This window comes from Macaca mulatta, chromosome 12 (genome assembly GCF_049350105.2).
Source record: "Macaca mulatta isolate MMU2019108-1 chromosome 12, T2T-MMU8v2.0, whole genome shotgun sequence".
Taxonomy (NCBI): domain Eukaryota; kingdom Metazoa; phylum Chordata; class Mammalia; order Primates; family Cercopithecidae; genus Macaca; species Macaca mulatta.
The window spans coordinates 62,096,644-62,240,822 of record NC_133417.1 but is presented as its reverse complement, the minus strand read 5'-3'; the positions used below and the strand labels follow the sequence as shown (position 1 = coordinate 62,240,822).

At 38.4% G+C, this 144,179-nt stretch overlaps 2 protein-coding genes across 4 annotated transcripts; one reads left to right on the top strand and one right to left on the bottom strand.

Moving 5' to 3' along the window:
- The first annotated feature begins 31,073 nt into the window (after positions 1–31,073).
- Positions 31,074–38,279, top strand: ERMN (ermin). Its single transcript, XM_001088029.5, has 3 exons — positions 31,074–31,489; positions 32,143–32,235; positions 35,144–38,279. The coding sequence occupies exons 1-3, from the start codon at positions 31,249–31,251 to the stop codon at positions 35,662–35,664; spliced, it is 855 nt and encodes a 284-aa protein (XP_001088029.3). The 5' UTR covers positions 31,074–31,248; the 3' UTR covers positions 35,665–38,279.
- GALNT5 (polypeptide N-acetylgalactosaminyltransferase 5) lies at positions 32,617–100,855 on the bottom strand. Of its 3 annotated transcripts, XM_077956556.1 has the most exons (11): positions 98,019–100,855; positions 72,899–73,065; positions 71,200–71,319; positions 61,505–61,640; positions 60,787–60,906; positions 57,372–57,489; positions 56,027–56,350; positions 51,176–51,256; positions 48,275–48,436; positions 47,369–47,448; positions 44,926–45,810 (listed from the first exon to the last, which is right to left on the bottom strand). In XM_077956556.1, the coding sequence occupies exons 1-11, from the start codon at positions 99,470–99,472 to the stop codon at positions 45,807–45,809; spliced, it is 2,766 nt and encodes a 921-aa protein (XP_077812682.1). In that variant the 5' UTR covers positions 99,473–100,855; the 3' UTR covers positions 44,926–45,806. The 3 variants fall into 3 exon arrangements, with proteins under 3 accessions (XP_014965672.3, XP_077812682.1, XP_001087663.3); XM_015110186.3 differs by lacking the exons at positions 44,926–45,810; positions 47,369–47,448 and adding an exon at positions 32,617–33,895; XM_001087663.5 differs by lacking the exon at positions 47,369–47,448.
- Between the last annotated feature and the right edge of the window lie 43,324 nt (positions 100,856–144,179).

Here is a 144,179-nt window from a genome sequence, read left to right as displayed (position 1 = left end):
AAGGCAAGAATAGATTGGGCTACACATGCTTAGTTTCATCTCCTCGGTGTCAACAATAAAGGCATTCCTCCAGAGTGAGTCATGGGGGAGAAGATAAGGCCATCCTCCCAAACTGCTTTCTCTTAGGAGAGGTATGGAAGTTTGTTCTCGATGGGAACTGAAGAGTGGTGGTAATAAGCTGTCCCACTAAACGATAATGATAGTGGGCTTTCTTTCTCCTTACTATTTTGTTAGTATTTCTGAAAACTGCATCCTAAGGACTTTTAGAACTTCATAAAAGCATTCTTGGGGTAGGAGAGCCTGTTGTGTTTTCTCCTAACGCTTTGTTTGTTGGAAGTGTGGCACAAATGTAGAAAGGAAAGTGTGGCACAAATGTAGAAAGAGGGTATGTTTCAGAGAGTAAACAGAAAAAGAATTTGACTTACAGATACTGTGAAGGAAGAAAACTTTGTTCAGAGACATGAAGACAAAAATAATCTGGATATAAAATGAACATACTCTAGAGTGCCTCTATCTGCAATAAGGAAATGACAACATGCATTGCTGGTCAGAAAATTTCAGAATCACTGATTTCCGTAAGGAAGCTTTTTTCAGGCAGCCAATTATTCCAAACTTTGTTTTCCTCTAGATGGAATCTTGTCATCTTTGAGCAAGCTAAAAGGATCATAGGATATTTCTCCACGACCTGGTTATACACACATGGGGGAAGTGATATTTGCAGAGTGCTCAGGCTTATTACATTTCCAATTGCTGTTGGTCGGTGGGAAGTGTTGTTAAAGAGCTCCAGGAGGTGCGACTTTCTTGAACTGGATAAAAAAGCAATAGTCAAAAGTTAGTGGTAAAAAGAAACCACAGAAGGTGAATAGAAAAGCAGAATTTAAACAGCAGTTTAGGAGTCTGAATGACAGACCATTATAATTGGAAGCCCTTTTTTTTTTAATGGTTTCTGGAGAAGGAAAAAGGCATAGTATCCATCTTTCATTCCCATCATATATATACAAGCATACCTTGGAGATATTGTGGGTTTTGTTCCGGACCACCACGATAAAGCAAATATCACAATAAAGTGAGTTGCACTTTTTTTTTTGTTTCCCAGAGCATATACGAGTTATATTTACACTATACTGTAGTCTATTAAGTGCAAGAACATTATGTCTAAAAAATGTACTACCTTAATTCAAAAATACTTTATTGCTAAAATGCTAATGATCACATGCAACTTCAACCTGAGTTGTAATGTTCTTGCTGGTGCAGTGTCTTGCCTCAATGTTGATGGCCACTGACTAATCAGGGTGGTGGTTGCTGAAGGTTGGTGTGGCAGTGGCAGTTTCTTAAAATAAGACAACAATGAAGTTTGCCGCATCAATTGACTCTTCCACTCATAAAAAATTTATCTTTAGCATGTGATGCTGTCTGACAGCATTTCACCCACAGTAGAATTTCTTTCAAGATTGGAGTCAGGCCTCTCAAATCCTGCCACTGCTTTATCAACTAAATTTATGGAATATTTTAAATCTTCTGCTGTCATTTCAACGATGTTCACAGCATCCTCACCAGGAGTAAATTCCATCTCAAGAAACCACTTTCTTCACTTATCTAAAAGAAGTAAGTCCTCATCTGTCAAAGTGTTATCATAAGATTGTAGCAATTCACTCTCAACTTCAAGATCCACGTCTAATTCTATTTCTTTTTCTGTTTCCATCACATCTGCTGTGACTTCCTTCACTGAAATCTTGAATCCATCTGATATGGTTTGGCTGTGTCCCCACTCAAATCTTATCTTGAACTATAGCTCCTATAATTTCCACATGATGTGGGAGGGACCCAGTGGAGATCATTGAATCATGGGGGCAGTTTCCCCCATACTGTTCTCACAGTAGTGAATAAGTCTCACAAGATCTGATAGTTTTATAAGGGGTCTCCCCTTTCACTTGGTTCTCATTCTCTCTTCCCTACCACCATGTAAGAAGGGCTTTTTGCTTTCTGTCTTTCTGATTATGACTCCTCCCCAGTCACATGGAACTGTGAGTCAGTTAAACCTCTTTTTCTTTATAAATTACTCAGTCTTGGGTATGGCTTTATCAGCAGTGTGAAAACGGACTGTTACACCATCTAAGTCATCCAGGAGGGTTGAAATCAATTTATTTCTAACTCCTGTTCATGTAGACATTTTGACTTTCTCCCATGAATCACGAATATTCTTAATGGCACCTGGAATAGTGACTCCTTTACAGAAGGTTTCCAATTTTCTTTGCCTAGATGCATCAGAGGAATCACCATCTATGGTAGCTATAGCCTTATAAAATACATTTCTTAAATAATAAGACTGGATACTTTGGGAGGTCAAGGCTGGAGGATTGCTTGAGCCCAGGAGTTAAAGACCAGCCTGGGCAACATAGTGATGCCCTGTCTCTAGGAAAACAATTTTTAAATTAGCTGGGTGTGGTGGCAAATGCCTGTAGTTCCAGCAACTCAGAAGGCTGAGGAGGGAGGATAGCATGAGCCTAGGAGGTCAAGGCTGCAGGAGGTTGATAATGATACTTTCGAGTCAAAATTACTTCTTGATCCATAGGCTGCAGAGTGAATGTTGTAGTTGCAGACATGGAAAGAACATAAAATTCCTTGTACATTTCCATTAGAGCTCTTGGGTGAACAGGTACATTGTCAAGCAGCAGTAATGTTTTCAAAGGAATCTTTTCTTCTGAGCAGCAGATCTTAATAATGAGCTTAAAATATTCAGTAAATCGCTGGGTGTGGTGACTCACATCTGTAATGCCAGCACTTTGGGAGGCCGAGGCAGGCAGATCACCTGAGGTTGGGAGTTTGAGATCAGCCTTACCAACATAGCGAAACCCTGTCTCTACTAAAAATACAAAATTAGCCAGGCGTGGTGGTGCACATCTGTAATTGCAGCTACTTGGGAGGCTGAGGCACGAGAATCACTTGAACCCAGGAAGCAGAGGTTGTGGTGAGCCAAGCTCATGCCGTTGCACTCCAGCCTGGGCAACAAGAGCAAAACTCCATCTCAAAAAAAAAAAAAAAAAAAGAATCAGTAAATTATGCTATAAACAAATGTGCTGTCATCCAGGCATTGTTGTTTTATTTATAAAGCACAAACAGAATAGATTTAGCAAAATTCTCAAGGGCCCTAGAATTTTTAGAATGGTAAGTGAATACTGGCTTCAAATTAAAGTTACCAGCTGTATTAGCTCCAAATAAGAGAGTTGGCCAGTCCTTTGAAGCTTTGAAGCCAGACGTTAACTTCTCCTCTTTAGCTATAAAGTCCTAGATGGCATCTTCTTCCAGTGAAAGTCTGTTTTACTTCCTTATCATTCATGTTTTGAGTGGAGTAGTACTTTTAATTTTCTTCAAGGTATTTTCTTTTATATTTACTACTTGGCTAATTGTTTGGCACAAGATGCCTAGCATTTATCGGTCTTGGCCTTCAACATGCCTTCCTCACTAAGCTTAAGTATTTCCTGCTTTTGATTTAAAGTGAGAGACTATTCCTTTCACTTGGACACTTAGAGACCAACGTAGGGTTAATTGGCTGAATTTTGATGCTGTTTTGTCTTGGAAAATTGTGGATGCCCAAGGAGCTGTTGGGGGAGGGGAGAAATGGCTGGTCAGTGGAGTAGTTAGAATACACACAACATTTATCAATTAAGTTCACCATCTTATACAGGTACAGTTTGTTTGTGGCACCCCAAAACAATTACAATAGTAACATCAAAGATCAGTGATTGTCCAAGCGTGGTGGTGCATACCCTGTGGTCCCAGTTACTCTGGAAGCTGAGGCAGGAGGATCATGTGAGCCCAGGTGGTTGAGGCTGCAGTGAGCCATGCTTGTGGCACTGCACTTCAGCCTGAGTGAGAGAGTGAGACCCTGTCTCAAATTCTCAAAAAAAAAAAAAAAAAAAAGCAAACAGACGGTAAAAAAAGATCACTGATCACCATAACAGATATAATAATAAAGATAAACTTTGAAATATTGCAAGAAGTACCAAAATATGACACAGAGGCAAGATATGAAGTGAGCACAGTTGTTGTTAAAGAGGTGCTGATAAACTCGCTCCATGCAGTTTCCCCAAACCTTCAATTTCTAAGAAATATCTGCAAAGAGCAATAAAGTGAGGAACAATAAAACAAGGTACGCCTGCATGAAGCAACAGTAGCAGCATTTGAATGTTGGAGTTGTTTTATCATCAAAAGTTGCTGGAGATGATATTTAACAGCTCTTAAGAGTTGAGTATCTGATTGGACAGATGAGGAAGAATAGTGGCTTCCTAAAGCAAGTGATAAGCTGATATTAAAGACAAGTTAATATTTCTTTTACTATTCTCAAGCTTTCTTAAGATTCGCTTTTTGAATAACACCATTATGGAGCTGGCTGGTATAGTAGAAAGAAATGGATTTTCCCATCCTACAGACTTGAATTTTAACCACACCCTGCCCTTCACTAGTTCCATGACCTGGAGAAACTTATTTAATTTTCTAAGCTCAGGTTTCCTACTCCATATGATACAGTTAATAAGACCTATCTTATTGGGCTGCTGGGAGGATGATGGGAGAATTCATATATAAAGGGAAAATCAGGGCTTGGCTTTTCCCAGATTTCTTCCTGAGGGCAGATTAGATGGAAGACTGGTTGAATGTTTGAACCATCAGCTGGCAGTCAGCCAGCCTGATATTCAAAAGTTTCAAAATCTAGGCTCCAATGGACGACCTAGCAAGCCAGACAAATGTTAGAATTTTGGATTCTAGCCAATTGTGTATGTATAAGTATGTGCTTGTCAGTCATCTGTGCTACTTTTTAATTAAGGGCTTTAACACCAAGAGTCAGAGATAAAGGAAAAGTATAGAACTAGTTGAGAGGATTACATAGATTTAGAGAAGATGCTAATCAAATGGAATTGGTGTGAGCTCTACAAACACAGCTTCAAGGGCAGAACATTTTAAATCTACTGTTAACTTGCTTACTTCTGCAGCCTTTGGGTTCCTCTTTAGATATTTTAATGGTAAATAATGTTTCTCATGAATATTGAAATATCTCACTCAAGAATTCTGGAAACATTTTGCATACTGTATTGGGCTTAGGACTTTGAACAACTTTCTTTGTGATCAGAAGGTAAAGATATTATTTTCCCCTTTCTATTCGTTATATAGAATGTAAGTTCTTCAGACATTAAAATATCAAGAACTCACAGGCAGAGAAAGTGGATGTGGATAAGATCCTTGAAGAGAAAAGTCAAAAGGTCTCATCTCATGACTGTTGGTAAAGCCTCTCTTTATAGGATGTGTGTTGTCATGGCATTGGAGACCAGCGACTGAATTGGGAAGAAATTAAAGACATTACACTGTGGTAAAGGGACTTAGCATATATAAGCTATGGAGAAAATTATATTTCCTTTATCTGGTCTTGACATCACACAGCCAGCTTACAGGATGCTGGCAGACATTACGGAAATGACAAATAGCTAAAGATTCTGTGATTCAGACTGGTCTCCACATTATCTCAGCTATAACTTCAGAGTTGAGAGGGAAATTGGGTGGAAAATGCCCTGGTAGTGTTAACAGCTGGAGGTTCTTTGAGAAGAGCAGGGGAGGCACACATACATCAACCACAAACATTTTTGACACACCTAAATGTCAATTCAGCACATTTGAATATTTACTTAGAAACACTTGTGCACTCAGCCTTCTAATAGATGCTGTAGAGCATATAAAGAAGGTAGATATTACCCCTAACCTAGAGGAAATAAAAGTCAGATATCAAATGCAAACTTTCTTTTTATAGTGAATCTTTTAAAACTTCTGTATGAGAAGCTTCGAGAATCATGCTTAGGAACCTGTAAAGCACAAATTTTTCAAAGACTTATTTTTTAATAATAATTAGTAAAAATATAACTTCATTGATAACAGGCAAATAGATTAAAAAATATGTATATTATATTTAGACTGTTTCCTCAATCTTCCATATACTAACTTTATAATTTTTGCCAAACCTCAAATCACCTGTAATACATTTACTTATTATCTAAAACAAGTTATTTCTTTTTATTTAAATTAATTCATTTGAAAAAGAAATGGGAGGCAAGAGCATCGCTTGAACTTGGGAGGCGGAGGTTGCAGTGAGCTAAGATCATGCAACTGCACTCCAGCCCAGGCAACAGTGCCAGACTCCGTCTCAAAAAAAAAAAAAAAAAAAAAAAGGGAACTTGAAAAGAAATATTGTCTGCCATAATAAAATATAATTGTAAAAGTAAGTACAATTAAAACAAAATAATGTAATTCAATTCAAGAAAAATACTTCTGCCTGCTGAAGGAAAGCCTTTTACCTACTCTTCCTTTGCTTAAAAGGGAGAATAGTAAGTGCTAGAAAGTGTGAAACCATACTGGCACCAAATAGGGATTTTCCTTTTTACGTAATTACAAGGATTAAAATAAAATTGAAGTAATTTTCATACCATGTGATTTAATATTATTGAATACATGTCCAATAGTCATCTAAAATCATCATGTTCCACACTTTGGTATTCACTGCCTTAAGGCTTCCAAGGTCAAGTGTATGTAGTTAATTTTGTTTAGCCTTACAAGAATAACAACATATTCATTTATTAATCCAATTTTACAGATGAAGAGACAAAGGCACAAAGAGGTTAAAAGGCACCCATCTGTGTTTAATCAGTGGTAGATATGGACACAAACCCAGATTTTGGAGGGACAAAAGTTGTTTCCCATTATACAATCATTATATCATTATGTTACATACTATTATGTCTTATATATTGTACAGCTATTATTTCATGCAATTTTATTATTAATGAACTCAAATAAGTGAGTAATAACAATTACTGAATTTTTTTTTATCAAGCTATAGGGAGCTGATTTTTCCATATTTTAATACCCTGATGATAAGCATTTTATTAATTAGAGAAACAGCCTCTGCTAATGGTGTGCTTTAAGAGGGATGTAGTTTGGTAAGTAAATTTTATTCATCTGTTTTTGTATATTGTAATGGATATATGGAGAGGAAAGAGCTGTGACCCTGGGTGGCAGTATAGAGAATGAACTCCAGTGACCTCAGATTTAGAGCAATGGAAATGGGGTCTCCTAATGTTGAAAAATACAAGGCAACTATAGAGGGAGAAGCAAAGAACTGAAGATAAGATTTAGGAAGACCAAAGTATAAAATGGGTTGCAACTTTCGATAAAGCCAATGATAATCAGAAGACCCTAGTTACATTAGGATAAGAATAAGATCATCAAATGAATAAACTCTGTGCTGTGGTTTAGAGTGTAAAGTTTGATGGCTGAAGTAGGAGAGAACACTTTAATCTCTATTTTGCTTTGTCTTTTCTCTTAAAGAGACTGATTTCAGCACTAAGCTGTGTAGAACAAACATTGATTGGGAGGAACAGAAGATGAAAATGGGATAAAATATTATAAGAGACAATCCTACTGCTAAAAATGAGTTCATGTTTCATCCTGTGAGCAAATTTAACCCCAGAATATAATATTCTAGGGTGCAAATGAGGACAGTGATAGGTGAAGGAGAAAGGGAAAATGGAAAAGAGGAAAATGTAAATGTAGATTCACATTTTAGAGGATAAAAAGATATATGTTGCTATTCAGGACTAGAGAGCTTTAAGTTAACCCTGGGCAAGGTCCTAGAATGAACTATTAAAGACATGATTCATAAAAATCTAGAGGAGATCCAGCAAGAGATCACTAAGATTACTTCACAATGGAATAACATCATTTTGTTCTTTAGCAGGAAATAGTGACTGTTGAATGAGTGTATCTGATATTCCACAGGCATTTTGGGAACACTTTCACGATATTTCTGGAGAAATCATGAAGAATGGGTTTAATGCAATAATAAATACCCAATTGGAAGATGGTTCCTATGTATATGAACAAGGTCTGCTTAACAAAATGACAGCATTCAAAGAGGAGGTTCTTAATGTTGCTTCCCAGGATTTTTCCATGTTTAAAATTTCTTGCAGGCTAGATCTGCTGGTAATGATGCTTAGTTTTTGTTTGTCTGAGAAAATCTTTATTTCCCCTTCTTTTATTTTTATTTTTATCTTTTTGAGATGGAGTTTCACTCTTGTTGCCCAGGCTGGAGCCTGCCTCGGCCTCCTGAGTAGCTGGGATTGCAGGCACCCGCCACCACGCCCGGCTAGTTTTTGTATTTTTGGTAGAGATGGGGTTTCTCCATATTGGTCAGGCTCGTCTCGAACTCCCAACCTTAGGAGATCCACCTGCCTCGGCCTCCCAAAGTGCTGGGATTGCAGGCATAAGCCACCGTGCCCGGCCTTTTTTTTTTTTTTTTTTTTTTTTTTTTTAGATGTGGTCTTGCTCTGTCACCCAGGCTGGAGTTCAATGGCATGATCTTGGCTCACTGCAACCTTCGCCTCCTGGGTTCAAGCGATTCTCCTGCCTCAGCCTCCTGAGTAGCTGGGACTATAGGCATGTGCCACCATGCCTGGCTAATTTTTGTATTTTTAGTAGAAATGGGGTTTTGTCATGTTGGCCAGGCTGACCTGAACTCCTGACCTCAGGTGATCCCCCCGCCTCGGCCTCCTAAAGTGCTGAGATTACAGGTGTGAGCCACCATACCCGGCTCTCCTTCACTTTGGAAGGACTATTTGGCTGGATATAGAATTCAAGCTTGTTGGGTTTTTTTGCTTTCAAGACTAAATATTTTATGTGACTCTCCTTTTGTTTATATAGTTTCTGATAAGAAGTCTATTATAATTGTTATGTTCATTCATCTAAGGCAAAGTTTTCTCCCCCTCTAGCTTCTTTCATAATATTCTCTTTATGTTTGGTTTTCTGCAGTTTGTTTTGTTTTTGGTATTTATCTGGCTTGATATTCTCTGATATTCCTGAATTTGTGATGTGGTGTCTGTCACTAATTTTGGAAAGTTTTAACCATTACTACTTCAGCTATTTCTTTTTCTCTGTTCTCTTTAAATTTTTTTCTTCTGATATTCCAATTACATGTATATTATACCTTTTAAAAGTGTCTATAGTTCTTAGAGAATACGTTATTTTTAAAAAATTCTTTTTTCTCTTTGCATTTCAGTTTGCTATTAATGATCTTCAATCTCACTGATTGTTTTTTCTCAGTTGTTTTTGTTTTTTATTTTGATCATCTGTTTTGCTTCTTAGAGTTTCCATCTCACTGTTTACATTACTCATCTCTTCTTGCATGTTGCCTACTTTTTCTACTAAAACCCTTGACATATTAATTATAGTTATGATATTGCAAATTCCATGTCTGATCATTTCATCATCTGTGTCATAGCTAAGCCTGATTCTCATGATTGCTTTGTTTCCTTAGACGGTTTGTGTTTGTTTTTTCTTGGCATGCTTTGTAATTTTTTATTCAAACCAGACAGAAAAATAGACAAATAGGCAAGTAGGCCTTTATTGTGAGGATTTATGTTAATCTAGCTAAGTGCTGGGCTATGTTTACTGTTTGCTATTGGTGTGGGTGTCAGAAGCTTCAAATTCTTCCTTAATTTTGTCTCTCACCTTGACTTTAGGCTTCCCTGAGTACTTCTCAGAATCTCTGTTTTGCAGATTTTTCAACTGTAATCAACTGTCATACAGGAGCCCTATTGCTGAGGTGAGAAGGTTCTGGGAGGGAGAAGCATTCCATAATCTTGTTAAAACTCCATCTTTTGGGGGGCCCATGTTTCTTAACTGTCAGCTGCACAAGTGTTTCTCCAGTGTCATAGCTTTTTAATTTTTCCCTTAGAGGGGACTAGAAGGCTAGAGAAGACAGGAGAGAGAGGAATACTTTTCCTTCCTTCCTTCCTTCCTTCCTTCCTTCCTTCCTTCCTTCCTTCCTTCCTTCCTTCCTTCCTTCCTTCCTTCCTTCCTTCCTTCTGGAATAAGGCCCTGGAAAAGTCTTTCCCCTGCAAAGTAGGCCTTTGTTATGGAGAATTCTCCAAGGGGATTTCATCCTCTTTTCCTGTCAAATCTGGGGGAAGATCTTTCTCACATCCTTACTATGAGAATTTGGACATGTTCTTGGAGGTGAAGCTCACAAATGTGTGAGGGTACCCTTAGAACTGTGGCCCCCCTGAACTTTTTTTCTCACATGAGTCCACACACACAGCCTCCACACAATTGCCTCCAGCAATTTGTCAATATTACCATGTAATATTGACAATATTACCAATATTACCATGCTCCTAACAATTTAAGGCTCCAGCACCCTCTTTTCCAGGTAAGGAGATCCCAACAGCTTCTTTTCCACATAAGCAGATCCCAGCTGTGTCTCTAGATACACCTGTCTCTCCAAATTTGGGGGTAGTGTTTTGCCCTGAAAACTCAGTTATTTGATGGGTCCAAGAAAAGTCATTGTTTTTGTTTATCTAGCTTGTTTTTCTTGTTGTTGTAGGAATGGAAGGGGTGACTTTTCATCTCATTACAGTTATGTGCATCCATGTGAAGAGACTACCACACAGGCTTTGTGTGAGCAATAAAGCTTTTTAATCACCTGGGTGCAGGTTGGCAGAATCCAAAAAAGGAGTCCACAAAGGGAGATAGGAGTCGGTCAGTTTTATGGGATTTGGGGAGGGAGTGGAAAATTAGAATTAAAGGGGGTTGTTCTCTTGCAGGCAGGGGTGGGGGTCACAAGGTGCTCTGTGGGGAGCCCCTGAGACTCATTGTCCAGGAGAAGGAATGTCACAAGGTCAATTGATCAGTTAGGGTGAGGCAGGAATAAATCACAATGGTGGAATGTCATCAGTTAAGGTAGGAACTGCCTATTTTCACTTCTTTTGTGGTCTTCATTTGCTTCAGGCCATCTGGATGTATACACACAGGTCACAGGGGATATGATGGCTTAGCTTGGGCTCAGAGGCCTGACATTCCTGTTTTCTTATATTAATAAGAAAAACAAAACAAGATAGTGGAGAAGTGTTAGGGTGGCAAAAATTTTGGGGGATGGTATGGAGAGATAATGGGCAATGTTTCTCAGGGCTGCTTCAAGCAGGATTAGGGGCAGCATGGGAATGTAGAGGGGAGCTATCAAACTGGAGAAAGATTTTGGGGTAAAGGATAATATTGTGGGGTTGTTAGAAGGAGCATTTGTTGTATAGAATGATTGGTGATGGCCTGGATTCAGTTTTATATGAACTGAGAAACTAAACAGAAGACACAAGATTTGAATAAGAGAAGGAGAAAAACAGGTATTAAAGGACTGAGAATTGGAAGGACCCAGGACATCCAATTAGAGAGTGCCCAAAGGAGTTTAGCATAAGTGTTTGCTTGGATGGCGAGTTTTGGGGCTCTATCCTTGAGGTTTTTATGTTGTCATATACCAGGCCAGACTGATTTAGGTAAAAACAATATTCTTCATTTAAAAATATACAGAGTCTTCCTTTTTCAGCAATGAGTAAATCAAGGCCTCGGTGGTTCTGGAGGACAACTGCAGCTAAAGAGTCAACCAGGGCTTGGAGGACAGATAAAGTTTGTGATATATCTATAATGCTAGCAGAGAAGTCATTATAGAGGCTGTGGAATCTTGTGACAGAGATTGATATGCCTGGTATTCCAGTTCCAAGTGCAACAGTGGAGGAAGAAAGTCCTAGACCCACAAGTAAAGCGATTACTGGGATGACTTTTTTGTTATGTTGGTGTCATGAGGGGGACAGGAAGTTGTTCATTCCCATCTGCAAACTGGATTTTGGGGGTAAGGAAGACTAGAGTACATGTGCCCATCCAGTTGGCAGGTAGGCACATGTAGGTGGAAGAGTCACATAAAAGAAGAGACTTTGTGTCAGGTAGAACTGGAAATGTAAAGTGAAAAGGTGAGAGGGTGTACTGAAAGAGGAGTCCTGCACCCAAAGTCCTAGAGCTCCAGCAAGGGCAGCAGCCATTACAGGTTTTAACGGGGATTGATGGTGCAGCTCATAGAGGGAGAGGTTTGGTTTTCATGGTGTATGAGAAAGCACATTGTGTCTATGAGTAACCTTTCACTGCTATTCATGGGGCTGGGTATAAGAAAGCAAGAGGAGGGGCTAGGAGGAGATTCAGACGAGCAGGGGGAGGGTAGCCAAGGATGGAGTGAGATGCAGGATAACTGTCTACCTAAGCAATAGTGACTGCCAATGTTTTTTAGTTTGTCAATAATGATAGAGGGCTTATCAGTAATGCAAAGTTGGAATACTCCCATCTGTTTGGTAATGTATGTGGCTGGGTTCTGGAGATAGAGTAAAGGAACATTTGGATGGTGGAAGGTTGCCTAAAGGGATTCCAGTAGGTTGCTGTTGGGAAATGCATAAAGGAGCAGCAACAGGGATAGTTGTTTGTGTCATGAGGGGTCCAAATATTGGGGGGGTGGAATTGATGTAAGGAGAAAGTTGCCTTTCTTTCCTTTTGGAATAAGACTCTGTGACCTGCACATATACATCCAGATGACCCGAAGCAACTGAAGACCCACAAAAGAAGTGAAAATAGCCAATTCTTGCCTCAACTGATGACATTCCACCATTGTGATTTGTTCCTGCCCCACCCTAACTGATCAATTGACCTTGTGACATTCCTTCTCCTGGACAAAGAATCTCAGGAGCTCCTCACCGAGCACCTTGTGACCCCCACCTCTGCCTGCAACAGAACAACTCCCTTTAACTCTAATTTTCCACTATCTACCCAAATCCTATAAAACTGCCCCACCCCTATCTCCCTTTGCTGACTCCTTGTTTTGGATTCAGCCCACCTGCACCCAGGTGATTAAAAAGCTTTATTGCTCACACAAAGCCTGTTTGGTGGTCTCTTCACATGGACATGCATAACATTTGGTGCTGAAGACCTGGGACAGGGGACTTCTTCAGGAGACTGGTCCCCTGTCCTTGCCCTCACTCCGTGAGGAGATCCACCTATGACCTCAGGTCCTCAGACCAGCCCAAGGAACATCTCACCAATTTTAAATCAGGTAAGTGGCCTCTTTTTATTCTCTTCTCTAACCTCTCTTGCTAGCCCTCCACCCTTCAAACTGTCCCTTTCTTAATTTTGGTTCCTTTCCCTTTATGGTAGAGACAGAGGAGACACGTTTTATCCATGAACTCAAAAATCTGGCGCTGGTCACGGATTTGGGAAGGTAGTCTTCCCTTGGCGTTTAATTACTGTGGGGATGCCTTCCTTGATCCCTCACGTTGGTGACAAGTACCACCTTCCCTGGGTGGCAATTACCACCTCCCCATCCCCACCCCCCGCACCACGCCCCCACCCTGCACCATGTCTCTACCCTCTCTTTTCTCTAAACTTACCTTTCAACTATGGGCAAACTTCCGCCCTCCATTCCTCTTTTTTCTCCCTTAGCCTGTGTTCTCAAGAACTTAAAACCTCTTCAACTCACACATGACCTAAAACCTAAATGCTTTATTTTCTTCTGCAATACTGCTTGGCCCCAATACAAACTTGACAGTGGTTCTAAATGACCAGAAAATGGCATTTTTGATTTCTCCATCCTACAAGATCTAAATAAATAATTTTTGTCAAAAAATGGGCAAATAGTCTGAGGTGCTTGAAGTCCAGGCATTCTTTTACACATTGGTCCCTCCCTAGTCTCTGCTCCCAGTGTGACTTGTCCCAAATCTTTCTTCCTTCTCTCCTATCTGTTCCTTCAGTCTCCACCCCAAGCTCTGAGTCCTTTGAATCCTCCTGTTCTACGAACCCATCTGACCTCTCCCCTCCTCCCCAGGCTGCTCCTCACCAGGTCAAGCCAGGTCCCAATTCTTTCTCAGCCTCTGCTCCCCGACACTATAATCCTTCTATTGCCTCCCTTCCTCACACTCGTTCTGGCTTACAGTTTTGTTCCGTGACTAGCTCTCTCCCACCTGCCCAACAATTTCCTCTTAGAGAGGTGACTGGAGCTGAAGGCATAGTCAAGGTTAATGCTCCTTTTTCTTTATCCAACCTCTCCCAAATCAGTTAGCATTTAGGCTGTTTTACATCAAATATAAATACCTAGCCCAGTTCATGGCATGTTTGGCAAGAACCCTTAGGCGCTTTACCACCCTAGACCCAGAGGGGCTAGAAGGCCGTCTTATTCTCAATATGCATTTTATTACCCAATCCGCTCCCGATTTTAGAAAAAGCTCCAAAAATTAGATTCTGGCCCTCAAGCCCTACAACAGGACTTAATTAACCTCGTCTTCAAGGTGTACAATAGTAGAGAAAAGGCAGCCAAGTGGCAATGTATTTCTGAGTTGGAATTACTTGCCTCCACTGTGAGGGAGAGAAACCCTAGCTACATCTCCAGCACACAAGAACTTCAAAATGCCTAAACCGCAGTGGCCAGGCATTCCTCCAGGACCTCTTTCCCCAGGATCTTGCTTCAAGTGCTGGAAATCTGGCCACTGGGTCAAGGAATGCCCAGCCTGGGATTCCTCCTAAGCTGTGTCCCATCTGTGTGGGAACCCACTGGAAATTGGACTGTCTAACTCACCTGGCAGCCACTCCCAGAGCCCCTGGAACTCTGGCCCAAGGCTGTCTGACTGACTCCTTCCCAGATCTTCTCAGGTCAGTAGCTGAAGACTGATGCTGCCTGATCACCTCAGAAGCCTCCTGGACAATCACAGATGCTTTGGGTAACTCTTACAGTGGATGGTAAGTCCACCTCCTTCTTAATCAATATGGAGGCTACCCACTCCACATTACCTTCTTTTTCAAGGGCCTGTTTCCCTTGCCTCCATAACTGTTGTGGATACTGATGCCTAGGCTTCTAACCCTCTTAAAACTTGCTGACTCTGGTGCCAACTTGGACAACATTCTTTTATGCACTCCTCTTCAGTTGTCCCCACCCACCCAGCTCCCTTATTAGGTCGAGGCATTTTAACTAAATTATCTGCTTCCCTGACTATTCCTGGGTTTTGGCACCAAATGTCATGTCTGTCTGTGTGAAGAGAGTCTACCAACAGGTTTTTTGTTACTCTCTTCACATGGATGTGCATGACATTTATATATTAGACCTGAAACTGGAAGTCCTCAATTCTTCTATGTTTAACATTTATGAATTGTCTAGGTAAAGATGTAAAGAATTTGGTCAGCCAGTTGAAGATGAATTAAACCAATAAGAATAGTGACAATATAAGGTGGCAGGTTTGTGATACTATTAAACTGGACAATGACATGAATTTAACCAAATGTATCATATGAAGGATAACTTTAAGTTCCTGCTTTGGTTTCAAAACATATCTTTCATGGATAGGAAAGAGGAGTGGATCCTTAACGATGACATTCATGGAAACAATGTGGGGCTCTGAGTCATCATTTTTATTATCGTGAGTCAACAGTAGGGATTAGCTTCCAATATAATTAAAGCATCAGTTTGCCAAAGTGCTTGTGTCAGAGGTGTGTGAACCAGAGCAACTGTATCTTAAATAGGAGCTGGGTAAAATGAGGCTGAAATTTACTGGGCTGCATTCCCAGACGTTTAGATGGTTAAGGCTTTCTAAGTCACAGGATGAGATAGGAGGTCAGCACAAAATACAGGTCATAAAGACCTTGCTGATAAACAGGTTGCAGGAAAGGGGCCGGCCAAAACCCACCAAAAGCAAAATCACTATGAGAATGACCTCTGGTTGTCCTCACTACTACACTCCCACCAGAGCCATGACAGTTTACAAATGCCACAGCAACGTCAGAAAGTTACCCTATATGGTCTAAAAAGAGGAGGCATGAATAATCCACCCCTTGTTTAGCATATCATCAGGAAATAACCATAAAAATAGACAACCTGCAGCCCTCAGGGCTGCTTTGTCTATGGAGCGACATTATTTCATTCCTTTACTTTCTTTTTTTTTTTTTCTTTTTTGAGACAGAGTCTCGCTCTGTTGCCCAGGCTAGAGTGCAGTGGCCTGATCTCAGCTCACTGCAAGCTCCGCCTCCTGGGTTCATGCCATTCTCCAGCCTCAGCCTCCTGGGCAGCTGGGATTACAGGCGCCCACCACACACCTGGCTAATTTTTTGTACTTTTAGTAGAGACGGGGTTTCACCGTGTTAGCCAGGATGGTCTCAATCTCCTGACCTTGTGATTTGCCCGCCTCAGCCTCCCAAAGTGCTGGGATTACAGGCGTGAGCCACCGCGCCCGGCCTATTCCTTAACTTCCTTAATAAATGTGCTTTCACTTTGCCCTGAGGACTTGCCCTGAATTCTTTCTTGCGAGAAATTTAATAATCCTCTCTTAGGGTCTGGCTCGGGACCCCTGTCCTGTAACACTTATAGGTATTAAACAAGAAAAAGACCCAATCTCAAATACACTGGGTTAAACCTCTTTCTTTAATGAAGAACTTCTTAGAAACTTTCATTGCTCAATTTCATCCATGCTTTTTCAAGTGAATAAAGAACCTGTATTATTTTTCAAATTTATTTGACCATAAATCTGTTTTGGAATTCTTGTTCTGCAATTTAACAATTGTGAAAACACTAGGCAAGACACTCTGAGGATCTTAGTTAGCTTATTTATAGAGTAGAAATAATGATTCCTATTTCACAGTCTTGCTGTGAAAATTAAATAAGGATAAGGTTAAAAACATGCCATAATGCTGGGCAAATAAGCAGTTCTGAGTAGATGTTGGTTGGTTTTTTTAAAGTTTTTTTTAAATTGATTTCTGGACAAAATATTTAAAAGGATATTTAGGAATGAGTCTGACTTATTTAGTAACTGGTATGATTTGGGCATTTACCAATGAAAAAGGACATTGGTTCAGGAACAACCCCTTGGTTATTGGTCATAATGATGTCAGGAGGGTCCTAAGTGATGGGCATTTGGTGAGAGAATTAGAACTATGGCTTTTTATCAACTTTAGTAAAACCATTTCCATATTTTAATTCACATTATATCTATCCCAGTATGTATCTGTCCACTATCAGCTTTGCATATAGGCAAATAAGAGTATGTTCAGAGAAGAATATTTAACAGGGTGAAGACACTCACTATAAAGGTATATGAGGATCTGTTAAAGGAAGCAGAGATGTTTATTCCAGAAAGGAGAAGACTTGGGGGAAGGGGGTGGGCATGAAAGCTGTCTTCAAATATCTGTCTTCAAATATCTGATTGTCAGGTGGAAGACAGGCTAGACTCATTCTGTGTGTCTCCAAAGGGTTCAATCAAGAACAATCAACGTGTGAAAGCTTTAGAGCATGAAAGTTCAACTCTACACAAGTAAAAGTTTTCAGAACTCACAGTAGTTCAAAGAATAGCTGCCCCCATCAAGTGCTGAATTCCCCATTACTTTAAGATGTTCAAAAAGGCAATAGTCAAAATGCCTGGAATGGATGTTGTAGAGAAGATACAATTATCAGATAGTCAGTTTTATAGACTCAACTCAAAGATCCCTTAGTCCCTGAGCATCTTTGTTTCTATGACCAAAAGGTGGAGGTTCTTAGTGGTAATTCTCTCATTTCTGTAAACTATATGCATTATGTTGAGTTTATTTGCATCTTTAGCCATAAAAAAGAGAGCTAAGAACTACATAAATTAACTAGCAAGACAAGCTGCTGGTAAATTAGAACATGAGTTGAGAGCTTCTTCATTTGTCAGGGCTATTAATCCAAAGAGAGACAAATAAAAACAGTTCACTATCACAGAGGAGTACGCAACTCAAACCCGAGGTCAGTTTATTTTTTAAGGAGAGTTTTAAAATGCCGACATTTGCCTTAATTCTACACATAAACACATTTTACTTACATATTAATACTAGTTACTTTAGTAAAGAAGGAACCAAAGAAGCATAAGAAAGACTCAGAGACATACAGAGAAAGAAGGATGAGAGACACCTAGAAAAAGGAGGGAAGCAGGCAGAAGGAAGTTCTCTTTTATTTTCCTGACTCCCTTGACTAATCTTCATGCCTTCACTGCTGCCTCATTAAATTTTCCACCTCTGTGAAGTCTGGGTCTTTCATCTATAAAAGGAAGCAGATGGGTGTGATACTTTGTTTATTCATTCAACAAACATTTATGAAGTACAAACTTGGTAAGCAGGCACTGTCCTAGCTCTCTGTGTGTGATGCAAAGACACAGGTCTTTGCTCACCCTCAGCTTCTCTAAGCCCATGTCATGTCAATGACAAGACGTCTGTGATCCTGGGCTGCCAGGTGTTGCCTTTGAATAGCTCACGATTGCCTTCAGCCTGAAATGATTTGCTTCAATCATCTCAAATGAATGGCTGGTTGTGAAAGGGCTGTGAAACCTGGAACACGCCATCTGCATGCATATTATTATTATCCGAAAGTCTGTGCAGAAGGAGCATGGGGGCTTAGACATGGGAAAGAAAACAAATCACTTTTGAATTGCCACGAATTTCTTCTTAGGAATGACTGTGAGTTCTGATTCCTGCCATTCTCTTACTTCTTTTCCTCTTTTCCCTCAGGATTTTGGATGGAAAAAGTGGCAAGTCACTCCTTAAAATTTGTTACAAAAGTCTGCCCTAGGCATGGATTTTATTCTTAGGTATAAAATCTCATGAGAACATAGCCTGGGAGATGCTACCCATTAAATGATATTTCTTATTGTAGATGCTAAAAATGAGCTGTAACCTTTAGGCTTTCTGCTGTATGTTATTAATTTCCCTCAAAACTGGCCTTTTATAGAGGTTGTGATAATATAAAAAAAGAAGCAGAGACCATCCTAATTCAGATTAACTAAAACAACACCACACACACACACACACACACACACACACACACACACACACACACACACAATGGTAGAATGCATCAGAAAGAGAGTCAGTGACTGCCATATTAGTTACCTTTTCTCCCGGGGCTACCACTAAATAGGAAAGCACTGCAGAAAACTTGGCCTCTTATATGGAAGAGGTCTATGTGATTTGGTGAGGCAGTGAATTCTGCTATATTTTTAATGAAGTACAGATTCGTGTTTAGGAGCATAAGCTCTGAAGCTGGACTTCTTTGATTCAAATCCTGGCTTTGTCCATTTCTATATAGATGACTTAGGCAAGGTGCTTAAACTTTCTGTGCCTCAATTTTCTCATTTATAAAATGATGAGAATAAGAGTACCTGCCTCAAAAAGTTGTTGTAAAGATTAAAGGTTATTGTATGAAAAGCTCTTTGACCAATGCTTGAAATATAATAAGTGCTAGATGTGTGTTATTATTATTATTAGTTATTCCTAGAAGTTTATTGTCACAAGGCTTTAAGTTCTTAAGTAATATGAATGAAAAAAGTTTTGTCTTCCAAGAGAGTTGCTTTCATTTGTCTTTGTTTGGGTTGAAAATTGCAAACTGTAGCATTGCTTATTAGGATTTGTACTAGAATCACCTAAGTGCTTGTTTATAATGCACATTTTGGGCTAGGCGTGGTGGCTCAGGCCTGTAATCCCAGCACTTTGGGAGGCCGAGGTGGGCGGAGCATGAGGTCAGGAGATGCAAACCATCTTGGCTAACACGGTGAAACCCCATCTCTACTAAAAATACAAAAAAATAGCCGGGCGTGGTGGCAGGTGCCTGTAGTCCCAGCTACTCTGGAGGCTGAGGCAGGAGAATGGATGGCGTGAACCCGGGAGGCGGAGCTTGGAATGAGCCGAGATCGCACCACTGCACTCCAGCCTGGGCGACAGAACGAGACTCCATCTCAAAAAGAAAAAAAAAAGCACATTTTGGTCTGCAACAAAATCAGAATATCTGGGAGGGTGATCTAGAAACGTGTATTTTAAATGAGGTGCCCAGAAGATCCTGAGGCAAATTGGAGTTTGAAGACAACGGAGTAAAGCAAGCATGGCCGATATTAGCTTAATCACAGCAACAAGTCAATTTCTGGAGGGTAAATTATACACCAGCCACTGGGCTCTTGGGATATAATCTTATTAAATCTTCACAAGAGGCCTCTGAGGGCAGGTTCTATTATGAACTCAGTTTTTCAGATCAGAAATTGTGGTTTTCACAGTATCTGGGTTAAATGATTTGCTCAAGATCTGCTGGTGAGGGGCACATCAGGAATGCAATTGGGTTTACCTGTTCAGAATTGGTATTCCTAAACATTCTGAACATTTTACATCCTGTCTGAACCCAAGCTCCTCCTCTATTGAGGCTTTCTGTTTTGGGGAATGTGACGCATAATATTCACCTCCCAGTTAGTCAAAGATGACACAGATCCACCTCCACATGAATAATACATTAGCCAATGTACATCTTCCTGAGCACCGGCTGTCCGCAAACAGCCAGGAGGGTGGGTGAAGAGCAAAGGCTGGGAGAACCATCTTCTGTTGGGTCGTGGTTTATTTCATTTTCTAACATCAACTCTGCCAGTAGGGGGCGTCTGCTAAATCCACACCCCAATTCTACAACGTAGGAAGCTCGATCCTTAGACTCTGAATCCCTAATATATTTTTTTAAACAGATAGAAACAGATTTATACAGGAAGAATGGAAAATAGGGCAAGGAATATGTTCAGATAAATGTACTGTCACACTATAATGCTGGAAACCTCTAATTATTGCCAACTCAAAGCATATTTATATAACATAAACCATGAACCAGGTGCTATGCTTGTCTACGCTGGAATGCAAGAATGAATCACACAAAGTCTGCAAAGACCTGACAACATATTAATAAGTAGTGCTGTTACTATTATTCAGCTCTCACTAGGTGTCAGGCACTGTACCAGATGATCTACATGTATTTTGTCATGCAATTTAATCCTTTTAAAAATTCCACGAGGTAGGCATTTTCCAGATGCCCTGAGGCTCTGAAAATTTTAAAAATTGCCTAAGTTCAGGTGGCATTTCAGTGGCAGAACTGAGATTTAATCTGAGGTTTTTCTATTGCAATATAAGCTTTTCTGGTAACAAAGTAAGACAATTGCTTAAATAATAATGGAAGACCAAATAATGAGTATCATTAAAACAACATAAAGATAAATTACTAAGGGGGCTCAAAGAAAAGTACAAGTAGAGCCTTTGGGTAAAAGTGTCATGAAGTACATAGTAGAGGTTGTAATGTATGAGCTGGGCCTTGAAATGTGGCCCTGGCTTTGGTAGAGATGGTGAGAAGGATCCTAGGTGATTGTGACGAGGCAGACATTCCAGACATGAGGAAATAATAAGCCAAGACATGGAAATGGAAACCATGTTTGGAGATACAAAAGAGTTCACTGTGGCAAGAGTAGAATAAAGGGACTGGGCAATTTGAGTGATAAACCTAAATGGTAGTTAGATTCTGTTGTAAGGAGTTTGTACTTAATATGACAAGCAATGGTGGAAAGGAAAAAGCTGAGTTTTTAAATGTGTCTGTGTGTGTGTGTGTGTGTGTGTGTGTGGTGGGGGGGGGAAATTTGGGCAAGTAGAGAATCTTTTAAAAATTATTTTTTTAATCAAACACTATGAACCAGATAATGTGCTATCAGATTTATAATAATATCTTAATTATTTTTTCTGCCCGTGTTTAGAAGCTTGCTGTCAGAATATATGAATCTGGTGGTAGTGGGAATGATGGACGGAGGTGGGGAGAAGGGGATTAGAGATCGGAAGTGGGAGACCAGTTAGATGACTATTACAATGGTGCAGATGACCAATTCTGAGAGCTTCCATTTCAGTTATTGGGTAGATCCCACTGAGTGTGCTGCTCTTCCCACGTTTCTCTGAGTGGCATGACTCCTGAAGAGCATTTCTTGTCTAGCTTCAAGTTCTTGGGGGTGAGTAAGCTAATTACGGAGTATATAGGTTTAAAAATCATTGTTCTCCCATCCAAAATGTCAGTAGAATCTGCACAGCTGTCCAATGTTCCTTTCTTGGATTCAACACAAAAGCTTGACAAGAGATCCTGATATATCTGCATTTATTTCACTCACGGAGAGTGTATGAATTTTTCCTACTTACCCTAAGACAAAGTTTACTCAGCTGAATTTTCAAAGATATCCTAGGAGAAATTGTATTTGTTCATAGTCACATTACTATCACTTTCTTACAGAGCAGGCTCACAGCAGACTTGCTTTCTCTTTTTTTCCCTTAAGGAAAAATGTGTTTAATTATTTTCTTGCCTTTCTCCTCTGAAAAACAACATGTTGCCTTAACTCCTAGTGACATTCAAAATAGTTTGGGAGGAATGACGCTGACAGTGATATCACTTTCCTACAGTTCTGCTTCCCCAGGCGGACTGAAAATGCTTTCAAACGACCAAAGAGCGTGTATGCATCTATAATTCAAAATTCTCTTTCTGCGGTTTTATAAATACCCACACAAATTCCATTTCTATCTATTTAACACTTATGGAGTCTCCATGAATAGAGAAACCATTCTTTCTATTTAAAATGCATCAAGAAATATCCCATTGTAAGTAAAACAGAATTATAATTGCCTAGCTAAAAGCTATAGAGAGCCCAGTCCACTGGGGACGCTCCTTTATCCATTTAGGATGATATACTCTTAATATTATGACCAAGAGAGTGAGATGATTTTATTTTATGGGAATTTAGCCTTTCTTACGTGTACAATTGCTCTGCAACAGTTTAAAATACAATTCATTCTCTACCTGCATGGATTCTTGTGAGAGACGGATCTATAGGTCAAGGTCTACGGAGTCACCTCACTATTTTATACTCTCATAGGGTCAGTTTCTACCAAGTCCATGCATTAGGATGTTTGTGGTGGTCACAGGCCGGTGCTCACACACGAACCTCAATCAGAGATGAGAAGGTGAAGCCGTGTTACTTGCCTGGGTGTGTATTATTAGAGGGAATAGATGCCACTCACCATTGTTTTCAGTGACCCCCGACCACAAGCCATTCTAAAGGGTGCCAGTGACTGAAGCTTTCCCCAGGACTACAGCAAGGAACAGGACTGAAATCATATTAGATGTGAACTCCACATCAATGGGCCAGTGTTAGGAGCAGGCGCATCTCTGCAACTACCCTGCTTCTTACTGAGTAAAAAGAGCTCTTTAGTAATCTAACCCTAGACCATCTCAGAATTCAAATTTTAGAATTTGGCTTGTAAAAAGATCCATGAATATGTAGATGAGACATGTGTATCTTATTCCTTCAGGAGACTTTCCTTCTCAAATAGCAATAAAAATAATATCATGTATCCACAGGTCTCTACCATCTGCCAGTCCTGTGCTAGGTACCTTGTGCCTATTAACTTTCATTGTTTTGCTGCAAGGTGTGTGTCATCAGCCCTTTGAAAAGAAGAAGAAATGAGTCAGGTGGGTAAAGTGACTTTCCAAAGTTACATGACTAGGAGTAATAATAATAGTAATTAACAGTAGTAGCAACAGTAACACAATAAAAACACATATTGAAAGAACACCTACTATGCCACATTGTGCTAAATGCTTTCCCTGGACTAATTCATTTCATTTTTACAGCGGTCCTAGGGAGTATATCATATTATCCACCTTTAACAGATGAGGGATCTGAGTTTGTTAATGTGGTGGGCATCTGCTTCTTTTCAGTTTGTTTATTTTGTTTGTTTGCCCTACAGTCTCTCATTTTCTATGCCCGTTTTTCTGTTCAGGGGTGGACACTGTCCTAGACCTGGACAATTGGAATATTCTATCCTTTGTAGTCACAGCATCTGGCTCGGGGATTAACTCATATCCCAGACTAGCTCAGTGAGGGCCATCCCAGGGACTTGGGCTGAAATTAATGAGAAAGAAAGGCTCCTTTCTTTTGAATCACTAGTTATCTTGCTAATGTAAGCTTAGGGATGCCAGAGGAATATTTGCCATGACCTAGGGAGAACCTACTTGAGAAAAATCCAATATAAAAGAAAGTAGAACAATGAGAGTGGTGAGAGAGAAAGACAGACAGAGAAAGAGAGAGAGAGAGAGAGAGAGAACTTCTCAGAAGCCAGATTAAGTCCCATTTCTGTTTAATCTGTTTTGGATTAAATCTCTTTCACTGTCAACCAATGAAACATTGTGTATATATATAAAAAAGGGACACCAAGGATGGGATGCAGATTACAGATCCAAGGATGGGGCTGGCTCATTAGAGGCACAATGGGAAGCGGTACAAATTCACCCACCCCTGCTTCTGAAAGCTGATCGTAATTACTATAAACGGTCTTCGCGAATCTTGATTCAAACCACTTCCTACTGAAGGGTAAATTTTAGAGACTTGTTGGAAAAATATCAGGATGCTGGAGGGTTTGTGATTTTCTTATACCTTTTATAAACTGTTATAAGTAAGTTTCAGTCAAACCTGGACTGTCAGAAAGCTGAGAGAAAAAACACAACCTTGCAAAGAGAGGTGTTTTCAGTGAACAGAAAGCAATCCAAGATAGCTGAGATTCAAAAATACATATCCTGTAAAAAGTTGGAAAAGCTAAATTTTCTGGCCTTTGCTAGTCCGTGAAAATGAAGGCAGAGGCCGGACAAGGTGGCTTACGCCTGTTATTCCAGCACTTTGGGAGGCCGGGACAGGCAGATCACGAGGACAGGAGTTTGAGACCAGCCTGACCAACATGGTGAAACCCTGTCTCTACTAAAAATACAAAAATTAGCTGGGCGTGGTGGTGTGCACCTGTAATTTCAGCTACTCAGCAGGCTGAGGCAGGAGAACTGCTTGAACCTGGGAGGCAAAGGTTGCAGTGAGCCGAGATCGCGCCACTGCACTCCAGCCTGGGCGACAGAGTGAGACTCTGTCTCAAAAAAAAAAAAAAAAAAGAAAAGAAAAGAAAAGAAAATGAATGCAGAGAAGCAGGAAACTAGTAATTAGTTTCCTATTACTACTGTAAAAAATTACCACAAATTTAGTGACTTAAAAGCAGTACCACCCCATTCAGTTCTGGAGGTGAGAAGTCTAAAATCGAGGTGTTGGCAGGGCTGCACTTCACACAGAGGTTTCAGAGGAGTACATTTCTTTGCCTTTTTCAGCTTCTAGAGCAAAGCTTGTCCAACTCATGGCCTGCAGGCTGCATGCAGCCCAGGACGGCTTTGAATGTGACCCAACACAGATTCATAAATTTCCTTAAAACATAAAATTTTTCATGATTTTTTTTTCTCTATCTCATCAGCTAGCATTAGTGTATTTTATGTGTGCCCAAGACAGTCCTTCTTCCAATGTGTCCCAGGGAAGCCACAAGATTGGACACACCTGTTCCAGAGGCTGCTCATGTTTGTTAGCACATGACCACTTCTTGAATTACTATAACGTCTTGCTTCCGTGTCACATTTTCTACTACTGTCTTTGACCTTCCTGCCTCCCTCTTGTTAGAACTCTTGTGATTATTACATTGGATCCCATCCTATAATCCAGGATAATCTCCCATCCTTAATTTAATTAATCCCATTTGCAAAGTCTCTTTTACCAGGTAAGGTAACAATTCACAGGTTCTGGGGACGAGGATGTGGACATCTTTGAGGGTGGTCATCATTTAGCCTATAACAGTCAGCTAGAGCCATTAGGGACCCTCAGATTCACCCAGGTATCTCCTAATATGCACTTTCTTTGTGATCAAAAAAGACCGGTTACCTGGTACACTGTTTAAATCTTTGTTTTTGTTTTGTTTGGAGATGGAGTCTCACTGTGTCGCCCAGGCTGGAGTGCAGTGGCACAATCTCAGCTCACTGCAACCTCCACCTTCCAGGTTCAAGCCATTCTCCCCTCTCAGTCTCCTGAGTAGTTGGGACTACGGGCACATAACACCACGCCCAGCTGAATTTTGTATTTTTAGTAGAGGTGGGGTTTCATCATGTTGCCCAGGCTGGTCTTGAACTCCTGACCTCAGGTGATCCACACAGCTTGGCCTCCCAAAGTGTTGGGATTACAGGCATGAGCCATGGCACCCGGTCTTGTTTAAATCTTTGGATCCAAAAAAGTACAAAACCAATTCTGAACTTACCAGTCAAATTAGCTATTGAGTTCAGAGTCTATGATTCTTTGAATTAAGTTTCTGTAATCTCTAACCCAAACGTGCCTGATTTGTATACTTGCCCAAGGTCATATAGGAGCAGGCTAAGACTCTCCTCTTTACCCTATGAGGGTCACTGATGAGAATGCTTGTTTGTCCACTATTCGAAGGGGACTGTTAACTGTCAGTTAGTACTCTCCCTCTCAGTCTCCACTTCTACTCATCTTGGCCACAGGGTCCTATGTTCAGGGCCACACTCTCCTCTTATCCTCACCAAATACTCAGCCTATTTATTTCAGTGCTCTTCTTTAAAATGGTATTCACTGGATCACTGGAAGGCCAGGCTGCAGATGCTAGAACCACAGAGATATACCTTTCCTAAGGTATAAGAAATATTTTATCTTTAGAGGGAGAATAGATAATTCTCCCCTCCCCTGCCTCCAACACTGAAAAGCATGCTTCTTATAAGATGCAGTTAAATTTTGAAATTCTGTTACATTAAATCCTTAATACTCATGAGCTACCCATAGACTTCACTATTGGTTTCCTGGGAGAAACCATTATTTACTTCGGGAATCTGTATCATCAGAATGGCAGCCATTATTCCACTCTTGGCATAAAAGTAAAAGCAAAGCGGGGCCTATCATGGGAAGGGGGGAGGGGGGAGGGATTTCATTGGGAGTTATAACTGATGTAAATGACGAGTTGATGGGTGCTGACGAGTTGATGGGTGCAGCACACCAACATGGCACAAGTATACATATGTAACAAACCTGCACATTATGCACATGTACCCTAGAACTTAAAGTATAATAGTAAAAAAAAAAAGTAAAAGCAAAGCATGAACATGGCACAGGATAATCAATTTAATCTGATTTATACCAGGTGGCAGGCAATTATTGTTTTGTGAAATAAAATATATGGCTGTTGATTGATTTTATTGTGTTATGATAGTCTGTATTTCCGTAGCAGTTCACTTGAGCTGGGATGTCCCTTCAATTTGGAATTTTAATCCATGAAGTGAACCAGTTGGGATGATCCTGTCTCCTCAGGCTTGTTTATGGTTGCACATTCCCTGGGGCTTTGCTCTATTCCTTATAGAAGATTCTGTGGGTTTTTGGTAGGATTGTGACTGTTGCATATCAGTCTGACTAGGCTAAACTATATTTCCTTGAATTTTCTTCCCTGAATGTTTCCTGAAAAAGACACGTGAGCCAAAGTAAACATTGTTCTGTGAACTTGGTGGGGCAGAAGTGAAGCAGCTATTTTGTAGCTGGCACACACTGCTGCCCGTCTGCTGTCTCACCTGGTGCATGGGCAGCAGCTGGGCCTGCAACTGTTCCACCTCCCTGGATCTTCCTCCAGCTTCTATGATTCCTGGGCCCAGCTTCTTTGGGAGGGCATTCCATTTGCTAAGGTCAGAGGCACTGAGAGCCGACACAGGTTTCAGTTTGCCCCTGTGTGTCCAGCTTACACCTGGGAATGCAGTTTATTCTTGCTCCCCGCCTTTATGTTTCCATCCATCTTCCCTTCCCAACTTCCTGCCCTGCAGACTTCAGGCCTCAGCATCAGATGCAACAGCAGACATATAGAGGCAGCTTCACTGGCACCCACTATTGTGTAAAGTCAAATCCCTTCTGACTGATCAATCAATTGATCGATTGATAGATGGATTGCTCCATCTCTTAGTGGTTCTACCTTTCTGTTTCAACCCTAATTGAAACAATACCCCTGTCCCAACTGTGTAAGTCAATGTTTGTATAAGATTGACTTCAAGCTGCCAGGATCAATGTTTTCCTTTTAAATGTATTTCTTGTTTTTATTCAGTACTCTGTGACCATATCTTAGCCATAACATTAGCTTGTGGCTTTTCACATATGATTAAGATTAAAGATCAAGATTTTATGACTTTTCCCCAAATCCTGATTCTGGACCTAAGATAGCCTTAACATTAAGCATTTGGCATTGGACAAATGGAATGTGAATATTTACATAATTTTATTTTGATTCTTTACATTCTTATATGAAGATCTTTTCGTTATCTTTTTTTGACTTTAGATTTAATAATGGCTACATTTGTACAATGTCCTTTAGCATTAAGAATAATAACTAGGGGCCAGATGTGGTGGCTCACACCTGTAATCCCAGAATTTTGGGAGGCCAAGGCAGGCGGTACACCTGAGACCAGGAGTTTGAGACCAGCCTGACCAACATGGAGAAACCTCGTCTCTACTAAAAATACAAAAATTAGATAGGTGCCGTGGTGCACGCCTGTAATCCCAGCTACTCAGGAGGCTGAGGCAGGAGAATCTCTTGAACCCAGGAGGCGGTGGTTGCAGTGAGCCAAAATCATGCCACTGTACTCCAGCCTGGGTGACAAGAGCAAAACTCCATCTCAAAAAAATAAAAAAAGGATAATAACTAAGGGAAAAGCCACATGATCCAGTAAACTACATAAAACAGTCATGTTTCATACAGTGAATATTCTGCAATTGTATTTAAAGTAAGGATCATAGGGCAAATTCTCACATACTTTCTAAGTCATAGGTTGTTACAAATAATGGGGGACAACTTACCTCGTTATGAACAAAATAGCCTATGTTTTATCTAGTAGATAGACTCATCTTATTGCTAAATGTGTCTCATGTTGCCATCTACTTGCAGGAAAAAATAATACACATTACAAACCATTTACCTGAACTCCATTATTCCCTAGGGCAGCATAAAAGCGTGTTTTTAAATAAAGGTAAACACATGGTTAGCCAAGGCTGACAGAACTCTGGATCATTTCTCTATCTTTCCAAATCTGAAATAATTTTAAGGCCATAAAAAATGTCAGAGCATTGTTTTAGAAAGAAGGCAATCCAAAAATAAAGACACAAATTTCCATAAAAGCTAGGCTATAGGTATGAGGTACGTGTTGCCATGGGGTAACAGAAATCTAGGAGTAGGAGAGACTCTCTCCTGTGAATGAATCTGAACTCTCTCAACTTTGCTATGTCCCTGGATTGAGGTACTTGGCAGCCCCAAGGGAGTTGGGAGTGGTTGGAGGCATGTCCTTTGGAGCTAATGCATTTCTATACTTCTGTGTATATTGCAGGGCATTTGGTTGAATTAGTGCCACTTCCTGCCCTAAGGATCTCACAATCTAGTATGTCCCTGTTTGTTCCTAGGCTTGGTCTTAGTTTCTGCATTCTCCCATATGATTCCACTCAAGATTTTCTCAGCAGTAAGCTTGCTACTTGAATTTCTTGGGAGGACACTCCCACAACAGGGTCCTCAGCAGCTGCAGTGTGTCTCTGGGGCAGGTCTTGAGACTGCCTTAGGCTCTCTGCTGCTCTCTCCTGGCCACAGCTGTCTCTACTGCCAAGGTGCTAATCCTGAACTCCTGTGGGATCTCTGGTCCAAGGAAACATCTGCACACAGGCCAGGGATGGTGCTTAGCTTCATCTGTGCTGCAAGCTCTCATCAGTAGGCTTGCTGGCTCTATGACCTTACTAGCTGAGCTCCTTAATCTCTCTGCACTTCATTTTTCTAGTCTATACAATGGAGATAACAACAGCACCTACCTCGGAAGACTGTTATGAAGGTTAAATGTATTACTGTTTATGAGTCAATTAGGACAGTAACTTGCACATAACAAGTGTGATATGAGTGTTTGTTAAAACAGTTAAACAATCAAACAAACATAGAATTAGTGTGCTGACTAGAGAAGGGCTGGTGATGACGAGGGAGGGAGATCTAGGATCTGCTAGAGATGTCTTCCAAGGACAAGGGAGAGGGGATTATCCAAGAGTGAGGGGTTGTCCCTGACATAGACCCCAATGGACTCAGTCCTAGACACAATTTTAAAGGTGATACACTTATTACTACTCTCCAACACCTATTCTTCTTCTCTTTAAAAATGATCTGAAATGTATTCTCTTGGGGATAAAATTTATTTTATATATAATTCTTGTTATATATGTGTATATATATAATTATTTGTGTGTGTGTGTATATATATATATATAAAATTATTTTTATTGCGTGCTATTATTTCAAGTCAGATGCCTAGAGCTGGGGACACATGTAAGCAAGTTAAAATGGCCCCCGGCCAGATGAAGCTTAGATTGTAGTTGGTGAAACAGACATTACAGAGATAATTGTGCAGTTGCTTATTTAGTTACAACCATGAAGAATACTCTGAAGGGCAAAGACAATGTGTAACAGAGTCCTGTCCTAACCCTGTGGGTTAGAGATAGTGTAAAGAGATGACATTTAAGCTTAAAAACAGAACTTAGGGGAGCTAGTTAGCCCAGGGGCTTGGGCTTGAGGAAGAGAAGGGCATTTCACACAGAAGGAGCTGTGTGGGCAAAGGCTCTGGAACCATTTTGTACTATGAGAAATCCAAAAAAGAAAAAGACTTAAAAAGGAAGGAGTGGTCAGTAGCAGTCATTTAACATAATCGTCTTTTTCTCCCAAGGGCAGATTGCATTGGCCCTCTACATTTTACTAGCATCATGCAATATCAGTATGGAATAGAGAGGATTCTAATTCTGATTGGGGGAGGAGAAAACTTCGTGGCGATAATTTTATTAGGGTTTTAAAGGATTGGTTGGGCTTCAGTGGACATAAACTAGAGGACAAAAAGCTGTAGACTAAGTAAATGACTCTGAAATTATAAAACTTTTGGTATTAGCAAGTTGGTAGAATTTGTTTTTTTCTTAGGTCCCCTCTGCAGCCCGCTGAAAGCACACCGTGAAATCTGCAGCCAGAACCATTTACAGTAAAGTTGTCCTGTTTATAGCTTTTTTGATAAGCTGTTTTTATTTTTTATTAAATAAAAAACGATGCCATTGTCCTTTACAAAATAGCTGAGGTTTTACTTGAACAAAATCTGTTTGGAAATGTTAAGCTGGTTACACAGAACTAATATGCCTCAAGGTGGTCATTCTCTCTGGATTAAAGCTGTGGGACAATTGTGGCTCCTGTTACAGGGAAAATTACAATGGGCCATTATGAAAAGGGACAAAAATCTCTGTTCCCAGAGGGGGACTGACAAGCTGAAAGTCCCTCTCTACATGCCAACACAAAAGCCTGATTGCTTCAGATTGTTTGTTTATGTAAATCAAAAGGGTGCCTTTAACTCTGCCAGGGGACTGGCAAGCAACAAAGAAGGTGGTGATTGGCTGGATTCTTGCTCATGGCTCCTGGCAGATCTCACAAATCCTCTTGCTTTTGCTCTAAGCTCTGTCTGGATACTTTTAGGAAAAGAACCGTGTTATTATGTACAAAAGTGAATAATTTGTGCTCTTAGAGTAGGGGTTGGAACTATAGGACTTGAAGGCAAGAGCAGGTATCTTATCAAGGATCTACTCACTCAGTTTCCCTAAAACTCTCTCTCCAAATCAGATTCATCTGCACATCATGACAGATGTTCCAGCTACATTTACCCAAGCTGAATGTAATGGGGATAAACCACCTGAAAACGGTCAAAAAACAATCACTAAAACTAGTGAGGAATTGACTGATGTGGACAGCCCCCTGCCACACTACAGGGTAGAACCCAGTCTTGAAGGTGTACCCAGCAAAGGAAATCAGGAGGAAAGAAGAAAATTACAAGGGAACATGTTGCTCAACTCATCCATGGAGGAGAAAATTCTAAAAGGTAAAGTGTTTCCCTTCTTCTTAATTTTCTTGTTTTGACTTATAAATTTGCCCTGGATTTTTTTTTTTTTTTGATAAACTATTATAAGAATGAGCTGGACACCCCAAAAATGTAGCCCTTTATTCTACTATGCATAGCATAAGGACTAAACCTCTTCCTCTGGTGAAATCCAGGCTTGTCTATTTGATAGCTCTGTGACCCCAGACAACTTTCTGTCTCCCGAAGCCTGAGTTTTTTCACTAGAAGAAGACAGAATACTAATAATAATACCTACAAGTGTAGGGTAAGTATTGGCTAAATGTACACTACTGTTATTTATTATGATAATGGGTAGCCCCACTATTATTTGAACAAAGAGAATTCAAAATTTTTAAATTTCCTCCTAAATATACCTGAAGTCTGAATTTATGGTTCTATATCTTATAGATATATATATCTTACATAAATATTAAAGGAGAGATTACCAATCAATGAAGTGATCATTAAGTAAATTAATTGAATTGATAAAGAATGAATCTGAAGAGTCAAATAGTAATTTTTAGTGATCAGATTTAAAATTAAAGACATCTAACTAGAGGTTAAATTGGTAACTTATTAACCGTTGAACAGTAAATATTTTAAATGTTAAAATACTAATTTTATTTTTTTTCTAGAAAACTCAGAACAGAAATTCTTTATTGTTCATAAGGCTATCACAGATCTTTCTCTCCAAGAAACAAGTGCTGATGAAATGACATTCAGAGAAGGTAACAAGAACTACAGTTTTGTACACAGAAATTGTTTGACTGAATATGGATGATGGTTTTTCCATGAAATGTTGCATGAATGTGGCATTGACAAAGCAATCCAGGCAATGACTTCAAATTTTCAAAGCTGCTGTAGGCAGATAAGAGAGTATAAACTTATCTGTGGGTTCCACCTTATAAAGCATTCCAGACTGTTCAAGGCTGAGGCTGCATGGATTGGCATAGCTGATTGGCATGCCAACGTGATGTCTATCTCTTAAGTTAGTCCACTGAGTCAACCCTACTTTTTGATTTGGTGTGTCCAAATCTGTGTGTGCACCTTGTGAGATGTAAATGTTTCAAAAAACGGGTCTTTCCTAAAAGTCTACAATTAACATACAGGTTTATTTATTTATTTATTTATTTATTTATTTATTTATTTACTGAGGCAGAGTTTCACCCTTGTTGCCCAGGCTGGAGTGCAATAGTGCAATCCCGGCTCACTGCAACCTCTGTCTGCCTCCTGGGTTCAAGGAATTCTCCTGCCTCAGCCTCCTGAGTAACTGGGATTACAGGTGCCCCTACCACGCCCAGGTATTTTTTTTTTTTTTTTTGGTATTTTTAGTAGAGATGGAGCTTCACCATGTTGGCCAGGCTGGTCTTGAACTCCTGACCTCAGTTGATCCACCTGCCTTGGCCTCCCAAAGTGCTGGGGTTATAGGCATGAGTCACTGTGCCCGGCCAACATACAGTTTAAAGTAATCTCATGAAATGATTTACTTTATAGGCCTCTAATGTAAGTACAAAATTGTTAACTATTTCATGCCAAAGAAAGACAGGTTGATAAAGTTAATTTTAATTGTGTTCTTTAAGATAATGGAAGAATAAAAGAAACATTGAAGTGATTATGTTAAATTTTAAATAAACTTAATAGACTAAGAGACACAAAATCCTTTAGATTTTTCTTCTAAGAAGACACCTACATTTAAACAGTTTCCAAATAAAGTGTAGGATAAAATCTATTAATTAATCATTTCTTTCCTCTCTTGTAGCCATACACATCTTATGTCAAATTGAAGTCAGCTTGCTAAACCTAACCAATTTAGCTTTGTTAGGACTTTAACAGGCAAAATATTGAAGAGACTATTGGTTGAAATATTAGAACATCACATAAAATAGTAGATGTCAAGGAGGACAGGAATGTGATTGGCTATTTCCTACATCTGCTCCCTTTGCCTGAACACCTCTCAGACTATGTCTGATTAGCAGTGTATCACCACTTAAGGAAATATGTAGCAAGCAATAGCCAGTGACAAGCTGTTACATTACCAGAGATAATTCGTAAGACTTAAGACTTCATAATGTGAACTAAATAACCTATTTGCCCTAATTTTTCTTCTTCCAATGTAACAAGCTCTCAGAGGCAGAATCTCAACCTTCTATCATCTAGAGCATCTTTCAAATGTTTGATCAGGAGTCCATTGCAGATAACAGTTGTCTAGATCTTTCATTTTCATCAAATGGAGAATGAAAGCAGTCTGTAGTTTTCAGCTAGATGGTCTTGCCGGTTAAGTTTTCCCTCAATGAATCCTTTGCTGTTTGACGGAGTATGTTTTTCCTCTATAATAGAGGCACAGATTTTGGTGTCTTTTATCTTCACAGTGGCAAACAGCTATAAAATCTTCAAAAAGAATGTTACTGGATTAAAACATATAAAGATGCTAAAAATATTTAGGAAAAACTATAAATTCAAGGAGTAATTTTATATGTGACAATCTCATGCCTGAATCATGAATATAAACAAAATATCACTTACTTTGCTTCTTGTGGAAAACAAAATAAAACAAAACAAAGCATAAGATTATAGCAAACATTCTAATGTGTATTTATGGATAAAGTTAGGAACATTGACAGGACACTAGCAACCTGAGAGCAGCTGTGTGTAACAAATTAGGGTGATCACCCGTTTTTACTTCTATCTCTGTAAGTTTACTATGTATTCCCTAGAGTGAGAAAACAACAAAAAATAAAAAGAGAACTAAACACCTTGGATGAAAATGGACTTGTGAACATCTTTCAGAGAGAGTAGAATATTGTGGAGGAAAAAGACAAAGAGGAACGTTGCCTCTCACCTTGCTTATAGACTCTCATGGTGTCAAAAGAAAATGGTGAACTCTGGCCTGACAAGGGGTGTAACCCAGACAGATTTCTGAGTTGTGTACACCACAGACTGAAACTTCCCACAGAAGCCTTGCAGGGATGAAGGCTCAGAGAACAACCTCAGCTTCCTTACAATTAATTCTTACCAAGTTCAATCAATATTGTTGAGGGTATATGATGGTATGATCTAGCTGTTTGAAAAGTGACCAGTCATGGACAGTCATCATTTTCAGTATTGGAAACAAGGATTTTTTTCTTTCTGAAATATTTTTCTAATTTTCCTTGAGGTGTGAGTGTGTGTATGTGTGTGTTTGTGCGCGTGTGTGTATATGTGTGAGAGAGAGATAAGTCCAAACATTTCATTTTATATGTGCACATATCCAGTTGTGACTGGCTAGACAAGATTTTTTTGTTTAAGTGTGTCTCAGGGAATACAAGTCTCACTAAATATACTAGTCCACAACAGAGTTCCACAGACAAATGAAGTTAGGTTGTTGACTTTCTTACAGATTTAAAATACTCATTAACATTTCAAAGGCTTGTAAAAATTCTGAAGATGCTTATTTAACTGTATTTAATGCAGTGTTTTCGAAATTACTTCGACTGTGTAGCCTGTTGTGCAAAACATATTGGTAACCCACAGAATCATATCCCATAAAACACGTGTTGGGAAGTGATTAGCAAGAAAAATTATTTGGAGAATAACAGACTAATGGCTGGGTATTTTGGAATCTCTACACATCTCATCTACCAATTGATTTTGCTACAGGGCATCAGTGGGAGAAGATTCCTTTGAGTGGCAGTAACAAGGAAATAAGAAGACAGGAGAGGATTGCTGAGCAACCTCTTGAAGAGGAAGAAGATGAGGACAGGAAGAACAAAGGTCACCAGGCAGCTGAAATTGAATGGCTGGGATTTCGAAAACCTAGCCAAGCTGACATGTTACATTCTAAACATGAAGAGGAGCAGAAGGTTTGGGATGAAGAAATTAATGATGATGATGATGATGATAATTGCAATGATGACGAAGATGAAGTTCGAGTGATAGAATTTAAGAAAAAACATGAAGAGGTTTCTCAATTTAAAGAGGAAGGTGATGCAAGTGAGGACTCCCCACTGAGCAGTGCCAGTTCCCAAGCCGTGACACCTGATGAGCAGCCAATCTTAGGGAAGAAGAGCGATATCTCCAGAAATGCTTATTCCAGATACAATACAATATCCTATCGGAAAATCAGAAAGGGAAATACCAAGCAAAGAATTGACGAGTTCGAGTCTATGATGCATTTATAAACTAACTGGAACTGAGAAAGTCTCATGCCCACTAAAGGAAAAGCTAATTCTATTGTCCCAGGGTGCATATTTCTATGCCTTTTTTGAGTTATCACCTGGGGGGAGGTGGAAATTGACTCTCTTTTTCACTGTAGAATAATGTGGAAATAACTCTAGATAAAATTCAGTCTGATAACCTCAAATGAAAAAGCTTTAAATTCATTCTTGGGCGTTTCTCTTTTAAAACTTCACTAATACAGCATTGTGTGATCAGCACTAAGCAGTCAGTCCCTTGGGGGAATGTGGCATAATTTGGCTATAAATGTAGCAGTGCTTGGAAAGGTGGTCATCAAATGAGACTATTTGAGGGGACTATTTGAAATGATTCCTGTGTTTCTTTTGGCGTCTTCCTTCCTGTACATTGGAGTGATGGAAAGTCTGGTATTAAAACCTTTCTTACTTTTAAACATGGTTTTACAGACTCTGGCAATAAGCCTTCCAAAATTCTGCGCCTTTTCTGTTATCACCAAACAAGATTTTAAGTGGCTTTCCTTGGCATCTACAGAGAGAAAATTCTATAGCCCTCCTTCCTAGGTGTTACCATTCACTGAATCTTCTCACAGAGGGAGATGAGCAATTGTCAGTCAGGAGAATTCTGTTTGCTAAATGTTGCCTTTATGCTTTCAAACTGAATTAAACCCATTGTGAGGTTGACACTGGGAGGGGCTAGAAGATTGGTGGGCAGCAGACTAAAGAGTTATGTTGGATAGTTTTATTTTTGTGGCTGAAAATAAAATCTTGTCTAGCACAGTTAAAGTCATTAAAAATAAAAATGACAGCTTTAGCACAATTTTAAGAAAATGCCCCTCTCTATTACCACATTTTCTCTTATTAACAGTATCTCAGAATAATTTTCTTTCCTTAGAAACCTGAGACAACGCTAGTCATAACTGTACTAGTTACTATGAAAATGGAAATAATTATCTTAGAATATTTTCAAAGTAGAGCGTGAGCATGTATTTTTAGTGAGAGAGCTCTGATAGTTGTTGGGAATATATAATTTACTGGACCTCAGCCCAAATCAAGATGCTTAAAATTGTACTTGTGGAGCTTCACTCAAACCAATGTGTCAAATAACGTATTGAATATTTATGAAAAGAGAGACTATATTTATATTCTTAGATAGTTTGTTCCACAATTTTTCATTTCATGCTTCCATATATATTACCCTGAACTTTCTATCACCACAGATAAAGATTTTGTTTTGCCCTGCAAATAAAAAGACAATTCCTTATTGTCTGAATGTAATACAGTCTTCATTGTACTATTCAACCCTTTGTTTATTTCTTTTTCATTTTGTGAAAAACTCCGGGTTAGTCCTCTTGGATGACTGCTTATTTATGTGTAACATAAATCCCACATATTCTAATGACAACTTCTTTAATCCTTCCGGGTCATATATTATATTTCCATAGTATCACATACTATTATTTAGTTGTTTACAAGACTCAAATTTGAATTCAGGATTACAGTGCTCCTTTTATTCTTTCAAACAGATACCATATAAAAGTTCTGTTACCCTCATTCTATACAACCTATAGATTTCGTGTGTTATAATGTCAGTTTCCAGAATAAAAGTGAGGGAAATCAGATCTTTATTGATAAAGTTAGGGAGATTGATGCAATAGGACAATTTCCAGTTTAATTTAGATCATCTAATTTTTCTGCCTGGACAACCTGTTTTCCGGGTTACTGATAACCCCTACAATTTTCTACTGAATTTCAAAACCTGTTATGTGTTATCTATCACATAACAGGACCATGTTTTTAACCTACTGTCAAGAGCCTGTATTTTGAGTTATTCCAACAGAAATGATGGATTCCTGTAGAAGTAGTGGTGGGTGACCTATGGTTACGTGGCACAGCAAAGCAAGTAGCTCTTATGGGACTCTAATATATGCTAACGCTGGTCCTCTTAGCTCTGTGCTCTCACCAGTCAATGAATGAACTATGAAAGATTTAGTCAACAGAAACTATTTTAGGGTATGTTTAGTTGGTAAATGCTTCATGTTCATGGATGATGCAAGTTTTTGCAAAAAAAAACCCTGAAACTATTCTTTGGCTTGGTGTCCATGGCCCTATACCGCCATCTTACATGAAAGCCACAGAGTTAAGTGACCTTAGGTAACATAATGGTGATGGTTGGCGATTTGAGCCTTTGTAACCTAGGAAACACAAAGGTCTGATTCAGATTGTGTGGGGGATTTTTAACATATTTGAAACTCAGGGGGAAGATGATTAATAACACAAACTGTTAGCTACACATGAAGGTTTACTTGAGCTTTTGTGATTCAAAGCTCAGGGGTGGTAAGGACTCTAAAACCAGGGAAGAGGGAGAATTAATATATTGTGCAAATGCTGGTATTTCTTACGTGACTGTTTGCCTTTGTTGCTAGATGAACAGAAACTAACAATAGCTCTATTTCTCTGCCAATATAAAATCTACCTTTCATATAATGCTACATTGAAGGCACAGAATTTGCTAGCATCTCTCTCTCCCCCTACCTACCTATCTATCTACAATTTAAATAAAGAACTGCTGTGTATGACTTACTCTCAATAAAAGTTTGTCTCTATTTCTGGTTTCTAGACTTTATTTTCTTTAGCTGCCTTTTAAACTTTAGAAAGAATCCTTGTATATCAGCAGCTACTAAGATAATTAACGAATGCCTCTTCAGAAATCAAGAGAACACTTTATTTTAATTCATTTGCATTATTTATTTCAAAAGGGTCTTAAAATGATTGTATATAAAATTGTAAAAAGGATTTCTGGTAGGTAGATATGTAATATACATGAAAAATTTTTATTATTTTTTAAGGAACTGAGATACTGTTTAAGATGCATCTTAACATGAACAACTTGAAAAAAATCTCTGTAATCATCAAAGTAATACATTTAAACTATGCTGACATTTTCATAGTAATTGTTTCTGCATATTTACATGGGACAGTACTTTTGGCATGTTTTCAAATGGAGAACGGACATTTAAGTTTTTCAATGTGATAGGGAAAACATTTAAAATAAGTAATAATAGAAAATTATGGAGAAGGATAAAGCACCAGAGTATAATAAAGAAAAAATATGTTTGACAGTATGAAAAAGGCAACCACTTCTCTTAAAACTTGAACTTTCATCACTCTAAAAACCAATGGGATTGTAAAATGCAATGTTAAAAACCATATTTGCCAACATTAAAATATCAGACAGAAACATAACACAATGAATATGGGTTTCTGATAACCCGTACAATATTCTACTTAACTTAAAAACAGAGTATTGTTTAAAGACAATGAAAATGTGTATATAGCTCACGAAGAACATGAGATAACTGAGCCAGGCAATCAATACAAACACAATGACTTGGGTAGCAGTAAACAGTTGAAGTCACTCAGAACATGGCAAACTGCAAAAGCAAATGATGATCTCTAGTAGCTAACTGCCAGCACAGGAGAATTTTGGAAATGAATTTAGAAAGTAATTTGGGTGTTTACCTAGAATTTAAAGTTACATACTTGATTCCTTCTTTATAATAACTTCAGTTGGTCAGATGCAGAAAAAAAGTACTTAAAGATGTTTAATTCCAACATCCTTTATACTCCATAGTTTTAGTTTTATTCTCCCCTTAGCAAACGTTTTCAGGCAATCCTTAACACAATTCACTTACTTAATCTTTGACTTCTCTTGTTTTTAAGCCAATATATATAAAACTAGCAAATTTGGGGTAGTTGTTTGAAGCAGAAGACGTGTGTAATCTTCAACTAAATAACAAGCACCCTGATAATTGAGAATTTGATTATTCCTTGAAGTTTGGAAAACGGTATCCAGAGTGAAAGTTCACTTGAGATACTTTTGTACAGAAGGCCAGATGCAGACAAAGCTATACAACTGAAAGAATTAAAAATATCCAAAAACATTTAATTTTCTTTACGTTGTGAGTAGAAACTCTTGATATTTCTTTCTTCCAGATCAAAGCATCGACAAATATTTAGATCAAAGCATCGACAAACATATCAAAGCATCCAGATCAAAGCATCGACAAACATATATATATATATACACATCTACACACATACAGTATATTTACAAAAATTGCTGTTTTTGAATGGTCACTTAAAAATCTATTCATGCTATCAAAAATTTTAATTTAACATCTAATATAAAGGCTTTATTATATAGATACTTATGGACAATATCCTTAAACTGGTAAATACCTGTCAATCAATAATAAAACAGAAAGCTCTTGTTTTCAAAGAAATTATTTATTACTTATTTGATGGCAACTCATTATTAGAAACTCAGCATAATAGAAGTTGCTGTATTTGCTGGAAAATGAGAATTTTCCCTTGTGTTTTGTGTTTTTACAAAGCAAAGAATCACATAAACTTGCAAAGGGACCCTAATTGAAATGATAACTATTGTTCCATTAGGTTGAAAACAGAGGCATTAATTCTGTTTAGTGTGATGTTATTTTTTTTCTTTCTTTGAGATACAGACACCACCAACACCTGGAATACCATCCATTAAGCCTTATTAGGGATATACAATACTTCATATGGCTTATTCAAAACTGTCAAAAAATAAATATTTTGTACAATATCTCTGGCTAATATTATTTTTTCTGATTGTAAGGCATATTGTCTTGTAGCAACTATTGAGTAACCCGTGCAAAAGTTGTTGCAAAACACAGTAGTGACAATCTACACAATCAGTAGAAATAAAAAGTCATGGTTTGTGTTTTAAAGGACTCCAACTTTTTAACTTTTTATTTCTATTCAAGATGAGCAATCTGCTAGCTTTGTTTAAAGGTTGGAGGAATCAAGAGAGTTGGTAATATTAATACAGGAGTCATTAAAAATTTATTTTAGGCCATTAGAAAGGGTAAAATAGTTCTCGGTGAATTTTTCCTTTAATAAAAAGCAGCCCCCAAACCATTTGTTTTCTAACAAAAAGGAGCCTGAAAAATCAAGTTGCAAGCTAGAGGCTCGCATATGTAAAGTTAGCAGCTGTACCTGGAAGCCAGGCACATTGAATATGGCAATTCCCGCTCCCTTTTCCTTGTCACCAGGTGTGTGGGTGTCATGGTGCCAGTCAAGTAAAGCCACATGTGCAAGGTCATGGTGACAGCCAGGTAGAAGCTGCGTTTGCATAATAAAAGATTAGGGTGGGAGGGCCAGTCTTTTCACTGGCTGTGTAAATAGTACACCTGGTTAAACCAATCCCCTGGGCTCTATGTAAATCAATCACCACCTCCTCAAGCCTCTGTATAAAATCCATCAAATCTTGCCCCAAACGTGGAAAACCCTCTCTTGAGCAACTCGCTTTCTCAACATGTGTAAGCTTTCTTGTTCTCTTCTTCTTTATCTATTAAACTTTCCACTCCTAGACCCACTCCTCTTGTGTGTCTGTGTCCTGAATTCTATCTTGGCATGAGACAATGAACCATGGGTATTTCTCCAGAATATGGAACTGTTTCAATATTATTCACGGAGGAAGAACCTTCCACATGTCCACTTCCTTCTCTCATATTTGGTCCAGGAGATGAAAGAGAATAGGTTCTGCACGAAGTTAAAGAGACAGATCACAGCAAAACATGTGGGGGTAGCCATGGTTATACCTACCCATCAGTTGGTTACCACAGAGAGACCTAGTTTCTTTTTTCTGTTTATGCAACATCCAAAAGAGACCAAAGAAGTTTAATTCAATCTCATTTCAATACTGTGGCGTCAGTAATCTGAGACCAAGAAACTTTTAAATGCACCCACCTGAGATGACAGCCTTATGTAAAGAAGAAAATTAATTATATAGCAGCATGGTATAGTAAGAGAAATGTTTTTTTGAGCCAGATAAAATGGAAACTGGGCTTTGTCTCTTACTTGTGGGATGACCTTGGGCAATTTGCCAAATTCCTCATCTGTATATGGGAGTTATCCTTCTTCGTATAACAGGGAGAATGAGACTCACTTCATGAGTTGTACCCATCAGTGAGAGGGGACACATATAGTGCCTATACAAATAGTGCCTACACATACTCAATGATAATTAGTTCCTTTCTTTTTTCCCATCACCCATTGTCATTTTTTCGTTTTTAATCCAAGATTTTGGGGCTTTCTTCTGAGGTAAAAATAATTCTTCTTCTTCTTCTTCTTCTTCTTCTTCTTCTTCTTCTTCTTCTTCTTCTTCTCCTTCTTCCTCCTCCTCCTCCTCCTCCTCCTCCTCCTCCTCCTCCTTTAGATGGAGTCTTGCTCTGTTTTCTAGGCTGTAGTGCAGTGGCACAATCTCGGCTCACTGCAACCTCCACCTCCCAGGTTCAAGCAATTCTCCTGCCTCAGCCTCCCAAGTAGCTGGGATTACAGGCGTCCACCACCATGCCCAGCTAATTTTTGTATTTTTAGTAGAGATAGGGTTTCACCATGTTACCCAGGCTGGTCTTGAACTCCTGACCTCATGATCCACCCACCTTGGCCTCCTAAAGTGCTGGGATTACAGGCGTGAGCCACTGTGCCAGGTTGGTAAAATTTCTTTCTTGTATTCTGAATATAGGAATTCAATCAGAGATGTTAAAACAAAGAAAGATGGTACTCTCTGGTATGTTTAAACCTCATTCTATTGCATGAGTGCCCACTAAAAATAATTACAAGCCATTCATGAAATCAAGGTTGGTTGGGAATATTGGACTCCTATACACTGTAAATGGTATCTTTGCCCCTCTTCAGTCCCAAACTAATACTAGAAGCAAGGTGTTTTAATATCTAAGAGAATGTTTCCAAATTAGTGTGGGGAAGCTAATAATACATTGTGATCATCGCACATGGTGGTTTGCTGTGAGTGACAGCTGAGGGGATGTCAGCAAGCAGTATTAAGCAAATTTGATGCTGGTGATAAAACACGGTTGTACCAACAACAGCTCTGTCAGCTTACAAGAGAGTAGGGCAGAAGCGCTGGGTAACTGTTGAAAAAGAAAGAAATTGTGCAAACTGAAAAGTCTCAGAAGCACTTAGATGGCTTGGTAAGTTGGTTAGTCCTGTCAAATACTATCAAGACCACCCTTGTATTCAAGGTCACAAGATGCATAGACTTTTTTTTTTTTTTAAAAAAAAAAGAAAAGGCAATGACCTAAGCTAATTCAGGGAAAAATCTGTAGCTCCTATAACACAGTCTCCTATTGAAGAATTCAGTACTGATTAGTACCTGTCTCATCCAAAGGTTTATCATTAGAAGTACCAGAAGATCAAGTAGCATTTATACCTTTATTCCAGTCTCCTGAAAAAAATTTAGAAGGTTCTGCTTGAGAAAATGTTGGTAGTGGATTTCATAATAAATCAATACACTCAAGTTTAGGCCCATATAAATTCCCAACTAGTGATCAGTTCCTTGCTTCTTAGAGTAACAGCAAATATATGACAAAAGCAATGTATAAAATTCTATCCAAGAACAAATTTGTGATGTTTGAAAACAATCCTTTGTCATATTGACAATAGAGATTTAAATATAGCTTTATATAATAAGTTGGTCAAGGTAAAGTCAGAAAGGATGTGAACTGAGAGGACTGCAGAAGGTTCTGTTAAGGAAAAAAATCCAACTTCCTTTAGCTGATATACCCAAAGATGAGTGTATTCAAAACACAATTCATTTTTTTTTTCAGAACAGAGTTGACTTCTTTGTGGAAAGTATTTTTGGATAAAAAGAGAGCCTATATACCCGGGGGGAAAAAAACCTCTGAACATTTTTTAGTTACAAGAAGAATTACGTGAAGCACCTAGCATATTCAGTGTGTCACTAACTCAATTAGTCTTTTGGCAACTGACTTGTGTCCCCCGACCCCCCTTGCCCCATATGGCTCTGTTTTGAAAAGAATTACAGTCATGCATCATTTAATGACACAAATACATTCTGAGAAATGTGTCATTAGGCAATTTCATCATTGTGTGAACATCAGAGTGTACTTACACAAACCTAGATGGTGTAGGTAGCCAGCTACACACCTAGGCTATATGGAATCCCTGTTGCTTCTAGCCTACAAACTTGTACATGTTACTGTATTGAATACTGTAGGCTATCTTAACATCATGGTGAGTATTTGTGTATCTAAACATATCTAAACATAGAAAAAGTAGAGTAAAGATACCATACTATTAATATAATCTTTTGGGACCAATGTCAAATATGTGGTTCATTGTTGACTAAAACATCATTATGTGTCATATAACTGTATCTCATTTTCTAGTCATTCTCTTACTCATCTACAATTTTCAATTATTTGAAGAAAACATCTTAAATATGTTACAAATGTGCAGAAATAGTTCTTTTTCCCATTCTTATAGTTTTGCTTTTACGTTAACTCACTAGAAGTTGAAATTAAATGTTAAACTAGAAGTCAGAATGAAATATATCTAGTTTCACCTTCATCTCAACTGAACCAAGGTTTAACTTAAAAAAAAATATTAACAAGAATATAGTATGGTTGTCCTCCAGGGACCCAATCCCAGCAAAGAAATTTGTGTACCTCTTTCTAAGGAATTCTGTGAAGCAGATTTGTTCAGGCCAGCCAGTGACCTGAGGCAGCAGAATGAGCCCTGTCTCTGGAAACCTGAATTCTAATCTTGATTCTTTGACTGACTTGCCTGGGTTTTAAGATTTTTAGGTAATTTGTCCTCTCAGCATCAGTTTTCTTAATGAAATAAATGCAAAGGCGATCCTGATTTCTAAGGCCTCTTCTGGTATGTCAATGTATTGGTATACTTAAGATTAGAGGCTTTATTTGGATGAAATCAGTATTTAACTTTTCCCAAATTTTCAGTGTTTTCACTGGGTTCACACTGAGGGCTTTACTCTTTTTTCCTTCATAGAGATACCAGATCCCCTTCCTTCTCTGGTTAAGTCCAGGGGAATTTTTTCTTAACTCTCTTCCTAAGACTTGTTTACCTCACTCCTTTCCCGTTTCATGGTGTTTCCTTCACTTTACTTTCACTCTGAAATATTTTAGAGCCCATTTTTAGCATATTTCATTCCTGTGACTGCTACTATATCTAAAGTCATATTTTATTATTTTTATATAAAAGAAACTTTCAGCAGTTCTATTTCTGCTTTACTCATTTCAACTCCTCTTATTTGGCCCTGCACTAGAGTGCATTCAATGCTTAAATGCATTTTTGGTTACTACAGTGTGTTATAATCCAGCCTTTTTTCATTGCCTTTAAAAAAATCCACATGAATCTAGGAAGTTATTGGTATTGCAAATCTTTAAAATTGTAGTTTTAAAAGCACAAAATGAGCTGAAACAGTGTTCATACCTAGAATTAAATAAGCATTTGAAGCCCTCTTCTTCCTCACTTAAATTTTTTTCCACTGATTCAGATTGGGAAAAACCATTATGTAATTTAGATCAAAATGCTGCCATCAAGCAGGGTTACCGGCAGTAGATCAATCCCATTTCAAACTGTTAGGTAAGTATGCATGTAGTCTGGAGGGATTTCACAAACGTGATAGCTGTGGGCATCCGAGGTATTCTAGCCATAAGAACTCAAGAAATTTTTGTTTGATGAAAAAATCTCCAAATAAAGGACTAAGTTAAGTTCTCGTTGATCATTCCTACTTGTGGGCCAGAAGAGCTGATTATTATCAAACACAGTCATTGGGAATACCCTCATGCTTTCTCAAGTCCTTCTGTCTTCATTTCCGGTTACTTGTTAGCTTCATAGGGAAATTTGCAGGATGAGTTCTAGCACAGGGTGGAAAGCAGGCAATTCAAAAGGCCACCCAGTTCTGAAGAAGGACTTCAGTCCAATGTTGGACTGTTTTCCTGAGTTATCTTTTGGTATTCCAAATATTGTGATTTATAAAAAATCTTCCATTCAAATTCTATTAAAATTGAAAATTTAAACTACCGCTGAGAAATACAGTTAACAAGTTCAGTGTTATTTTCACAGTATTTAATGCATTTACTATATAAAAACATCAGTTCCATTTCAGGCTTCATAATATTTTTCAAATTTCCACTTTTGATATGGCTTCACTGGGTCACAGACAGCTACTTTCAGGATCTTTTGAGAAAAATTTCCTTCCAAGCATAATAATTGCTGATTGTTTTCAAAAACAATGTGATTCACCTGGAGAGAAAGAGGATCTGGGAATGAGGTTGAATTTGATAACTGCGATATAAAGAAATGAAAACCAATTTAAAAAAACTGACAGGCAGTTATATTTTTGATTTTTAAGAACTCTTCTGAACTAAATTATTAACATAAACACAGACTTTGAAAAGTATTAAATTTGTCTCTGTCTCAGACTAAGTAATCATCCTCCTCCAAGCTATAAGACTTTTAAGTCCTCAGGAGGCAAAATAAAAATTTTTTGATGATGTGGCTGAGAACTATATACTCTTTAAAGAGAAAACATTACAGATGACATTTATTGGATTTGATAGATGATAACTACTTCATTGACGGTAAAGAAAAAATACATACTGCAACAAAAAGCTAATTAATTTTTAAAGTAGGTGTCTTTGTGAATTTGGATTACAAAATTCTGGAAGTGATGTATTTTATTTGTGAGCTCTTTACCATAATCTCTGACAATTCATAACAACTGATGTCCAAATATTAAATAAAGTTCTATTATTGCTTAATATTTAGTGAATATCCTAGAAATGATAGATAAATTACATAGAACTTACTAATGGCTTATATATTTTTTTATCTATAAATTCTCTCAATTACTTATGACTATGACAAAGACGATCTTAATTACACATGTTGTTTTTAAACCTTAATAAGTTATCAAAAAGGGGTGACTGTCATAATAATTTATTTTAAAGATTGTTCCTCAAAAGTATCATCACCTTTGCAGGATTTTGGAAATATGATGCTTGAATATTGTCAAGGATTTGTAAAGAAGTCTCATTTTATACTTCTCTTGTTGTTTAAGACTTACATGTACTGGGGGACCTAGGAGGTATAGCATGAAAACTACTGAAAAACTGAAAAAAGAAGAAAGCTGATCACCAAGCTTCTAATCTCCAGGACATTTGGTAACATCAAAAAGGAAACCCAAGACAGAAGGCAGCTGTGTCAAATGTCACAAAGTCATAGGTACAAACAAGGTAGGGAAAAGGTTTTCCAATTTTTGCTATCTTAACTAAATTACCTCCTTTACCAAATCGGCTTACTGCTTAAGAGAAATTGCTGTGCTTGAACTCTTTCCCAAGATTCAATTCTGGAGATGAAGAATGTGTTTTAGTTCTTGTTCTTATTCATATTCTCTCTCTCTCTTACTCACTTTCTCTCTTTCTCTCCTTATCCCACTCCCCCTTTCTCCTTCCCTCCCTCCTGACTTTGGCACAGGGAGAAGGTAAGATGTAAGTTATTCACTACACTGCATGTATATGGATTTCCTAACACTATGCAAAAATAAAATTAGCAGCATATATGCTAATAATTCCTAATCTTTCTGAATAACTCAATAATAACCATTATTACTAAAGAGAAAAAGACTGTCCAGAAAGAATTGAAATACAACAGAGAGGATCTAATGGGAGAAAGGCTGGAGAACACATTACTCAGGCCCCAGTTTTGGCCTTGAGCAGGAAGAAAAATGTTGAGAAGAGAATAGTCATTGGCTGTGTTGTTAACAGGAACGGAGGTACCTCGAGGAAGAAAAGGTGCTTACTTTAGGGACAGCCCTGGGCAAACTGAGAGTCTCCAAATACCCAGATATTTACTGTAGACAGGAGATTTGGTGGCTACCTGCTAGAGAGATGGTAGAAAATTTAAGAAGGCAGTTCTGAGACTATTCTCGCCAACCTTAAGCTCCTACACCAAGGCTTACGACTCCATATTCTGTTAAAATGTAATTTGGAAAAATGGAGAGGACTTTTGAGAATGAATACAGTAGACCAGGAATGTTCTGGTAAATAGAATAACTGGACCTTCAGAAAAGTATCCCTGATCCAGTAACATCTTCCAATTTCTGTGGTATAAATACTCCCAATATGGCCAGTTTCAAGCTACCAATGTGGTAGGATTGAATGCAAAGTTAGCAAGTGTACACACAAGCGGCTCCAGCGAGCTGGTGAAAGCTGGGTCCAGCAGACCGTTAGAAGCCCCAGTCTCTGGGTACCGTAGGGGATGAAAAAGTCTCCTTCTATGGAAAGGGGGCAGAATGAGGAACCAGATTCATTCTCAAGTGCAGGACTTGTAGGAGACATGCGGCTTCCTGTGCTGCCCATATCCTCTCCTTATAAGCATTTCTGATAACGAGTGGGAACCAGTTCTAGCCTTTAAGCCTAACTTTTGGTGTTGTCGATTGACTGAAGCAAATGATAGCAATGTAACTACAAGAACTTGGTGACTTCTATTTAAAATAACTCATTTGAAATAAATTTTGAAAAAGAAAAAAAAGGACTTGCCAACTTTCAAAAGATACCCATGTATCTCTGTGAGTGAGCTTTTACATAATCCCATTGTCACAAACACACAAAACTTCTGACTGAGGAAGCTGATAATGAAAATTTTATGTCCTATTTGATCAAAAGTCATATTTGTGGTAAAGAAGAGGTACCAATCTTTTGCTTACCAGTTCTGGATGAAAGACTGATGTTGATTTATGCAGCCATTTTAGCTCTTTGTTTCTGTTATCACAAGGGTGCAGGCTTATGCCTCCTTTATCAGGGGTGGGGGCTATACACCATTCTCCACATTTAATAAGTCTTAACCAGGTGTAATTAAATTGTTGAAGCTGTGGGGGAAATGAATAAAGGGTCACTTTAGGCAGCAGACACAGGCAGGGGCTTTGTCAAACATTTTTGTTAGCAATAGTTAAGAATATAGGAACTATGATCTGTCATTTTAGATTCAAGTCCTGGTATTATCATTTGTAATTCTGATAGTATGGGCATATTATTTACCCTGTCTAATCTTATTTTTCTAATTTTTAAGTTGGACAGCGATTGTATCTATCTCAGAGGGTTGGGGTAATGACTATCAAGTGTTTAGCACCCAATAAGCCTTCAATAAATGTTAGTTACAATAATAAAATTATTTAGTGCAATTAGTTCTGTCTGCATATGGATGTCATTTCAGTGTTCTGAATCCCAAACAAGCCTGGTGCTTAAAGAATTGGAATGTTCAGTCTACCACATGATTAAGGTTCTAAACCACGGGTGGCTATAGGGAGATAACAGTCACAGCCCTAAATTTCTTGGGTGGATTTTTGATGCTTCCTTGTATAAAACTATCATAAAGGCTTTGTCCAATTGTGGAAAAGGTGGGAGTCTTTCTTTGCTACTAGCACGAGGAATCATCAGGTTGCTACCAGGTTGGCATCCCCCAGTTCATAGAAACTGCTCTTGGAGAAGTTGCCAGTGTCTAAAATAAGCACCAATTCTGGTAATGAAACTACGTTTTTAACCTTAAATATTTTTCTTCAGTTGTTTACAACCTAGTATTATCTGCCTGGTCAATTTACTCTAATGCTCTGGGTCTGTGGGAAATTTATTGTTTTGTACTAACATAAACATATTTGAAAAAATAGGCTTCTGGTAAAATCTATCTAAACCTTTACCTCATGAATCATTTGTATTGTAACTGAAGTTCAACTTTGATTATCAGGTTAGATCAAAGTCATTGTGTTGGAACTTGACATTGGAATGGTGGTCCTTGGACCAACATCCACATCACCTGGGAGCTAGTTAGAAGTGCTGAGTCTCAACCACATCACGGACCTACTGATTCAGAATCTGCAGTGTAGCAAACTCCCTAGGTGATTTGTGTGAACATTAACATGTAGGAAGCATGGAAGTATGGCATAATATAAGGAAGTTATGTGCTACTAAGAGAAGCTAGATGTTACCTTGGAAAAATATGTCTCAACTGCTTGAAAGGTTAATAACCAAGGAGATATTTTAGGTAGAAGGTAAAGGGATAGAGCTGGATGATTCAATCTAAGGGTCTTATTCTTGTTGAGCCTTTCTGGATGAATGTTGTAGTCATTGGCTTGGTATTAAGCCTCATTAATTCTGCCGAAAATGAGTTAACTTCCTCCACATTTCTTTACTTTTTATTACCCAAGCAAACTATGAGAGGCAGAAGCTAAAAATGAGCAACGAGACTAAAAGATGCTGGGGCTTTGTGGAAGGTGAAGGCTGAATAATTTATACTTTTGCCTCCCAGCATCCAATTGAGAAAGACTCAATGGTCATCAAGAATAGAACTTGGGTTTTCAGATAAAATACTGGTTACTCCGGCACAAAAAGTCCCTGCAATGATCATTCCCCCCTCCAAAAAAAAAAAAAAATGCATAATTTAATACTTTTCCTTTTATATAATGTGAAATAACTGTGGTTTTGTTTTTACAATTTATGACTTTATTTCCTCTTTGTTAGTAACTGAAAGTTATTTCTTTTAATGGGTTTTAACACTTTTTCACTTCCCTTTGACTCCTTTCTTTCCTAATTAAAAAAGAGTGGCCTTGGCTTCAGGTTTACAATTCATAGCTAAATATAGCAACAGAGATACCTTTTCTTCTAGTAGCAGCTTTGAGTTAAGAGGTAGAGATGGGATGCACCAAAAAATATAAACAGTATCTTGAAGTCAAAGCAAAGATGTAAGACTTGACAAGCCTAGATTACCATCGCAAAATAATCTCTGTACCAAAGAACAATCTGCAATTTTGGGAACTGATTTCTACTCATGAATCTATTTTCCTCTGAGTCCTACTTGCCACTCAAACCAATAACTGTTTCCACAAACACAGAACTGTTAGGGAATGTATGTTAGTGAGGGAAGTGTAATCACTCAGAGCTCACCTCCAGCACTGTGGAAGGAGTCTCTATTCCCTGCTTCCTGGCCCTACTCCCTCTACTAACCATTTCGCTCTGAGTTTGTGGAGTTTTCCTATAGACGTTTCTACCATGGATCATGGATTTGGTTATTTCCATTATTCCCTTAAAATGCGGGAGAATGAGGGGAAAGGGGAATGGAATCAGAGAAGAAGACCGCTTCCTTAGAATGATTATTTAGAAATATGTTCTCTCTTTAGTATCTTTACCTATGTTACGCATTTTTTACATTTTTATCTTTATTATTATTACAGCAAATATTTACAGAGCACTAAGCATTAGGTATTGTTCTGCAGGCTTCATAGGTATTACCTAACTCCAGCCTCACACCAGTTCTAGAAGTAGGCATGATTATTACTACCATTTACCCAAAGGTTAATGAATCTGCAGAAGTTAATATGCTTTGGCAAGTGATGGTGGCAGGACTGTATTCTTTCTGGATCCAGTGAGTTGAGTGCAGGACCCACACCTTTATTCCCCCAGTCACTGTCTTTGTGTTTAGTGGTGGATTCTCTAATTACAAAGAAATTTAGAAAATTATTTTTCTATTGGGGAAAGATGAATTTCTCAATTGAGCAATGAATGTGTCATACCCTGCACCTGTCAGCTACCATGAGATAGAAAACAGTTTAGCATACCTCTTTGCTCCCATCGCAATCTTCCAGAATGACTGTAGTGTTTTCAATGGAAATGCATTTACCCAAAGCCACATTAATAAGCTAAGAAGCAAAATACGAAACAGGAATTAAAAAACAATTTAAAGTAGAACAAGACATTCAGACACATTTAGAAAATACAGAATATAAAACTATAATAAGGTTAAAAGATAGTTAATAGCTTAACATTACTTAGCACTATCCAGTTTTATTGGTTGCTGTCTCTAACAGAGACATAATGTAATCTTGTAATAGTACAGCTTCAATCTGTTAATTTTGGCCTGTGATCAGCCATAGAGCCAACACACAGAAACTTTTAATTAACCTTTGCCTGGAATGCTAAATAACAAATGAGCAAAGGTGGCAAGAAAAGTAGTTATTTTCTGGTCTTAAGTTTATCTAATGCAGATACTGAAAGTCAATGCACATATAAGAGTTATGAGCTATGTTCCCTGACTGACCCCTTCAAGGCTTTTGACTGCTTAAGCACTGAATCATAGATAAATTGAGTCCTTCAAAGAACAGCAGATTCCAGCTGATTCCCTGTCAGAATCTCCTTAATGACTCAAGCGAGCTACAATTCATTATAGGAAAGTCACGAAAGCTAATCTAGAGCCAAGCATAAAGGCACTTTCTGGCAGGCCCCCAGGTTTTTAATGGATTTACAGGGTCAAATATGGAGGTAGCTTTCTTTAAGTCACCATTTATTGCAGAAAAATGTTGATTTCCTTTCCTCCTTTGACATCCTGGGCAGGGCTAACAAGATGATGGGTTAACAGTGCAACTTAGGGTTTTCAGATTTCTAGAACAGCTGTGCAGAGCCGAATCTATATGACACGTCCCTGGAAAGCCTCCTGAGCTGGGAGGAGCTGAAGTCTTTGTTGCCAGGGACACTATTTGTGCCTTTCCGGTTCTATGATGCCTAACAAAGAGCTCTAACTCAGGGTGCTGCACTGATGGCGGCTGGATGCTTACAGAGTTGCCAGACTTCATAAAAGGGCGCTCAGTACATTGGTCCTCACTTTTACATGCTTAGCTTAGTGGACAAGAAAGTAAAGGACATCTTCAGGGATCAGAATACGCAGAAAAAATTAAAGGCTACAGGGAACCATGCAAAGGTTGGCAAGAAAGACTTGCTCCTTCATATGGATGGAAGAAAAACAGAGGCGTGGGTAAGCCAAAAAGCTGGAATTCAGGTCTTCCACGTAACAGCGGAAAAACAGACCTTCAGTTGAATGCTGCACTAGGAAAAACAATTTGCCCGTTAGCACAGGGAGAAAACAAGGAAGCTGGATTCTCCTTGAGAATCTGAAACTTTACACCAGACTTCATTTGGGTTTGAGATGAATATTTATACCACCTGCTTTGGACAGGAACCATCACAGACTTTCAAGGCATAGAAACAAATGCTAAAAATAGTACCAGGTTGATAATGACTTCTGAGGTGCCTGGCACGGACAGAAACAAAGCAACTATGGAAGGATGGCATCTCTATCAAAAATCCTCAGAGAAAGCTCTATTTGCAATTTAAAATGACAAATATGGGAGAGACAGCTCGTTGTTAGTAAACGTGGGCATCACAAGGCACAGAAGGATTTAGTGCCCCCCAGTCCCAGCCCTGAACTTCAGAGAGGAAGGTGAATAGAAAGACGTGACGGTAGAATAATCTCGGGGCTTAAAAGAAGGAAAGCATGCTGCAGTTGCTCTCTGTACTTCAGCACAGATAAATATTATATAAGCTCCTATATTTGTGGATCATGCAGAAATATTCTATCTTCAAACAAATTTGGAAAATGCAGGTTTCCACAGAGCTGAACAGGTGGTTCTACTCCAGAACTTCTCAAAATCTTCAGGGTGTGCATGTTCAGCTTGCTGCTCAGAATGTTGTACGAATGTTTCTCAAATGTACTTGACCATGGAACTCTGAGACAGCACAAGTAACATTGGTCAGGACAGTGTTTGAGAACCCCCTGGTTAACTGATATTTGTGTTTATTTTGTATAATCCCTCCAAGAACCGAAAAGCATTGGAAAGAAAGATAAAATTTTCTGTCCCTTACATGCCCCTCTCTCACTTGACCTGAGGATGTTTTTTTTTTCCCTTCTTCTTAGGAATTACCAAGGAAACTATTTAATTGCGGTTTTTGCCACTGAAGGAACTTTTACACCAACCTAATACTTTTCTTCATATAGACATCGTCTCTGAAGTGCTTTGGAATTGTTATTCTTCATTTCATTATTAACCATTTTTAGAATTTTTCCTTTTTATTTAAAAATAATTGATCCATGTTTTTACTGTAAACCATTTTAATCTTTAAAAAAATCAGGCAGTGTATAAATGTCAAATTATCCATGTTGTATTATTTCACTTTCCAATTTAGGAAGTAGATATTCCCCACAATTTATGACAGAATTGTTAAACATTAGGCTATTTGCTAGCAGTTTAATCCAGTGTAAAAATATATTATTGGTGAGATTCTTTTATTAGCTTCAAATATTGTCGTTTCAATAAGAAAATATTTCTTCTTATTACAAAAAACACGAACTTTCACTGGATTTAAATTCCTACACATGGAGGTTGAAAAAAGGGAAACAGAGCTATAGACTGTTTGCCAGCAGTTTAATCCAGTGTAAAAATACATTATTGGTGAGATTATTAGCTTCAAATATTGTTGGTTCAATAAGAAAATATTTGTTCTTATTACAAAACACAAAACTTTCACTGGATTTAAGTATCTACGTGTGAAGGTTGAAAGAAGTGAAATGGAGCAAGATACAAAAAGAAGTTGTGGAGTTTATTTTCTTGGAAATTTCCAAGATTATCTATCTAAAATAATGATCTACTTAATTTGCTCCAAATTACCTGGAGAAAGGTCCTAATTTTTTAAAAATGGTAATAACGCTCCCTGCTGGTTGCTTCAGAAGGGAGCAAACTACATCTTCACTGAAATTTGTTCAAGGAAACAACAAAGGAAAATAGAAGGAATTTGTTAAAATCAGTGTTTAAACTACTTGCTGCATTTTGATATGTTATAGCAGAGATATCAGCAGAAGGCTGTTTCATTAGGAGAGCTCTTCAGAAATTTCGTAGGAACTCACACAAGTTAGCCTACCAGTGGAGCCAAAACGTAGTTTTCTAGTGCCCTCTGGTGGTTAAAGTTCAGTATTACTCTTACTGAGATTGTGCTGTTGGAATGGGAAAAATTACAATAGTGGGAATTCCTTCTTTCTTTCTTTCTTTTTTTTTTCTGCTCAGGGGTTGAAATTAAAAATTGTAAATTTATTTTACAGTTATATTTGACATGTTGTCATTTGAACAGTGTGTATATAAATCCAAACTGTCTGATAAATTACCAGGTTGAGCCACCTAAATTAGCTGCCATTCTATTTGGACCTATAAAAATGGCAATTTTATAATATAGTGCATTACCTAAAAAGAGGTCGCATATGCTTATTTATCAGTTGAATTTTGTAAAAAACAGAATCACTTTTTAAGACTAGTTTCTTGTCTTTCATAGCTTTCCTGGATTTCCCTAATACTTTCAAGGGGAGTATTATAATAAGTTTTTGCTATCAGGAGAATTTCCAGATAGAAAGCATGGTATAACCCACTCTCTAGAAGAACTGAAAAAATTTGGCCTAAAAGGGCAGGATAACTAATGGTCACATTTTAAAATAATTTCTTGGATGAAGAAAAAGGAAGCTGAAATAAAACAAAAACACTGGGGATAGTTATAAGTCAAATCAAATTGGAAATAAAAGATTAGAAATAAGCATGAAAGGCAAAGAACCCCAGCTGAAGGCTTGGCTAATCATATTTAAACCCACGTGTCTTACCATCCTCTTCAAATGCAGCTTCACTCCTAGAATGGGTTTGAAATGGCTTTTCCCCAGCTTTTCCTCTTCCTTGATGTTTTCTTAGTCTTGTACTCTGGCCACCTTATCTGGCTTAGCTTCTTCCCTTCGGATACTATCTCTCATGTCCTGGAATGTTATCTGCTATTCTCTGATATTTTCTGTAATTTTAAGTCCCTCTTTGAAATCTTTACAAATCCTAATTAAATCTTATCACCCCCTTGCTTAACTCTGCTCAGTAACTTCCCACTACTTTCAGAAGAAAGAAGGAAGCAAGGAAGGAAAGATGGAAGGAAAGAAAGAAAGAAAATCCTTACTTTGGTTACAAGGACCTGTGTGATCTGGCTCCTTCCTTCCTCTTCACCTTCTTCTGGCGCCATTCTTCCCTCCTTCACACCCTGACAACAACATTTGCCTTCTTTCCAGTGCTTGGATGGAGAACACTCACCTGTCTGAGGGCTTTACATGACCTTCACCCTCTGCCTAGCACTCTTCTTTAGAGCTTGGCTGACTGACACTTAGTGTTTTAGGCGTGAGTTACAAAGTCTCCTTCTCAGAGAGGATTTCTCTACCACTCTGAGAATTCATCAACTGTGGCCTGCTCCCTAAATGAGAGCTATTATATTTTGTATTTACACTTGACTTGCTTATTTGTTTATAATCTTTCTTCCCTACCCAAATTAAGCTCCACAAGGAAGGGATCAAGTCTGCTTCATTCATCGCCCTGTAATCCAAGTCTGAAATACTCCCAGATCTATGGATATTCCATAGATATCTGTTGAGTTAATCAATGAACATGACCACTTGGTAGCCTTCCTTAAGTTTACCTATATTTAATTCTCAGCTATGCTTTGTCCCATCTATGCTCATACTTGATGTTTATTTATGATGTAATTACTCATTCTTTCCACACATTTTTGAAAGAGATTTTGTGTTTTGTTTTTATGGAGTAAGATTTTAAATTGTCACTTGAACTTACCACACCACTGGCTCTCACAATGGGAGCCTTTAAGTCAGGAAAGACGTTCTCCAAGTACCATTTGAAACTTTTGCACTTCAGTTTCTTTCGCAGCTCCCTTTGCTGGGTGAGGTTGCCAACATCTAGCCCTTGGTCGATGAGGTGGTCTCCATGGCCATAGAACAGCTCCTTATACTCATCCAACCAGACCTCAGCAACCCGCACCAAGTTCCGCTCTACTGTCTTCATCCGGTCTTTGGGGAAAGAATACGGATTGTCATTTCTGAATATATGGCCCACTCGGGAGCAGGGAATGATCTCAATTTCACCACCACACATCCACACCTGGAAGAATTTGATGATAAGCATCAATTATCAAATGATTATCCACAAATCATGGGCACTTAACAATGACAAGAAACCACCTGGCTGGCGACCTTGTATCCCCTTACCTGAAGTAATACTCAACTTCAAACACACTTTTGAAATAGAAAATCAAACTCAACAGGCTTATTTAATTTTGTGTATTGCTGTGGATCATTTTAGGATTAGTGAAATGTAGTTTTTTCATTTCCTAACCTGCAATATAAGTTTTTTATTTATTTGTAAATAAATCTTCACAGAATCCCATTTTGTAAAATATGAGTTCTTGTTTTGGTTGAATCAGGGAAAGAAGTGTAGATGTCCATTTGTTCACGTTCCCCTACTCTCATTTTGGGAAAAACCAAAAGGCTTGTGGTACACAACTCAAAACCATTTTTCTTGATCAGCAGCTCCAAAATTATACCCTTTTGCCTACATACAGAACACCCACCCAATAGGAAAGCAATTACTTTTTGGACACTCTCTACTACTGCTGTTGCCAAGGCTTTCTCAGAAGTTAATTGGTGATTGTATAATAGATGGTATAAAGTATCCAAAGGAGCTGTACTATGAGCACACCTGACCTGTTGGTGACCTGCTTTAGAGGTATTTTTATGTCCTTCTGTCATTTGTGTTCTCCAAGATGATCCAATACAGATTGAGTCTATTCCTTCCAACATACTAGACAGATGTCCCAGAAGAGTTATTCTGTATCACATATGACTCCCACAGCATTTACTCTGAGTGGCAGAAAGTCATTTCCCCCATATTTACAAGCAGAAATGGTGTTGTGAAAGACTAGGGAATGCTAATAAATTTCACGACAGCAATGGATTCCTCCAAATTCGATCTGAGATATGAAAAAATTAATCCAGAGACCCTAAAATTTCTGTGAAATTTCCTCTTAGTGGCAGTCACATATCTGATTATAGTAGTAAAATCAAACCATTTAAATTGATTAACTCATTATTGTAAAGAAAATTTGGGAAACACCTGGTAATACCTTGAATGAGAGCTCCATATTTTCTCCACCCCAAACATCAAGGCCAGGGTCGTATGTTCCAAGTTCAAAAAAGTAACTTTTGTCAATAGAAAATAATCCACCAGCCATGACAGGGCACCTACAAAAAGAAAAGTTTGTTTTTTAAACTTACATTTCATGAAAGTTCGACTTTTAGAGTTGGTCCTCTGTACATTTGTACTGGAGGTAGAAGGCTTTTCAGAATAGCTATCCGATGCAGGGAAGCCCTGGGACAGAGTCACAAATAGGGCTTAAGTGATGCCCTCCCTGGATCATGGTGGCAGAGCTTGATTAGGTTCAGCAAAGATGCATCCTGGAACTAGTATTATTTGCCCTTTATACTGTGACACAAACTGTCCAGGAATGTTATTTTTAACACTCATTCAGGGCTAAGGGAGTATCAGGCACTATTGTAAGTATTATATACATACCAGCCCAGACTTCACAAAAAATCTTGTGAGTGTGTATGATTATTAAGAATCTGCAACACTGGGCCAGGCGCGGTGGCTCAAGCCTGTAATCCCAGCACTTTGGGAAGCTGAGACGGGCAGATCACGAGGTCAGGAGATCCAGCCCATCCTGGCTAACCCAGGGAAACCCCGTCTCTACTAAAAAATACAAAAAATCTAGCCGGGCGAGGTGGCGGGCGCCTGTAGTCCCAGCTACTCGGGAGGCTGAGGCAGGAGAATGGCGTAAACCCGGGAGGCGGAGCTTGCGGTGAGCTGAGATCCGGCCACTGCACTCCAGCCTGGGCGACAGAGCGAGACTCCGTCTCCAAAAAAAAAAAAAAAAAAAAAAAAAAAAAAAATCTGCAACACTGGATGTGAGGGCGATCTGGCTGCGACATCTGTCACCCCATGAATTGCCAGGGTTGATTCGGCTGATCCGGCTGGCTAGGCGGGTGTCCCCTTCCTCCCTCACTTCTCCGTGTGCGTCCCTCCCGGAAGCTGCGCTCTCTGTGGAAGAGGACGACCATCCCCGACAGAGGAGGGCCGGTCTTCCCTCAAGGGTATACGAGCAGCTGCGCTCCCTGCTAGAACCTCCAAGCAAGCTCTCAGGAATCGGCAACACAGAGAAGGTAAGAAACTTTCCCAAGGACAGTTGACACCTTGGGTTTGCTCTGGGCAGTCTGAGGGGACGCTGTGCCACTCACTCCACTGTACTGCCTCTCGCGGTTACCGGAAGGAAGGCCGTGAGTGTGAGTTATCCAGGTTCTAGGTAGTTTGAACAAAGAATTGAACAAAACACACTAACAAAGGAACGAAACACATGAACGAAGCAGCACAAGCAGGTATTTATTAAAGCGAGAAAGCGCTCCACAGGGTGGGAGTGGGCCGGAGCAAACGGGTTACAAAGTTTTCTGAGTTGCGAGTACTCCTTTCGAGGTCCCTATCGGCTGCCACTTATCTGGATGAAGGATTTGGTTGGCTAATGAAAGGCTGAGGTGAATTGGCGACCTATGCAGCTGAAGGGAAGGTCCCTGCTTGGCCAGTCCAAGGCACCCTCCCTTTCCCTCTGAGAGGTGGTGGAAGGGGAGGGCTGTAGGGACAGTAGCCTTTGATCCTTTTTTACTCGGATGTGGGGAAATGGAATTTTCCTTCTGGTTTAGCTTTAGGAAGTGGGTGTTATTCGGCCTTCGATCCCCTGCCCCTAGACCCAGGTGTTTTCCTTTTGATCCAGCTTTGGGAAGTCAGCAGGAATTGGTCTTAGATTCCCTGCCCCCCAGACCTTGGTGTTTTTCCTTGATTCGACTTCAGGAGGTCGGCATGAATTGGCCTCAAGGTTCTTGCCTCCAGACCCTATTCTCCTGCCTCACAAGCACACACAAACTTTACCGACAGCATGTTATATGGCAAGCACCTTTCAAAGCACTTTATGTATCATCTGATTCAGTTCTTAAAACAATCTAAGTAGCACCTGCTTCTATGAGTCTTCATGTAAAAATGAGGAAATAGAGGCTGAAGATGAGAAGTAGTCTTTTCAAGCTCATACCACTTCTCAGTAGCAGAGTGGAGATTCAAACTGTCTCCAGAGCCTTCACTAATAATATTGATTATGGAGAATAGAAACTATATTTTAGTCAGCAGTTAGCGAAGACTGGAATCACTTCCTATGGTGGTCACCACTCAGCCAGCTGAAGTAGTTTCTGTGGAGAGTCTGCTTTGTGCTTAGTGTATACAGTAATCTCAAGGGGGCATAATTCCTGTCCCATACCTCTCTCCCCTCTGCCACCATTTATGTTCGTGTTCTTTCTGCACTCCAATTTTCCTACTAGTCTATCCAGAATGCATTATCTTCCTAACATTATGTTGAATGTAGTCTGAATTCAACCACTGTATTGGCCCTCAACATGAGAGTTTGGAAAAAGCAGAGGTTCTTTAGGTGTAGGTGCAGAATAAGAGTGTTAAATCCAGGTAGTTCTGGGTTTGAGTCTCAAATTCTTCCTTCATTAACTGTGGATCTCTGGGAAAATTACTTAATGCTTTTAAGTCTCAATTTCCTCACCTCTTTAAGGTGAATACTTCCACCTGCCTCCTAGAGTTAGGAAGAGAGTTAGGTGCCTGGCACAGAGTGCTTAATAAATGGTAGAACCTTCACTTCTTTGCTTGGTGGAACAATTCTGAAGGCATCACACCTGGCAAGGAAGGTGGTATGATTGATTGAGGGGTAAGTTTGGGGAAAACATGCTTCAATGCAGTCTGGGCTTGGCTTTCTCTTGGGGCTGGCTTGCTTGTGTCTGCTTAAGTGGTCACTACAACAGGGAAAATTTAAGCTCCCTGCTGCTCTTTCTGTGGCTGGCTGAATGCTTGTCCTGCAGGCCTAGATTCTGAAGAAGTAATGGGAAGCCTCCACTTCAGCTTCAGGTCTAAGCTGTGTTCTTTAATGCAGTTTCTTGGGAATAAAAGCCCAAACTTGAATTCATATCCAGCTTCTGAATCGATTTTTAAATTTATTCATAGAATTTGGCACTTCTCTCATGGAGGGGGTAGGATTAGGCTGTAAAAGAAAATCCTAACCATTGCTATCATTAGAATGATATTTCTATTACTATTATTTACTTTTAATTTGCACTTATGTTTACTTTAATATTATGTGTGTTTATATAGTATGTATGCAGCACATTTTGCTAGTTTGTGTTTCTTAGGTTGCAAATCCTAGGGGACAGGATAGCATTAGTGAATTTTTGTGTGTTCAGCCCTGAGTAAGGTACAAATGACCAGTGAAGAATTAGTTTTGGGAACAAATTTCTCAGGAATATTGTGTTTGCTTTGGTAATCTATTGGATAGAACTGTGATTCTTAATGTTCTATAGAATAATAAGCTGTTTTGTAGAATTTTTTATGCTTTTACAAAAAGATATATGACTGCTTTCTAGTCTTAAATTGCACACACTTACTTTATTGCATCAGTTTCTTTAATTCTGTTTTTTGCAATGACATCTGGAGGAATTGTTCTCCAACCAAAGTTCATGGGCCACACAAAGATGCCTCTTTGAAAGTTGTCCACTGTCATGTAACTAATCCAGGAAGAAAAAACCAAAGTGTTATCTGGGATTATATAAATCTTTATGTACTTTATCAATTTGGTTTCACAACGTAGTCAAATGAATGAAACAAGTGCTTATGATGATTTTAGGGCACCACCTTTTAATAATAGTTCAAGAACATTTACAAGTACAATTTGCTTTAGTAACTAATTGGCTTGATTATTTGTGCTTAACTTATACTTTTATTTTAATACTGTTCTGGCCAGTTTTGAAGAAAAAAAAAGTACAAGGGCAACTTAGAAGCACATACGTGTTTCCCACAGAAATAAGAACTAAACTTGAGGCAAATAAATATTTGTGGGTTCAGCTAAATATAAAGGGGAAAAAACAGATAATAACTATTAGGATTTATTGGTATTTAGAGTTACGAATTTGTAGTTACCAGATAGATTATTGCATCAGCAGACTCTGATCCCAAGATATCGACCATGCTTTTCCATTTATTTAAGTAAGCTGTATATGTTTTGGATTTTCAAAAAATGCACATATTGGGCATATACTCAGCACTTTCTGCTGCTTGTGTTTACATATGTGCTTAGAAGTATCTTGTGGAATGTGTCAATATTACCTCATATCCTTATCATTGATGACTTCGATTACTGGACAGGCCACTTTCTTTCTACTTAAATACACTCTTTCCAGAAGAGGTTCCAACCAACCAACGTTACATTCCACGTGAGAATCTAAAAATGTCAACACATCACCTAGAGAGCCAAAAACACAAAAATCTTTGAAAATACAGTATACTGAATGTGTGTACTTCATGTTCAAAAGTATTGATGATTGCTCCAGAAATGTAGCTGTAAATGCAGTAATCTTTTTTTTTTTTTTTTTTTTTTTTTTTTTTCCTGAATTCGTGGTCAGCATAATTTCATTTCATACTGAAATGAGAGGAACTTTGCTCCTAGGAGTCCTGTGGTGCAAACATAATTTATGTTTGGAAAAAATTGGTAAGCCATTTTGAATGGGTAAAAGAATCTGAAAAGAATACTTGGTATTAAAGGTAGTTGCTGAAGTCCCCTCTAAGAGAGTGTGCCCATTAACGCTGGGGGTGCAGGATTTGGGACTTTGTTTTTAAGAAGCAGAGAGACTGAGATGACAAGTTTGTCCTTAGGAATGATGAAGAGGAAAAATTACTTCACACAATAGGGATGAAAGAAATTAAAGTAGACGAACCGGCAAGGCTAGGAGGTACTGGAAAAGAGTTACAGGAGACGGGAGTAGGGAATGGGAGGTTGCTGATGAATGGGTATGGAGTTTTATTTTTGCAAGGTAAAAAGAGTCATGTAGACTGCACATCAATGTGAACATATGTAACACTATGGGCCTGTACACTTAAAAATGGTTAAGATGGTCCATTTTTATATTCTATGTATTTTACACAACTTTTAAAAAGACTTAAGAGGAAGAAAAAGAAAATAAAAGGAAAAGAAACTTGGAGACCAGAAGTAGTATTAAGAACTCTTTTTTTCCCTGTTAGTTGTGTGAAGTAACACTCTTTCCCTCCCCAGTGAAACGTCAGTAGCATCTACATTGCTCCAGAGGATCTTATACAAGTGAAGTATGTGTATGTGTGTGTGTGGTGTGATGTGTGTGTGAGAGAGTGTAACAACCTAGGAAATAAGCTCCTGGTCCAGATCCTATGTGTGATCTTTCAGGCCCAACCACAGGTAAAACAAAGGCTCTACCTAGTGGGGCGCTCATGGGGGAAACCTGCTTTCTCACTCAGACTTGGTGCCCAGCCAGTGTGTTGAAGTCTCTAAAGGGAGTTGTGGTCCAGGACTCAGAACCTCCACTCGGCTGCAGGACTTGCTCTTCTGCCTGTCTGCATTCCTAACCCAGGTGTCTCCATTCAGGCCAAAGCCTCTGCCAGGACCACTTTATTGGAGAGGGAATGGGTCTCGAAGACACTTTGCTCAACTCGGACTCACTCTTCAGTGCTTTCCCACTCCTACCCTTTCCCTTTCTTACTCTGGATCCCAGGGCCACATAACAGAAGAACCCTTTTGTGCTGCGTTCCTTGGGCAGGCAGTGAGCTGCCCCTCTTGTCTGCTCTGCTCTGCTCTGATCCACTACTCAGCAACATTCCAGGGGGAAAAATGGAACACAGGAGGAGCCAATGCCTTCTCCTCTTCAGCCTCCTGCTGATACTGTTGCAGTAAGGGATTAAGGCTTGACTACTGCTTTCATTTTGGTTTATCATTTTAATTGACTGTGTTGATACCTGGATGCTCAGCTTAGCTCTTGACACACCTGTAAGAGCAACCATCATCTAAGTGCTTGTTCTATGCCAGCCTCCGTTCTAAACATTCTTCATGGATGTTTTGTGTCGTCCTTACAACAACCCTGCAGTATAGAACTAATTTTTATTCCCACTTAAGAGACAAGGAAACTAAAGAACAAAGACCTTAGGTAACTTTTCTACGGTTGCACAGTTAACAAACAGCAATGTGATATTAGAAAACAAGTAGCTCATTCCATAGATTACGTTCCTTAAAAATTGCTAGAAGGAGGCAGAGCTTTGGGTATGGGAAGGCTTAGAAAACAAAATGAGGACAGTTATCTAGATGATAGATCATTATCACTGAAATCTGCAGACTACCTCTCAATTAATGGAATTTAGCATCATATTAATTACTTGGTTAACAATGGCATTTTTGCATCAGGGTAAGGTATTGGTGTGGAGTGTTCTTGAGGAGTCTGTTTAGTGAAACCATCTGTGAGAGGCAACTCCCCCACCATGTAGTCTTCTGTTCTTGGAGACAGCAGTTTCATTTCCTGACCAGGCTGGAAGGGTCCTATTTTCAGGGCATTAATGCTTGTTTGACAATGACAGGGTATTGTCCCCTGCATGGTCTGAATGTATGTGTCAATCCAAAATTCATATTTTGAAACCTAACCCTAAGGTGATAGTATTAGGAGGTGGGGCCTTTGTGATAAGATCATGAGGGTGGAGCCTTCTTAAGTAGGATTAGTACCCATATGAAAGAGGCTGGAGAGTGTTTGTGAGCCCCTTTTGCCCTTCCACCGTGTAAGGTCACAGCAACAAGGTGCCACCTTTGAAGCAGACAGTGAGCTGTCACTAGACACCGAATCTGCTACTGCCTTGATCTTGGACTTCCCAGCCTCCAAAACTGTGATCAATAAATATATGCTATTTATAAATTATCTAGTGTAAGGCATTTTGTTATAGCAGCCCAAAAGGACTAAGCCATCTCCTAAGGGTGTCCTTTGGGGATGGCACCTTTGGGACAACCCTCTCCCCGGTCATGGGAAGACTCACAGGGTTATGTAGGTATATGAAGCATGGCCTGCTAAAGTCCACTTGGCTAGTGGTATACAATGTGGTAAAAAAAAGATTCCTGGCTGGGCGTGGTGGCTCATGCCTGTAATCTTAGCACTTTGGGAGGCCGAGGTGGTAGGATCATGAGGCTGAGAGATCAAGGCCATCCTGGCCAACATGGTGAAACCCCATCTCTACTAAAAATACAAAAATTAGCTGGGCCTGTGTGTGTGCCTGTAGCCCTAGCTATTCAGGAGGCTGGGGCAGGAAAAGCACTTGAACCCGGGAGGTGGAGGTTGCAGTGAGCAGAGATCGAGGCACTGCACTCCAGCCTGGTGACACAGCGAGACTCCGTCTCAAAAACAAAAAACAAAAAGCACAAAAACAAAAACAAAAAATAAGATTTCTACTTGTGGTCCATTCAGACCTAGAGTTTAAAGAGCAGTGTTTACTATACCACCTGTCCCTATCCCCATAGCAACCTTATGAAGTCAAAGGGGCCTGGATTATCTTTCTCAGTCCCCAGTGGCAGCAGGATGGGTTCCCAAACCTACATTCACTTCCCACCTGGCCCAGATCCCTATGAAAATTCTCATTCATTTGCTGCCAGGACCTAAGGGAAGCAGCATCTGCTCAAAACATAGTCTGGAATTTTATATTGTTTTATTTTGGGGAAGAGGAGAATCCTCCCATGCATGCATGCTATTGCTCTACTTTCAGACATTTTGTTTTAAAATAAGATCTTAGGACTATGTTAGGTGAGAAAACAGGGAGCTTTCTGTGTAGCTGACTCTTGGTGGGATTTCTGATTGGTGTGATTATTGTCTATGGACATTGTACACACTGTTCCTGATTTGGAGAGGCTGAGAAGCACAGTGAAATAAGCATAGCATTAAAGTTACATACAATAGCCTTCAATCCGAGCTCTGCTTTTCCTAGCCAGTTTAGATAAGTTACTTAACCTTTTTGAGCTTTGCCTTGTAAAGATATTTCTAAGATCTACCTCATACCTAAATTCTTTAAAAATGGCTAGTATAATTTACTGTCAGAATAATCAACCCAACCACTTAAAATTTTTAAATTGACACATAATAATTATATATATTTATAGGGTACATAGTGATATTTGATACATAAAATGTGTAGTGATCAAATCAGGGTAATTAGCATATCAATCACCTCAAACATTTATCATTTATGTGTATTGGGAACATTCAAAATCCTCTCTGATAGCTGCTTGAAAACATATAATAAACTATTGTTAACTATAGTGACCCTATAGTGCTATAGAGCACTAGATTTGGAAAGGGTAGGGGAGAGGGGATATAGGGAGAGGTTGGTTAAAGAATATAAAATTTTAGTCCAATCTTGATTGCTACCTGGTAGGATTTTCTGTTTCTAAGGATAGGTCACAATAATACTGGATTGTTTACAGATGGGTTTCATTTGTAACTTAAAAATTTGGAGGGTGGGGGGCAACATAAAACTGTTCAATGTGCCAAACAATTTTGGGTCCTTGTTGAGCATGGACCCCCACTTATATCCAGTGTACCAACCTGGAATATTGCTGCAGAACCAGTTAATGCTGGATGGTTATGTCAAGGGTTCCTCGAGGGATGTTGGCTTGGCATGCCATTTAATTTTACATAATGCCTCCTAAGTAACGCTAAGGAAATAATTTTTACCTGCAGCAGATACAAGTTATAAAAGTTTGCAGAAAGATATCTACTGTTGCTTTTTAGGAGACCTTGGAGTTTGCTAGGAGTTAGATGTCACCTGTCCAGTTACTTAAAGTTAGCCAAGTGATTATTTAGAATGCTCATAGAAATGTCAGGAATTTTGCTAAACGCCATGTCATGAAGGAAATGAAAACCTAATATTTACTCTGACTCTCTACTGCCTGACTGTAACTCCTCTTGGCAGGGCAGTAAATCACTTGGTCTGTTCCATACTAGGAAGGAATGTGGGTGATCTACTTGTTCCCTGATATTTCATTTACTGCATCTTTTTAATTCTGTTGGCTTCATAGAGTGAGCAATTCTTAGAGATCCATTGCCCCTGGCCTACCTGTCAAATTTTGAAATCCTACTTGGGCCTCTCAACCTCCTCATTCACAGCAAGCAACTGATTGGACCTAATCTTTTTGCCTGAAATAGATTCAGATGAAGAACTAACATGCCCTGGAAACGGAATGCATAGTAGACATCGCTAACGGTAAGGCAGATCAGTTCTTGGCCCCTTATTATTTTGCAGATGATTGCAGACTTTCAGAGAGCCTCCTGCAGACCTTCAGAGAGCCTCATAATACAATGGGACCAAAATAGGCCATCTGACTTCTATTTTTGCATGTCTTTGGATCTCTGGATCTCACCCTTGCCTGTTAATTCCCTTTTGAGTCCTAAAGGGCAAATCTGTAGGGAACAGTTGCGCCAAGGCCTGTCAGGTTCTGGACTCAGATTCTTATCTTTAAACTCTTTGTTTGGTGAGGCATCCTAGAGAAAATTTTTGTCTGCTGTCTTTGCTGACCTCTAATTTACAGGAACTCTTCAGGAGGCCCTTAGTCTCTTACTTATCTCTACTCTTGAGAGCTGTGGCACACCCAGGGGAGTTTGAGAGGACCCACCCCGCCTGCCATCTCTGCTCAATGCCAGTCTCTGAATTACATTCTCTGCTAAAATTGATCCTGCATTGCCTTGAATTCCCCACAGGGGACAGGTGTACTTCCTGGCATTGGATGTATCCCTGGGCAAGGATACATCGAGACACATCTTTCTTCTTTCCAAACTCTCAAGTACCTAAGCTCCACTAATGCTGCTCAAAGTGTAGGTCACAGACCCTGCTGTCTACAGGGAGATAGCAATAGAAATTGAGAACAAATATTTTGAAACTTTATAGCAATTTGCCAAATTTATAAATTTATATATATATATATATATATATTTTTTTTTTTTTGAGACAGTGTTTTGCTCTTGTTGCCCAGGCTAGAGTGCAGTGGTGTGATATCACCTCACTGCAACCTCCGTCTCCCAGGTTGAAGAGATTCTCTGCCTTAGCCTCCTGAGTAGCTGGGATTACAGGCACCCACCACCACTCCTGGCTAATTTTTTGTATTTTTCGTAGAGACAGGGTTTTGCCATGTTGGGTAGGCTGGTCTCGAACTCCTGACTTCAGGTGATCTGCCTGCCTCAGCCTCCCAAAGTGCTGGGATTACTGGCGTGAGCCACTGCACCCAGCCATATATAATTTATATATAATAAAAATGGGTTTGTGTTTTATATATCTACTTTCCTTTTTGAGTAATTAATATTTGTTATAATTTACAAAGGGGTAGGTCAATAAAAAAATGGAAATTAGGGGAAAAAAGTCCTTTTTAGATAGTTTGGGAAGCATCACTCTACTAGGCAGTGGCAAGCAATTAAGATACACCTAGCTGGGGTTTTTCAAACTGAGAGCTATAGATCCTCTTAGTGAATCAATCACTAAATCAATTTATTGAGATTGGCCAGGATCTAAAAAATAAATAACATAGAAAAGAAGATATTAGAATCTATTCCACATGTTATTTGATAAAATGTCTACTGTAGTTATATGTGTGATTACACATGTAGTGAATTGTGATGAAAAATTTATTTCTACACAAGTCATCATCAAAATGGTTTGAAAGTTACTGAGCTAATATTCTCAAGGGTGTTAATGAATCTGAATTTACATTCAGATTTGCTAAATTCAAAGAAATTACTTTATGAATGTAACTGCAAACACTTGAGCAAGCAGTTGCAACTGCTTTAATCAAGCTCATAACACCCCTTCTAAGACACGCCACCCATGTCGTCTAATAGTTTGGACTGTGTCGGAGGCCATTACTAGCATACTCTGTGCTCCATGCAGGCAGAGAGAATATTTTTAAATAAGTAATCCATATTTGGTATAGTTTGGACTGTGTCGGAGGCCATTACTAGCATACTCTGTGCTCCATGCAGGCAGAGAGAATATTTTTAAATAAGTAATCCATATTTGGTTCTGTATTCTACTTTCTGCACGTGAATATCTAATTTTCATCTCAAATTTATATGGACAAAATCAAAACTCAACTGCAATTCCAAACCTGCTCCTCCAATTTTGAGCCTACCACCCACCAAGCTGTTCAGATACCAGTCCTAGAGTTTGTTTCTGATTGCTCTCATTCTCTTCACATCCTATCTGATGGCAAGTCCTATACGTTCCATGTGCACAATCTATGATGAAGCTGACCATTTCTCCCATTTACCCTGGCACCTCCCTGGTACTTGGACAACTAAAATAGCCTCCCTGCTTCGTTTTTCATCTTCCTAATATCCATTATCTACACAGTGGCCAAAATGAACTTTCAAAATGTACATCAGACAGTTTTGTTCCCATTTAACATTCTTCACTGGCTTCACCTTATACTGAGAATAATGCCTACAATCTTTAAGTGATGCACAAAACTTTAGAAAAACTTGCTTTTTTCTTTCCCCCCAAATGAATCTTTTATGACTCTCCCCATGGTCAGCACCCATGAGTCAAAATGAACTTATTTCTTTACCTTGAATATGCCAAGCTCATTTCTTCATTAGGACATTTGTACTTCTTGTTCCATTTGCTTGGGAATAGTCTTCACCCAGACCTCAGCTTAAAAGTTACCTACTTAAACTAGTTCTTGAGTATCCTATTTGTACATCATTTATAGATAATTATTTTCCAAAGGAAATTAAGCATGGAATGCCATTAGATTTTTCTGAATGCAGTCTCTCATTGAGAATCTTAACTGTCACTGCAATGCCAATTTTGGTGTGATGTATTTGTTGTTCACTTAAAATTTCCTCTACAAAGAGAAGACATTTGTTAGCAAACCAATGAAATGAGAAGAGCTTCAAATATGGGGTCCAGTTACGAGAAAATTAAACTCACGTAAGCAGATAATTTCCCATCAGAACATGCTTGAATTTAAGCTGGTGAAGAACTGTAAAAGCAGGGCGTACAGGACCGGAGTAGTGACTAAGTGTCTAGAGGCCTCAAGGTGTAGTAGATAAGAGGATGGCCTCTGGAGTCAGGGCATTCAGGTGCCAGCTTTGGATTTACCACTGACTAGATGGGTGAGCTTACATAAAGCACAGCCTCACTGCACTTCTATATTCTCATATGTAGAATGAGGATGTGATTGTACCCATCTCATAGAGTTATTGTGAGGATTCAATCAGTTAATATATGAAGTATTCAGAATGGCACCTAGCATATAAGTCAGCTACTATCACAGGGCACAGATCCTTCCTTAGAAACTTATGAGCATGAACCCAAATGTTTGATGTTGTTTGTAGAATACTCATAAAATAGACTCACTTCTCATTCACTCACCAACACCTGCACACTAAAAAAAGGAGGGGAAAAGAAGGCATATGGCCTTTGGGGAAGGCAGAAAAAACCTAGGAAGAACAGACATGGGTCAGAGAAGAGAGGGGTGACGATTGTAGGATTAAAACTTTATGAAATCTTGAAATACTGATTGGTCAGGTCAAAAAGGTGCAGGCTTGAAGAAGCTCCTAGTGACCAAATTTGGGACAATTTGAACACCAACAAGAATAATGGTGATATAATACACATTTAACTTCTAAGCCATAAATCCATATTGGTGAGGGGATGAGAGGGAGGGGAGAGGGAGGTTGAGGGGGAAGGGAGGAAGAGTTAGAAAACAGGAGAGGGAGAGATAGAGATTTTTTTCCTTACACATGAGTGCCAGCTAAATAAAAAAGAATGAATTATAGAAAAGCAACTTTTCAGTCCTCAATGTAATAATTGATTTAAGCAAGGATCATCAATGGATACTAAAAACCATTGGGTAAAACATTGTAAGAAAAACAGAATATTCTCATGGGTTAATGTATCATTCCACAAATTACTTCTTACTCCCAAAGTAAAGATCTAGCTGTCAACATCTTAACTAACTACTCAAAGTTAGTATCAACAATACTGGTAATATTATGTTATATTATATGCCTCTTGATGAGATGTATACCGTTTCTATCACCTATGTAGTAGCATTCTATATAATATTTTCACTCCAAAAACATTTATCCTGCAGGTAACAAGAGGAAATTGAAAATTTCAGAACATGGTCAGTTGTACCAAAGAAATGGCATGAACTTAAAATACGCACACACACACACACACACACACACACACACAAATGTTTAAGCAAAGTGTGAGGAGTTGAGTATTCTAGACTAAGAAGACCAAACTATCAAATGCAGGGTATGAAACTTAATTAGTTTCTGAATTTAAAAAAAATGTTTTGCGGCCTGTAATCCCAGCATTTTGGGAGGCTGAGGCAGGCAGATCACGATGTCAGGAGATCAAGACCATCCTGGCTAATGTGGTGAAACCCCATCTCCATTAAAAATACAAAAAATTAGCCAGGCATGGTGGCGGGTGCCTGTAGTCCCAGCTACTTGGGATGCTGAGGCAGGAGAATGGCCTGAACCTGGGAGGCGGAGCTTGCAGTGAGCTGAGATGGCGCCACTGCACTCCAGCCTGCACTCCAGCCTGGGCGTCAGAGCGAGACTCCGTCAAAAAAACAAAAAAACAAAAAAAATCCAAAACCAAAAAAATTTTGGGAACAATGACAAAACTTGAAAATAGCATATAGTAGGTATTATATTTAGTTATGAAAGCTGTGCTTATTTAAGAGAATGCTCCTGTTCTTCAGAGACGCCTACTGAGGTCCTTAGGGGTGCAGTATGATGATGTCTGTAACTTCTTTTTCAAAGGTTCAGGAAAAAAGTATCTACAATAGGTGTCTATGTGTGTTTATGATAGAGCACATATTATAAAAACTTTAAAACTGATGGAACTAAGTGATGCATATATAGGCATCATTGTGCTAGTCTTTCACATTTTCTGTATGTTTGAGAAACATTTTAAATTAAAACAAAATGTAACACACAAAAAAATGAGTAGCTTCTTACCTGTTGCATTCTGTGCTCCTGCCAGCCTGGCCCTTATTAAGCCATGTCTCTCTTTGAGATGAAGAATCCGAACTTTTGGAAACTGGGACATGTATTTATCCAAATTATCTTTTAGGTAGTCTACATCAGAGTAAAGATAAACCAGGAACACTTGAATTAGCTAAGTCTAGATAGTATCAGAAGTGCCTTCCCGAAGTCAAATGCCAAAAACTATGACATTACCATCATCACTGAATTTTATTCCTTGGGTCATAATTTTATTTTCTGATGTCATTTTCTTGGAAGGATTCTGTCTCATTTCAATATTCAAAGCTGTCTGATTTTTCAAACCCCAAATCTTTGTTTTCAGTGTTGCAAGGTGATACAGTGGAGGGCACACCTTTCTGAGTATTTGTCAAGGTAGGGGAATATTTGCCTTAAAATAAATGTAGCTCAGGCTTCTGCACAATTCTGCTTCTACTCTCAACCCCACCTCTTGCAAAAGCCCTTTCCATGACCCAAGGAAGAGGCTAAACAATGTGTGCAAATAAGACCCTTTCATTTCCTACTCTGACATCCCCTTCCATTACACCTTTTCTCTCTTATTAGATGGCTATGGAGGGATCCAGCTAAAGGAACAGTTTTCTGGGGGCTTTATGAGCCATGTTTATGTGACTTATAGTCACTTCTGTGTGTAATTAAGCTATTGACAGCTATCCTAGGTCGGAATGGCTTCCAGAAAACTTTCTAAGAAAGTTTTTCTTAGGACCCTGAAAACTGAATAAGCTTCAGGTCCCACAGAATCTGGACCTACCCCTCATGAAGGGACTCTTATCTACTTTCTAATTGGGTGCTATTTTTGTTTATGCTTTCAAGGCCACGTTTTATGTTTTCAGCCAGTTTTTCTCTGTCATCCCACAGTTTCTTGAGCTCAGTGTGATTATGGTAGAAACTCTGAAGCTAAAGAAACTTCCCATGTTGCTGTGGTCACAGCTCAAGGCTAAGACTTAGCTTAAGGCTAAGTATATTAGCATTGCCAAGTCTTTGCTATTTTCTAAACTTTTCTGAAAAATGGGTTCCATTTTGGGAATTTGTAATGTGGCTGTCAGACCACCTACATACACAAGTTATTTGACAACCTAAAGAGTGAGATTCTTCACTGTAATAAACAAAAATGAATGTAAAGGCTATGGTGGATTCTTCTTTTGAACTTTATTGGAATCACCTCATCTCTCTTGTCCTATTGGCAATTTGTCTTCTTAACACTTAACTGAACACATCATATGCCTTGCTCTCAAGGAAGAAGCCATAAGACCTCAATTTCTTTGCCTTCCATAAAGTCCAACTGTAACTCCAGTTATTACCAGTAGGCAAGGCCTCCCTTTAATTGTGATTCCATTAAAAGGGATTTATGCAATTGTAGAGGACATCTAAACTCCAGTACTTCAAAGTACCCATCTCCAACGAGCCATAGTTAGAAGATCATTCCAACATGGTAGGAGAGTTACAACTGAGACAACTAACTGAATAGAGCTCCAGATGACTTTTAATGTCCACAGATGCTTAGACTTATGTCTCTGAGGCTCCACGTAAAACAATGCATTTGTACAATGTTTATGCTTCATCAAATTATCTTGTAATTTTGCCATCCAAACTGCTACCAAACTTTGCTTCCACCAAACTTTGAAATTTCAAGAGATAGCCCGAGTGGTTTTCTTACCTTTGGTGCTGAAGTCATCTACCAGCAGAATCTCCTTGATGAGGTATGGAGGAGAGCGATTGAGGACACTGTGAACAGATCTCAGGAGAGTGGACCACACTTCATCCACAAAGCACATGATGACACTGGTGGTTGGGAGGTTATTGTGAACTAGCTGCTCTGTACATCTGGGCCGGAATATAAGCAGAGCACAAGAGATGTACTAAGGAGATCCACAAGATAGTTTTAAAAGTCACAGAGTGTGATGGTGTGCATATACACACACAGTCTGTCATCGATCTGTCTGGTCTATCAATCATCTATTTATATATACCAATGATGATTTTATTATTTATCATGTACCTTTTCTTGAGGAGGGGTACATGCAAAATAAAAAAGCAGAAGGATTACCTGTAACAGTGGTTGTTGTAAAAGGACAAGAGATGCAAGACATGAGAATGTTCCATGGAGACATCACACTGCGGTGGAAAGGACATGGGCTTTACAGATAGTTAGACTCTATTTTAAATCTCATGGCCAATATTTCTCAGGTCTTTAACCATTAATGCCTTCTTTAACTTCTCTGTGCCTCAATTTCCTCGTCTGTAGAATGAGGTAATAAATGGTTCTTATTCAATAGAGTTTTGTAGCCTAGTGATAATGTACATACAAAGCCTAGCAGGGTTCCTGGCACAGGAATTTATGAAATGGTAGTTACTGCTATCATTACTAGTTTATATGTTAGAAGATAGCATTCTGACTTATTTAATGTTCCCAAGTAGTTTATGATTGCCTTTCCAACTGGTCATCTGCCAAGTGCCACGGGATCTATTCTTTTCTCCCATTCTGCTTGTGTATGTACTTATGGCATAATATATATGTGCTAAATAATTAAACTCTTTTCAGCTTCCCTATCTGGGGCTCCCTTGCTGATACTCTGCTACAGAATAGCCACAGTTGAAAAACCATTTTGCTGGCATAGGAATGCAATCCAGGCTACAGTGGGAGTTAGTATTCACGCGGGTTGCAACTGGCCTGGGTTTTTTCCCATGCCCTGCGGAATACACTGCCTCACTGCTGGCATTCTTTCACCCCCTGCCTGTGCCACTCTTCATAGGCAGTGTCTAGTGGAACCTCACAAAATGTATTTGCCATCTTACTAACACAGCTACTGTCAGTAATGTGATCATTAATGATGATGACCATAAACATTATAAGCATTCCATATTATTTCAATGTCGACCTCAAATTACCAGCATCTCTTTCTCTTTCTATTGGTGAATAATCAAAATCATGGAAAGACTAGTCCATGATTCTACTGTTAGTAAATGGCAGAGCGGGGATATGAACACTGATCCAGTCTGGCTCCAAAAGTAACCATTGAGGAAGCCTTAGATCCACAAGAATAGAAGCAGCTGGCAGTAGATGTAGCATTTTGTGAGAGCTGGCACTTCTGCCAAATAACATGGTTACACTTTACTTATTCCATAAATAAAAATAGGTAAGAGCAAAAACCATAGTAAAGCAAATCACATTTGCATGGCACTCTAGTGTTGCCAGGGTGCTATTCTGTACATAATTGAATTCGGTCTTCATGACAACTGCTTGAGATACATATTATTATACACTTCTTCAAATAGAGCAAACTAAATCTTGGGAAGTTAAATGACTTACGCACATCATCCACCTAGAAAGGATATATAAGGAAATGTGAACAAATAATGTTTTCACTTTACTGCTGGTTTTTCTGTAGGAGAATGGGTTTTGGAAATAGATATGTGCTCAAATATCAGTTTTTCTAATTACAGATTTGGAACAGCTTTACTACTTCTTTGAACCTCAATTTGCCAACTACAAAGCTGAAATTAAACATGTACCTGTAAGATTACATATAAATATTATGTAAAGCTCATCTAATATATATCTGACACATAGGGAGTACTTAAGAAATGGTAGACAAATCCAGCTATGCTCCATAATATCAATGGTTTCCTAAATGGTTGTTTATCATAACAATTGACAAAGCCTTAGAAAAATATAAATATCCAATCCTCAGCACCAGAAAATCAATGTACAAGGTTTGCAGAGGGCCCAAGAATCCATGTCTTAAAATACAAACAAATAAAACAAAATGCAAAGAAACCAACCAAACAACAAACAAAAGAACGACTCACAAATCATTGATTGGTGAGTTTAAGAACTTGAGCTCGCCGGGCGCGGTGGCTCAAGCCTGTAATCCCAGCACTTTGGGAGGCCGAGACGGGCGGATCACGAGGTCAGGAAATCGAGACCATCCTGGCTAACACGGTGAAACCCCGTCTCTACTAAAAAATACAAAAAACTAGCCAGGCGAGGTGGCAGGCGCCTGTAGTCCCAGCTACTCGGGAGGCTGAGGCAGGAGAATGGCGTAAACCCGGGAGGCGGAGCTTGCAGTGAGCAGAGATCCGGCCACTGCACTCCAGCCTGGGCGACAGAGCGAGACTCTGTCCCCCCACCAAAAAAACAAAAAACAAAAAACAACACTTGAGCTCAAAATAAAGTTAATTTATTCTTATTATTTGAGGCTAATATTAAAAAAAATAAATTGAGGGCTGATAGAAGCATGTCCTAAATGTTCAAGTGACATAGAATTAAAATAACACATTTTGATTCAGTATCTTGATGTAGTGATCAGGTATCTAATGCTAACTTAAAATAGCAGACTGTCTAAACTAATACTAGTCTACACAAAGGATCCATGCATTGGCATTTCTGAATAGTATGAGAAGATATTCCTCTCTTCACTTAAGAGCTTTATCAGTTTACTTTGGTTACCATAACAAATTACTGAAATTTCTGCTTAACAGTTCCTTCCTGAATGTATCTATTTTCTCTCACATTTTTACTCTGAACAGAAAGAAGATAACAGTCCGCATCCTCAACATTTTGCTTGGTACTCTCCTCAGCTAAATATCCGAGTTAATCATTGGCAAGTTCTGCTAATTTTCACATGACTATAGGACACAATTAAGCCAAGCTCACTGCCACTATGTAACACGGATCATTTTTCCTCCATTTCTCAATCATGTGCTCTGTATTTCCTTCTAAGCCTGTACCAGAAGTACTTACAATGCTCATATTTTTGCCAACATTCTGCTCAAGATAGCATACATATTTTCAAAGACTACTGATAGAAGCTTGCTTTCTATTTTTTTCTGAAACAGAGTCTTGCTCTGTTGCCCAGGCGGGAGTGCAATGGCACAATCTTGATAGAAGCTTTCTCTACTGTGCCGCTCACTTCCTTCTGAGCCCTCACCAACAGCATACTTGATATCAATATTTCTACCACCAGTGACTTCAGGGCATTCTAGGTTTTTTCTGTGATGCTTCACAGAATTCTTCCAGCCTCTACCTATTACCTAATTCCTTGGTGTATTAGGCCATTTTTGTGTTGCTCTAAAGAAATCCACCTGGCCAGGTACCTGTAATCCCAGCAATTTGGGAGGCCGAGGCAGGCAGATCACTTGAGGTCAGGAGTTCGAGACCAGCGTGGCCAACATGGTGAAATCCAGTATCTACTAAAAATACAAATATTAGCCGGGCATGGTAGCAGGTGCCTGTAATCCCAGCTATTTGGGAGGCTGAGGCAGGGAGAATTATTTGAACGCTGGAGGTGGAGGTTGTAGTGTGTAGTGAGCTGAGATCACACCACTGCACTCTAGCCTGGGTGACAGAGTGAGACTCCATCTATTAAAAAAAAAAAAAAAAAGAAATACTTGAGACTAGCTAATTTACAAAGAAAAGTGGTTTAATTGGCTCATGGTTCTGCAGGCTGTACAGGAAGCATGGCTCTGGCATGTGCTCAGCTCCCAGTGAAGCTTCAGGGAGCTTTTACCCATGGCAGAAGACAAAGCGGGAGCAGGCATGTCACATGACAGAGCAAGCAAGAGACAGCAAGGTGAGGTCTCCCACCCTTTTAAACAACCAAATCTTGTGTGAACTGAAGGAGAACTCACATATCACCAAGGGGATGGCACTAAGTCGTTCATTACAGATCTCCCTCTGTGATCCAATACCTCCCACCAAGTCTCACCTCCAACACTGGAGGTCACATTTCAACATGAGATTTGAAGGGGACAAACATCCAAACCATATAACTTGGACATTCCTTGGATGATACTTCTGTATTTTGGGGTATTTGTTATAGCAGCACCTCACTCCTTGATACCAAATTTATATTAGTTTCTTCTGACTACCATGACAAATTACCACAAACTTGGTAACATATTCTGTCACATTTCTGGGGGCCAGAATTCTCAAACCAACATGTCAATAGGGCCTCACTCCCTCCACAAGCTGTAGGGGAGATTTAGTTCCTTGCCTCTTTCAGTTTCTGCTGGCAATCCTTGACTTGTTACATCACTCAAATCTCTCTCTCTGTCTTCACATCACTTTCTCCTCTGTCTCTCTCTGGGTGAAACCTCTGCCTGGCTCTCTTTTTTATAAAAGTGTTTATACATGTGATTTAGGGCATTTGGGGCCTATCTGGGTAATTCAGGGTAAATGTCTCCTCTCAAGATCCTTCATCACATCTCTTGCTTCAGAAGGTAATATTTACTCTTTTTCCAGGTGAGGTAACAATCACAGGTTCTGACAATTAGGAAGTAAATATAGTTTTGGAGAACCATGTCTTTTAGCCTGACACAAGGGCTTATTGAGTTAAGGCAAGAAATAGGCTGGGTGAGGTAGCTCATGCCTGTAATCCCAGCACTTTGGGAGGCCAAGGCAGGTGGATCACTTGAGGTCAGGAGTTCGAGACCAGCCCAACCAACATGGAGAAACCCTGTCTCTACTAAAAAATACAAAAAATTGAGGTCTGCTCCAAGATGGCCAAGTAGGAAGAGCTCTGGTCTGCAGCTCCCAGAGTGATTGACACAGAAGACGGGTGATTTCTGCATTTCCAACTGAGGTACCTGGTTCATCTCACTGGGGCTGGTTGGACAGTGGGTGCAGCCCACGGAGGGTGAGCTGAAGCAGGGTGGAGCATTGCCTTACCCGGGAAGCGCAAGGAGTCTGGGGATTTCCCTTTCTTAGCCAAGGGAAGCTGTGACAGATTGTACCTGAAAAAATGGGACACTTTCGCCCAAATACTGTGCTTTTCCCACTGTCTTAGCAACCGGCAGACCAGGAGATTCTCTCCTGTGTCTGGCTTGGTGGGTCCCACACCCACGGAGCCTTGCTCACTGCTAGTGCAGCAGTATGAGATCAAACTGGGAGGCAGCAGCCTAGCTAGGGGAGGGACGTCCACCATTGCTGAGGCTTGTGTAGGTAAACAAAGCAGTCGGGAAGCTCAAACTGGGCGGAGCCCACTGCAGCTCAGCAAGGCCTACTGCCTCTGTAGACTCCACCTTTGTGAGCAGGGCATAGGTGAACAAAAGGCAGCAGACAACTTCTGCAGACTTAAATGTCCCTGTCTGACAGCTCTGAAAAGAGCAGTGATTCTCCCAGCACAACATTTGAGCTCTGAAAATGGACAGACTGCCTCCTCAAGTGGGTCCCTGATCCCTGTATAGCTTAACTGGGAGACACCTCATATAGGTGGGTGTCCCTCTGGGACGAAGCTTCCAGCGGAAGGACCAAGCAGCAATATTTGCTGTTCTGTAGCCTCCACTGGTGATACCCAGTCAAACAGGGTCTGGAGTGGACCTCCAGCAAACTCCAACAGATCTGCAGCTGAGGGACCTGACTGTTAGAAGGAAAACTAACAAACAGAAAGGAATACCATCAACATCAACAAAAAGGACATCTACACTAAAACCCCATCTGTAGGTCATCAACATCAAAGACCAAAGGTAGATAAAACCACAAAGATGGGGAGAAACCAGGGCAGAAAAGCTGAAAACTCTAAAAATCAGAGTGCCTCTTCTCCAAAGGATTGCAGCTCCTTGCCAGCAATGGAACAAAGCTGGATGGAGAATGACTTGGACAAGTTGATAGAAGTAGGCTTCAGAAGGTCAGTAATAACAAAATTCACTGAGCTAAAGGAGCATGTTCCTTCCCATCACAAGGAAGTAAAAACCTTGAAGAAAGGCTAGATGAATGGCTAACTAGAACAGTGTAGAGAAGACATTAAATGACCTGATGGAGCTGAAAACCTGATGGGCAAGAGAACTTTGTGATGCATGCACAAGCTTCAATAGCCGATTCAATCAAGTGGAAGAAAGAGTACCAGTGATTGAATATCAAATGAATGAAATGAAGTGAGAAGAGAAGTTTAGAGAAAAAAGAGTAAAAAGAAATGAACAAATCCTACAAGAAATATGGGACTATGTGAAAAGACCAAATCTACATCTGACTGGTGTACCTGAAAGTGATGGGGAGAATGGAACCAAGTTGGAAAACACCCTTCAAGATATTATCCAGGAGAACGTCCCCAACCTAGCAAGGCAGGCCAACATTCAAATTCAGGAAATACAGAGAACACCACAAAGATACTCCTTGACAAGAGCAACCCCAAGATAAATAATTGTCAGATTCACCAAGGTTGAAGTGAAGGAAAAATGTTAAGGGCAGCCAGAGAGAAAGGTCGTGTTACCCACAAAGGGAAACTCATAGGACTAACAGCAGATTTTTTGGCAGAAACTCTACAAGCCAGAAGAGAGTGGGGTCCAATATTCAACATTCTGAAAGAAAAGAATTTTCAACCCAGAATTTCATATCCAGCCAAACTAAGCTTCATGAGTGAAGGAGAAATGAAATCCTTTACAGACAAGCAAATGCTGAGAGATTTTGTCAACACCAGGCCTGCCTTACAAGAGCTCTTGAAGGAAGCAATCAACATGGAAAGAAACAACCCATACCAGCCACTGCAAAAACAGGCCAAATTGTAAAGACCATTGATGCTATGAAGAAACTGCATCAATTAATGGGCAAAATAACCAGCTAACATCATGACAGGATCAAATTCAAACATAACAATATTAACCTTAAGTGTAAATGGGATAAATGCCCCAGTGAAAATACACAGACTGGCAAATTGGATAGAGTCAATACCCATCAGTGTGCTGTATTCAGGAGACCCATCTCATGTGCAGAGACACACATAGGCTCAAAATAAAGGGATAGAGGAAGATCTACCAAGCAAATGGAAAGCAAAAAAAAGCAGGGGTTGCAATCCTAGTCTCTGATAAAGCAGACTTTAAACCAACAAAGATCAAAAGAGACAAAGAAGGCCATTACATAATGGTAAAGGAATCAATTCAACAAGAAGAGTTAACCATCCTAAATATATGTGTACCCAATAGAGGAGTACCCAGATTCATAAAGCAAGTCCTTAGAGACCTACAAAGAGACTTAGACTCCCACACAATAATAATGGGAGACTTTGACACCCCACTGTCAATATTAGACAGACCAACGAGACAGAAGGTTAAAAGGGATATCCAGGACTTGAACTCAGCTCTGCACCAAGCAGACCAAATAGACATCTACAGAATTCTCCACCCCAAATCAACAGAATATTCATTCTCCATAGCACAGCATCACACTTATTCTAAAATTGACCACATAATTGGAAGTAAAGCACTCCTCAACAAATGTAAAATAACAGAAATCACAACAAACTGTCTCTCAGAACACAGTGCAATCAAATTAGAACTCAGGATTAAGGAATTTACTAAAAACCACACAACTACATGGAAACTGAACAACCTGCTCCTGAATGACTACTGAGTAAATAACGAAATGAAGGCAGAAATAAAGATGTTCTTGGAAACCAGTGAGAGCAAAGACACAACATACCAGAATCTCTGGTACACATTTAAAGCAGTGTGTAGAGGGAAATTTATAACACTAAATGCCCACAAGAGAAAGCAGGAAAGATCTAAAATCAACACCCTAACATCACAATTAAAAGAACTAGAGAAGCAAGAGCAAACACATTCAAAAGCTAGCAGAAGGCAAGAAATTACTAAGATCAGAGGAGAGCTAAAAGAGCTAGAGACACAAAAAACCCTTCAAAAAATCAATGAGTCCAGGAGCGGGTTTTTTGAAAAGATCAACAAACTTGATAGACTGCTAGCAAGACTAATAAAGAATAAAAGAGAGAAGAATCAAATAGACACAATAAAAAATGATGTCACCACTGATACCACAGAAATACAAACTACTGTCAGAGAACACTATAAACACCTCTACTCAAATAAACTAGAAAATCTAGAAGAAATGGATAAATTCCTGGACACATACACCCTCCCAAGACTAAACCAGGAAGAAGTTGAATCTCTGAATAGACCAATAACAGGCTCTGAAATTGAGGCAATAATTAATAGCCTACCAAACAAAAAAATCCAGGACCAGACAGATTCACAGTCAAATTCTACCAGAGGTACAAAGAGGAGGTGGTACCATTTCTTCTCAAACTGTTCCAATCAATACAAAAAGCGGGAATCTTCCCTAACTCATTTTATGGGGCCAGCATCATCCTGATATCAAAGCCTGGCAGAGACACAACAAAAAAAGAGAATGTTAGACCAATATCCCTGATGAACATCGATGCAAAAATCCTCAATAAAATACTGGCAAACCAGAATCCAGCAGCACATCAAAAAGCTTATCCACGATGATCAGGTCAGCTTCACCCCTGGGATGCAAGGCTGGTTCAACATACACAAATAAATAAACGTAATCCATCATATAAACAGAACCAAAGACAAAACCACCTGATTATCTCAATAGATGCAGAAAAGGCCTTCAACAAAATTCAGCAGCCCTTCATGCTAAAATCTCTTAATAAACTAGGTATTGATGGAACGTGTCTCAAAATAATAAGAGTTATTTATGACAAACCCACAGCCAATATCATACTGAATTGGTAAAAACTGGAATCATTCCCTTTGAAAACTGGCACAAGACAAGGATGCTCTCTCTCACCATTCCTATTCAACGTAGTGTTGGAAATTCTGGCCATGGCAATCAGGCAAGAGAAAGAAATAAAGGGTATTCAATTAGGAAAAGAGGAAGTCAAATTGTCCCTGTTTGCTGATGACATGATTGTATATTTAGAAAACCCCCTCACCTCAGCCCAAAATCTCCTTAAGCTTATCAGCAACTTTAGCAAAGTCTCAGGATACAAAATCAATGTGTAGAAATCACAAGCATTCTTATACACGAATAACAGAGAATCAAATTCCTATACAGGAATAACAGAGAGCCAAATCATGAGTGAACTCCCATTCACAATTGCTACAAAGAGAATAAAATACCTAGGAATCCAACTTACAAGGGATGTGGAGGACCTCTTCAAGGAGAAATACAAACCACTGCTCAATGAAATAAAAGAGGACACAAACAAATGCAAGAACATTCCATGCTCATGGATAGGAAGAATCAAAATAGTGAAAATGGCCATACTGCCCAAGGTAATTTATAGATTCAATGCCGTCCCCATCAAGCAACCTATGACTTTCTTCACAGAATTGGAAAAAACTCCTTTAAAGTCCATATGGAACCAAAAAAGAGCCCACATTGCCAAGACACTCCTAAGCAAAAAGAACAAAGCTGGAGGCATCATGCTACCTGACTTCAAACTATACTACAAGGCCACAGTAACCGAAACAGCATGGAACTGGCACCAAAACAGATACATAGACCAATGGAAAAGAACAGAGGCCTCAGAAATAACACCACACATCTACAACCATCTGATCTTCAACAAACCTGACAAAAACAAGAAATGGGGAAAGAATTCCCTATTTAATAAATGGTGCTGGGAAAACTGGCGAGCCATATGTAGAAAGCTGAAACTGGATCCCTTCCTTACACCTTATACAAAAATTAATTCAAGATGGATTAAAGACTTAAATGTTAGACCTAAAACCATAAAAATTCTAGAAGAAAACCTAGGCAATACCATTCAGGACATAGGCATGGGCAAGGACTTAATGACTAAAACACAAAAGCAATGGCAACAAAAGTCAAAATAGACAAATGGGATCTAATTAAACTAAAGAGCTTCTGCCTGGCAAAAGAAACTACCATCAGAGTGAACATGCAACTTACAGAATGGGAGAAAATTTTTGCAATCTACCCATCTGACAAAGGACTCATATCCAGAATCTTCAAATAACTCAAACAAACTTACAAGAAAAAAAAAACCCCATCAAAAAGTGGGCAAAGGATATGAACAGACACTTCTCCAAAGAAGATGTTTATGCAGCCAACAGACACATGAAAAAATATTCATCAGCACTGGTCATCAGAGAAATGCAAATCAAAACCACAAGAGATACCATCTCACGCCAGTTAGAATGATGATCGTTAAAAAGTCAGGAAATAACAGATGCTGGGGAGGATGTGGACAAATAGGAACGCTTTTACATTGTTGGTGGGAGTGTAAATTAGTTCAACCAGTGTGGAAGACAGTGTGGCAAGTCCTCAAGGATCTAGAACTAGAAATACCATTTGACCCAGTGATCCCATTACCAGCTATATACCCAAAGGATTATAAATCATGCTACTATAAAGACACATGCACACGTATGTTTATTGTGGCACTATTAACGATAGTAAAGACTTGGAACCAACCCAAATGTCCATCAATGATAGACTGGATTAAGAAAATGTGGCACATATACACCATGGAATACTATGCAGCCTTAAAAAAAGGATGAGTTCATGTCCTTTGCAGGGACATGGATGAAGCTGGAAACCATCATTCTCAGCAAACTATCGCAAGGACAAAAATCCAAACACCACATGTTCTCATTCATAGGTAGGAATTGAACAATGAGAACACTTGGACACAGGGCAGGGAACATCACACACTGTGGTCTGTTGTGGGGTGGGGGGCTGGAGTAGGGATAGCATTAGGAGAAACACCTAATGTAAATGACGAGTTGAGGGGTGCAGCAAACCAACATAAACCTGCACATTGGACACATGTACCCTACAACTTAAAGTACAAAAAAAAAATACAAAAAATTACCCAGGAATCGTGGCAGGCACCTGTAATCCCAGCTACCCGGGAGGCTAAGGCAGGAGAATTGCTTGAAGCCAGCGGGGCAGAGGGTACAGTGAGCTGAGATCGTGCCATTGCACTCCAGCCTTGGCAACAAGAGTGAAATTCTGTCTCAAAAACAAAAACAAAACAAACAAACAAAAAGCAAGAAATGTGCTGTTTTCAAATAAAAATTTAAAATGGTTTCTCTACCCCTCAACAAAAGGTAGGTTTATTTTGAATTTACAGAATTGTTAGTCATGCTGGTTTTTTATCTCTAAATTTGAAGCTTCTTTGTAGTTTTAGGAGTTTGCACATTGAAGTCCATGAAAGTGTTAATTGGTGATACCAAATTATGAACTATTGTATTGAAACTCAATTTTAGAAAAGAAAGATAATTAGAAAAAAAAAGAGGAAAGAATATAAATTGAGGAGCTTCCAAGAAGCACATAAAAAATTGGTCTATTTGGTTGCATGATTACCAACAATTCCAACAATTAAGGGACAATTTTGGAACTGGACAGACTTTAAACTCTGAAATGTTTTTCATAAGGCAAAAGAGGAAACATCTCCAAAATAAGATTCTAATTCTCAGAATCTCTTGTGGTGAACATTAAAGACCAGAGTGATGAGACTAAAGTTTCCCAACGAGAGATTGGTGGGGCGAGAGCACAATGAACTACAAAGTAAAAGGTAAATGAACAATGAAACACCATCCCATACCACTTAGAATGGCAGTTGTTAAAAAGTCAGAAAACAACTGTTGCTGGCAAGGCTGTGAAGAAAAGAGAATGCTTATACACTTCCATACTGTTGGTAGGAATGTAGTTCCTACCAATTACTTTATGCACTGTACAAGGCAGTTTGGAGATACCTCAAAGAACTTAACATAGAACTACCATTTGAGCAAGCATTCTAATTACTAGGTATATATCCAAATGAAAATAAGTTGTTCTACCAAAACAATTCAGCACTGTTCACAATAGCAAAGACATGTAATCAACCTAGGTGCCCCTCAATGGTGGATTGGATAAAGAAAATATGATACATATATACCATGAAATCCTATGAAGCCATAAAAAAGAATAAAATCATTTCCTTAGCAGCAATATGAATGCAGCTGGAGGACATTATCCTTAGCAAATTAACAGAGGACTAGAAAACCAAATATCACATGTTCTCACTTATAAGTGGGAGCTAAGCACTGGGTACTCATAGACATAAAGATGGCAACGATAGGCACTGGGGTCTACTAGAGAGGGTAAGGAAGGAGGGGCAAAGGTTGAATAACTGATTGTTGGGTACTATGCTCAGTACCTGGGTGACAGAATCATTTGTAATCCTAAACCTCAGCAGAACGCATTATACCCCTGTAACAAACCTGCACATGCACTCCCTGAATCTAAAATGTTGAAATTATTTAAAAAAGGAGTAAAACGTAAATGTGGGAAAGGATAGTATTTTGCAGACAATTTTGGGAGAAAACCTAGAAAAGAAAGAAATAGGAGGGTAGATAGGTGGGATACAAGGAAAATTTGTCATCCCTGTTCTCCCTTCCTCTCTTGAGTAGAAATGGACAGAATCATTTTTATGAGCATCAGAGAAGGTACAGATAGAACTAAGAGTTGAAAAAAAATCAGTAATTGATAGGATTATCAATAAAGCAAGGTCTCCTTATGTTAACCCACCTTACAGTGGCAGTTGATGCAATTAACAAGTCTAGTTTCTTTTGGCCACTGTCCATTTTTAAATTTTTTGTCCCATGAGACACTACACTCTCCTAGTTTTCACCCATCACTCACTGGCTTTTCACCTTCAGTTTCCTTCTCAGCTTTCCTTTCCTCTTAACAAACACAAGATTCTCAGAGCTGGGTCTGGGGCTTTGTTTTCTTCTATGTATGATATGACTGTATGAGCCCATCATGCCCACAGTTTTAAGTGTGATAATATCTTCCTAGTTTATATCCAGGTCAGCTTTCTCATCTGAATTGCAGATTTACCTTACATCTAAACAACTTTTGAACATCTCCTCTGCATGTCTCACAGGCATCTCACTCATAATGTGTCTGAAACAGAAACCTTGACTTCACCCCACTCAATCCAACCAGCTCCTTTGCATTTCCCTCATAATGGCATCACCATCCTCCTTGCTGCAGAAATATGGATTCTCGTCTAGAATTCACCCTCTTCCTGACTGTAAATATAATCAATCCATCAACTTCTATTCTGTATATTGCCAACAAATATCTCAACTCTAACATCTTTATACCTCCACAGTTGCCTCCCCTGGCTCTTGAGCATCCATTCCCTTTCTCCAGGATTATTGCTGGAGTCCCATAATGGGACACTACTTCCACAGTTTTTCAGATCAACACCACTCTCCTGTCTAAAATCCTCAGTCAATTTCTATGGGACAAAGTGAAAAGGAAAAAAAAAAAATCCACATTCTTTAGTTTATAGGACCCCTGCTCACCTTTCCAACTGCCTGTCATTCCACTCTCCCCTCACACACTCCACCTTGGCCTTCTTTCAGTTCCTAGAAGAATGCTTCAGCTTTTGTTATTTGCTTAACTTCTAGCATTTTTGCTACCCTTCCCATATCTTCGTGGCTGGCTGCCTCTGTTCATTTAGTTCCTATCTTAAATATTCCCTTCACAGAGATGCCGTCTCTGACTACCCTCTCAAAATTTAGGTATTCTTTTATTATTCCCTATTGCAGTCACCTGTGTTTCTGTCATAGCATTCTTTTATCAATCTTATTTCCTTATCTTCTGCATCCAAAATTTTCTGAGGGCAGGACAAATCTGCCTTGCCTACTGCAGTACCACAAGCTTCCAGCACAATTACACAATAAATATTTGATAAATATGTATTGAATGCATGAATGGATGGATGGAGATGAGATGGAGCTTAAATTTAAAGCCAAAATAGTGGAAGAAATATTTCCCTTTGAGATAGAAAGTACAAAATGGTGGTAATGTATACAAATATATTTATGCACATGGGATGAGAAGTTGAAAATAGCCGTAGCTCATACTGGAGGAAAGGTTATCTGTTAATGTAATAAGCTAGGGGCTTGAGGAGAATGGAGAATATTTTAGACATATACCATGGGCAATGGGAGAGAATACTAGCCAGCTAGCTAGGATTTCAGATGGGCAGTGAGCGCTTTTCTGAAACTGGAGATGCCAAAATTTTATGAAATTTCAATATATGATTTGCTCCACCAGTGCCTGCCAGCCTGAGTGTAAGAAGAGATAAAGCAAATTGCTGGATTAATATGAGTCTAAGGGACATCAAAGCACATGAAGTAGAAAGAGAATGGGTAGTGAGGTTTGAGGGGACTGGTGTAAGGTGGTTGAATATTCTGGGATGAGCTCTGGGTCAGGGAAAGAGGAAGTAAAGCTAAGAGAAGTATAATAGCCTGAGTGAAAGGGAGGGTACAGAAGAAAACAGCTACGGCCTATGACTTCCTCTTCTCTAATTTTAGAATATAAATTAATGAGAAATTATTTCACACATTTCACACTTAAATTTTTTTAATGGTATTTGGTGCTGAAAAAAAATCTAATCAATTCTAAAAAGAAAGAGTCAATTACACAAATTCTGCATAAACCAACAAGCCCCGCTGTGAAGTCCTGAGAGTTGCTTTGTGGTTAAAATTTGGTTGATCTTAGAAACATCCAGTGACAAAAGGAATTGTATGAGAAGGAGTTAACTAAGCAGGCTCATGCAAATGACTCTTCCTATATTTTAAATTAGTAGAGTTTTTGTCTTTTTTAGAAGGAAGTTCTAAAAATTGCTAGACAGTCTGAAATTGGAGGTAAGAAAAACTCTCAGAAATTTGACAGATTTGGGGAAGACACCTCTAATCACCAAATATCTAATCCTCCATTCCCCCAATGTGTCATGGTGCCTTAATTTCACCATTAGTACCCTACATGGGTAGATCATGAGGGATTGCACTAGATGCTAATATCCCAACAAATAAGTAGCACCTCTGCCAATTGTTGACAAATATATATCTTAGATGTGTTTAAAGAATTACAATGAAGAAAATTCTGTGGAAGATTATATAGTACAGATCATATTAGTGCCTGGTAAAAGCAATATTATAGGATGACAGAAAGAGATGCCAGAGATTTCCAATACAAAGTTTCAGGGTGTGCCTTGCTTTGGGGTCACTGACATGTCAAGGCATTCTAACATTTACAGAGGCCTGTTCTCCTGCATTACTAAACAGATTAAACATGTTTCCGGGTATCTAGAAAAACTAGTGTGCTTGTTTCATTCAAAGGAACAGTGGGAAACCCCAGCAAAGTTTTCAGCATTTTAAACTCTTACTCCAGTCTTTCATACTGGAAGGAAGGTTACTTGCTATTGTAATAGGGTAGGGGCTTGAGGCGAATGGAGAATATTCTGGACAGACACTACGTCATCTAGTTGGCATAGGTTGTAAAAACCATTTCAAGTTATCCTACACCAACTTAATTCAAGCAAGTTTCCTTTATTCCAATTTTCCCTTAATTTCTGCCTATATCGTGGGAGGAGGAATTGCTGCTAAAGTCTAATTTGAATGCCAGATATTTCTAGGTTTGTAACTTTTTTGAGGCTAGGAAATCACATTTATATTCTATATGCCTATTTATTAAACAGATTAGGTATTTAGAGTCTACTGGTCCCATGCTATACTTAAAAATTAATCTAATCTGTTTCGTGTGGGGGGAATCTATGCTTAGATTACTGTAGCCAATCCCAGTTCTAAAAACAAATGGGGCCTCTAATGTGGGGAGTTTCACTATCCTACACTTAGCTGACATACTACTGTGGTGGACAGAAAGACCCTGGACTTGAGAAAGATGACGAGGGACTAAGTTTTCTGTTCATTCTAGCATTTATTGGCCCTATGGCCATGGGCAAGTGAGTTAGGCTCCTAGAACCTTAGTTTCCTCACTTTTAGGATGAAGATTACAATGCCTTCATCACAGAACGGTGATGAAGATTTGATGAGATAATGTATGTAAAAATATTTTGTAAGCTTCATGCTGAAAAACTCATGTGAGAACCTATGATTACCCATAATGCAAATACACACATTTTGACGGAGCACATGAAAGGACACAAAGATAGATGTGTACCCGCCCCCCACCCGCTACACCCTTGTTCTGCTCTCTAATCTTTGCACATACCAGAGATTTCGTAAGTTCTGTGAGTACCTGGTTTTCTGCACGTACCAGAGATTTTGTTTTGCACATACCAGAGATTTTGTAAGTTCTGAGGCAAGGTCACAAGACGTGTTTAAGTAAGATAAACTCTTGCTGCCATAAACCTGCTCTCCCGCCTCAAAGTTTGAACCAAAATATCAGAAATGGCGGGAACCAATCATAGTTAGCCAAATCGCCTTGTTCAAACACTAGCCAATCATATATCTGATTTGTATAATAACTCTATGCCCACTTTTCTTAGACTATATAACACTGCTCGGAGCTCAGTGGGGGAGCTCTCCTGCCCGTCTCGTTTCACGAGCGAGGGAGAGTTCCAGGTTCGAACCTGTAATAAAGATCCTTGCTGCTTAGCTTTGACTCTGGACTCTGGTGGTCTTCTTCGGGGAATAAACGGTCTGGGCATAACACACACTGCCCTTTTCTGAGGCAGTCCTCTAATCTGAATCTGTCAAGTGCTCAATCATTTATCGAGAGACCCAGAAAGTGATGCGTCCCACCCTCCTGGCTTCTGTGTGCTGTATGCTGAGCCACTAACCTGATTTGAATGTAGCCTATCAAATAGAGAAGGTTTTAAATCCTAAGATTGAGAGAATGATAACATTCTCTCATTTCTATGAATTTTTCATTTTATTCCGAGACAGTCAAGATGTACTATGTGGGTCAAGTCTCAGGCTTCACAGGTTTGAACAGAAGGTCAAGGAGAATATTTTCTTAACTTCTATTTGCAATTCAACTACTGCCTTGATGTGAGCCTTCAGGGGCCTTCACTCCCCAAGCGCTGGTATCTCAGGAACATCAGGAGGAGAATTGAGCACACAGCTGAAGAGCTCTGCCTGGAATTGTATTCTTTTCTCCCAGACCTTAGAATTGTTTGGGGCCGCTTTCCCTCTCACTGATAAGACGGTACAGCGATATAAAAATTGTACTTTCATGTTTTGTTCTTTCTAGGGTAGACTATCTGTGACATTCAGTCAAAATCACCTGGCTACTGACTCAGAAAATTTAAGTCACACTCATCACTTCTACTCCAAAGTTCTTAGCCAACTGCGGCCGTGGTTGCCATGGTAAATGTAGAGTCATCAAAGTGACAGGACTCAGGCTTAGAAATATAAGCCACCAGCATCAACATTCACCACTTCAACAATAGTCTATTTTGAGCAGGAAGCTGTCACAGTGAAATTGGGATGGCAGGGAGAAGAGGAGGAGGTGGTGTGATGTGACAGAAATAGTACTAGGTGGGGATGTTCTGTCTTTCCTGCTGTGTATGACCTTGGGCAAGTCATTTTTCTCCTGGAACCTTCTCTGTAACATAAAGGACTAGATTAGATAACTTTCAAATCTTCACCTAGTATTAACATTCTGTGGTTTTCTATGCAACTTTAGCATTTACCTGTAAGTGCTTTCCTTTGGGTCATAAGTCCCCTGAGAAAAGGCAAATTAAATTGTTATTTCTATGGTTTTAAATCCCTTAATGATTTCCCACTGGCCCTTAGAAGAACTTGAACAAGGTCCTGAGTGATCTGGACTCTACTTACTTCTATGGCCTCATTTACATCCTCATTGCTCTCCTGCAACCCATGTCAGATTTCCTCAGTTTCTCAATGGATCATCCTTTTTACTGTTTTCTCCATTTCTCTGACTCTCTACTCTTTCAGGTTGCAGCTCAAACATTTCTGTCTCTCCCAGTTCAGGTTTAGCCTTTTATCTCCTTTTCCCCAATAGTCCCCTGTGTTTCTGCATCACATTTTGCTGTACATGCCTTGAAGTCTATGACCATGCTCTGATGCCATACTGCGCAGTAGCAGTCCTGAGAGCTTTGTTCACTGCAGGGCTGTGTTATGGCCCAGTTTTAAAGAATCACCTTTGCTTAGTGCTGTATAGGAAATGGTTTTCTATATTTTTTTCTCTGATGAGGTACATGTCATGCAAACTTAACTCCCCTCATGCATCTCTTACCCATGTATAAGGAAGAGAGGTGTTTTAATTTCTGCCAAAGTCATATGACTATAAGGAAACAAAGGAAGGAGGAGCTGTCACCTGTGGAAAGAATTAAAAATTGGGAAATTTTCTTTTGAATCCCAAATTTGCTATTAGCTTGCTGGGACAGTGGATAAATCATTTATTCTTTTACAGTCTCACCCTTCTCAACTGTAAAACATATGAAAGTTAATATCTCATAGTGTTGCTATGAGGATTGCTTAGAATACACACACACATGCAAACGTAAGTCTACATGCATACATATATGCATACACACACATCACTGACTGAAACAAAACTAAGCACTTCTTTTGTTTGTGAAGCTGAGCAGTGGAGGGATTCCCCTTTATGCACAGGGCCTTGGCAAGTCAAGGAGAGGTGCAGGTGATGATGGTCACTACATGGGGAGAGTTGCTGGGGGTGGAGAGGGAACCAGACTGGTGCAGTGGAATTATTACTGAGTGAGGAAGAATCAGAAAACTAGAGGTTGGGTCCCAACTTTGGCACTTGTGAGCCGTGAGGCCTTGGGCAAGTTACATTACCATTTGCTCTCTTTCCCCCTCTCATCTGTTAATAAAGAGACGTAACACTTTGCTAATCTGGCATGGCCAGAAGGATCAGATGAAATAATATGCCTGAAGGATAAAGGCCTCAACTGCCCGGCATGGTGCACCGCTCCTGATTGATAGGCAATGAGCAAATATCATGTGCAATGAAATGAACTGCCACTGTCTGAAATATCTGCTGTTACCTGAAACCTCAGCTTCCTCTGTCTCAGTTTTTCTATAGGTAAAGCCGGGATGATGATAGTATCTACCTTGAGGAATTGTTTTAAGGATTAAACGAGAAGGCAAGTTGTGAAGACCTTTGTAAACACTGTTTCCTCACATTGCTGCTTCTCACACTTGTCCATATTATCAACATTTTAGAAGCAAGGCCAACTGAGAAGGTACGTGAGTTTGGTATGATATAGCTGTTTTTCCAGGAGACTCTAAAAAGCTCCTTTCATTTCGAAAGCAAACAGCAAAATACAGCTTCTAAACATTGCTATTTTCTCTGAATTTTCTGAACCTTGAGCAAAAAAGTTGTTTCTCTCTTGAGAAGCTCCGTTCTGATTGGATCAGCCAGAAAAGCCCAATAGGAAGTTATTTTCAGGGCCAAGAGTACCAGGGCAATATTACAGCAAGAGTTTGATATATTATGCTGATGGTTAAATTGGGCCCTGTGTTCAGTATATGAAAAAGTATACTTCTTTCAAATTCCTGCATTTATTAACTACTCTCTCCCAGGAGTGTTTCTAGGGCTTTCACAGTATTTAGGAGGAAAAGTCAGGAATTCGCTTTAACATTTCTCAGTTTTATATTCATTAGGCACCGTTTAGCTGTTTTCTTCTCTTTGAACTAGAGGCAGAATTGTGCTTTCCATTCTTTTCCTCTGATCTTTGTTGTCTTTGTTACTCCCTTTGTTATAAGGAGAGTGGGATAAAGAAAAGTATTCAAAGGCCCAGTTCATTGTCCCTTGGCCATATTTCACCTTCATTATGTTACAGTCTAGTCTGAACCTTTTAACAAGTTTTCCTTTTTATTTCCTGATCTCCTACATGACTTTTGAGTGAAATAGAGCACTGTGCCCTAACACACAAACACGTGCATATGTTCACAAATGCACGCACGTGCCCACAAAAATGAACACGTACACATTATTCAAAAGGCACCACTGCATTGCTTTTACCCATAGAGGTGAAAGCAGGAAGTAAATCCTTTTGAATTCATCTTGTGAGGTTTTTTTTTTCCTGCCTCCAATTAGTTTCTCAAGGAGATCTCATAGCTTCTCCAATGAATTTTAATTAATATTCTCCAATCGCTATTAGTCACAAAAGCATGTTCGTTTCATCAATTAAGATTTGTATCCCATCTTGGGATAAAATTAAATCCCAAATTTAAATTTAATTTAACTTTAAAGTTTCTTTTTTTCTCTCAGTCTGATAAACTTTTAGAAGCTCAAAGTTTGGGAGGACACCTGATCACTTTATTTTCTCTCTTCTGTATCCTCCTGCTCCTCCCCTTCCTCCTCCAGTAACTCATCAGTTATAGTTTCTAACCCTACTAGGATCAAAATTAAGGTTCCAGAAAGTTTTTCTTTCCCCTCAGTAATTTAGATTGGTTTGTGGCAAATGCATGGTGCTATCTTTTGCTTTTCAAATGTGCCAAAAAAAACTTTCTTTAGCTGTGTAGGAAGGAATCAAATTATTGGTTGACAGTCCTGGCTCTGGGCTAAGAGAATAAAGACCCATTTTAATTGCTTTATTGAGGGGCTTGCCAGAGTTTTGTAGGGAAAGCAAAGCATTAAATTAAGCAATTGAGTAACATTATGAGGACACAGCAGTGGCAGACAAGCACGCCAGAATTCTTATTGTACTTTAAAAACTGAATGCTGGCAGCAAAAATTCCTTTGAGTCATTTTTCTCTAAATTCAGATTCAGGAAGTGCACTCTTAAAATAAGTTCGTTTTTGGAGTTCCATCTTAACTATAGCTTCAGGCCAGAAGACAGACTTCTCCAAGTAGAATTGCCCTGCACAGGATCACATTTTAGCAAAACCTGTGTTTACATATGTGTGTGCATGTGTGTGTGTGTGTATGTGTATGTGTATGTGCGTTGATTGTTGCTGACAGAAACAAACTTCAATCATTAGGAGCAAGAACTGAAAAGATTAGCTTTTAATTAAAAAAAGATTAAATATGGAACTTTAACTGTCAAAAAAGCATTTTATTTCAAGCAAATTTTATAGGCAAAATTTCTAGGCAACAATGAAGTTGTATTTTACATGCTGACATAAAACATTCTTGTAAATAAAATAGGCTTTCCTCTCTTGAAAGCCAAAACATTAAAATTAAGAACCAAAACAATAACAAAAATATAAAATAAGGAATAAACATGAATTAATGAATAGATCATAGCGTTAAACAGAATGTGTTTGCCTTAAATCAGATTTTAATATATTCCATATATTCATAATGAAAAATTAAGAAGTCATTAATAATTTATAAATAGACTTGTTGCAGGTTTCATTTGAATTGCTACCTTTTGATTATTTTCAAGGTAGTATCAATGTTCAAAAATCATTTCAGAGAAACAAATTCAGAGAAACAAATTTTAAATTCATACTGTGTAAACCTGTTGCTTCTGAATGCACAGCACTGTGATCAGTGCTAAAGGAGTACAAAATAAAGCTAAAGACAGAGTTTCCTTCAGAAGCTTATAATTTCACTAAGGAGACAAAACAGACTCAGTAAAGAGTGTTTCAGTAACTAGGATGCCTGTGTACACTAAGAGTAATTACAATTTAGAGGTCACAGCAACCTCATGGTCCAGGTGGAGGGAAGCCACAGTTGAATTTTGAGTAATGTTGGATTAGAATGTGTGCAAGAGAATGGTGAGGATGGAGGGAGGCTGTGGGAAGGGACCAGTGAATGTAAACTTCAGTGGATGGTTACAACCATAATGGGTGGAGAAGAGCAAAGAGATTAGCTTTTCTCATGCTGAGGGCCCAGCTTGGAGAAAATGTCATGTGCGGGGTGCTATTGCTATACCACCAAGGGGAGAAACATGGGCAGACAGAAAAGGACAGTGTGAGTAACCCTGAGAACAGAAAGGAGTTCTTGTGCTTTAGAAAAGAGGTATGAAATTGCATCTTAACATTTTAGCAATGGTCCTTTGGGACTCAAGAGAAAAAGGAGGAAAGAGTAGGTTTGGAAAAGAGAATCTGATTTTAGAACTAGAGTAAGAGAAGTTGTCCTGGAAATCCCTGCCTATCTCCTCTGCTTTGGTTGTTGTTGTTGTTTTCTGCGACAAGGTCTTATTCTGTCACCTAGGCTATTGTGCAGTGGCACAATCTTGGTTCACTGCAACCTCGACCTCTCAGGCTCAAGTGATCCTCCCACCTCAGCCTCCTGAGTGGCTGAGACTACAGGCATGCACCACCACCCATGGGTAATTTTTAAACTTTTTGTAGTGATGAGGTCTCACTATATTGCCCAGGCTGATCTCAAACTCCTGGGCTCAAGGGATTCTCCAACCGTGCCTCCCAAAGTGCTGAGATTACAGGTGTGAGCCACCATGCCTGTCCTCTACTTCTTAATGGTAACCTCACCCTAGCACATCAGCTAATTCATCTTTAAATGATGTTAACTACTGACTAGTTATTATCTTCACTGGGGGAAGTTGAATTTAAATGATTATACCAAATCTGTGTGTGTGGTTTTTGTTGTTGTTGTTGTTGTTGTTGTTTACATTTTTTGGTGCATTCTGTATTCAATGAGCAGTAGTGATATGCCAGTTATGTGTTAATTCATCTATAACAGTGGATTTTGGGGAAATGAATAGGTCAATAAGGAAGATATTCTCCAAAACTCTCAAAATTTAAAGGTTGCAGTAGGATGCTACTTCAGCTAATTTTAAGCTAGCCCTCTTGTGTTCTTATAGTTGTTTCTCTCTCTCTTTCACACACACATACTCATTTTCTTATTCTGTTTTGTAACAATTTCCCCTTATGCTGACTTTGAAAACTTATCATCTTAAAAAATCTTATTGCGTGCGTTCCTGTAAGCAGCTACCTCAAACACATTTTGAGCAAGGCTGAAAATAAATAAATCCAAAGTAAAAAAAGAAAAAAAAAAAACCACTCCAAATCTTGCCAACCTGATGAATCAAATGTTTTTTGATCGTATTTTCTTTAACCTTTATCTGCATGAATACATAATTTACACATATTTATAGTCAAGGTGTTTGGATAAAAGAACAAAAAATGATTTATCCTCTTTCAAAGAAGAGGGCTACAAAAGGACTGAAAAATACTTTGGGAGGCCCCAGGTCCAGGATCCCTGGTGGTAGACTCCTGAGTGGAGCGTAGCATCCGCCAGGCAGCTTGAGAACACGCCTATATTTAGCCAAGGTGGGTTATGTGATAAGAGGGAGGAGGCCTGGCCACATGCTCTCTGACTCATCCTCTCAAGCACACGTGTCAGTTTTTCCTACAGTTGGGACAACCTCCTTCAGAAGACAGAGGACAGAGCCTGACTATAACTTTCCTGGGCTGCAGTGCTTACCTTCTACAGACCAAAGTATAGAAACTAAAAAGCACTGGGAGCCACTGAGCCTTCAGTGAGCCCCACTGGTGATAACATTGTTATTACTTGCTTTGGGCACCCTCACCCCGCCACACATGTGCCTTTTCTCTGGTTTGGAACTGGAGCTTGTGCTTCTGTGCAGTGTCTAATTCCTCCCCAGACTCCCTAGCAGCCTGCTGGGTCAATAAGGGCATGTTAAAATGAAACTCCTTTAACAGCTACTTCATTTCCCTGCACTTTTTGTTCAAAGCTGGCAAGTGTAATCCTGTGATACACAGGACTTTAGATTAGAGCTGGGCCAACATAATTTTTAGGATCCTTTTTGAGGGGAGATTGGCAAGAGATGGAGAAGAATGCAGCATAATTTTGAGCATGAATTTTAATCATTTATCTACAATGACTAGCTTTGTGACCACAGGCAATCTAGCATCCCAGGGCCTCAGTTTCCTCATCTTTGAGTATGTCTGTGTTCTCCTCAAGGCTGTGATTATCACCAGGGTGAGAAGCGTGAATGGCACAGTGCTTGACCTAAGCAGTGCATGGCTGATAGCCATTTGCTGACGGCTAAGAGATGGAAAATGACCTGGTTGTAGCGACGTCACAATGTAGAGACTCTTCTTTCTAATATGGATAAAGCTTCCCCTGTATCTGCCTTCCTCCTAGTAACACCGACTAAAGTATAATGCTGACTACCTAGATCACAAAGAAGAATTTTCTACAGAAGCCACAAGGCCATTGTTTACATGCCACGTGTGCTAAGTCTCAATCTTGACATTCCCCAATCCAACTTCCTGGCAAATATTGTTTGACTCAGGGAACTGAGTTAACAGATATTGAAATACGGCTATTGAGTACTTTCACTTATCAGTGGGCCAAGAAAAAAAAATGCCAGGAACATAATTATATTTGAATCAGATTAAATATCTATATGCTTTGATCCACATCTGGTGATACAGGAATTTAACTTTTTGAAGGACTGGTTCCTGAAGGTCCACTGGGCAGCTTTAGAACTGCATTACTTTGAGAAAGTGTTGTAACTTCTGAGCGCCCTTGCCAGCTTGTTAATTTGAACCATAATGCCAGCCTCCTCCTTTCCAGGGCTCATATGGAGTTCATCTATATGTATGCAGGTTCTTTGTAAATAGTGAATGTCTACAAATAGAAGTGATTATTATTATGCTTTTTATACCTCCTGTAGGTGTTTGCTGGTATGGACTGATTGACTTTTTCCAACATTATTATTCCTATGTAACTGATCTCCTGAAATGTCTACCATCTCCATCTATAAAAGACATTAAATTTTAGGGAGTAAAGTCACTTCTTCTCTTGCTATCCTGGTTATCATTACTCATGATTAGGCAGAATTCTGCTGGCTGAGATACGATTCCAGGGAGGCCTAGAAGAGTCCTTCTGTGTGCTTCTTTCCCAAATATATTCCTGACAAAACTTGCTAATAATGAAAAGCTCCAAAATTGGGAATTCACTTCCTTGTCACTATTCTAATGGAATTACACTTTAAGCTCTACCATTTATATATACGTTATTATGAACTGAGTTCATCTAATCATTTTAACAGGTTTTCAACAGAGAGAAGGAAATTGAACATGAGCTAATGGTGGGGACCAAAGTCTCAGAGAATGAGAACTCTGCAACTGCTGATATGAGAATTTTTTCTCTGTGTAGTTGGTGAAATATTTGAATGATATCCAATGATTAATGTTTCTTTAATTCTCTAGGTGACAAAAAACCACACGGAATTATCTAGCAATAAATTCTCTCTATATAAGAACCAAAGCACTTGGGGTTGAGGAAAGAGAAGAGAAATAGGTCTTACCCAGCAGGTCTGGTGTCTTCAATGGCTCTATCCACTGGGATCAAATCGCTAAGGTAGACATTGAAGTTCCCTTCTTTCCATCTTCTTTCTGCCTCCTTCTCCTTTCCATGGGGGACAACTACAGGACGCCCAAACTGCCCTGGAGCTTTGGGGTCCCTTGGAGAAAGCGTCACATCAATTCTTAACACCTGGTGCATTCCACTGTCTTCAGGTAAAAGGGCTTTTGTATGACTCTGGTTGTATTCTGTAAAGGGGGCTTTGGCAGTTATGTTGATTTTTGCCGGCTTTAGCCCTCCAGCTAAAGCATGGTTAGTTTGGGACAGTGGTACTCTATGTGGAGCAAGAGAAGAGAAAGACATTTCACTTCTATTCCTGGAAATGTGTTTACCTTGGCTTTTACCCAATACTTTAGGAAATACAGTTTTGGTTTTAGAATTGGAGACCTCCTTGGGGTCTGCCTTTTGCTCTTCTTCTTTGGTTATAATCACAACATGGCTTTCAGAGAAATTGAGTTTCTTCCCATGAGCCCCTCTAGCTCCATCATCCTTTGACAGACTTCCCAAATGTGTCTCATTAATAGATTGCTTCCTTAAGCGATTTGAATTGACAATGAACTTAAGAAAAGGAAGACTCGTATTGGCCTTGTGTTTATTTGCATTGACTTCTTTGCTCTGAGACTTAGTTTTGTTTAAGGCCATGACTTCCCCAGACTTCGGCTCTGCTGTGCTGGCAGGGTGTGCCGTCTCTTTTGCTACTGCCTGTGATCGCTTCTTTGGTCTGTCAGTACTAAGACTGATGGTCACATTCAAGTCCCTTTCAGCTGCTAGTTTTGATGTGTCACTGCTGGGACTATGACTCTTCAGGGGCTCCTGTTTTAAACTGACACGTCCCATGTGTGCTGATATTTTGACTAATGGAGTTCCTTTTGCTGCTATGAATGAGGTTTTTGGAGCCCCCTGAGCTGTCATTTGCTTTGGTGTCCCCTGGTGAGAGGAGGCTTCAGGGTTGGTGCCTCTCCCTTCTGTCTTCTGATTGTGAGGAGGCACAGGGAGGGTCTGCAGATGTGCAGGATGCCACAACGGTACAACCTTGCCCCTTCCCAGGGCATTCTGCATTTTTCTTTCCCTCTGGGTTTGGTCCAAGTCCACCTCAACCTTGAGCACACTCTCCTCAGTTTTTCTAAAGTTCTCTTTGCCCCGTGCCCCTTTCCCATGTCCCTTTAGGGGAGGTTTCATCTCTTTTATGCTGCTGTAAAAAATTTTCACTTGGTCTGGCTGAACTCTGAATCCTATCCGCTCCCTCCTCACAATGTCTTCCTTGATGACCCGAGTGTTGATCTCATTGAATGAGAGGCGGAGAGCTGCCATGTCAAAGAGCAGCCAGATGACAGAAGCTACAAAGATAAATGCCAAGACTCGCCCACTTCCTCGGAAAAACTTTCGGATCCTGTTCATGGTACAAAGCTTTCCCTAGCAGCCTGCCCTCCCTTAGCCTGCTTACCTTGAGTGGAGAGGGAGTTGAAGTAGCAGCAGCAGCAGCAGCAGAGTTGCCAGAAAGTGACCCCCTCCCCTGAACACAGCAGGAAGCAGCAGTCCAAGGGGAAAGCTCAGCTCCTACCGCTTGTCAGTCTCTGCCTGCGTGGCATTTCATAGCAGAGCATCTGTGCCTGCTTGGCTGGCCCTAGCTAAGTTCTGGTAAACACTGGCCTTAGGTTACTCCAGGAAAAGTTGATTCCAGCCACCGAACAGTTCAACGTATTACTTGTCTTGTCTCCGGGAGCCCATGTCCACCTTCCTACAAGCCCAAGAAAAGGTGGGGGCCAGATTGAGGCTGCTGTTTCTCTCCTCCCCGTTCTCCGTCTGCACGCTGTAACTCAACACCACTTCTCATAAGGAAAACATTTCATGCCATTACCCAGAAAACTTCATTCAGCTCTCACCTTCTGTGTTATGTGAGAGCGTGTGTGTTTTAAGGGCAATTAAAGAGAAAAAAAAGCTATCTAACTTGGAGGGCATGTGTTCCTGGTTTGTAACCCCACCTACCCCACTCCTGCTCTTTAACCCTGTTGTACCCAGGTGCCAATGCTCTGCCTGAGGAATTTATCACTGAAGTTAATATTTCAGCTTTAAGACACAACAGCTTAAAGAAGGGGCCCAGTATATCCTCACTTCCAGAGATGCATATGTTTAGTGATTTAGACCATTCCTTCAGGGGGTTTCAATATATTTCTTTATAAGCCAACTATTGTTTTTTCACTAATCCATCTGTTTTTATTATTCCATTCAATTAAGAATAAACTTAATTTGTCATATTGCTATAAAAGTTTCTGAACACTTTGTTATGGTCTGAATGTTTGTGTCCACCCCAAATTCATACGTTGAAACCTAGTCATAAATGTGATAGGGCTTCTGAAGATGATGTGATTATAAGGATAGAGTCCTGATGAATGGGATCAGCACCCTTACAAAAGAGGCCCTATGGCCTTGCCATTCCACAATGTGAGGACATAATGAGAAGGTGCCATCTATGAACCAGGAAATGGGCCTTCACTACTCAACAAATCTGCTGGTGGCTTGATTTCTGACTGCCCAGTCTCCAGAATGTGAGAAATGAATTTCTGTTGTTTATGAGTCACTTAATCTGTGTTATTTTTCTAGAGTAGCCTGAACAGATTAAGACACACTTACTCTCAGTTTCAGTACTTATCTCGTCATGAACCAGCTAGAAACAGTTTGAGCCACACCAGGACTTGGACTAGATTTTGAGTGATGCTGGTTGACTGGTAGGGTAGTGGCTCCCCCACAGGCTTTTCATTAGAACCACTTGAAAGAAGATTCCCCCAAACTAAGATCAATTGATGAGAGAGGAGGCAGAGATGATAGTTGGGTTGATATTTTATATATATATATATATATATATATATATATATATATATATATATATATATATATATATGTGTGTGTGTGTGTGTGTATATATATGTGTGTGTGTGTGTGTGTGTGTGTATATATATATATATATATATATTTTTTTTTTTTTTTTTTTTTACAGAGCTTCCCAGGTCTTTCAAATGTGCAGCTAAAGTTGAGAAACACTGGTCTAGAAAAAAAGTCTCATTTTTTTTTTTTTTTTTTTTGTTTTTGAACATTGCCCATGAGACATTTAATTTTAGGTGTCTACTTGACTGGGCTAAGGAATACCCAGAGAACAAGTAAAGCATTATTTTTAGGTATATCTGTGAGGGTGTTTCCAGAAGAGATTGGCATTTGACTCAGTGCACTGAGTAGAGAGGAGATGCCCTCACCCAATGTGGGCAGGCACCACTAATTGGTTGAGGGCCCAGATAGAATAAAAGGCAGGGGAAAGGTGGGTTCTTTCTCTCTTAGTGAGCTGGGACATCTTTCTTCTTCTACTTTTGGACAAGAACTGCCCCCACAACTCCTACATCCTCCACCAGGTTCTCAGGCCTTTGGCTTCAGACTGAGAGTGATGTTATTGGCTTCCTTGGTTCATAGGCCTTTGAACTCGGAATCTGCCATGTTACTGGCTTTCTTGGTTCTCCAGCTTGCAGGTGGCCTGGCCTGAGGTTTCTCAGCCTCCATAACCATGTGAGTCAATTCCTCTAATAAGCTGCTGCTCATTTATCCATCTCTATGAATCCTATTGGTTCTGTTTCTCCAAAAAAATCCTGGCCAGTACAGTCTACAACTTGTGTAACATTCCTTCCCTGACAAAGTGCAGTCTAATAAAAACTGTGCATTTCCATAACAACCAAATCAGCATGTACATTTTGACATTGCCAAATAGAGTCCGTTTGACTGTATGGACATTGTCCATAGAGTTTGAGAAGCACTGCTCAGGACCACTGTCCATCTCTCTGAGGAACTCTGAGTGATTTGTAGACAATACTGCCATTCATTACTCTAGTGTGGGGCGGGTCTAGCTTCCATGCTTTGAGGTAAACTTAGGTTTCCAATGACTTGAGAGGGGAAGGAGAGATTCCAAATTCTTTATACATATGCATTGCTTTCTACAGCTTTTGGCCTTTGCCCCATGGGAAGGAAAGCAGATAAATGCAGCTACCATAACATGTTTGTTGAGTGTCTCTTTTCTGTTCAGTGCCTGCTCACTTCAACTTGGAATATGCACATGGATGGCAGCATCAATGGCTCAACTATTTCCTGTGTGCATCCCTGTCTCAATTTGTCCATCCTTCCAATATATATTGCTTATATTCCACAGCTCAGGCCATGTGTTGGGTGTTGAGGGACACTAAGTAAAAGGATATAGTTCTTGTGCTTGAGGACCTCACAGTTTATTGATTGACACAGACAAGTAGGAACATGTTATATGTTACAATATGCAATAAGTAATTTGGGAGAAATAATATCCTGGATTCTATGGGACAGAGCTTAGTTTTGGGAGGCAGGGATGATTTTGAATAAGCTATTCTTAGACTTGAAAAATGAATAAGAGAATAGTTATCTTTGCCCATATTGTAGTCTGAGAAAAGAAATATTAGATGGTGAAAGGCACATAAATTAGCAAAAGCATAGATATGAAGAGAGAGCATAGTACCTTAGGAGAATCACAAGTTTTTGAGATCTAGCATGACTGGAAACACAGGCCTTAGTGTTTTTCTACATACATGTATGTGCATGTGTGTATGTATATACATATGTGTATTTATTTTATATATATATATATAACTATATATATACCTTAAAACTCCCCTCAGTAGAATGCCACCAGCAAAAAACAGCACACATCTTTAGCATCCATGATCTAAAATAAAGTGAGAATTTTTTTAGCATCATGGATAAATGGTTTGCATCGCAATATTGTTTTAAGCGTTTTATATATACATCTCAATCACTTTGCTAAGTTCTTTCCATTGACTATTTCACTCAATCCTCACAAGAAGCTAATGGGAAAGAGAAAATTACAATATGCATTTTGTAGTCAGTAAATGAAACCTTAGAGAGGTAAAGCAACTTCCAGTAGAAATTGGAGGAGTTGGGTCTTGAATACACGACTGTAGTCCCTGTGCTTCAATATCACACAGTACTGCTTCTCTAGCTGTGTGACCTTGCAGGATAGTTAATTTTATGTGGTTGCTGAGCAATAAAAAAATATTCTGCTTTGCAGGTTAATGTGAGAATATTTACAAATGGTTTAAGTTACCGTTACATTTGAAGGTACTCTGTAAATGTTAGCCACTGCCATTCATATTGTTGCTAATACTTTGCTGTAATAGGAGTGTTGGGTGCATGTAGGAGGCAATGTACCCAGGTCTTCCCAGAAAACAAGTAGAAAACTAGTGACTAACATGATTCTGGCAATGGGGAAGAAACATATCTGAGTATTTTATTTTATTCTTGCCATTCTTATTTCCTCTAATTATAGATTTAACGAGACCATTGTTCACTGAGAACTCCCTACATGCCCCAAACATGAAGTAGGTGACATTGTCTCTGCCCCTAACAACCTTAAAACTCCCCTCAGTAGAACGCCACCAGCAAAAAACAGAGCACACATCTTTAGCATCCACATTCCAGAATAAAGTGAGAATTTTTTTTAGCATCATGGAAAAATGGTTTGCATTATAATGTTGTTTTAAACATGAAAATAGAATACTTTAAAATTATTTTACTCTGCGTGATTCAATCTTGTCCAGCGACCATCCCACCCCAAATGGCAGTTGGAATTACTCAAATGTCTTTTAGGAAAGTCAACACTTGTTACATTCTATGCCTGATAGTTTAAAACACTCCTTGAAATATATTCTTGTTTCCATACAACTGTTATCAAAGAGTACTGATTTCTTTTTATCCCTCTCTAGTTTGTCCTTACAACCAAAACACAAATTACTTGCAACAGGAGAGCAACATGTTAAGAAAATTAAAAGGGAATCTTGGCTTATCTATTATGGGTAAAGCAACATATTAACTCTGGCTTAGTCTTCAGTCTATCTGACATATAATTCAGAATGAGATGTGAAGAGTAGGTAAGAGAGTAAGTAAACATTGATTAAATATCCTAGAAATAGAGGAGTAGATTGGTTGTCAGACCTGGTCTCAAGTACTGACTTGGCCACTAATAGCCATATGACCTTGGATGTGTCACACATGGAAAAGCTTGTGTAAGGTTCTCTTCCCAGCCTCTTCTTGGTCTTTTCCCTTGTGAGTTAATGATAATCTGTGATGATGGCAGAAGTTGGTTATAAGCCATACCACTGATTCAACACTATGGGTCTTCAGGGACTCAGTAACAATTTCTATGGCCCCCATAGCTATACAGCTCTCTCCTTTTTCTTCTCTTTTCTGACACACATGCTGTTTCACATCTCAGATCAATGAATTTTATAGGTAAAAGAAATAAAAAAAGAAAAGGATATTAGGAAATTCTACCTTTTCATCAACACACATATTGTCCAACACATGACCTTTATATATTGGTAAATGATGGTGCTTCCAAAATTTTAGTTGTATTAATTTCCATGTTATCAGCAGGAAACTAAATATGCAAGTTGGTTGGTTATTTGAGGTACCCCACAGTTAGGAAGCCTGGCTTGTCATCCCAAGTGGTAGAATGCAAGTACCTTTGGCTGGTCAAATTTTTCAAGAATCTGCACGTACTTAGTTGGAGATGATATCCGTCTGAAAATCTGGAGTTATGAATTATCCTTGGGAGACGTTTGGAGGGGTTATTCCAATTATCAGTCTCACTCCAGTTGGTACTATAAATTTAAAAACAGATTTTAGTTTCTTCTTCTGTAAAACAGGTATAACAGTAGGAGGACTTGCCCTCTACTCTATTTGGTTGTTCTCAGGATAATCATATTAATAGCAACCATTCATTGGGAATTTACTGAGGGCCTGCCACTAGTCACTTGACATTATCTCATTTAATCCTCAACATTTATTTTCACAGACTAGATCATAAACTGTTCAGTAAAACGGATCTGCATAAAGTTAGCATGAAAAGTATATTTGTGTAATATTCTCATGGCAAATATCTTTGAATTGTCCTCATTGTTAATCAAGTAGGAGCTCAGTAAACACTGTTTTATATCTAGCCTTAAATCTCCCAGATGGGAATACAGAATCTTAGAAACATCAGTTACAGCTCTCTGGCTGTGCATCTAGCATTACTTTCTCTGGGTATTTGAAAGTTTCTTGACTATGTGAGTATATCCTGAGTAAATAATATTTGTTTTACTTTATGATATTCACTCAACTACTCACCCCTAAGTAAAAAGAAAGATGTAAAAGGAAAATTAACTTAAATGTATATTTTACAGAGAATAATGATTATCCATAGATGCATCACTTAATTTCTTTTCCCTAGATTTATTGAGCTATAATTGACTAATAAAATTATATATATTAAATATTTAAGGTGTACAACATGACTTTTGATAACCTTATACATTGTGATATGATTGCGTCAATGCAGCAGATCTCCATTATCTCACATAATTATCTTTTTTTGTGTGTGGTGAGAACATTTAAGATCTACTCTCTTCACATGTTTCAAGTATACAATATATTATTATCAACTATGGTCATCATGCTGTACATTAGCTCTCCAGAACTTACTAATCCTGTATAACTGAAACTTTGTAGTCTTTGACCAATATCTTCCAACTTTCTCCATCCCCGAACCCGCAGTAACCACCATCCACCATTATACCCTCTACTTCTATGAGTTCAATTTTTTAGCTTCTGCATATGAGTGAGATCATGAAGTATTTGTCTTTCTATGCCTGGCTTAGTTCACTTAGTGTAATATCCTCCAGGTTCATCTACAGTGTTGCAAATGATAGGATTTTCTTCTTTCTTTGAGGTGAAATAACATTCCTCTCTCTCTGTGTGTGTGTGTGTGTGTGTGTGTGTGTGAGTGTGTGATGTATATATGTTTGTATGTTGCACTTTCTTTATTCATTCATCTGTTGCTGGACACTTAGGTCAATTCCATATCTAGGCTATTGTGCATAATGCTGCAATGAACATGAGACTGCAGCTGTCTCTTCAAGGTACTGATTTAATTTCCTCTGGATATATAGCCAGAAGTGTGATTGCTGGGTCATATGGTAATTCTATTTTTTAGTTTTTTTGAGGAAACTCCACACTGTTTTTCATAATGGTTGTACTAATTTACATTCCCACCCTCAGTGTACACGTGTTCCTCTTTCTCCACATCCTTACAAAACTTGTTATCTTTTATCTTTTTCATCATAGCCATTGTAAAATGTATGAGGTGATATCTTATAGTGGTTTTGATTTGTACTTCCTTGCTGATTAGCAATGTTAAGCATTTTAAAGATATACCTGTTGGCCATTTGTATGTCTTCTTTTGAAAAAGGTCTACTTTTTTTTTTGCCTATTTTTAAATCCAGTTGATTTCTTGATACTGAGTTGAGCTCTTTGTCAATCAGTAGGAGTGCAATAAACATGGTTATATATTTGAGATATTAACTCCTTTTCAGATGTATGGTTTACAAATATAGTCTGTCATCCATAGGTTGTCTTTTCACTCTGTTGATTGTTTTCTTGGCTGTCCAGAAACTTTTTAGTTTCCTGCAGTCTCATTTGTCTATTTTTGTTTTAGTTATCCGTGCTTTCGGAGTTGCAAATAATCACCACTCAGACTAATGTCAAGAAGATTTTTCCCTATGTTTACTTTTAGTAGTTTTACACTTTTAGGTCTTCTGTTTAGGTCTTTAATCAATGTTGAGTTGATTTTATACCACAGAGAAATTAAGCAAACAAGCCTATTTACAATAGCATAAAAATACTTAGGAATAAGTTGTTTTTTAACTAAGGAGATGAAAGCATTTTTAATCAAGAAGGTGAAATATTTGTGTACTGAAAACTATAAAGTATTGATGAAAGAAATTGAAGACATAAACAAATGGAAAGGTATACTGTGTTCACAGATTGAAATAATTAATATTGTTAAAATGTTCATACAAACCAAAGTCATCTATAAATTCAATAAAATGTCTATCAAAATTATACTGGCATTTTTCACAGACATAGAAAAAAAATCCTAAAATTTGTGTGGAACCATAAAAGATATTGATTAGTCAAAAAAATCTTGAGAAAGAAAAAGCTAGAGGCATCATAGTATCTGACTTCAAAAGTATACTACCAAGTTATAGCAATCAAAATACTATAATACTGTCTTGAGACAAGCCTGGGCAACATTATGAGACCCCCATCTCTACAAAAAATTAGCAGGGCATGACGGTACACCTCTATGGTCCTAGCTGCTCAGGAGGCAGAGGTAGGAGGATCACTTGAACTCAAGAGGTCGAGGTTTCAGTGAACCGTGTTTGTACTGCTGTACTCCAGCTTGGGTGACAGAACAAGACTCTGTGTCAAATATGTATATATATATGATGCTGTCATAAAATCAGACACATAGACCAATGGCACAGAACAGAGAGCCCAGAAATACATCCACAAGTTTACAATCAGTTGTTCTTTGACAAAACAGCCAAGAATGCATAAAATGGAAAAGGTAGTTTCTTCAATAAAGGGTGTTGAAAAAATGGGATATCCACATGGAAAGTTAATTTCAACTTATTGGGACTTTGAAAATGCAAAATCCTGTGAAACAAATCCATAAAAGGAAAGAAAAGTTTTAAAATCATATACTAAAAGGCAGGCATTATTGCAATATCAACAGGTAGAGTAAAAATACAAATGGAAACATTATTCCATTTTAACTAATTCTTCCAATGAAGATGAAGAGTTACAACTTCTGGCAGTCATTAAACATTGGTGTATGTCTCTATTTAAATAAAATTTGGAAGCTGATGACCTTATTTCCTAAGACCAAGAGAATCAGGATACTCTTTAGACATTTGTTATTGAAAAGGGTTGCCTATATTAGTCATAAACCAGAACTGATTAAGCCTAAGTTTAAAAAAAAACAAGAACCCTATCATTCAAAGACAATGTATTGTGTTTAGACCTCAGTTTTCATTGATTTTTGAGTAGTGAGGCTAAGCCAACATTTGTGCTATACTACTTTGTAGGTTCCTAGCCAATTTTTACTTAAAAAATACTTTAGTTTAATTAGGAAAAATTTTATAAATTTAAAAGAAAAACATTAATTGAGTATCTTCCTTTGCCAAAGAACTGTGCTAGTTATTAAAATGAAGAAAGCGTGTGGGTTCCTGAAGGACAAATTGTCAGTGAGCCCAAAACTGGCAACTCATAATCTTAGTTAACTGAGTGATTAGTATTGGTTAATTATAGATTTGGGGATAAAAAGAGAAAATAGCTCAGGGTGGCTCTGTAAGGACTTCAATAACTTAAACAGCAGGGAACAATGATAGTTTGAGAGACAAGAAAAGTTCAAATTTAAATATGTTGTATTTGAAATATATGAAGATTTTGTAACTAGGTGTATATTTTAAAAATATTTATGGAGTACTGACCACATACTAGACTAGGCCCTGTGCTAAGCTTTGGGAAAATAAAGAAGTCAAAACCCATAATTGAGTGCAGTTGTTTTCATTTGTGTGTGTGTCCATCAAACATTTCATGAGGAAGGGTTACTAAAATATAGATTGCGACGTTCGCCCCTCAGAGATTTTGAGGTTGGGTTAGGGCCTAGCAATCTGGATTTTAACTGGAGTAGATAATGATTCTGATAGAGTTGGACCACCAACCAACCATGCATTGAGGCTCACAGGTTCAGCGGCAGAAGCATATTAATATCAAAATAAGAAAACTGGAATAGCTTATTTATAGGGGTGTTTGGAAAGGTGTCCTGGGGGTAATGACTGAGTGTTAATTCCTCTTATGGAGAGGGAGAGGATAATTTAGGAAGAGTAGTCTATGCAGAGGTAAAAGCAGGCTCAAAACATTGAGGGAGGAAGGCATGAGAATAACATGAATGGATAATTAAGATTTGTTTGATAGTACTAGATTTTACAGTAGATTGGCAAGCAATGAGGTAAAGATTGTTGGCTGAGCTTCGGTTGTGTTTGTTCAAGATTTTGGATTTTTACTGTTCAAAGGATAGAAGCTTTTTAAAGTTGGAGTGTTATACTCGCAGGGTTTTGGATAGAGAGCGGGTGGGTGTATGAAGAATAAACTGGTAGTAAGCAAGCTGCAGGATGGGAGACCAATTAACATAAGTGCTACATATTTACTGCCCTTCTTTCAAGCAGTCTAATCACACATGGAATAAAATCTGAGCTTTAATTGTACGTGTTAATCTATTTAAGAGATATTTTTCTAGATCAAGTGGGAAGACTGGAAGCAGTTCCATTTCTACCAATAGGGTGGGTCTTCATTAAAGACACAGTCTCTTAGAGTACACATAAGGCACAAATATACAAAGCTATGCCCTCTGTTTCTAAACCTAAGGTGTGTTTAACTTTTAAGAAACTGCCAAAATGTCCCCAAAGTGCTTGTATCATTTCATATTCCCACTGACACTTCCCCACATTTTCATTAACACTTAACTTTTTAATTGTAGTCATTTTTGTGGGTATATAGTGGTATCCATTTGTGTTTTAATTTACATTTCCCTAATGACTAATAATTTTGAACAGCTTTTTCTGTGCTTATTTGCCATCTGTCTACTTCTTTGGTGAATTATCTCTTCAAATTTTTGATCCATTTGTTAATGGATTGGTTTTTTATCATTTAGGGACACAAAGAAACCTTTAAGGATGATAGATATGTCTACTATCTTCATCCTGGTGGTGGTTTCAGAGGTATGAACACAGTATCAAAATGTATTCAATTGCACACCCTAGAAATGTGCACTTTGTTGTGTATATATTATACCTAAATAAAGCTGTTTTTTTTTAAAAAAAAATCTAAGGAAAGAATAAGGACAATTCCTGGACCAAAGAAAGAGTTCCGTGTTTTAGTTTCTTACCATTCCAGGCAGGAAAAAAGTGGGCGATGCCATTATTACAGATTGTAGATTCTCAAGAAATGAGGTCCCCACTTCTTTGGTCCTAAGGAGGAGCTTCAGTTCTGGTCTCCACAAGGTCAGTACGGAGTCTCTGGTTTGTGCAGCGCTGCCTTAGGCTGTTAAAGAGAGCAGGTCATTGTGTGCTCCCTGGATGGGCCCAGCCAGATGCCCTTCTCACTCTGTACCCCGGGCACAAAGTACCCACCAATTCTTTTAAAATATTTACAGGGAAGGCAGTCTCAAACCTAGACTTCATCCCATTGCCTCTACATTCAAATTGTTATGTTATCATCGAGTTGTATAACATTTAAAATGAAGGCCTATAGGCTTCAATTACAGTATTGTTTGAAGAAAATCTTTATAAAATATTGATATTTGCGGAGCAGAGTTGGGTAGGAGCTCCAGACTCCAGGTCCAGAGTCAAGATTGTGCCAGGGGCTCTTTCTAAGAATGATGGTGAGGGCTTTGGTAGTATAAAGAGAGTGGATACAGCCTAATCAGATAAAAGCGTGTCCCCAGAGGAGACAGGAAATGAGTTTACAAACACAGGCTGATAATTTAAGTGTAAAAAAAGATTGGAGACACCTTTTGTTTTGAAATTGTACCAGTTCCAGGACAGATAAAAATGAGTAGAAGAAAGCGAAGTTCAGAGTTCGGACCTGGTGACTTCTGATTTTCTCAGAGAAGTACAAGATAGACCAGTGGTGAACAGTGAAGAGTTGATGAGGGTGAGTGGTGTCAAAAGGCAACACTCTAACAAATTTAGTTTAAAGATTTAACAGGAATTGGGGCAGCATCTCCTCCACAAATTTAGAAAAGGTGCTCTGATTGGCATGGTAGAACAGTTGGTTTTTATAAGACAGTCTAAGCAGGACCAAATATATAGCATAATACAAAAAGCAGATGGGTGAGCATCAGGTTACTTTCCTTGCGGGGTTAAAAGATAGGATGTTTCCTGACTCTACCAGCTAAAACTGGCCTGTTTGGGTACTCGGCAATGGTCTTTTTCTCCTGATTTCTTGAAAGGCGAAATAAACAACTTTTTTAGTTTGGTACCAAGGAACTTTAGCACGAATGACTCCATTTTGATGTGGTCTGTTGGGGCCTAGTTCAGGAGCTCCGTCCAAATCAATGGCCTCATGTAAATTTTATTTAACGGTGGGTAGGGGGTGGATGCATTTGGTAAAGTTTGGAATCAGCTGTTACGAGGAGAGAGAAATGTGCTACCTCAGAACAAGAGTAAGGATTTCTCAGAGAGCTTCGAGAGTCCTGCTGGCATTTTAACCAATGCCTCCAAGCAAGGAGAAAACACAATGAGTGACAGTAGAACAAAGAAGGCATGTGGACACTCCCACAGCATTCCTGAGACAGAGTGACAAAAGGTGACAGGGAAGCAGATATGGAGTAACGATTTCTGACAAATGTGGAAAGAAGGGGATATCATGAAAGGATTTTAGAAAGCGGAATTGCCATATCTAAAAGCATTAGGAGAAATTCTACAGGCTAGAATAAAAAGAAGGCACTAGAGATTTTTGTTGTTTGTTTTATTTGTAGAAAGACATTCTTTAATGACTGCAGGCATGTTAGGACTTTGCCCTTTGAAAATCTATTAGTAATGATATAAAAATCTTTCCTTTGTCTCTTTTGGCAGAAGCTGAATTAAATCTTCAGCCGCTCTCTGAATCACTCATTTGAAAGTTTCAATGATTCATACGCAAAGCTTGAGTTAAGAGAACAAAGACCTGGGCGAGTTTTTGTAGGGCTTGGCCTGAGCAAAGTGGTCATGCAGAACAACATGAGTGCTGGGTCCCCGACCTTTGGCCCTAACAACCTCCTTCTGAGCAGCGACCCCTATCCAACTTACTGCTGCCCTGCAGCCTCCCAGGTGCTGCCCTGGGAATGCCCTCAGAATGGGTCATGTCATCTGATCCTGACTCTCCTTCCTCTTCTCATCCATCCCCCTGAAATGATCCTATCCTCTTTATGGCCTCCATTATAGCAAAGAAAAGAGAAGGAAGAAGAGAGGAGTAGAAAAAGAAGTCTCATGGGAGGAGCAGACAGCAGACAGCAGGTGCTATGGAGGGCATTTGAGGGCTCTTTTCATGTGCTGTGAAGAAGTGGGATGAAATGAAAATCTTTCTGAAAAACCTGGAAGCTGTTTCAGATCTCCCCCTACCCTGCTCCCCACCAACTCAATTCCTGCTCCAGGGGAAAGTGCAAAATACCTTTCTGTGGGATGATATGATGACAATGACTTTGGGATCCAATAACATAATAACCTGGAAATAACCCTTCCATCTGAGGCTTGCAAAGGCACTGAACTGTGAAACTCAGACTACGGTCAGAGAAATGAAAGAGACTTGAACTCAGGGCCATTTGGACATTTCCTTCAATATCAGAGAAAAGTTTTTATTTCTCTCCTCTGAAAATAGGGTGGGAAATGGGTAAGTGATAAACAGAGAAAAACGCAGAAGCAATACCTAATTAGAAATCAAACTACGAGAGGAAAAGAAAAATGGGTTCAGATTCATGTCAGGTTGGGTTATTGCAGGCTCTCAACTTCTTTGCTGTTATCACATACTTTCAGAGGCATTCAGGTCTTGTGATGCCAAGTGCTTGAGTGTTTTTCTTACTCTTGGAAGCTGAGGATTAATACTCAGGGCTGGATGCACAGGAAAAAAGGGTGTGTTAAGCATCCACTCCTGGTTAAGCTAAAAAATGTACATAGAACTTGAAAGCACCCAACTCATTTCCAGAGGGATGAAATAAGCCTGAAAATAGGTGAGCTCTGATTGTATTGGGGCTGGCCTGGAAGCACACAAGAAAGGAGCACTTTAAAGAGAAGGAGAGAGAAGCAATGTGCATATTTTACATGGATGTACACATTTGTGTCTATATATTTATATACAAATGTACAAACTCCATGTGTGCTTCATGTTTGTGTGTGCATATTCATATTTATACACCTGTGTATATGCAGAGTTCGCATAGCATACCTACACAAATACACACCAGAAGTGCTGACTTTGAGGTCTGTAAGAAAAAATTTGCTACTCAGGAAGAAATGAAACAGGCCTTTTGAGGACATTGGCCATATACTACCAGGTATTCTACTTTTTGGAGGGCAGATCATATGTTTTGCATATGTTTATTTTGGGTAGGAGGAGACTCAGGAGCAACATAATAACTGCTTCAAAATTTTAGAGGAATATCATGAGGAAGAAGGGTTTAACTCATTCCATATGGTTCCAGAAGAGAGAACTGAGACTGAAGCATAGCAGATTTCTGTTCTAAATGAGGATGACTTTCTAACAATTAGTACTAAACAAAAGACACGTGGATTTCTTCTAAAAGTGGTTAATGATATGCCTGCTCTTGTAAATGACATGTGGCAGAGGATGAATGGCCATCTGTCATAGAAACTGTAGGGGGTATTCTTCCATTCGGCGGGGGTTTGGACTACAGCATTAGCTGGACCAACTCCATTCTGAAATTCAATGGTTCTCTGAAATATGTAAACAAGTTTTGAGGCAAGGTAAGTCTGATAATGGTTTTGGTTTACTGATTGCTTTTTCTTCATTCAGTGACTTAGGAGCAGATAACTCCTAACTCAATAGTTCCTAAAGATATCTATTTTTTTGCCCTTTGTTTGATTTCTATTCTTCCCCCTTTTCTCTTTACCTTTAATTTTTGTGTTTCTATTATCTTTTCCTTTTCTTTTCTTCTTCCTCCCCATGCCCTCTAGATATAAGGGATGGAGTAAAGGCAATGTTTGTCAAGAAAGCAATGAGAAAGAAAAAAGAATAGAGAAAGGAAAACTTTGAACTCAGTTAACTTTTGTAGTTTCACTTCGAATCTTGGCTGTGTGTATGTGAATACATATATGTATACTGAATTGTGTGTGTGTGTGTGTGAGAGAGAGAGAGAGAGAGACAAAGAGAGAGAAAGAGAATGTGTGAGTAGACCCTCAGATGTTTGGAAATACTGGAGGTTAGGTACCACTTCTTGTTGTCACGATGCCTAGGGGGTGCTAGTCGTAATTAATGGCAGAAGGGGAGGAATGCTCTATGTCCAGCAATATGCATGTCAGTGCCATCCAATAATGTATTATACTACCTTACATAACAGGGTCCCATTGAGGAACACTAGGCAAAGGCTGTGGAGACAGATTGTCTGGGTTTGAATCCTGGTTCTGCCACTTTTAGCTTTAGGATTTTGGACAAATACTTTAAGCTTCTTGGGTGTTTGTTTTCTCATCTGTAATATCAAGGGTAACAAGAGCACCGACCTCAAATTATTGTCAGAATTAAATGAATTAATATGAGTCAAGTGCTTAGAAAAGCACAGACACATAAAACACATTCAACAGTGTCATTTGTGATTTTAATTTTTCTGAAGTGGCTGGAAATGGACTACCTGGATTCATCTTATGTGCTGAGTATATGAAAGTTTCTATATGTGTTAACTGATTTTTAGGGAACTAGATCATAATGAACCAGTACTTATGAAAGTGTGGCTTATGGACCCCTTGATATTGTGAAATTTTGTGATATCACATGAACACACCTGTGTGCTAAACTTAGGCAAAATGAAATTAATTTGCCTTGTTCTTTTTCTCTTCCTCACACATATGCAAACATATAGTCACATACCACATAACTACATTTTGGTGAGGAGGAGACATCATATATGACAAAGGTCCCATAAAATTATAATGAAGCTGAAAAATTCCTATTGCCTAGTGATATTGCAGCCATCTTAACTTCATAGCTCAATGAATTACTCATGTCTTTGTGGGGATGCTGGTGTAAACAAACCTACTGCACTGCCAGTCATATAAAATTGTAGCACATGTAATTACGTATAGTACATAATACTTGATAATAATAGTAAATGATTATGTTTCTGGTTTATGTATCCACTGTAGTAAATTTATATTTACTATAATTTATTATTGTGTTTACTATACCATACATTTTATCATCCTTTTAGAGTGTACTTCTACTCATTAAAAAAAGTTAACTATAAAACAGTCTCAGGTGGGTCCTTCAGGAGGAGGTCCAGAAGGCGTTGTTATCACAGGAATAAAAGCTTCATGTGTGTTCTTGCCCCTGAAAACCTTCCTCTGGGTTAAGACATGGTTGTGGAGGATGGTGATGTGGGTGATCCTGACTCTGTGTAAGCCTAGGCTAATGTGTGTGTTGTGTCTTAGTTTTTAACAAAAAGGTTTGCAAAGTAAGCCATAAAAAATTTTGAAAATAGAAAGAAGCCTGTAGAATAAGCATATAAAGAAAGAAAATATTTTTGTACAGTTGTACAATGTGTTTATGTTTTAAGCTAAGTGTTATTACAAAAAGATCAAAAAGTTAAAAAATTAATAAAGTTAAAAAGTTACAGTAAGCTAAGGTTAATTTATTATTGAAGAAATTTTAAAATAAATTTGGTGTAACCTAAGTGTACAGTGTCTATGAAGTCTATAGTAGTGTACAGCAACAGCCTAGGTCTTCATATTCACTCATAATTCAGTCACCAACTCACATAGAACAACTTCCAGTCCTGCAAGCTCCATTCCTGGCAAGCGCCCCATGCAGGTGTACCATTTGTTTTTTATCTTTTATACAGTATTTTTACGGTACCGTTTCTATCTTAGATGTATTTAGATACACAAATACTTATCATTGTGTTACAATTGCCTACAATATTCAGTATAGTCACATACCATATAGGATTGTAGCCAAAAGCAATAGCCTAGGTGTGTAGTAGGCTATACCATCTTAGTTCATGTAAATACACTGTATGATATTTACACGATGACAAAATCACCTAAAGGTGCATTTCTCAGGACGTATCTCTGTTGTTAAATGACACACGACTTGATACCCAACCATTCCCCTAATCCACATACACACGGACAGATGCATTTGTAATAATAAAATGTAAGTCCTAGGATATTTGTCACATGTATTTGCTTAATAAGTGGGCACAACAAATGCATTTACAATATGTGGGAGGCTATGGAATTTTGAAAAAGTTTTTTCTTTAATTCCTTGTGCTTGATAAGGTTCAAGCTTCATACAACAGACCATTCTTAATCCTACATTAATACTGAATATTGTTTTATCTTTTAAAAGATTGATTTAGTAAGCAATTCAAGATTTTGCCACAATCCAAGTACATAATCACAGACTGTAATGATCATTCTGTCATAAGTCAGTTCTAAAAGGCACATCTGATTAAATGGAATCTGTTAAAACATTGTAATTCCATAGAAATTGCTTTTAGAAAAAAATCACCAACATTAGCTTGTTTACTTTTCATTTTTAATTTATTTTATGAAAACAGAGTCAAGATTCTTCATAATAGTGTGTGCTTTGGTATGATGAACAATATTTCCAATTGATTTTGTCCCATCTGTTTAAATAATTTCTCTTTCCCATTTGACCAACTCATTTGGAGGGAAATGCAAGTACATATGCAACATGTGGACAGAACCATACGATTCCCCCATGATATGATTATTAAATTTTTCTACTAATACATATGGAGAAGTGTTAAACTTTTTCCTGCCATTCATGGACACATTTGTTGATGAACATCTGGCACATGTAAACTGCATAGGCTGGATGCCATAAATTACATGGAAAGGCAGGAGGCATCTCCCAGTTTATTAAAATATGTATACTCATGCATTTTTTACTATTTGTTCTAAGGATTAAAGTACTTCATGTGGGTCAAGTGCTTAGAAAAGCTCAGATGCATAAGGCATATTCAGAAAATGTCAGCTATGATTTTGATTTTCCTGAAATGACTGGGAATGGGATATTGGGATTCATATTACAGGTTAGTAGCTCAGAGTTTCTATACGTCTTAATAAGGTTTTAGGGAACTAGAATTAGTACTCAAAAGTCCCATGGAGAAGAAGGAGATGTCTTATAATTTATTAACCCTTTTCCCGTTTGCCCCGAGAATACTTGCTGGCAGAGCTTATGGCTGCAGCGTTTACCCTAAGACAGCTTTGCCGTGAAATATCTCAGTTTACTTATTGTTTTTGCATCATTTTAATGTATCAACTTTAGACACAAAATACATCATTCTATTTACAGCATTCTGTTTTTAGTAGTGGTATTTCCATTTACAAAATGTAGTAATTCTTGATTGTGGAAAATGTCAAATCCTAGAAAACGTAGCATTCCTATGTGTGATGTTAACATTGTTCACGAACAGTTGTTGGCCGAAGATTCATTTGATGAATCTGAGTTTTCTGAAATAGATGATTCTGATGATTCAGACGATTCTGATGTTAGTTCTGTTTAGAAATAACTCCAAGAACAGCTTTTATATTTTACTTTCACATCGAAAATCAGTCAGATTTGCTTCAGCCTCAAAGAGCATGTTTATGTAAAATTAAATGAGCACTGGCAGAGAGCTGCACTTTTTTGTTTCTAAACAGGAAGAGGGTTAAAATATGAGTGCTCAACTTACCACCTTGCTGCAGGATATTGATACTGGGGGAGGCTATGCATATTTGGTGACAGGGAATACATTGGTACTCTGTATTTTCTATTCAATTTTGCTGTGAACCTAAAAATTCTCTAAAAAGTAAACTTTATTAAAGACTCTGAAAAATACTATTGGCATTATAAAATAATAATCATAATAATATCTGAGAAAGTCAGGGTCCATAAAAACAAACTTTAAATTACAGCCTTTCTCTCATTTATAGCCCTACCCACAATACCAATAGGTGGGTTACCAGAATTTGACTTTATGAGGAATTTCATTTATCGATTTGTGTTTGTCTGCCTTTGAGGCAGCTCAGCCTGGAAAACAAAGCTGACAGTCCTTTGAGGCGGTGTGATTGGCCTACTCAGGATACTACTGACTTGCCTAAAGTGCTCCTGTTACATTAGTTTATACAGTAATGATCTGGGTTATTTTCTTCTGATCTGCATTATTTTCTCTTGTCTTAATTCTTTTGTGTTTTGTGTATTAAAGATTTATCACATAAAAAATAGGAGTACTCACCACCCATTCATTCCTGGTTATCAAAGACACAAAAGCATTGAATAGAGAACCACGTTTGTAAAAAGTTCTGTCCAGGAAGGCATGCTGTAAATAGAATGATGTCTTTTGTGTCCAAAGTTGATACATTAAAATGATGCAAAAACAGTAAGTAAACTGAAATATTTCACGGCAAAGCTGTCTTAGGGTAAACGCTGCAGCCACAAGCTCTGCCAGCAAGTATTCTTGGGGCAAACGGGAAAAGGGTTAATAAATTGTAAGACATCTCCTTCTTCTCCATGGGACTTTTGAGTACTAATTCTAGTTCCCTAAGGTAATAAAAAGTAGAGTTTGAGACAACCAAATCTTAAACTCAAATCTCAACCCCATTATATTCTTGTGATGTGTCTAAGGCACCCCAGTATCTTCACTCAGCTTTAGTTTCCTCACATGCAAGTTATGGACTTTAAGCCTATTTTGTTACAGTTGGGAAAACAGGAGATGAAGACAGTAAAATCACTTAACTCGGTTTCGGGTATATAGTAGATGCTTATAAAATGTTAGGTAGCAACTAACAGCCATGGCTATTACTATCTTTATGCTTACATTATTTTTAATTTTTTGATTTTTAATTTTTGTAGGTAGGTACACAGCAGGTATATATATTTGTGAAGTACATGAGATATTTTGATATAGGCATGCACTGTGAAATCATCACATTACGGAGAATGGAGTATCCATGCCCTCAGGCATTTATCCTTTGTGTTACAAACATCACGATTACACTCTTTTAGTTATTTTTAAATATACTGTTGAGTTATTGACTACAGTCACACTGTTGTGCTATTGAATACTAGGTCTTATTCATTCTTTCTAATTAATTTTTATACCCATTATATGTTGAAATTTTTGATAAATGAATACTATTAAAGCATTGTCATTTGTTTTCAATTACAATATTATGAAGTAGTGCCTACAGCAATAATGGCAATGAAAAGATTGAGGACTAGGCCCAGCGATTTGCTATACAGTTAGCAGATAGAAACCTAACCTACAGTCTTCAACAATATAGGCTACAGACTTTAGGGACAAGATACAAGAATGCCCTATGTGACTGAAATGTACACAAAACTGCTCAGCATGCATGGAATTAGTGTGTGTTTGAAAGTTTCCCCAAAGTAACCAACGTGGGTTTGTGATTTGGATATAGGTAACAAATGAGTGTTAGGTGTGTGTATATGTATGTGTGAATGCTCCTTAATTTATAATTAGAAGGAGCGAGGCTAAAGTGTAATACAAATAAATTACAAACCAGGACTTTATGAATTTATTTAACAACTATTAATGGCACATGTTATGTGACAGATACTGCGGTATATGCTACAAGTAGAGGTGTGGAAATTTGTAAGACATAGTCCTTAAAATCAAGTTTTTTTAGGCCAATAAACCAGCACTTACAACACAGATACATGATAAATGCTATAGAGAATTTTATGCCACAACTAATAATGTACAAAGGACATCTGCTTTGCTTGAAAAGATCAGGGGAAATGGAAATGACTCTAGGAATGAATAATAAAGATTAAATAATAGCTATCCAGGAAGACAAAAAGATTGGGTATTCTAGTCAGAAGGAATTGTGTGTGCAAAGGCAGAGACTTAAGAAAATGTGGGTATGTGATAGGGCAGGGAAATGCAAGAAATAAGCCTAAAGGGGTAAAAACAGACCAGATCATCACATTGTTTGTATAGAATATTACAAAGCAAAAGAAGAGGCCCAACAATCAGCAGTAGCAGGAAGAAATTTATCAGTTGCCCCTACAAGTTAGTGAACTAAACATTTCAAGGGCTCTGTATCATTTGGGTTTTTATTACAGGTTCTCTTTTACAAGTTCTTCTTTCCCTATCCTAACCCTCCTCCCCGAGGGAGTCCACACATTGTGACCACACTGATTGTGTATTTGTGTGCTCCATGTAGGGCACAGACTCCTTAGAAGTGAAATTTTTGGTGGGAGAACAGAGCTTGTATTTGCGTAATGCAGTGGAAGATCTATTGGTGAGCAGACAATAGTTACAGCTTGTTCTGCAAAATGATCCTGGAGCCCCCTCACCCATCAAATAACAACTTTACTTTGATATCTAACTTGATTTTCCCATTTCTTACATTTATTTCAGGAATTAAGAACCCTTATGATGTCTTCCTGTGTCTCAAGTCTCTCCCCGCTGTGATTTCTGACCTGAGATGACTGTTCTTGCATGATTGGGTTCCCCATGCTGGGTTTCCCCAATCTTTCTCAACCTTTCATGACAACCCCTAGCTGAAATTATCCTGTATACCTTAATGATGAGTTAGATTATCTGACCAGTTAATTTACCCTCAGATACTAATGGCTTACCATGGCTCAATTGATTGACCTTTTCCAAGAGGAAGATGATCGTACTTCATGTTTTCATCATTATATTTCCATTGCCTCACTTTTCTTGCCAAAGCCAATTTATGTTCTTTGCAGTATTATATGTGTATTTGTAAATCCTTTTCAATGTTTTCCTTTTTTTATTTTTTGAAACAAAGCTACTGAAATAAAGAATGGGCAAAATGCAATACCGTTACTATTGAAGGGTGCTTTAATGTTGAAGCTGAAGATGGGCCTTCGTGGTGAAATGGTACGAAAGTAGGCTGACTTAGGTGACATTTTGAGCAGAGGAGTCTTTGGTCTCTCAAGTTACATAGCCCAAGGATGTTACTAATTTTGATACACCAAGGAAGTTCTTTGCTAAAATTCAATTGTTCTCACCCTTTTAAATTTTAACAGTTTGCTTAAAAGAGTTATCAGGGACACCATAACACTGGACAAACCAGCAATCTCTACTTCAGTGTAGCAATGTTCCAGTATGTCTACAATATTAACTGCAATTATTGAATTCTTGATTTTGTCACTCTTCTTACCCTTTTTCCTTTTAGATGTAACATTTACTGTCTTGACCTTGAGTTTGAAAGGGATAGTTCCCTTGATCCTTCATGGGACTTGTGAAGGGGGTGGCTCATTTACTCAGCCCACTGTTCTTAGCCCCTCATGGGAGTGGGAGCATGCAGGTGAGTGAGTGCAGGCGCCAAGACGAGTGCTTCTGGTCACTGGCAGGAGTAGAATTTTGTGCTACCCGACAGCAGCATCTGGGGAGTATCCTTGACCCCTGGAGCAACAGAGGGCGTGTGTTACAGTGTGCTCTTTTAGATTTGCCACCCATGGATGGCTTACGTGTTTAATAGCTCAGAGTGACAGCCCTCTGTATCCCGAACTCTTGTTTGGCATCCAAGAAGAATCAGGTGACATGAATGAATTGAAGATGATAAATATGGAGGATTTATTGCTGATGAAAATGGCTCCCAGTGTGATGGGGAGCTGGAAAGGGGAAGGAGTAGGAAGTTGGTCTTCCCCTGGAGTTTGGCCATCCCCAGCCAAACTCTTCTCCAAAGTCCCCCCATCAAGCTGTCCCTCTGAAGTCAAGCTGCTCCTCTCTGACGTCCTGCTACTTCTCTTCTCTCCTCCTCTGCTACTCCACTGCCAGTGGAGCAGGGGGTTTTTATGGATGCCGGATGGGGGGCAGGCCAGGCCAGGGTGGTTTTGGAAAAGACAACATTCAGGTGGAAAAACAAGAATACATGTTCTTACTTTGGGCTGCAGGTCCAGGCTTGATGCTGGGGCTTCACTAGGGACCCTGCCCTTCTCTGCCTAGTATTTCCCTGCCTCCCGTCCATATTAATTTCATATATCCTCACCAGGCATAGCTCTTAGGTGAAATGCATTGCATAATTCCAGCAGGCACCATTATTCTTTGAGAAGTATTATCATACTTAATGTTTTCGTCATTATATTTCCAAAGGTATTCTTATACCTTCGGAGTTGTGCAATACTGCAGCTTTGCACATGTGTAAGCACACAATCTTTTTCTGACTTAGCTTGGTGGTTACTCTGTGCTTCCTTAACCTGTGATTTTCACCATCTCCTTATAGTGATGTTCATCTCAATGTTCATTTTGACAAACCACAGTAACATTGTCCAAATTAACTAGAATAAAACGAGATTTTCTTCTTGATTTAAAGTCTGTCTTAGCATTGAATCTTAGAGAATGGGACTGGGTGGGTGGAGAATACTATGACCATTTGTGCTTTGATAATTTTGCCCTGATTACATGCTCTTATTTATAGCAAAAGTAAATTTTACCTGTAGAGTAAAAGCTATTTATATTAGTTTTAAAATCTTTTGGGGAGCATGATCCTGCTTGCAGTCAGAGAATTTATACACTAGGATATCAGCATTACCACTGATGATCATAAACACTTTAAGTTAAGATACATGGTCTCTTGTTCTCTTTGTGTTACATAAAATACTGGGTCACCATTTTGATTTCCCCTCAATCATTAGCTATAGGAGTTTTCTGGCAACCCAGAATAATTTGTCTTGTTCTGTATTGTCACTACTTTGAGGAGTATCTCAACACTTAAATCAGAAACTCCTCATTTTCGAATGTTGAAAGTATAGCACTTTATGCTATTTTAAAGAAGTTAGAGTGGTACAGACTTAACTAGTCAACTTGTCCACACAAAAGTCACTATCTTCTCAAGGGAGGAAGTGCTGTTCAAATAGGAACATGTGTATTTGTAGAGAAACTCAGTCTAGTTTATAGTGCTTGGAGTAGGAATGTTTAGCCAGGCTAATAGAAATAATTTTCAGGTTCAGGTCAAAAGCACAAAGTTTAAAAGTATAGAATATTGTCTTGGGAACTCCTTGTGAGAAGCTATGGATGATCAGCTATCCAGATGAGCTGTGACAAAGAGTGGACTTCATTATTTCTTTTCTTTTTTTTTTTTTTTTTAATTGTACTTTAAGTTCTAGAGTACATGTGCAGGTTTGTTATATAGATATACATTTGCCATGTTGGTTTGCTGCACCCATCAACTCATCATTTACATTAGCTATTTCTCCCAATGCTATCCTTCCCTAGCAGCCCACCCCCTAACAGGCCCCGGTGTGTAATGTTCCCCTCCCTGTAAGGACTTTATGATTTCTAAAGGCTTCTTCCATCTCTTCCAAAAGTAGCTTTTTTTTTTTTTAAATGAAAAGACAGTGACATAATAACTAATTCCTATTGGAAATTTAATTTAGAGATCTTTATATTGGCAAAAATGAGTACGCATATTTTTTCCCTCTTAAAAGATCTTCTTGTTTCATTTTAATATATAATAGCTACCTTATTTGATGTCAGGATGTTCCAGGTTGTTCTAAGCCAGTTTTAAGCCTCTAGTCTCTGTGTATTCTACCACTAAAGAAGAGAATAATTTAACAGTAGATTATTTTATGATTCCCTAAGTACCTGAAGTATTTTTCTTCCTTTTTCTCTTTTTCCATTCATCCATTCACAGTACTATGTACCTGGTACCATGGCAAATGCTGGGAATATCAAAATGGAATAAGTTAGTGTCCTGGCTATACAGAAGTTCTTTAATAGTGGGGAAAGCGGACATATAAATACAGTTAAATAAATACCAAGAAAAGTGAGCATGAAAGGGCTCAGGGGAACTGCTGAGGCAGGAGAGGTGAACTGTGTCTCAATGGTTGACTTTGCCTTTCTGCTTACTCTGTGACCAAGAACTCCTTTATCATCCTTGATTGTGAATTGGCCACAGGGCTTAACTTTACTTTTTCCAAGAGTTCTTCTCTGGCTTTATAAATTCTGGCTTCCAATACGTCATCCTCTATCATCTGTTTACTGTCTGAAGTTTAGAAATTAGCACACAGAATGCAGAGGTCTAGCTATTACTTGCTTAACTGAGACACTTAAAGCAAATATTGAGTAGATTGAGTAGACTGAACTTATTAATTCAATTACCAAAAAATATAGAATACTACTGAAGAGTTAAAGCTTTTGAAAAAATGTATAATTCTAAGAAGTTATGCTCCCACTCTTTATGTCTGCACATAAAGCATGAACTCAAATGTCAATGGTTGGGTTTGAATCTTGGCTATGGCATTTTGGAATTGAGTGACTTTGGGCAAGCTGTTATTGGGTTTTTGTGAAAAAGAAATAAGACAGTGCATAAAGGATACAGCACATTACTGGTCATATAGTAAATGTTCAATAATCATTGGCTACTATTACTTCCTAATTGGCATCATCCTAATCTTGCTCCTGCTGTTAAAAGATAGTACTTTTTCTTAGGAATGGACTGAAGTATTTACTTAAGTAATGTGATTTGAAGGAACAATGGAAAGAAACATCAAACATATTATTTCACAAGTCTATAATATCTTGAAGTCCTAATGACTGTTATTCAGTAAATTATTAATTCTGAAGTTTACCTCACATTTGGTATTCTAATACATTTATGTCCTTACATGCAGAGAAAAAAGAAAATTGGCTTGACTCAAGGTACCTTCTCCAACCTTCTTTGACATAATTGACAACTGTGGACATTGGAGGAGATAATCCTAAAGGGCACTAAAAACAACTTTACCTATTTTACAACTTTATGAAAAGTTGGATATATTTGCCTCTACTATTTCACATTGTAGTCATTAGGTCTAATGCAAAAAACCAAGGGCATCAACCAAAAAATACAATTTAGATGGTTTTCCAGTTTCCTGATGTGTATGTCTTCTCAAAGTTGAGGAAGATGATGCAGCCTGTGGGAATGTATTGCTTAAGAATGCATTAATTTTTCTTTTACATACTATAGGCACAAAGTGATGATGGTTGAGATATATCCAATCCATCATTTTGCTGAGAAAAAAAAATTGGATAATATATTAAAAAGAAACATTTACTTGAATTCTTTTGAATTGAAACAAGATAGAGAGAAAGCCGAGCAAAGTGGATGAAAACAGAGGTGAGGCTGAGTTCAGTGAGGCAGTGGTTAGAGATTATTTTCCCCCGGAATTGCTAAATTTAGAAAGAGGCCACAGTGAGGCTAACCAGCTGAGAAGAGCTTTAGACATCCGCGCTCAGAGAGGTGAAAGATTAGAATGTATTCCAAGTCTTTGCTATTGTGAATAGTGCTGCAGTAAACATACGTGTGCACGAGTTGATGGGTGCAGCACACCAACATGGCACAATTATACATATGTAACAAACCTGCACGTTATGCACATGTACCCTACAACTTAAAGTATAATAATAATAAATAAATTAAAAAAAAGTTTAAAATTTAAAAAAATTAAAAAAAAAAGATTAGAATGTATAGAAGGGAAGGTAAGAGACACAAGGAATACAGTGAGAAGGGCTAACATACATTTAATCAAAGTCTAAGAGGAGAGAAGAAAAAAATGGGGCAGAAGCAACTGATAAAAGACAGTAAGCCAAAGATTTGAGAAGCCCTACAAACCCCAAGCAATACAAGGAAAAAGAAAAGAACACTTAAGAAATTTTTAAAAAAGAAAAAATATCCAGAAAAAGATGAAAAAAAATTTTTTTTAATGTAGCGGAAGAAGAAATGCTGGTATCTTCAAAGAAGCAATAATTAGACTGACAGCTGAATTCTCCAAAAACAACAACAACAAAACAAAATAAAAAACAAACCAGAAAGCAATGGAATTAATTCTTTAAAGTATTAAAATGAAAACAACTGCTGACAAAAATTCCATAGTTGATGAAAATATCTTTCAGAAGAGCATCTTCAGAAAACAAAAATAGGCCAAGAAAATTATGACCAGTAGACTCACATTCACAGTAAAAAAAAAAAAAAAAAAAAAAGTCAAGAGTATTCTTCAGGGAAAATAGAAGAAAAATCTAAATTGAAGCTTTGAGATTCAGAAAAGAACAAGGAACCATAAAAATAGTAAAATTCAAAAATGTGTGTAAATCTAAATGGAAACTGACTGCATAATACGATAGTAATAATAATGATGTCTTACAAAGTTTAAAATACAAATAATTAACATATTAAATAAAAATTGCATATAATGTGGGGGTTAGGCACTTGAATTAAAACGTTGCAAGTTTTTTACTTTGTTTGGAAGATGGTGAATGTATCAAGTTGGACTTAAATTTGTCAAGAATGTACATTGCAATTTCTAGAGTAAGCACAAAAAAGTAAACATACGTAAAAATTTCATATTGATGAATGGGAAAGCAAGAATAAAAAAAAATCATCAATCCTTTAGGAGAAATTAAAACACTTGCACACTGTTGATGGGAATGTATAGTGGTGAAGTTGTTATGGAAAACAGTATGCCTGTTCCTAAAAAAACCAGAATTGCCGTAAGACAGCAATTCTATCTATGGATATGTACTCCAAGAGGATTTAATACAGGATCTACAAATGATATTTGTACATCAATATTCATAGCACCTATTCACATTAACTGAAACATGGAAGCAATCCTAGAGTCCATTGACAGATGAAAGGATAAGAAAAATGTGGTATATATGTACAATGGAATAATATTCAGTCTTAAAAAGAAAGGAAATTCTGACACATGCTATAATAAGAATGAACCTCAAGGACATTATACTAAGTGAAATAAACCAATCACAAAAAAGACAAATTTTGCATGATTCCACTTATATTAGGTACCTAGAATAGTGAAAATCATAGATACTGAAAGTAGAATGGTGGTTGTAAGGGCATGGGGGAGGAGAGCAGAAAAGTTATTATTTAATGGGCATAGAGTTTTAGTTCTGCAAGATAAGAGTTCTGGAGATGGATAGTGATGATGGTTGCACAACTATATGAATGTACTTACAATCATTAACTGTACACTTAAAATGGTTATGATGGTAAATGTTATGATACATGTATTTACCATGATAACAAAAATTTAAAGAAATGAATAAATCAATGCACTTGAAAGTAAAGTGTAAGAAAAAGAATAATAGAATGGGCAAAACAAACAGAAAAACAATTAGTAAAATAATATACTTGAACCATGAATATCAGTACTTGCATTAAATATAAAGAGATTAATATATCAATTAAAAATATTTTCAGATGATATGCTGTTTACAAGAGACACACTATTATAGACTATGATTCAGATATTTCAAAGGAATGTAAACATACAGCATGCTACTGAACTACAATACAGTTGAGCAAGAAATCAGCCACAGAAAAATAACCAGAAAATTCCCATATATTTGGAAATTAAGTAGCATACTTCCAAGTAACTCATGAGTTAAGAAAAAAAATCACAATGAAAAATAGAAAATGTATACATAAATGATAAAAGTACTGCACATCAAAACTTGTGAGATGTAGCTAAAGCTGTGTTTGGAGAGAAATTTACAGTTTGAAATAGATATATTGAAAAAGTAAAAAAGCTAATAATCAGTGAAGTAAACATCTAACTTAAACAATAAAAGATAAAGATAACATATTAGTCCTAATAAAAATAGAAAACAGTAAAAACTAAAACAAATCTGAAAATAATATAATAGAAAACATTCATAAAAATAAAGGTTGGCTGGGTGGAGTGACTCACATCTGTAATCCTAGAACTTTGGGAGGCCGAGGTGGGTGGATCACCTGAGGTCAGAAGTTCGAGACCAGCCTGACCAACATGGTGAAACCACATCTCTACTAAAAATGCAAACATAAGCTGGGCATGGTGGCATGTGCCTATAGTCCCAGCTACTAGAGAGGCTGAGGCAGGAGAATTGCTTGTACCCAGGAGGTGGAGGTTGCAGTGAGCTGAGATCATGCCACTACACTCCAGCCTGGGTGATAGCAAGACTCTGTGTCAAAAAAAAAAAAAAAAAAAAAGAGAGAGAGGTTGACAAGGGGCTTCAAGATAACTAGAAGTATCCAGCACTTGCCTCCTCCACAAAGAATAACCAAAATTACGTAAAATAGAGCATCTAATAGAGAGCACTGGACTTTAACACAGAAGTGACAAGAAACACCTGAGGTGTGCAAGGAGAAGGAAGCAGGCAGCCAGCCTGGCCAGGATTGGTTGGGAACCGGGAGAGGTTCCCCAGTGTAAGGAAAATGTAAATGAGAGACCCCTAGCAGTCCACATTCCCACTGTGGACTCCTGTAATCCTAGCCCCTCTGGAGAGCACCTCAATCTTAATGGGCTCTGAAACTAGCATAGGGAGCTACCTGGAGATTTTGTGATGGCATTGCTACAGAGAGGGAGCTCACACCGGGTCCCACCCTCACTACCCCCTGAGTCCTAAGCAGCTGTAGCACAATGCCATTTTCAGAGACCACTCCTCACCAGACTGCATCCTGCCCTGAGGCCCAATCGTCCCTATACATCCACATCCCTAGAGCCACATTGACCTATCTCCATGTCTACCTGAAAGGCTGCAGTGATTCAATATTGGTTAGATGAGTAGAGTTCTCACATATCAATAATAACCTTAAATGTAAACAAGTTAAATTTTCCACTTAAAATATATAGATTGGCTGAATGGATTAAAAAATGACCCAACTATATCTAATGATATGTCACAAGGAACTAGAAAAGCAAGAACAAACCAATATCAAAATTAGTAGAAGAACTAAATGGAGACCAAAAAATAATGTAAAGTGTATCAATGAAACTCAATAAACTGCTAGCTCAACTAACCAAGAAAAAAGAGAAGACCTAAATAAAACCAGAAACAAAAAAGGCAACATTATCACTGATATCACTGATAACATACAAAAGATCATCAGAGAGTATTATAAACAACTGTATGCGAATACATTGGAAAACCTGGAGAAAATAAATTCCTTGACACATACAACTTCTAAATCAAGTTTAGTTGAAAGCTGCCTTCTTGCAGTTTGGCCTAAAGGTTTCTCTGTACATCATGAACTAACCTAGATGGAGTTGTAAACAGACAGTAGCATACTCTTGTGACAATCAGAGTTTTGGTTAATTAAAGGTGGCCAATTTTTCAAACTGTGTTCAAATAAGGCCAAGGCTGAGCTGTAATGAATCCAGCTATTTCTGTACATCACTTCCATTTTCTGTACATCACTTTCCTTTTTCTGTTCATAAATCTTCTTTCACCACGTGGCTATGTTGAAATCCTGAGCCTACTCTGGCTCGGGAGGCAGCCCAATTCATGAATCACTCTTTGCTCAGTTAAACTGTTTAATTTAATTCAACTAAGCTTTTTCTTTTAGCACAGCTTACCAGTGAAGAAAAAGAAAACCTTAGTAAACCAAAAACAAGTAACAAGATTGATTTTAAAAAGTTTCCCAACAAAGGAAATCCTAGGATTGGATGGATTCATGGCCAAATTCTACCAAACTTATAAATAAGAATTAACACACATTTTCTTCAAACTACTTCAAAAACTTGAAGAAGAAGGAGGTTTGCCGAACTCATTCTCTGAGGCCAGCATTACCCTGATACCAAAACCAGACAAGGACACAACATCCTTCATGATTAAAACTTGAAACAAACTAGGCATCAAAGAAGCATAACTCAATAAAATAAAGGTGATATATGACAGACCCACAGCTAATATCACACTGAATGGGGACTATATGAAAGCCTTTCCTCAAAGAACTGGAACAAGGCAGTGATGCCCACTTTCATCACTTCTATTCAACATAGTACTAGAAGTCCTAGCCAGGGCAATCAGGCAAAAGAAAAAAAGAAAAGGCATCCAAATTGGAAAAGAGGAAGTCAAGTTGTCTCTCCTTACAGATTACATGAACTTATATTTTGAAAAACCTTAAGACTCCACCAGAAAACCACTTAGATTAAATAAATAAATTCAGAAAAATTGAAAGATACAAAATCAACATACAAAAAGCAGTAGCATTTCTATACATCAGTAATGAAATGCTGAAAAATAAATCAAGAAGACAATCCCATTTATAACAGCTGCAAAAAGAAATATCTAGGAATATCTTTAACCAAGGAGATGAAAGACCTCTACAAGGAAAACTAGAAAACACTGATGAAAGAAATTAAAGAGGACACAAATAAATGGAAAAGCTTCTCATGCTCAGGAATCAAAGGAATTAACATTATTAAAATGACCATACTAAGCAATCTAAAGATTTGATGTAATCACTATCAAAATACCAATGTCATTTTTCACAGAAATAGTAAAAACAAACCCAAAGTTTGTATGGAACCAACAAAGAGCCTGAATAACCAAAGCAATCCTGAGAAAAAAGAACAAAGCTGGAGGCATCACTCTACCTGACTTCAAAATATATTACAAGGTATGATAACCCAAACAGTATTGTTTGTATTGTTTGGGTATAAAATGGACACAAACACCAATGGAACAGAATAGAGAATCCAGAAAGCAATCGACAAATTTACAGCTAACTTATTTTTGACATAGTTGCTAAGAATATACAATGGAGAAAGGACACTCTTTTCAATAAATGGTTCTGGGAAAATGACATTCATGTGAAGAAGAATGAAACTAGACCCATATCTCTTGCCATATATATAAATCAAGTCAAAATGTCAAATATCTAAAAATAAGATGCCAAACTGTAAAACTACTAGAATAAAACATAGACAAAACACTATAGGCCATTTGTCTAGGCAAAGATTTTATGGCTAAGACCTCAAAAGCACAGACAATGAAAACAAAAATAGATAAATGGGACTATATTAAACTAAAATGCTTTTGCACAGCAAAGGAAACAATCAAGAGAGTAAAAACAACTTGGTGATAGGGAGAAAATACCTAACAATGATTCATCTGACAAGAGACTAGTATCCAGAATATATAAGAAAGTCAAACAATGCAACAGCCAAAACAACAACAACAGCAACAACAAATGGTCCCACTAAAAAGTGGGCAAAAGATATGAACAGACATATCTCAAAAGAAGACAGAAATGGCAAACAGGTATGAAAAACTCAACATCACTAATGATCAGGGAGACACAAATGAAAATCACGATGAGATATTATCTTCTCCCAGTTAGAATGGCTACTTTTAAAAAGGCAAAAAAAATAACCTATGCTGGTGATGATGTGGAGAAAAGGGAACCCTTATACAGTGTTGGTGGGAATGTAAATTTGTACAGCCATTATGGAAAACTGTATGGAGGTTTCTCAAAAAACTTAAAAGTAGCGCCAGCACAAGATCGAACAATAACACTACTGAGTATTTATCCAAAGGAAAGGAAATCAGTGTATTGAAGAGATACCTGTACCCTATGTTTATGGCAGCACTACTCACAATAGCCAAGATATGGAATCAAACTAAGTGTCCATCAGCAGATGAATGGATAAAGAAAATGTGGTAAATAAACACAGTGGAATACTACCTGGCCATAAAAAAAATAAAATAAAATCCTGTTATTTACAGCAACATGGATGAAACTGGAGGTTATTATGTGAACTGAAATAAGCAAGGCATAGAAAAACAAATATCATGTGTTCTCACTCAAATGTGAAAGTTAAAAAGATTGATCTCATGGAGGTAGTCAGTAGAAAGATACTTATCAGAGGCTGGGAAGGATGTGTGTTGGGGGTAGGGGGTGGGGGGCATTGGGGGAATGAATAAAAATTGTTTAATGGGTAAAACATACATACAAACATACAATTAAATAGAAGAAATAATGTTTGATAGTACAGTAGATTTACTATAGCTAACAACAATGTATTGTAGATTTCAAAATAGCTGGAAGAGAGAACTTGACATATTCCCAATACATAGCAATGATAAATACTTGAGGTGATGGATAGCCCAAATACCCTGACTTGATCATTCCATATTCTATGCATGTAACAAAATATACAAATATTATGTATCAATAAAAAGCTAAATCTAACCATGCTTCTCTTAAAAATATAGAAATTGACAAAGCCAGAAGTCTAATAGGCAAATAAAATAGATAACTTGAAAAGGCTAATAAAATGGGTAAATGTTTGGTAAAATGATCAAGAAAAAAAGATGACAGATAACAAATGTAATAAATGGGGAAAAAAATGACATTATTATAGACCCTTCAGAAACAAAAAATATCAAAGGAGAATATCATGAACGACCATACAGTAATAAGTTTGAAAATTTAGATGATATTGAGAAATTTCTAAAAAATCAAAGCTTACCAAAACTGATGCAAGAATGGAAATAAGAAATGAGTATTAATACAAAGTTTTAATACGAAATAAGAGTATAAACCGTCAATATCATTTGCTATTAAAATGCTAAATTCTGAATTCAAAAGGTAAACAAATTAACCCAAATCAAACCAAACTGACCAAACAATATCTCACCTTTCCACAAATAATACTTCCAATATACTTATTATCTTTGTTGAATTCTGTCAAACATTTTAAGAACAAAGGCATCAATTTAGAGCAATTCTAATAGAAAATAAAAGAAAACATTCCTCAACTTGTTTCATGAGGCAAGCATAACTTTGAAATGAAAACTTCTTAAGAATATTTTGAGTAAGAAAATTGACAAGCCAATCTTACTCATGAACATAGATAAAAATCCCTAAACAAAGTATTAGTAAACCCAGAATGGCAATACACAAAAAAGATGATACATCATGATTAAGTTAGGTTTATTCTAGGAATGCAAAATTGGTTTATCGTTTTAAAAATCAGTGGACTTCACAAATTAACAAAAAAAAATCATACAGTCATCTCAATATACATAGAAAAAGCTTAGACTAGAATTCAATTCTCATTCATGATCAAACATCTTAGCAAACTGTGAATAGAAGGAAGCTCTTAATTTAATAAGGAGTATCTACAAAAACATCCAGAAATATAATACCTAATGGGGAATGACAAAAACGTTCATCTGGATTTGAAGAATGGAACAATATGGCTGCAAATTTACTACATATTCTTCAATGTTGTCTTGAAGAGCCTAACTGATACAGTCAACCAAGACAAAGGAACTACAAGAATTGGGAAGGAAAAAATACAATTGTCATTGCATTTCAGAAGATATAACTGCATAACTAAGAAATTCTCAGTCATCTATAAATAAATTATTACAATTTAAAAGTTAATTTAGCAAGATTACTGAATAAGGCCAATTAAAAACATAAAAACATATAAATCACATATCTACTACACTGAAGAGTCTGAAATAAGCTTCAGAGGTAAGTGTTAGCTAACTCATCTAGCTAAATCCAAAATTTCAGACAAACTCAGAGGTGACAATCTTGAATCTGTGGGAGGAATTTACCCCAAATTTCTTTAAAATTCTCTGAAAGTTTTAAGTCTTTTTTCAGGGGAATTCTATTGGTATAGTGATAGTTATTTGAAGAAATGAGTCTATTTTTTTAATGGAATATCAGTATCTGTGTAACTTTTTCCATGATAGTAACAACCAGCAAAACCTCATGCTGGAGAAGTCATCATCAATAGTTAAATGGGATTTTGTTCTATTATATTTCCTCAATGCTTTTTTTTCCCCAAGTGTCAGCATCTCCTTGTGAACAGCCTCTCTTTCCAAGTCCTCCCTGTGGTGAACCCAAATGTTGTTTATCAGACAGGCATAATTCAACTCACTAAAATACATCCCTGCCAATAAGATTCGTGCTATGAACCCCAGCCCCCTCTGCCTAGTAACATATGCACTTTGTTCTCAATCTGCGTCATGAAGATCTGTAGGCAGGTGTAGGTGGTACTTAACAGATGCCAACGTTTTAGTTTTCTGGCTGTTTCCTTTGTCATTTGGACACGATGGCAGAAAAACAATCATCCCTCCATTACAAAGGATTCGGACTGAGAGTCAGCTGTCATGGCCGCCCCCAACCTACTCTTCCCCAGTGTGACCTGCCAGCTCATGGGAGAGAAACAAAACCACTCTGCAGCTTATTTTAGTCCAATCATGCTTTGTTGTGTTTCTATAGCTGGGCCATGCTTTCTTATCATACATACCTAACTAGCTTAAAAAGAAGATGCCTAAATGGAATCTAGACTTAAAAACATAGCACTTGCTTTGACTCCTGTATTTAAAATGTGGTTGATATCATGTTCCTCCAACATTGAAATGTTTTAAAACTGAATTCTAGGATTCAGAAAATGTAAGTATGTTTTAATCACCTACCAACCCTCTATAGGTTTAGTAGACATGAAAATATGAGAAGATAACGAGAATATGGTTCTAGCACTAAATTTCATTTTTTAATCTCTTTTTTTTAACCAGGAAGAAAAGTAGGAAACTCCCTACATGTGGGTTTTTAAAAGATCCTGAATTCAGTTAAATCCTGAGATAAAAACAAAACCCCAAAATATGTAACTTATTTTATTCCCTCTTGATTTTTCTAAGTTGTTGGATCTAAAGTTAATTTCAAGGTCACTTGTTGGCTTTCTGGTTGGATATCCCAGGAATTTGTTTGTTTGTTTTTGATTTTTTGAGATGGAGTTTTGCTCTTGTCACCCAGGCAAGTTGCACTGCAAGAGTGCAATGGCGTGATCTTGGCTCACTGCAATGTCCATTTCCCAGGTTCAAGTGATTTTCCTGCCTCAGCCGCCCAAGTAGCTGGGATTACAGGTGCCCACCACCAGGCCCGGTTAATTTTTGTATTTTTAGTAGAGACGGGGTTTCACCATGTTGCCAGGCTGGTCTCAAACTCCTGACCTCAAATGATCCACCTGCCTCGGCCTCCCAAAGTGCTGGCTTTACAGGCGAGAGGCACCACGCCTGGCCCCAGGAATTGTTTTTAAACTGTCACTGATAGTAGTTCTAATAAACTTAAAAGATTTTGAAAATACGAAGATATGACTTGCTATCTGTAAACGAGATCATTTCAGAAATCAAAACTGTGACATTTGAGAAGGATCTAAACTTGGCATAGTTGTGTGTAGAAAAGGAACAGTGGATTTTGAAAGGATTAGAAGCTATGTGGTTTATTAAATCACTTGTTTATTCAAAATCTTTCCACCTCTTCTAAACAATGTACATGTTTATTTCTATCTTTCTGTTTTTGCATTTGAAACTGAAAATCACTTTAGCTTCAGGAGTATTATTTGTAATTATTGTTCAAAAATAGATTTTGGTTGTCTTTCATTTATTCAGTGGATTCGTTGTAATAAATAAGGAGGGCTATTTTTAGAAAGGAGAGGGAAATTTCACATTTAGCAATCAATTGTAATATTTTGATTGATGATGGTGTAAATCCCAAGCTTCGTACTGTCAGTGGATAAGTGAGGGTGGTCACTTCTGATAGGTCCTTGTCTTTTTGTGGTAGTGGTCTAACAATGCATAAGTATTGCCAGCATTACCATAGGAGCCCCCTTAATGTCTTTTCAAAAGGCCAAGTCATTACTTGAAACATCTGCATTTGTTAACATTAAATCAAGCTCCTTTATCATTGTTAAAAATTACTTAGGGCTTTCTTACTCACATTTCCTTCTTTGTTTCCACTGCGCAGGCATAGAATATTGATAGTAAAAAATGTGTTAGAATGCTCAAACATAGGGTTTTTGGTGATATTTTAATAATACATCTGTTTTTGCAGCGTAGCCTATCATGGATTTTTTTTTTCAAGACAAATTTTAGAATCATTCATGATCCACTATGAATTCATGCTGAATGTTCAGAATTTTTAAAGCCCTTTGGCAAACAGTCATCTGCTTCTTGCCCAGAACATATGACGATTTCTCCAGGAGATTATACTCATACATGACAAACTCTGTTTAGAGCCTGCTCACATTCTAAGACAGAGCAATGAGCTCTGAGCTCTGCCTGATCCCTTTTACTTTCTGACACTGGGGGAACAACCCACTTAGACACTTACATTGGAGCTTCTCAAGGCAGAAGGCAGCCATCTTGGGCAAAATTGCATCAACTTGCTCTGAGCCCAGCTATTGTAAGTAGTGATCCTTTGGCTTAAGGGGACTTAATGCTTTCTAACCACACCAACTGCTGTAAGGACAAGCTGACCTCACAACTGAATGGTCTCCTTACCCTGCCCATCTCTCACATTCCACTCATATTGCTACCCTCAAAATTTTGCAAGCAGGAAGTAGAAGTCAATCTCTTTGTTCATATGCTCCCAATCTCCCTAAGACACATTACAACTGTCCAAACACCTAATCACCTCACTCACTTCTGGTTCTCCAAGATTGTCAGAGCTTAGCAAATAATTATGTGGACAGTTAAATGCTTGTCTGAATGGCAAGCATGCCAATCTTTCTTTGCTTGTGAGTGGGGAGCAGTTCCTTTCTCTTCTTTACAGGCTGGGGAAAGGAAATGAATTGACACAGCACTCTATCTTGATGATCTATTTCAATCTCCCTTTCTAATTTATTATCAATTCTCCTATAGGCAGGAAATGGTTCAGTGTGATTGATGAAATCACTAGATAGTTTCTATAATCTTAATTAAGTCTAGCATAGGTGTATCTAGTTTTTCTTGTTTGTTTGTTTTCAGAAAGTGAATATACTTACTACCTACTGTTTTCATTATTGAAACTTCAGCAAAATTTCCAAGACAATAGGTAAAGACTCCTTCAACATCCTGTTGCTTTATCTTATGGAGTAGTTAGCAGATTGTTAAAAACTGTGGCTGGCAATTTTCATGATTTTGAAAAAGTTAAACAATCTTATTAAGTAATCACTAACTTTCTATTCATGTTTCTGATTGCATTTGTGCACATCTCATCCTGAGGTGGTTAAATACATGTGAAAAGGAAAAAAGTCATGAAATAATGTTTTCCATTTTCCCATTTCACATGCCTTTCACTTTGACAGAAGATATAGGATAACTTGCCTCCTACTGATGCAAACTATCAATAAGTGTTGAACTTGCTCTAATGCACAACGACCTTGAGATTGGGAGTCTAAATATTCTCTCAATACAGGGTGAAGGGTAGATATATGGGTTCCTGTGACTAGATGTGTGTGTGTGTGTGTATGTGTGTGTGTGTGTTTCCTGGAGCTGTAGCAAGAGATTTCTACCAGATGTAACCCATGGAGTAAAAAATGGGAATAGTAGCCAAACCAGATTCACTGGCAAAACTGAAGCTCAAATACCATAAGCAGAAATAAAGTCAGGAGTCACAGATCCAGAAGACTGAGCCTTAGTAGAAATAAAATGAGGGAATAGATTGGGAATAAGTAAGAGGAGGTTCACAATAAAAGCTATAAACCCTGGTGGATACCTAAGTCTTGCTTTAAGGATCTATGGTATATGTATGTACTTGAGTTGGTCTAATTTAAAGAGCCAGAGCTAGCCACGATGAAAATAGCTATATTTTTCTTATTTAAAAGTCATTTTTTGGTGGAAACCAAGAATGCCTATGAGAATGAAACTTCAAAACTGCTTGCATTTCTCTAAGGCCATTAGACTATATATTAAACTCCTGGCAAGTTCTTATTTCTTATTTATGGTAACACAAGTCAATCTATTTTAAACATATGATGCTCTCTGGGAAAACAACAATAACATATACAATATGGCGAACCTCAATGGGTCCAGAAGGCAGATTTTAGTCTGTGGTGTGAAACCAAATTGTGAACCAGGGAGTAAATGAAAAAGCCCTCTAAATGATAAATGACAGTCCAGAGCTTACTCCAGAGAAGAGGTTGGCACACTTTCAAAACCTTACCCAGACAATTGTACATAGAGTAAGGGAGCAGATGAGAAACAGTAATATAATGACAATGGTGAGAAATAACAGCCAATTTAGAGGAAGGACAAAAGACTCTTTATGCAAAAGAGAAGCATATTAGGGGCAATTTATTAGAGGAAAGGGCTCTATATGTCTTCTGAGTTATTAGGGAATTATTTCATTATAAACAGTTTGCTAATTAATAATAAAAAAACTCAGGTTGTCATTACAGCCTAAAAATAATTAACAGTCAAATAATTTTCTTAAAAATATGGTTTTCAAAAGTGACATTGTTGCCTAGGCATGGTGGCTCATGTCTGTAATCCTAGCACTTTGGGAAGCCGAGGCAGGTGGGTCGTTTGAGCCCAGGAGTCTGAGACTGGCCTGAATAATATGGCAAAACCACTTCTCTACAAAAAGTACAAAGACATTGGCTGAGCGTGGTTGCACACATCTGTAGTCCCAGCTACTTGGGAGGCTGAGGTGGGAGAATCACCTGAGCCTGCAAAATTGAGGTTGCAGTGAGCCATGATCATGCCACTCTACTCATGCCTGGGAGAGGGGCATGAGACCCTGCTCCAAAAAAGCAAAACAAAAACAAAGAAATTGACATTGTTAAAAGAGAAAAAAAAAAAACTATACTAAACAGTTGATTTTCCTGATAATGTTAGAGATATTAGATTTTGTTCTTTGTATTCATGATAGTACATTTGAGTTATCTTTGAAGGCTTGGTTGAAAAATCTCAAAAAAAACCCACCCAAAATTAACATTGTTAAAAGAGAAAAAAACCTATACTAAACAGTTGATTATCCTGATAATGTTAGAGATATTAGATTTTGCTCTTTGTATTCAAGATAATACATTTGAGTCTTTGAAGGCTTGGTTGAAAAATGACTAGTGTACTACCAACGAGCAAAGTTGTCAATGACTTTTCTCATTGGAACTTTTCTGCTTCACCTTTACAAAGGAAGATGGCTGCTGAGTGGCCATGTCTAGAGTGGTAGACAAAGAGAGGGTAGGATATGGGTGTTTATTCACAGGAAGCCTGCAGAGTTAAATATCTCTGGTCTACAGAAACTTTAGGACCAAATTTCCCATTACCAGTCAATGAGTGGTACTTGTTGGATTTGTGGTGTGTGTCTTCATCTTTATTTGCTGCCAACGTTATCAAGGTCAAAGTTGAGAGATTATTTTAGATATGGGGAACGGAGCCAGAATTGAGATTACCTCAGGAGTTAGTTCTCCCTAGAGGAGTAGCTAATCTGGGGACCCTCTGTGGTGATTGTTGGTGCTTCTCACCACAAGAGGTTCTCGTCTCAGGATTCTGAAAAGAAGGAGTAGTAGAAACCATTATTTTCATTGTCTTCTTTTTGCCGTGACTGCAAGGGAATTCACAGCCCTTCTGCCCTTCCACCATGGAATAATGCAGCAAGAAGATCCTCACCAGATGACCCCTTGATCATGGATTTCCCAACTTCCAGAACCATGAGCCAAATAAACTTCTACTGTTTATAAATTACCCAGTCTGTGGCATTTTGTTTAGTGACAATAAATCAGACTAAGATAGCTGGGTGGAATTATTCTCCTATGATTTGAAGAAGGCAGTGTTTCTCAGTATTTTTATTGCTTCTTTGGTTTAGGGGATTTTCAAACTGATTATTTTAATTAAGATACAGAGTATCCATTGGAAAATGTAAGTTATTTATACAATAAAATTGGGGCAGGTTTAAAGGAGGACAAACTATTCTATCATTTTTGCTTAATGCTTTTAGCAATTCCTTTTTCCTCATTCTTCCAAGAATCTCATTCTTGTCATTTGCATTATTTTGATTATTTTTCTTTGGGTATCTCAATTCTCTTTTTATGACAATAGTAAAGTAGTAATAGTTTCAATAGAAATTTCTTTGCTGTTTAAAAATATGCAAAACACAAGGGAACCAAGACCGCTTGGCATCTCATTGTACCCCTTCAACCCTTGCTCCTAACTAAACCATACCAATATGTACTTGTTTATCACTAGAAATGATAATATCAAATAATCTAAGAAGTAATTTTTCTCATGAGATGTATTTATAGGTATTTTCAATAGCTTAGCTTTAAATTTAAGAAGCAGAGAAGGACAATTATAATCTGCAATTTGGGCGAGGAGCAGGGAAGAATTGATAGTCATTTGTTCACTGGGTACAGGCAGTACTAGCTATGTCTCCAGTCAAGAAGTTGCATAACTTAATGGTCATGCTTTGATGTTTGCCAAAATTCTTTAAACCTCATATACGCAAGATTAAATGAGATAAAACACACATTCGTGGAAATGAACTAGAGATAGCCTGAGTGGTGATTCCTCCTCTGTATTCAACCTCACAAGTGTCGAGCTTTTGTATTAGAGCCAAATTAGTGCTCTTCCTCTTTCCTGCTTTAGAATGAGCTGCTTCTCAAAAGGCTCTTATGTCTTTCTTGTAAAGAGACTTTTGTTAAGTGTACCAAAAAAAGAGTTTATCAGTCCTTGAGTCATCTCCAGTCTTGATAAACCTGAGTCATAGAGTGAACATAGTGTAGTATAGAATGATGTATTAGGCTGTTCTTGCTGGTATAAAGAAGTATCTGAGACTGGGTAATTTATAAACAAAAGAGGTTTCATTGGCTCACAATTCTGCAGGCTGTGTAAGAAGCATGGTCCTGGGCATCTGTTCAGCTTCTGATGAGGCCTCAGGAAACTTGCAATCATGGTAGAAGGCAAAGGGGACCAGGAACATCACATGTTGAAAGCAGGAGCAAGTAAAAGAGAGTGATGAGGAAGGTACCACACACTTTTAAAGGACCAGATCTCACGAGAACTCACTATCATGAAGATTGCACCAGGCTGCAAAGGATCCGTGCCCCCATGATCCAAACACCTCCTACCAGGCCTCACCTCCAGCTTTTGGGATTACAACTTAACATGAGATTTGAGTGATGACAGATATCCAAACTGTGTCAGATGGGAATTAAGCTATAAATGTATCTCCTCTCTGATTCATTAAAACTCTGAATTGCCTTTTTGCTAAATTGCTTTGGAAACTTGGTATATGTTTTTACTGTTAATATTTCAGATGTATTTTTCTTGTACATATCATCCGCTACAAATTGGTAAAAAGCATTTTGAAGATCCTTAGGATTTTTCTTTGAGACAGTCTTGTTTTGTCACCCAGGCTGGAGTGCAGGTGTGCAATAGGCTCACTGCAACCTCTGCCTCCCAGTTCAAGTGACCCTCTCATCTCAGCCTCCCAAGTAGCTGAGACCACAGTCATGCGCCATCACACCTGGCTAATTTTTGTATTTTTGTTAGTGATGGGTTTCATCATGTTGGACCGGCTGGTTTTGAACTCCTAACCTCAAGTGATCCATCTGCCTCAGACTCTTAAAGTGCTGGGATTATAGGCATGAGCCACCATGCCCAGGCTGAAAATCCTTAGATTAGGTCTATGCTATCCACACAGCTTATTAGGGGGAGGAATGTGTAGGATCGTCCACATCTTGGAGCTTTGTAAAAATGTCCTGGATGTCATGATATACAGGATTTCTTCCTCTATAATAATATTGTAAATGTGGTTATGGAAGCAAAGGTAGTGGTTATAACAGAGAAGACTATGAGTTTGAGTATGTGTGAATGTGTGTGCATTCACATACCCTTGGACAGAGTAGTGGCTAAACGGAGAACTACAGAGTATTGATGAGTTGAGCTCTTAGCACTTACTCATCAATACTGTGTATTTATAAAACATATTTTGAAGAAACGTTCTTTTTTATTTTTTTTTAATTACCAGGAAAATAAATACCAAATCTTTGGCAAAGTCAAATCATATTTTGTATTTTTCATTTATACAGGAGTTACCAGATCCATAATGCTATTGTAGAAGTTTAAATTAGATAGGACTTACTTTGTAAAAGCCATTTATTTTTTGGTTTTTGGTGTACTTTTTTTTAAAGGATATTTGTAAAATATATTTATAAATTAACCTCATTTAAAATTAAAATTACTATATATGTGTGTGCATATATCATGTCATTCTTTGAATATAGTGCAAAAACTGGATAATAGTACAATTTGCCTTTTTATGCATTGCACAGTAATTGAAAAAGTTCCTTTTTTTTTTTTTTGAAATGGAGTCTCGCTCTGTCGCCCAGGCTGGGATCTCAGCTCACTGCAAGCTCCGCCTCCCGGGTTTACGCCATTCTCCTGCCTCAGCCTCCCAAGTAGCTGGGACTACAGGCGCCCACCACCTCGCCCGGCTAGAGTTTTATATTTTTTAGTAGAGACGGGGTTTCACCGTGTTAGCCAGGATGGCCTTGATCTCCTGACCTCGTGATCCGCCCGTCTCGGCCTCCCAAAGTGCTGGGATTACAGACTTGAGCCACCGCGCCTGGCCGAAAAAGTTCTTATGAAAACGCACAATGAATGAAAATAAAAGCAAGGCTCAGTAATTTGCAGAGAGGTTATGTTTCATTAATATGTGCCTCATATAAGCAGTCAGCATGTAAAAATGATGGCAAAATCTGACCAGGAGTTTAAAATTACAAATTATACATAGAATGTACACCAAATTAATTAGATAATTAATTGAGAAGCATAAATTTAAAAAATCTAATTGATGTTGTACATGTGATAATCAGAGTCATTCTTCTACAATTGTTAAATATAATTTGTCTCATAATGCTACCCTTTGGTAAATTGTTATAACAGTGTATGATATATGTAGCTTATTAACAGTTTCATTAATTGCTATTAGAGGAAAGAAGCTATGAAAGCTGGTGCACATAGGAACAAATGTTGAGGCAGATGGTTGAAATTAGTGAAACATGATCAGTTGCTGAACCAGTTTACTTAATTAGCTTTCTGCATCAGAATAGTTAAAATAAATTTGTCATATTGTCTTCAGGAAATTGAAATTCAGGAGATGATTATCACATATATTTTTTAAAATTCACACGACAAAGAGCAAAGAACTGTGGGCTCTGACCCATGACCATTAGTTTATTCTGTACTGAGAGTCTGCTGAGCTGTTTAGAATGGAAGGGGAATTTTACTGTTAGGGAATAGCCAACTGCGCTGACATCTTTCTACTGTTTGTAGCAGGGAAAACAGAGGGAGAAGAGCAAGTGGAAATTGGCCACTGCCCACAAAATTAACTTGATGCTGTTACTTCTTAGTTAATAATTTTCAGAGGAGTCGAAATGGATCTTTGAAATAACGGTTTCATACAGCAGTTTCCTTTTCAGCAAGGTTCCAGAAAATTTCAAGAAATCAAAATTGTAATAGTTTTCATGCTAAGGCATTTTTGGCCATATTGCTGTGTATAGCGGGGGTGGGAACTCAATTTTTAAGGTACTTGTCTTGGTTAATTCCTATAGATTTCAGTTTGGCATCCACAGCAATAGCATGAACAACAAATAGTCAAAAATGGGGGAGATTTTGATAGAAATATGGTTTATATGTTGGAGAAACTCTGATGACATTTGGAATTGTTTAATGGAATGCTCTAAATTGTTAATGGAATGCTCAGCTATTACATGATTTATACCTGCTGAGGTTTGTATAGGCTTGGAACAATTTGCTATCCCTTCTCACAGGAATGTTTTTATATATTTGCCTTTTAGAACACATTTTTCAACTTTGTAGCAGAAGTACAGAACTTAGCTATCAGTATGGAAAGTTTCCAATGATACTGTCTTCATCTATTTTTTCAAACATATTACAAGTGAGGTTTAGATGATCATGTTTAACTACATGATTCTAAATAACTATAAACATGCATGATCCGTTATTGACACAGCTACCCTTTCCCCTTTGAGGTGTATAAGGGGGTTCTTTCTGCTAGTGTTAGTATATAAATTATTTCATCCAGAAACTATGGAGCTGTGGCCACTAGTGGTTTGGCCTTTGTCACCTTTTCTGTCTTTACCATCAGTCTTGGCCTTGATTAAAAAGGTGGGAGTAAGATCATTTTGTTGATAATACATTTATAGGCACTGTGTCAAGAGGGTTTGAACATTTCAAGGTCCCACAGATGTATTTGTGTTCTAAACTTAAAAAAAGTTATTTGTTAATATGAAATTAAAAAATGAAAAATTGAAATTAAGAAACATTTAGATTTCCATAACATAATTTTCAAAAATAGTAAATTGTTATTTTAGTAAACTCTTATATAGTAATACATAAGTAATATTTATTGTGGGAAGAGGGTATGTTTTTATGTTTACTATGAGGGAAACATTAATATAAAAATGACTTGATTCAAAAATTTTTTACCCTGAATGTTAAGACTATTTGGGAAAGCTGCTTCTACTTTGGATATAAAAAGCTCCTACTCTAACAATAAAAATAATTAATCTACAAAAGTATATCTTGTTTGTACTCATCAGATAGTTGAGGTTTCAAAGCAACTAAGATCACTGAATTTCAGAGGATGTCAAGACCCTCCAGGAGAGGTGGACCACATTAAATTTGCCTTTGGCAGAACAAAGCAGAAAGAGATGGCAGCTATAAAATCAGATAAAAAGAAAACAACTGTGTGATGGTTAATTTTATGTGCCAAATTAACAAGGCCAATGAGTGCCCAGATATTTGGTTAAACATTATTCTGAGTCTGTCTGTGAGAGTGTTTCTGGATGATATTAATGTTTGAATCAGTAGACTGAGTAAAACATATTGCTCTTCTCAATGAAGGTGGGTCTC

Bases quoted from the DNA above. Each gene is read 5' to 3' on its own strand.
- ERMN (XM_001088029.5), top strand. From the start codon at position 31,249: ATGACAGATGTTCCAGCTACATTTACCCAAGCTGAATGTAATGGGGAT. The intron at 31,490-32,142 runs GTAAAGTGTTTC...TTTTTTTTCTAG, and splicing joins GGAGGAGAAAATTCTAAAAG to AAAACTCAGAACAGAAATTC. The intron at 32,236-35,143 runs GTAACAAGAACT...ATTTTGCTACAG, and splicing joins TGAAATGACATTCAGAGAAG to GGCATCAGTGGGAGAAGATT.
- GALNT5 (XM_001087663.5), bottom strand. From the start codon at position 99,472: ATGAACAGGATCCGAAAGTTTTTCCGAGGAAGTGGGCGAGTCTTGGCA. The intron at 71,320-72,898 runs GTAAGAAAACCA...ACTCTGATGTAG, and splicing joins AGATGACTTCAGCACCAAAG to ACTACCTAAAAGATAATTTG. The intron at 56,351-57,371 runs GTATTACCAGGT...AAATTCTTCCAG, and splicing joins ATATGGAGCTCTCATTCAAG to GTGTGGATGTGTGGTGGTGA.